The 144,179-nt window shown below is 50.0% G+C and overlaps 1 long non-coding RNA gene across 1 annotated transcript; it reads right to left on the reverse strand.

The window, feature by feature from the left end:
- Window positions 1-46,146: 46,146 nt before the first annotated feature.
- LOC140430665 (uncharacterized) lies at window positions 46,147-115,968 on the reverse strand. The gene is made up of 8 exons (XR_011949495.1): window positions 115,833-115,968; window positions 84,797-85,084; window positions 81,862-81,942; window positions 68,267-68,371; window positions 67,138-67,208; window positions 55,179-55,370; window positions 48,747-48,789; window positions 46,147-46,992 (listed from the first exon to the last, which is right to left on the reverse strand). It is a non-coding gene; the product is annotated as an uncharacterized lncRNA (long non-coding RNA).
- Window positions 115,969-144,179: the final 28,211 nt, after the last annotated feature.

Below are 144,179 nucleotides of genomic sequence, written 5' to 3' on the forward strand. Positions count from 1 at the left end.
CCAGGTTCGATTCCAGCTTGGGCCACTGTCTGTGCGGAGTCTGCACATCCTCCCCGTGTGTGCGTGGGTTTCCTCCGGGTGCTCCGGTTTCCTCCCACAGTCCAAAGATATGCAGGTTAGGTGGATTGGCCATGATAAATTGCCCTTAGTGTCCAAAATTGCCCTTAGTGTCGGGTGGGGTTACTGGGTTATGGGGAGAGGGTGGAGGTGTTGATCTTGGGTAGGGTGCTCTTTCCAAGAGCTGGTGCAGACTCGATGGGCCAAATGGCCTCTTCTGCACTGTAAATTCTATGAAATCATCCAGTTCAGTAATATCACATAGTTCTCATTATCTTTTATTGAGCAACAGTACATTATGTGCTCTATTACTATAACTGGCTTCAGGGCGGAGCTAGAGATCAACAGCCAACCAGGACCCGGGATCTGTCAGCCAATGGCATCACGGCTTCACAGTCCCACATGACCCCTAATGCATACTACCACATTCACCCCTTGTTAAAAATGAACCCGGCGGGGTGGTGCTTCGCATGGTGGTAGGGGTTTACAAGGCTGGTCCTGGAAGGAAAAACTTTTTGCAGGTCATTACAGTGCCCTACACTTTGCCCTACACTGGGCTATGTACAGGGTTTGTGAACTATTTACAATATTCGTAAGAGGAACAGAACCTTCTCGTTATAGTCCCACAACATTCTTGTGTTACACCAATGCCACGAGTCGAGCGGGCGGTCTGGTCTTCCTTGTTGATCGCCTCAGCCCCGGTGGTGGTGCAGGTGCTTGTTCCAGCGTTGTCGTCTCCGGGAGCTTTACGGTGTCTGCTTCTGCTTCACTCCTGGCCGGACATGGGAGGAGGACCGATCCTCCCGGGAAGGGGGCGGTCGCGGGGTGCGCCGGTGGCAGGGAGGGGGTGATCAGTGTCGGGGGGGGGTGTGTGGGTTGCCGGCGGGCGCCAGGTCTCGCAGGGAAACCTTGTCCTGTCGGCCGTCGGGGTACGCCACGTAGGCGTACTGCAGGTTTGCGTGGAGGAGGTGAACCCTCTCGGCCAATGGGTCCGACTTGTGCGCCCGCACATGTTTCCGGAGCAAGATGGGTCCTGGGGCAGCCAGCCAGGTCGGCAGCAACGTTCCGGAGGAGGACTTCCTGGGGAAGACAAGGAGACGCTCATGAGGCGTTTGATTAGTGGTGGTACACAGCAGCGACCGGATGGAGTGGAGAGCGTCCGGGAGGACCTCCTGCCACCGTGAAACTGGGAGATCCCTGGACCGTAGGGCCAGTAGGACGGTCTTCCAGACCGTGCCGTTCTCCCTCTCTACTTGCCCGTTCCCCTGGGGGTTGTAGCTGGTCGTCCTGCTCGAGGCTATACCCTTGCTGAGCAGGAACTGGCGCAGCTCGTCACTCATGAAGGAGGACCCCCTGTCGCTATGGATATATGCGGGGCAACCGAACAGTGTGAATATGGTGGTAAGGGCTTTAATAACTGTGGCCGCTGTCATGTCGGGGCAGGGGATGGCGAAAGGGAAACGAGAGTACTCGTCCACCACGTTCAGGAAGTATGTGTTGCGGTCGGTGGAGGGGAGGGGCCCTTTGAAATCCAGACTGAGGCGTTCAAAGGGACGGGAAGCCTTGATCAGGTGCGCTCTATCCGGCCTGAAAAAGTGCGGTTTGCACTCTGCGCAGATGTGGCAGTTCCTGGTGACAGTACGGACCTCCTCCACGGAGTAGGGGAGGTTGCGGGACTTTATAAAATGGTAGAACCGAGTGACCCCCGGGTGGCAGAGGTCCTCGTGGAGGGTTTGGAGACGGTCTATTTGTGCGTTGGCACATGTGCCGCGGGATAGGGCATCGGACGGCTCGTTCAGCTTTCCGGGACGGTACAAGATCTCGTAGTTGAAGGTGGAGAGCTCAATCCTCCACCTTAAGATCTTGTCATTTTTAATTTTGCCCCGCTGTGCATTATCGAACATGAAAGCTACCGACCGTTGGTCAGTGAGGAGAGTGAATCTCCTGCTGGCCAGGTAATGCCTCCAATGTCGCACAGCTTCCACTATGGCTTGGGCTTCCTTTTCCACTGAGGAGTGGCGGATTTCTGAAGCGTGGAGGGTTCGGGAGAAAAAGGCCACGGGTCTGCCCGCTTGGTTAAGGGTGGCCGCCAGAGCTACGTCGGAGGCGTCGCTCTCGACTTGGAAGGGGAGGGACTCGTTGATGGCGCGCATCGTGGCCTTTGCGATATCCGCTTTGATGCGGCTGAAGGCCTGGCGAGCCTCTGTCGACAGGGGGAAGGTAGTGGTCTGTATTAGGGGGCGGGCCTTGTCTGCGTACTGGGGGACCCACTGGGCGTAATATGAAAAGAACCCCAGGCAGCGTTTCAGGGTTTTGGAGCAGTGGGGGAGGGGAAATTCCATGAGGGGGCGCATGCATTCGGGGTCGGGGCCTATTATCCCATTGCGCACTACATATCCCAAGATGGCTAGCCGGTTTGTGCTAAACACACACTTGTCCTCGTTGTATGTGAGGTTCAAGGCTTTAGCGGTCTGGAGGAATTTTTGGAGGTTGGCGTCGTGGTCCTGCTGATCGTGGCCGCAGATGGTTACGTTGTCGAGATACGGGAATGTGGCCTGCAACCCGTGTTGATCAACCATTCGGTCCATCTCCCGTTGGAAGACCGAGACCCCGTTTGTGACGCCAAATGGGACCCTTAGGAAGTGGTATAGTCGCCCGTCTGCCTCGAAGGCTGTGTACTTGCGGTCACTTGGGCGGATGGGGAGCTGGTGGTAGGCGGACTTGAGGTCCACGGTGGAAAAGACCTTATATTGGGCAATCCGATTGACCATGTCGGATATGCGGGGGAGAGGGTACGCATCTAGCTGTGTGTACCTGTTGATGGTCTGGCTATAGTCTATGACCATCCTTTGCTTCTCCCCTGTCTTTACTACTACCACCTGTGCTCTCCAGGGACTATTGCTGGCCTGGATTATGCCTTCCTTCAGCAACCGCTGGACTTCGGACCGAATACATGTCCGGTCCTGGGCGCTGTACCGTCTGCTCCTAGTGGCGACGGGTTTGCAATCCGGGGTGAGGTTTGCAAACAAGGAAGGGGGTTCAACTTTGAGGGTTGCGAGGCCGCAGATAGTGAGTGGGGGTATTGGGCCGCCGAATTGGAATGTTAGGCTCTGCAGGTTGCACTGGAAGTCTAATCCCAGTAATGTGGGCGCGCAGAGTTGGGGAAGGACGTAGAGCCTGTAGTTTTTAAACTCCCTCCCTTGCACCGTTAGGGTCACTATGCAGAACCCTTTGATCTGTACGGAGTGGGATCCTGCAGCTAGGGAAATCTTTTGCGTACTGGGACGGATGGTCAAGAAACAGCGTCTTACCGTGTCGGGGTGGATGAAACTTTCGGTGCTCCCGGAGTCGATCAGGCATGGTGTCTCATGTCCGTTGATCAGCACAGTTCTTGTCGTCGTCTGGAGCGTCCGGGGCCGTCCTTGGTCCAGCGTCACCGAGGCCAGATGTGGTCGCAGTGTCTCAGCGTCTTCTTCGAACCCCGTGGAGCCGTCGATGCTGGGGTCCTTTGTTGTCGCCCAAGATGGCGGCGGGGGTGGACAAAATGGCCACCCCCATGCATTGCACATGGCTGGGGGGTCCCAAGATGGCGGCGGGGGTTGACAAAATGGCCGCCCCCATGCATCGCACATGGCTGGGGGGTCACAAGATGGCGGCGCCCATCCTCCCCTCGTGGTGGCCGGGACCCAAAATGGCGGTGCCTGCTGGTCGCACATGGGGCGCTGGGGGGGGGGTTGGGGAGCGTTTGGGATGCGCTGGACTCTTTCTTCGCCGGGGACAGCGGCGACCCCCCGGGACCGACACACAGCCGCAAAATGGCCCTTTTTGCCGCAGCTCTTGCAAATCGCTGCGCGGGCCGGGCAGCGCTGCCTGCAGAAATAGCAGCGGACCCCCCCCGGGTGACCTGGCGTCTGAACCGCGCAAGCCTGTGAGGGGGGGGGGGGTTGTCGCGACGGGGGTCCACGGAGCCCAAGGGGCTGCCGCGCGGTCGGGGCCGTACGCGCGGGCGTTTTGCACGGCCATATCTAGGGAAGCTGCAAGGGCCCGTGCCTCTGAGAGTCCTAGCGACTCCTTTTTCTAACAGTCTTTGGCGGATTTGGGGAGAGTTCATACCTGCCACAAACGCATTGCGAATTAACATGTCCGTGTGTTCAGCCGTGTTTACCGGGGGGCAGCTGCAGGCCCGTCCCAAAATTAGCAGTGCGGCGTAGAATTCGTCTAGCGATTCTCCGGGACTTTGCCGTCTCGTTGCGAGTTGGTAGCGTGCGTAGACCTGGTTCACTGGGCGATCGTAGACGCTCTTTGGTGCTGCGAACGCCGTCTGGAAATCCTCTGCGTCTTCTATGAGAGGGTAAATTTCCGGGCTTACCCTCGAATGCAGGACCTGCAGTTTCTGGTCTTCTGTGATCCGGCCGGGGGCCGTTCGGAGGTAGCCTTCGAAACAAGTTTGCCAGTGTTTAAAAACTGCTGCTGAGTTCACTGCGTGGGTGCTGATCCGCAGGCATTCCGGGGCGATCCTGAGCTCCATAGTCCTTTAAGCACGCTTAATAAATTGTAGCGCACAATGACTTACGAGAGACGAATAGAGATGAAGTCGATGAGGCTTTATTAAGCATGACTTGTTCCCCGCAGTTTAGCAACAGACTGGAGCTGCGGGGAGAACTCCTGGTTCTTATACTCCGCCTTCAGGGCGGAGCTAGAGATCAACAGCCAACCAGGACCCGGGATCTGTCAGCCAATGGCATCACGGCTTCACAGTCCCACATGACCCCTAATGCATACTACCACATGGTGTTTGGGATAAATATTTGGCCAGTCCACCAGGGTTCCTCTACTTTTTGAATAATGCCACAGGGTCCTTTACATGCCCCTGAGAGAACAGACAGGACCTTTCACCTTATTTGTAAATGACATCTCTGATAGCACTCCCTAGGTACTGCACTCAGGAATTAGTTAGATTATGAGTTCAAGTCTTTGAAATAGACTTTAACTCAGCTGCCACTGAGCCTAAGGTTGACACTACAATACTTAGCAGATGTTTGAGTAAAAAGGTATATCATTCTTCAGAGCAATTGTGCTGACAGCAATCGCCTTGGCTGAACTCACCCGGGCATCCAGTTCTTTTCAGGTTTGGCTGGATGTTTGTGGAACATTCCATATGTAACGGCACTAAGGGACAGGATATATGAACATTTGGAGAAAAATGGACTAGTTAGTGACAGGCAGCATCATTTTGTAGGGGAAATGTCATGTCTCACCAACTTGATTGAGTTTTTTGAAGAGGAGACAAAGAAAATTGATGAGGGAAAGGCTCTGGATGTAGTTTATATGGACTTTAGTAAGACATTTGACAAGGTCCCACCTGGCAGACTGGTAAAAAAAACTAAAATCTCATGGGATTCGGGGTGGGGTGGTTAGATGGATACAGAACTGGCTTGGTTACAGAAGACAGAGAGTAGCGGTGGAAGGCTGTTTTTCAGAATGGAGATCTATAGCTAGTGGTGTTCCGCAGGGATCAGTGCTGGGACCTCTGTTGTTTGTAGTATATATAAATGATCTGGAGGAATCTGTGGGTGGTCTGATTAGTGAGTTTGCGGATGATTGGCAGAGTTGCTGATAGTGCTGAGGATTGGCAGAGGGTACAACATGATATCGATAGATTGGAGACTTAGATTGAGCATAGAAATGGCAGATGGAGTTTACTCTGGACAAATGCGAGGTGATGCATTTTGGAGGATCAAATCTAGGTATGAATTGTACTGTAAATGGTAGAACCCTGAGGAACATTACATACAGAGGCCTCGATGGAGAGGGTGGAGAAATGTTTGGAGGCTCAGGGGTCGCAGATCCAAGAGACTGAGAGGTGATGTCAGAACACATCAGCGATACATTGGTGGCACTGGAGGCAGTGGTGGGGCTCTTACGAGACCTTTGCAAGATGTTAAGAACAAAGGTGGAGGAGCATTAAAACAGGTCGAGAAGACAGAATCTGCGAATAGCTGGCCTGCCTGAAGCAGTGGAAGGTGCGAGTGCCACAAGGTACGTTTCAAGGATGCTGGAGGGGCTAGTGGCAGAGTGGGTGCTGGACAGGGCCTCTGAGATGGACAGAGTGCACAGGTCTCTGAGGCAGAAGCCAAGAGCTGGGGAGCCGCCGCGGGAGGTGATCGTGAGACTCCACAGGTTTCTGGAGAATGAGAAGTGGGCCAAGGGGGTTGGAGGGCCAGCAGCAGGGTCACCAATACTGCCTGGGAGACTGTCAGTTCAGGCAAGCGGACCGCCGAAAGAAGACCAATGATCTCCTCCAAGTTGCAGGGGTAAGTTACCATCCTCTCCTGGCATTAGTTTCCTCTGCCATCCTTCAAATTCCCAGAACCCCTCCCCCCAAATTACTGGCTGACACCTCGCACCCTCTCCATATCCGATCTTCGTGCTTCCTCCCCAAACCCACCTGCACAACCCCTTCATGTCCAGGTGCGGTCCCCACACATGTCACATGCTATAGATCCCCCTGACCTTTCAAGCATGCGGCTCACAATGCCCTCTTTGTCCCCACTGGAGAAGATAGCCCATAATAAGCAGGAAGGAGCCAAGATGGGGTGTAGAGTACCATAGATTCGAGTCCTCACCCCCTATGAGATTGCGGGGTTGACCTAGGAGAGAACAGTCTCTGACAGCGAGGTTCGCCTGCACCACAGAGGTGAGGATCCACTACCCCTTCATCCAGATTATCTGTCTCAAGTGACCTGTTCCAAGTCAGACAAAATAATCCTTCCCTCTCATTGACCACATGTCCATTGTCTCGCAGGACCTCCATCTGATGGGGCCGGCCCACCCGGAGTCGTTTCTCCCAACCCCCGGCTACCCAAGAAACCACTTCAGAGGAGAGCTCCAAGGAGACCACCATCATGGCATCACAGCTATCACCCACACCTTCCACCAGTGCAGAGACACACACCTGGCTGGGCAACATTAGTGGACAGGCTTCTGGGGCACAATGCGGTGTGGATCATCCAGTTGCTGATGCACATACAAGCCAGACAGCAATCGGAGGTCGGCTGGATCCCAGGACCCAGCTGGGTCCCAGACAGATGCCGAACCTATGGACAAGGTTATCCCAGAGCTGATCCAAATGATAGGACACAGCCGTGAGATTCAGGAGGGGATGTCACCGATTGGAGGAGTCCCAAATTCTATGGGCGCAGAAGATGATGCCGACAATGCAAGGCACTGAGGCCAACAATACAAGGGTGGCGACCTCAGTGGAAAGCCTGCAGCATCACATCAGCGCCTTGAGTGGTGGTGCCCAAGGCATGGCTCAGTCTGTGACAAATATGGCTGAGGGCCTCAACATCATGTCCCAGTCACTGAGGGACATGTCCCAGATGTGGGTGAACATTGCCGAGGTGCTGCAGAAAAAAGCCCAGTCATGAAGGACCATCGCTGAGGAAGTCGACACCTTGATGCAGGCAATGAGGAGTCACAAGGACTGGCAGAGCCAGATGACTCAGAGGCCTCTGGAGCTCACTCCAGCTGTCTCTCTGTCCCATGGAGACACCCAGGGCCCTGCGGGCACCATCAAGGATGAGAAAGCTCTGGAGGCCAACCCGGGGCCTGCCACCAAGGAGACAAAGGCGGTCTCCAGTTCTTCCAAATCCCACCCCCCTCCTGACACCGACGCATCTCAAGAGCAGCGGGCAGAACAGGGTGGCATGGAAGACGCTGGGTTTCTCTGAATGTCCCAGGATGTAGCTGTCATGCACACTCCGTGGGAAGCGTGCACACAGGTGAATGATCCAGAGGTGATGGTTGCACATTCAGGTATTTAAATCCCTTCCTGTTAATAAAGGGTGCCCCCTGATGCCCCGGTGCATGCAAGAAGACATGCGGGCATCTATTGCCCCTGGACCTGGACATCCCGGCGACGGTGGAGAATCATGCAGTCTGAGCCTCTTGGGGGCCTGGTCCAGATAAAGTTGATATAATCTGATGCCCGGGCATGGAGAGCATCCATGACTTCACAGATGCACTTGTGGGCTGTAGCGATATGCCACACAAGTCCCCGCTTGAGCCCTGGAATGATCTGGTTGCATTAAAGTTCAGGGCTGTGGTGACCCACATGGCAACTTAACATGTCCAAAGGTTAGGTGGGGCAGTGGGGATAGGGTAGGAGATTGGGCCTAAATGGGATGCTCTTTCAGAGGGTTGGTGTAGACTCGATGGGCTGAATGGCCTCCTTTCTGCACTATAGGAATTCTATGATGATTCATATTTGCACCAATACAAAGCTATATCAACTAATTTACCGCCAAAAAACACATGGGGCGGGATTCTCCGCTGGCTGCCGCCAAAATTGTGAAATGCGATTGGGCGGAGAATATGTTCCCATGCCAAAATCACGGTGGGCTCCGATTTGACACTAAACTGCAACTCTCTGTCACCTTGACAGTGGTGTCAATACGAAACAGAACGCACATCCATTAAACAGCATTTGCATGTCATGGGCGAGCCCGGCTCGGTACTCTCCGGAGCCTCCGCGATTCTCCGCTTCCAATGGGCCGAGTTCCCGAAGGCGCAGTTCACTTGCGCTTTTAAAAATCGTGAAACCGGCTTTGTGGCCGATGAGGGAGAGAGAGAGGAGGTATGACACAGAGATGCATGAGTGTGGGAGGCCAGGCCTGACACTGGTCTTGCTCACTGGCTGGGTGGGAGGGGGTTCTGCCAGGACCGGGGGAGGGGGGGGGGTGACAGCGGAACATGCCGTGTGGTTGGGTTGACCCCCCTCGGGACTGGGGCAGTATCGAGACAAAGGACCACCATTGCCGCAGCCTGCAAGGCAGCTAACTTGCTGCGCACCCCACTGGCCACCCAACTTGGCCCCTGGTTCTGCAGAGTGACACACGTCTTATGAATGCCCCCCACCCCTGCACCCCACCCCCACCCAGCTGCCACCCGCCAGCGGGGCATCAGACAGCCCCCACAGTGCTGGCCACCAACGCGGCCAGGGGTGTGGGTTGGGGCGGGCGGTGGGGGGAGACATGCAGGGGAGCCTGGATTGTCAACCGGGGCTGCCATGTAGCCTGTTGGACTTGGTTGGGCATGGGGATACACACCATGCTAACATGAACTTTTATGCCACGGAGTCCCTCCAGGCTCTGAGTGGGGACCTGTCTGGGATCTCACAGACCTCGGTGGACAGGTGCATCTGCACCATCATGGAGCCCCTGTATAACCAGGAAGCTCAATACATCCATTTCAATGTGCACCGGGCCCACCAGGATGCCTGAGCACGATTGACGGGATGCCCAGGTCCAGGGGGTGATCGACAGGATCCATATCTCCCTAGTGGCACCTACAGGTGACAGGCCAATCTACTCAAACCGAAAGGGGTTCCATCGATGAACATGCAGCTGATACGTGACCATCAGCTGCGCATCATGCACCTCTGGGCCCGATACCTGGGCAACGTGCACAATGCCTTCATCCTGACACACCAGACATGTTCGAGATTCCCCCCGTCTGGGGGCTGGCTCCTGGGCGACAGGGGTTATCCACTGCGGTCGTGGCTGATGACACCTATCCAGAGGCCACAGACCGATGCTGAGACCCGCTACAACCAGCCATACAGCGACCAGGTCCGTGATTGAATGGTGTGTCGGCTTCCTGAAGATGCGGTTCAGGTGCCTGGACCGCTCTGGAGGGGTCCTCCATTATGATGCTGAGAGAGTCACCTGCATTGTGGCGGCCTGCTGTATCCTCCACAATATCACGCAGCAGGGGGGGCGATGTGCTGGACGAGGAGGAGGAACGCAGTCCTTGTCTGACAAGGAGGATGCAGGGGAGGGGGAGGTTGGGTAGGACATGGAACCAAGGCAGGCAAGGGAGGCTGCACAATGTGTGCACCAGGGCCAAAGCACACGGGACGCTCTGATCGCCTTACAGTTCACCAGCTGGGGGCGGGAGGGGGGACTGGCCAGGGGCACAGACACCGCAGCCCACTCTCATACACCTCCCCCCTCCTCCCCAGTAATCCCCTCACCTGCAACTCCCTCCGTGCTACATACAGGGGGCCCTGGGTTGGCAGTAACACCAGGTCTGGTCCATGGGATGGAGGATGATGACAACCCGCTCTGCAATGAGCTGTGGTGCTCCGCATCGTTTGTCAAAGTCTCACTCCTGCCCACGGTAGCAGTGTCCACCTGGGTGATCCCTGCATGCAAGCTGGCCATTCCATTACATGGCCCATCGAATCCCTGGGGTGATGGTGGTGGGGACAGTCAAGGGGGTGGGGAGGGCGGGAGCACAGGCCACCCACAACAAACCCTCATTCCCCCCTATAAGATCTCTTATTCTAACTTCTAAGAGTCAAAAGTCCGGTTGATTGGAGGCATCTAAAATACAACTTTTATTTGCTAATTACTCACCTTAATACACTTGCATAAAACTGAGTCAAAACGTTGATCAAAACGTTGAAAAGCATAAAACAAAAAGCATAAGAAAACTACAAAGAGAATTACTTTAAAAAAGTAAAACGATAGATGGGTTCAAAATTCATGAAAGCATAAATTCGGAACAAACCCTTAACCACGAGGTCTTACTCTTAAGGAAATTCATATTGATTGACTCCCTCATTCACTCTCATTGGTTTCTAATTCTCAGCTGTTACCTCCTGATTTATTCAAATAAATGTCTGTCACTTAGAAGATGATTTCTCAATCAAACATTGGTCATTACTTAAGCTTTACTAATGTCCATCAAAATTAATTCAGTGTCTACCTGTGCCACCTTACAAGGATAAGGTGCTTATGTCACGACTAGCCATTAACTTGGCTGTTGCTATGTATTTGATATATTTTCATTACTCAATGCACTGGAGTCATAGAATCATAGAATTTACAGTGCAGAAGGAGGCAATTCGGCCCATCGAGTCTGCACCGACTCTTGCTGGTCGTCACGGAGTCACTCGAGGTAAACCACTTAGAGATAGTAGACTACTGGTACCATGTCGTGTTAATCATCCTGGGGTAACACGGACTGCAACTGGATGCAGTTGTACTTGAAAGTAGACTCCAAACTTTGGTGTTGGTTCAATACGCTTTATTGAACTTGTTAAGCAGTGCACACAGTTCGCTGTGGGTTTGACACTCTACTGATCTAAGCGTGCTTACTATAATAATGAGACCAGACTACCTCTGAGCCACGTGTAGAAGGTGCTAACTGATATATACACCCTGACTGTCACTCCAGTTGTCACCAGTGGAAAGAGGCAGTGTTGATGCCTCGTGTGTTTTATAGTGGAAGTCCACCTTCTAGTGTTCTGCCTGGTGATTGGTTGTGTTCTGTCCTGTGTGTTGATTGGCTGTACTGGGTGTCTGTCACTGCCTGTCTGTATCTCATTATGTGCATGAGTGCATATCATGACATCTCCCTTTTAAAAAAAAATGTTGGTTGCTTGGAGCATATGCGACTGTATTTACATGTGGAACTATTTACATTAAATGGCGAGTGGATGAAAGCGTGTGGATGAATATATACATAAGAGGTGTTCAGCGTGCAGATACAGAACAAAATTTACAAGATAAATGTCTATAAGTCCAATCTTTGGGGCTTGCGACTGATCCTTGTCAACTACCTGAGGGGTGGAGGTGGGGATGACGGCGCCTTGACAGGCGGGATTACTGCCAGGTTGGTGGCCTCGTGGTGCGAGGTGTCCGGAGGAGGCATGACAACATATGGAAAAGTAGGATCTGGTGGTGGGCAGGCAACTTTGCGCAGTGCCCTTCTGTTGCGCCTGACAATGGAGCCATCAGCCATACGAACTACAAACGATCTGGGAGCAGCCTGTCGAACAACAACAGCTGGAGCTGACCAGCCTCCATCAGATAGCTTGATCCGGACAGCATCTTCCGGAGATAGCACAGACAAATCGGTGGCATGAGCATCGTACGTCAGCTTTTGCCGGTTCCTGAGTTGCTGCACCTTTTGCAGCACTGGGAGGTGATCCAGGTCTGGTAAGTGTATGGCTGGAACCGTCGTCCGCAGGTCTCTATTCATGAGGAGTTGAGCCGGAGACATACCGGTGGACAGAGGGGTTGCCCTGTACGCCAACAGCGCAAGGTTGAAGTCAGAAGCAGAATCCGCAGCCTTGCAGAGCAGTTGCTTCACTATATGGACCCCTTTCTCAACCTTCCTGTTGGACTGCAGGTAGTGTGGGCTTGAGGTAATGTGGTTGAATTGGTCCGACTTGGCGAAATTGGACCACTCTTGGCTGTGGAAGCAGGGACCATTGTCACTCATGACAGTGAGTGGAATACCATGCCTGGCAAATGTCTCCTTGCAGGGCTTGATGACTGTCCTTGATGTGAGGTCTGACAGCTTCACAACTTCCGGGTAATTTGAAAAGTAATCTATGATGAGCACATAGTCACGCCCATTGGCGTGAAAAAGGTCGATTCCCACCTTGGATCACGGAGAGGTCACGATCTCGTGTTGCTGGAGTGTTTCTTTTGATTGAGCAGGCTGGAAACGCTGGCAGGTCGCACAATTGAGGACCATGTTGGATATGTCCTGGCTGATTCCAGGCCAATAGACAGCCTGCCGGGCCCTGAGCCTACTCTTTTCGACACCTACGTGTCCCTCGTGGATCTGTTTGAGCACTAAGCTCTGCAGACTGTGAGGAATAACGATACGGTCCAGCTTGAGGAGGATCCCCTCGACGACTGTCAGGTCGTCCTTCACATTAAAGAACTGTGGGCATTGCCCTTTTTGCCAGCTATTTGCAAGGTGGTGCATTACACGCTGCAGAAGAGGGTCTTTAGCAGTCTCTTCATGAATGCTGATCACTCTTTCATCTGAGGCCGGGAGGATGCTGGCACACAGCTGCACCTGTGCCTCAATCTGGCGGATGAAGTCAACCTGTTCACAGAGCGAGGTGATGGAGCGGGAGAGGGCATCCGCAATTATCAGCTCCTTGCCTCATGTGTATACTAACTCAAAATCGTACCTTCGGAGTCGAAGGAGAATGCGCTGAAGCCTGGGCGTCATGTCATTCAAGTCCTTGTGAATGATATGGACCAAGGGTCTGTGGTCAGTCTCCACTGTGAATGTAGGTAGACCGTAGACGTAGTCATGGAACTTTACAATGCCGGTTAGGAGGCCCAGGCATTCTTTTTCTATTTGGGTGTACCTCTGTTCAGTAGGAGTCATGGCCCTTGACGCATAAGCAACTGGAGCCCAGGACGAGGAGTCATCCCTCTGGAGGAGCACCGCACCAATGCCGTCCTGGCTTGCGTCCGTGGAGATTTTTGTTTCCCTGTCCGGGTCAAAAAGCGCTAGTACCGGAGCAGTGATGAGCTTTGCTTTGAGCTCGAGCCCGAGCCACTCTGCTTGATGTGGTAGTAGTCACTGGAATGCAGTGGACTTCTTCACCAGATGCCTGAGAGCCGTGGTGTGTGCGACCAAGTTGGGAATGAATTTTCCCAAGAAGTTCACCATCCCGAGGAAGCGTAGTACCGCTTTCTTGTCTTCCGGGGTCTTCATGGCGTTAATGGCCTTGACCTTGTCTGAATCCTTCTGGATTTGTAGCAGTATGGCAGAGTGCCCATTCCATCAAACACATCCAGATATTGAGCAAGGATGTCATCAATGTCAGCCTGAAGATCCACATTGGATGAAGATATGGCATGGACTCGCTGTACGAGGTTGAGTAGCTTGCATGCATGGGCACTACTTCTGGGATATCTGGTCGTCCAAGAACTTGGTTGACATGCCAAAGGAGCACTTGGCCTTGTTCAGCTTGAGGCTGTTTGCATGGACACGTCGAAAGACTTGTTTGAGACGAGATATGTGTTCCTCGGGGGGTCATGGACAATATGATTACATCATCTACATAGACACGCACACCCTCAATGCCCTCCATCATCTGCTCCATGATCCTGTGGAAGATTTCAGAGGCTGAGACTGTCTTTTTAAAAAAATATATTTTATTGAAAATTTTTGGTCAACCAACACAGTACATTGTGCATCCTTTACACAATATTATAACAACACAAATAACAATGACCTATTTTATAAACAGAAAATGAATAAATAATAAATAACAAAAATGAAAACTAACCCTAATTGGCAACTGCCTTATCACAAGTAACACTCTCCAAAAATATAATTTAACAGTCCAATATATAATTATCTGTAGCAACGACCTATACATATTATACAGTATATATTAACAACCCTGAGAGTCCTTCTGGTTCCTCCTCCCCCCCCCCTCCCCCACCCCCCGATCCTGGGCTGCTGCTGCTGCCTTCTTTTTTCCATTCCATCTATCTTTCTGCGAGGTATTCGACGAACGGTTGCCACCGCCTGGTGAACCCTTGAGCCGACCCCCTTAGAACGAACTTAATCCGCTCTAGCTTTATAAACCCTGCCATGTCATTTATCCAGGTCTCCACCCCCGGGGGCTTGGCTTCTTTCCACATTAGCAATATACTGCGCCGGGCTACTAGGGACGCAAAGGCAAAAACATCAGCCTCTCTCGCCTCCTGCACTCCCGGCTCTTGTGCAACCCCAAATATAGCCAACCCCCAGCTTGGTTCGACCCGGACCCCCATTACTTTTGAAAGCACCTTTGTCACCCCCATCCAAAACCCCTGTAGTGCCGGGCATGACCAAAACATATGGGTATGATTCGCTGGGCTTCTCGAGCACCTCGCACACCTATCCTCCACCCCAAACAATTTACTGAGCCGTGCTCCAGTCATATGCGCCCCGTGTAATACCTTAAACTGAATCAGGCTTAGCCTGGCACACGAGGACGACGAGTTTACCCTGCTTAGGGCATCTGCCCACAGCCCCTCCTCGATCTCCTCCCCCAGCTCTTCTTCCCATTTCCCTTTTAGTTCATCTACCATAGTCTCCCCTTCGTCCCTCATTTCCCTATATATATCTGACACTTTACCATCCCCCACCCATGTCTTTGAGATCACTCTGTCCGGCACCTCTTGTGTCGGGAGCTGCTGGAATTCCCTCACCTGTTGCCTCGCAAAAGCCCTCAGTTGCATATACCTGAATGCATTCCCTTGGGGCAACCCATATTTCTCGGTCAGCGCTCCCAGACTCGCGAACTTCCCATCCACAAACAGATCTTTCAGTTGCGTTATTCCTGCTCTTTGCCACATTCCATATCCCCCATCCATTCGCCCCGGGGCAAACCTATGGTTGTTTCTTATTGGGGACCCCCCCCAAGGCTCCAGTCTTTCCCCTATGCCGTCGCCACTGTCCCCAAATCTTCAGTGTAGCCACCACCACCGGGCTTGTGGTGTAGTTCCTCGGTGAGAACGGCAATGGGGCTGTCACCATAGCCTGTAGGCTAGTCCCCCTACAGGACGCCCTCTCTAATCTCTTCCACGCCGCTCCCTCCTCCTCTCCCATCCACTTACTCACCATTGAAATATTAGCGGCCCAATAATACTCACTTAGGCTCGGTAGTGCCAGCCCCCCCCTATCCCTGCTATGCTGTAAGAATCCCTTCCTCACTCTCGGGATCTTCCCGGCCCACACAAAACCCATGATGCTCTTTTCAATCCTTTTTAAAAAAGCCTTCGTGATCACCACCGGGAGGCACTGAAACACAAAGAGGAATCTCGGGAGGACCACCATCTTAACCGCCTGCACCCTCCCTGCCAGTGACAGGGATACCATATCCCATCTCTTGAAATCCTCCTCCATTTGTTCCACCAACCGCGTTAAATTTAACCTATGCAATGTGCCCCAATTCTTGGCTATCTGGATCCCTTGTTACCTTCCTCAACGGTAGGTCCTCTATTTCTCTACTCTGCTCCCCTGGATGCACCACAAACAACTCACTTTTCCCCATGTTCAATTTATACCCTGAAAAATCCCCAAACTCCCCAAGTATCCGCATTATTTCTGGCATCCCCTCCGCCGGGTCTGCCACATATAGGAACAAATCGTCCGCATACAAAGATACCCGGTGTTCCTCTCCTCCTCTAAGTACTCCCCTCCACTTCTTGGAACCCCTCAGCGCAATCGCCAGGGGCTCAATCGCCAGTGCAAACAATAATGGGGACAGAGGGCATCCCTGCCTTGTCCCTCTATGGAGCCGAAAATATGCAGATCCCCGTCCATTCGTGACCATGCTCGCCATCGGGGCCCTATACAACAGCTGCACCCATCTAACATACCCCTCTCCAAAACCAATTCTCCTCAACACCTCCCATAAATAATCCCACTCCACTCTATCAAATGCTTTCTCGGCATCCATCGCCACTACTATCTCCGTTTCCCCCTCTGGTGGGGGCATCATCATTACCCCTAACAGCCTCTGTAAATTCGTGTTCAGCTGTCTCCCCTTCACAAACCCAGTTTGGTCCTCGTGGACCACCCCCGGGACACATTCCTCTATTCTCATTGCCATTACCTTGGCCAGGATCTTGGCATCTACATTTAGGAGGGAAATAGGTCTATAGGACCCGCATTGTAGCGGGTCCTTTTCCTTCTTTAAGAGAAGCGATATCGTTGCTTCAGACATAGTCGGGGGCAGTTGTCCCCTTTCCTTTGCCTCATTAAAGGTCCTCGTCAATACCGGGGCGAGCAAGTCCACATATTTTCTATAGAATTCGACTGGGAATCCATCCGGTCCCGGGGCCTTTCCCGCCTGCATGCTCCTAATTCCTTTCACCACTTCTTCTACCTCGATCTGTGCTCCCAGTCCCACCCTTTCCTGCTCTTCCACCTTGGGAAATTCCAGCCGATCCAAAAAGCCCATCATTCTCTCCCTCCCATCCGGGGGTTGAGCTTCATATAATTTTTTATAAAATGTCTTGAACACTCCATTCACTCTCTCCGCTCCCCGCTCCATCTCTCCTTCCTCATCCCTCACTCCCCCTATTTCCCTCGCTGCTCCCCTTTTCCTCAATTGGTGTGCCAGCAACCTGCTCGCCTTCTCCCCATATTCGTACTGTACACCCTGTGCCTCCCTCCATTGTGCCTCTGCAGTGCCCGTAGTCAGCAAGTCAAATTCTACATGTAGCCTTTGCCTTTGCCTGTACAGTCCCTCCTCCGGTGCTTCCGCATATTGTCCGTCCACCCTCAAAAATTCTTGCAGCAACCGCTCCCGTTCCTTACTCTCCTGCTTCCCTTTATGTGCCCTTATTGATATCAGCTCCCCTCTAACCACCGCCTTCAGCGCCTCCCAGACCACTCCCACCTGGACCTCGCCATTATCATTGAGTTCCAAGTACTTTTCAATGCACCCCCTCACCCTTAGACACACCCCCTCATCTGCCATTAGTCCCATGTCCATTCTCCAGGGTGGGCGCCCTCCTGTTTCCTCCCCTATCTCCAAGTCTACCCAGTGTGGAGCGTGATCCAAAATGGCTATAGCCGTATACTTCGTTCCCCTCACCTTCGGGATCAACGCCCTTCCCAGCACAAAAAAGTCTATTCGCGAGTAGACTTTATGGACATAGGAGAAAAACGAGAACTCCTTACTCCTAGGTCTGCTAAATCTCCACGGGTCTACACCTCCCATCTGCTCCATAAAATCTTTAAGTACTTTGGCTGCTGCCGGCCTCCTTCCAGTCCTGGACTTCGGCCTATCCAGCCCTGGTTCCAACACCGTATTAAAATCTTCCCCCATTATCAGCTTTCCCATCTCCAGGTCTGGAATGCGTCCTAGCATCCGCCTCATAAAATTGGCATCATCCCAGTTCGGGGCATATACGTTTACCAAAACCACCGTCTCCCCCTGTAGTTTGCCACTCACCATCACGTATCTGCCCCCGTTATCCGCCACTATAGTCTTTGCCTCGAACATTACCCGCTTCCCCACTAATATAGCCACCCCCCTGTTTTTCGCATCTAGCCCCGAATGGAACACCTGCCCCACCCATCCTTTGCGTAGCCTAACCTGGTCTATCAGTTTCAGGTGCGTTTCCTGTAACATAACCACATCTGCCTTAAGTTTCTTAAGGTGTGCGAGTACCCGTGCCCTCTTTATCGGCCCGTTCAGCCCTCTCACGTTCCACGTGATCAGCCGGGTTGGGGGGCTTCCTACCCCCCCTTGTCGATTAGCCATCCCCTTTTTCCAGCTCCTCACCCGGTTCCCACGCAGCTGTATCTCCCCCAGGCGGTGCCCCCCCGCCCATCCCCTCCCATACCAGCTCCCCCCTCTCCCCAGCAGCAGCAACCCAGTAATTCCCCCCTCCCACCCCCCCCCGCTAGATCCCCCGCTAGCATAATTACTCCCCCCATGTTGCTCCCAGAAGTCAGCAAACTCTGGCCGACCTCGGCTTCCCCCCGTGACCTCGGCTCGCACCGTGCGACGCCCCCTCCTTCCTGCTTCTCTATTCCCGCCATGATTATCTCCCTTGGCCCCGCCCCCAATGGCCAACACCTCATCTACTCCACCTCCCCTCCTCCCCCCATCACCATCTGTGGAAGAGAGAAAAGTTACCACATCGCAGGATTAGTACATAAAACTCCTCTTTCCCCCCTTTTTAACCCCCCTCTTCGCCCCCCACATTCGCCCCACCACTTTGTTCAAACGTTCTTTTTAATAACCCGCTCATTCCAGTTTTTCTTCCACAATAAAAGTCCATGCTTCATCCGCCGTCTCAAAGTAGTGGTGCCTCCCTCGATATGTGACCCAGAGTCTTGCCGGTTGCAGCATTCCAAATTTTATCTTCTTTTTATGAAGCACCGCCTTGGCCCGATTAAAGCTCGCCCTCCTTCTCGCCACCTCCGCACTCCAGTCTTGATAAACGCGGATCACCGCGTTCTCCCATTTACTGCTCTGAGTTTTCTTTGCCCATCTAAGGACCATTTCTCTATCCTTAAAACGGAGGAATCTCACCACTATGGCTCTGGGAATTTCTCCTGCTCTCGGTCCTCGCGCCATCACTCGGTATGCTCCCTCCACCTCCAACGGACCCGCCGGGGCCTCCGCTCCCATTAACGAGTGCAGCATCGTGCTCACATATGCCCCGACGTCCGCTCCCTCCGCACCTTCAGGAAGACCAAGAATCCTCAGGTTGTTCCTCCTTGCGTTGTTCTCCAGTGCCTCCAACCTTTCCTTACATCATTTCTGATGTGCCTCATGCATCTCCGTCTTCACCACCAGGCCCTGTATGTCGTCCTCATTCTTGGCTGCCTTTGCCTTCACGACCCGAAGCTCCCGCTCCTGGGTCTTTTGTTCCTCCTTTAGCCCTTCGATCGCCTGTAGTATCGGGGCCAACAGCTCTTTCTTCATTTCCTTTCTGAGCTCTTCCACACAGCATTTCAAGAACTCTTGTTGTTCAGGGCCCCATGTTAAACTGCCACCTTCCGACGCCATCTTGGTTTTTGCTTGCCTTCCTTGCCGCTGTTCTAAAGGATCCACTGCAATCCGGCCACTTTCTCCTCCTTTTTTCATCCGTATCCAGGGGGGATTCCCTTCTGGTTTACCGCACAATGTTTTTAGCCGTCAAAATTGCCGTTGGGGCTCCTATCAAGAGCCCAAAAGTCCGTTTCACCGGGAGCTGCCGAAACGTGCGACTCAGCTGGTCATCGCCGCACCCGGAAGTCCAGGCTGAGACAATGTCGAACGGCATACGATTATAACAGTATCTGCCAAATGGTGTGTTGAATGTTCAGAGCTTCCTGCTGGACTCGTCCAGTTGTATCTGCCTGAAACCACGCGATGCATCTAGCTTCGTGAAGAATTTGGCATGTGCCATCTCACTGGTCAGATCCTCCCACTTCGGGATCGGGCAGTGTTCCCGCATTATGTTCTGGTTAAGATCTTTGGGATCTATGCATATTCTTAACTCTCCTGAGGGCTTCTTCACACAGACCATAGAGCTGACCCAGTCAGTCGGTTCCGTCACTTTGGAGGTGATGCCCTGGTCTTGGAGCTCCTGTAGCTGTGCCTTTAAGAGGAGGAGCCGGCACCCGGCATGGTGCATGGATTACAAGTGTGGTATCAGGCCTGAGTAGGATCTTGTAGCAGTATGGCAGAGTGCCCATCCCATCAAACACATCCGGATATTGAGCAAGGATGTCATCAATGTCAGCCTGAAGATCCACATTGGATGAAGATATGGCATGGACTCGCTGTACGAGGTTGAGTAGCTTGCATGCATGGGCACTACTCAGGGATTCCTTATCAGGCTTGACGATTTCAAATCGCAGTGTGACATTGATGGTCTTGTTGGAGACGAATAGATGACAAGATCCTAGTGCAGTTATGGCATTGCCATTATAATCGAGGAGCTGGCAGGCTGGCGGAAGAATTTTGGGTTGCTTTTTAATGCGGTCAAAATCAGCTTGAGAGATGAGATTGGCAGAAGTACCAGTGTCCAGTTTGAACTGGATGCTGCATTGATTTACTTGTATGACAGCACGCCATTCTTCCACGGAATCCACATTGAGGATAGATAGGCATCTTGCTAAATTTGAATCTCTGCATCATCATGTAGTGATGATGCCCACACGATAGGGGGACTCCAGGCAGTCGTCCTCTGGATCCGTAATGCTACCAGGATCAGAATCCAGTAAACCTTGCTGTACACATCGAACGCGCTTGCGTTGGAGTTGGGATCGCTGGCCCTTGACTGGTGGTGCAGACCTGCACAAGACTGCATAATGTCCAGGCTTCCCACAATTTAAACATTGCCTGCCTTTTGCAGGGCATTGCCGCTTTAAGTGGGCGGTGCCGCAGTTCGGGCACGTCATGACGTTGACGTCGTTGCGGTCCGTGCGTTGTCGCACATGCGCAGTGCGGTCAGCCGATGTTCGCACATGCGCAGTTTGGTTTTCGGCCGCTTCATTCTCCCGTTGGTGTTGCGCATGCGTGGGGCTCCGGGAAAAGCGCGCAAAATGGCCGCTTTCATCAATACTGAGGCGCTGCATCCGGGCAATGGCCTGTACACTCTCTGCCTCGTGGGAGGCAAGTTTTTCGTATTCTGCTGATTTGAAACGGGAGTACCAATTTCTCGCATGCTCATGCACTATACACGTCTCGATTGCGACTGGCAGGGTCATGTGCTTAATTTTGAGGAGTTGCTCCCGCAAGGAATCGGAGTGCACCCCAAACACGATCTGATCCCTGATCATGGAATCATCGGTTGCACCATAACTGCAGGACTGCGCTAATATATGGAGATGTATTAGAAAGGATTGGAAAAGTTCATCCTTACCCTGAAGATGTTGCTGGAAGATATAGCGCTCAAAGGTCTTGTTTGTTTCGACTTCACAGTGACTGGCGAACTTCTCCAAAACGGTCTTGAATTTGGTCTTGTCCTGGCCGTCGGTAAAATTAAGCGAGTTGAAAATCTGGATGGCTTGGTCCCCCACAGATGATAGGAGCAGCGCGATTTTTCTGGTATCGGATGCATCCCTGAGGTCAGAGGCCTCAATGTAGAGAGGGAACCTTTGCTTGAAGACCCGCCAGTTGGCGCCGAGATTGCCGGAGATCCGTAGCTGTGGAGGGGTCTGGATCTTCTCCATGCCGCTGGAAGGCACTTGCTGGTCGTCACGGAATCACTCGAGGTAAACCACTTAGAGATAGTAGACAACTGGTACCATGTCGTGTTAATCACCCTGGGGTAACACGGACTGCAACTGGATGCAGTTGTACTTGAAAGTAGACTCCAAACTTTGATGTTAGTTCAATACGCTTTATTGAACTTGTTAAGCAGTGCACACAGTTCACTGTGGGTTTGACACTCTACTGATCTAAGCGTGCTTACTATAATAACGAGACCAGACTAGCTCTGAGCCACGTGTAGAAGGTGCTAACTGATATATACACCCTGACTGTCACTCCAGTTGTCACCAGTGGAAAGAGGCAGAGTGTTGATGCCTCGTGTGTTTTATAGTGGAAGTCCACCATCTAGTGTTCTGCCTGGTGATTGGTTGTGTTCTGACCTGTGTGTTGATTGGCTGTACTGGGTGTCTGTCACTGCCTGTCTGTATCTCATTATGTGCATGAGTGCATATCATGACACTTCCCTACCATGACCTGCTGTGACTGGGCCACACTCAAAGCACCGCTGCGATTTCCGGATGGCTCTGGCACATTGTTGCCTGTGAGGTGTCAACCCTGTCCTGGGCCTCGGCCAGCGCCTGCACAGAACGCCCAGGCCTTGCACATGCTGATCCATAGTCAAAACCTTCGCTCAGAATGCCTCCACCACAGACGCCACCCGTGCTGTGTTGGCCTGGGTGGCACGAATGGTCGGCACCACCTCCTACTTCTGCACAGGCTGGTCTCCTCCAACTGCACCTGCAGGTGCTGGATGCTCATCGGCAAATCCTCATGTAGCCCCTGGCTCTGCAACTGCATCTCCACAATTGATGGGACTGTCCGTACCAGAAGCCCAAAACCTGTCTTGACGGCAGCTAGTTCCTGGGAGCAGCCTGCCCTTCGACCGTTCACCCCCTGAGGTATTCCTACCTCCACCTAATGTACCGAAGCAGCTGTGTGGTGCACACCAGAGAGTGTCCCAGGAACCTCTTCACTAAAGTGCCCAACCAAGGCGAGTGTCTCTGGGATGGTGACGGGAAGTCAGTGTCATCCTCAGACTCAAGCTCTGGGATGTCCTATGTCTTGGGCGGAGGGCTGATGTCCGAGCTTCTCCCATCACTGCTCAGCTCACGGGGATGTTCCAGCTGTAGCACTGGCAGAGGTAGGGGGCGGGGGGGACTGGATGCACCCGACCCATCTCCAGCAGGTCCTGCAAGACAAAGACAAGACACATGATTAGATCGCGGGCTGGCTGGGGGTCGTAAGATGAGCATGTGGGTGAGCGGGTGGTGTTGGAGGGAGTGGTGTAGCATGAGGGTGGGGGTGAGGGTAGTTTGGGGGTGGTGTTGGAGGGGGTTGACACATGTGTCATGGGGAACTGTAACTCAGCAGGGTCTCACTTCCTCACCAGCGGCCGAACTCCACTCCGGTGACCTCCCTTTCTTCTGGGCTGCCAACCACATCCAGGGCCATCTGCTCTGCCATGGTGAGGGGCCGCAGGTCTGGTGGTCCCCCTCCAGTCTTCTCTCACTCTCGGCGCCTTCTGCGGCAAACAGAAACCACAGTGTTAGACAGTCTAACTTTTGTAGCTCAGGGGATGTGTAGCTGGTGGCCCCAGTGGACAGAGCACCCGGCCATGGCGGCAAGTATGAGTACCGGCATGTGGGGCAGGGTGGGGGTTCGGCCGCCCTCCGGGTTGGGGTGGTGGGGTAGGGTTACGGGTGTGTGGGACGGGGGATAGTGACAGGGGCACAGTGCTGCCTACTCACCCTTAGCGCCCTGAGAAGGTCATGCAGCTTTTTCTGGCTCTGCCGGCTGGTCTGGGCGGTATTACCCATGGAGCTCATCTTGTCTGCCACCTCGCCCAAGCGTGGCGAATGGTGGCGGTTGGCAGCCTCCTTCCCGGGCTGGGGAACAGGGTCATCCACCTCTCCTCCACAGCGTCCAGGAGGGTCTCCAGCTCGATGAAGCGTGGAGCTGCTCTCCTGGCTGCCATCTTGTTGGCCGGGATGGTGTGTGTGTGGGAAGTGCAGTCTGTATATGCGGCTGCAGCTTCTCAGCCTCCTGAGTGTCAATCGTGAAACCAGCGAATCCCGCATCGTTTCTCACTGAAATCAATTGTGTTCCACATGGCGACAGTGCTAGGCCTTCAACAGTAGCAGAATCAATCCAGTTTTGCTGTCGTGGAACTCCACGAATTCTGCGCCAGAGTCAACACACTTAATTTTTGGTGCGGTGCCCCCCCGGCGGCAGCGGATTCTCCGTCCCGCAATCCGGCCAATTGGATTTCTCATTTTGGGCAGCCCCACACCGTCGGGAAATCCCCGGGCGTGGGTGCGTTGCCAGCGTAACTGGGAATCCCAACAGCAGGTAATCCAGCCCTTAGTCTTAGAAATGAAGAATCCCGCCCATGATATCATCTCTCACAGGTTCCTCACCAGAAATCGAGGATGAGCCTGAGAATTTGTTATCATGTCCAGCACTTTGTCGTAGAAATAATCTGTCCATCAATGTGTTACTTGTTCCATGTATCAGTGCCATTCTCCGTCCAGGAGCTGCAGCTGTGCAGGCCCTCCCACACGGCCTAATCTCAGTGGAACCAAAACCTGGCACCCACGAATTCCACTGCCGGTCAAGGGGCAGTTGAACACCCTTGACTTCCAGTGTGTTTAACCCGCGGTGACGTGCCAGTTACAGGCAGCACTCACCACACCGGCAACAAAAGCATCAGCAATCTGTGACAGCATGTCTTCAATGGCGCCATCAGGTGGCCTATTTGGATCAATGTTGCGCACCAGCTGCTGCAGCAGTTTCTTGCCTCAAACCGGATTGCCTTCTGGACTTATCCGTCCCCCTCAGCCCGGTGTTTCAGGACCCAGGTAACTTAGAAAAAAATGTCCTTATTCCCAGCTACGGAAAAGGAAGGAAACAGCAACAGCAGCCTCCAGGCATCTGCAACCACCAGGAGCAAGCAGCAAACACAACCTGCAGCTGTGAACTGCTCTCACAACTAACAAGGCCAATTCCTCCACAGCACTAGCCTTCAGCTGTGAAGCTAGAGGCTGCTCACAGTCAAAGGGAGTTAAAGCGACCTTCAGCATAAAATCAACGGGCTCTGTCCTGTGAGTGCTTGGCAGGACAGGCAGGCAGAAGCTATGGTTGCCCCTGTTATGGGTCTCCACAATATTTAAAGATTGCTTGGAAGCCTCACAGAAGCAAAAGCCCCTCACTACCACCACCCTCCTCCACCGCTCTGCCCCAGGCCAGGGGCAACTCCTCCCAAGTACAGGGCCAGCAGCTCCGGTGCCAATGAGCTGCATGCCGGCAAATGGAAATGGCTACTCAACTCCTCAGTTCCCCTCAGCTGCCATTGCTCCAGCTTTGCATTTTTAAAAAGGAGTTCTAAACAATGCCTGGGTGCTTTCTCACTGGGCTGACTGCTAATTCCTTGGAGGCCGCTGCATTCAACTTCAAAATTGCTAATGAGATGGAAATATATCAAATGGGGGTTAATGATATGTTCACCAGATTTGGGAGAGATCTGCCATCGTGAGCGGGCTGGTTCAATTGCAAATTTTGGCCTATCCCGTTATTTAACCAGCGTGCCCAGATCTGCACCAGGCACCACGCAGTGGTTCAATCACACCCCTTATTTAAGAAAGGATAGAAATGCTTAAGAAGCAATTGAGAAAAAGTTATTTTGGCTCATTCCTGGGATGAAGGGGTTATCTCGTGAGAGAAAGTTGGACAGATTAGATCTATATTTCGTGGAGTTTAGAGTGCAAGGTGACCTCCCTGAAACATAAAGACCTTGAGGGGAACTTGACAGGGTGTGTGCCAAGAGGGTATTTCCAGTCATGAGAGAGATTAGAACGAAGAACATTGAAGATGGAATTGAGGAGAATCATTTTCTCTGAGAGGGTTGTTAGTGTTGTGATATTGGGTGCACATTTACGGGAGCTTATTTTAAGTGACTGGCAATGAAGACCACATTAACAGGATGTACGTATTAGTTCCATGACTTGAAGTGAGTTGGCATGCAGCAAGGTAGAGATCCGGGGCGGGATTCTCCGGCCCCGCCGGGTTGGAGAATCCCGGGGGGGCGCCGCGAATCCCGCCCCGCCGCTCCGACGCTGACTGCCGGATTCTCCAGCGCCGTTTTTCGGGCAGGGGCGGGAGTCACGACACGTCGGTCGGTGGCCCCCCCCCGGCAATTCTCCAGGCCCCGATGGGCCGAGTGCCCGTCCGTTTGTGGCCAGTCCCGCCGGTGTGGGTTACGCATGGTCCCACACAGCGGGACCTGGCAGGTAAGTCGGCGGGGGTGATCCTCGAGGGGGGGGGCGCAGGGGGGATCCAACCCGGGGGGGCCCCCACGGAGCCTGGCCCGCGATCGGGGCCCACCGATCTGCTGGCGGGCCTGTTCCGTGGGGGCACTTCATCCATGGCGGAGCCCTACAGAGGCCGGCGCGGAGAAGAGAAACCCCCGCGCATGCGCCAAATATGCCAGCCGGTCTGCGCATGCACGAGATCACGCCTGCCATTCGCCGCATGCGCAAACTCGCGCAGTCCCTTCGGCACTGGCTAGATCGATGCCAACCCCTCCGGCGCCCACCTAGCCCCCAAAAGTGCGGAGAATTCAGCACTTTAGGGGGCTGTTGACGCCGGAATGGTTGGCGCCGGTTCTCCCACCGGCGTGGGGACCTAGTCCCCCAGAAGGGAGAAACCCGCTGCCTGAGTACTATACTTAACCTCCCAGTGAACACTATCTGTGTCTAGTTTATCTTCAAATTCAGAACCCACATTATTGTCTCACCAATCCTTGTGTATGATTAGTATGTTTCATCGAAACGAAGAATGTAACATTGCGACAGGGTGCTTGGCTGTTTTTTTAAAATTGACTGCATCCACAGAAGAAAAGAGCTGGTGTGAGAGTGAACCAACATTAAACATTACCATGTGTAAAGATTCTGCAGCTTTTTAGTGATCCTAAACATACTGTCCTTTCATTCTGGCATCACACCTTGCTCCGGGAGGCAGATATTAGCTCTTGGTTGTCATAATATACACCAGTATATTATGGTGCAGACACACACACACACTGATGGACATGCAGTGGGATCAATCAGCATACACAACACCACAGCCAATCACCAGTGAGAGCACACGCACTATAAAGACAGGGGACAGGAGAGTTCCAGCTCATTCTAGTAGCAGCCAGCTCGGAGCACAGAGCTCACAGCCTGCAACACAGACATTCACCAGTGCTGAGTGCATCACCTGGTTAGGACTAGGCAAGGGTCAACAGTTAAAGCTGGTATTGCATTTACCCACAGTTCAAGTATGTTAATATAGTTAACCTTATAATAAAATAGAGTTGCACCACTTTCAGTGTTGGTGACCTGTTTGTGATCCAGAACACCCAACACATCATTGGTGAGAATGTTCAACTTTGGGAGGGCTTAATGAGTAAAAGTTTAACTGCTACAAAGTTTAATCAGGAAGGGAAATTAAACAGCAGATTGCAAGGAATGGCACTTTAACTAGAACTCCACAGACAGGAGAATTCCTTATTGGGGAAGTACTGCAGGCTGAGCTGAGAAGAAGATTTAATTCCCAGGAACAGCTCCTAACAACTCGAAAAAGCCGATTAAAAAGTTTTTTTAAACTTCCATTTCATTTTTATGTCTACAGCCATTTTCCTGCTGAAATTACTACTTCATGGAAGGTACAGATAAAACCGAGAGGTCATAAAGGGCCACCATCGCAGTCAAGCAGTAACCCATGACCAGCTAAGGCAGGTGTTCCTAAAGGTACTGCAGCTCAGAGCTACATTAACCCTAAAAGAGCCAAAAGAAATTTGCATAGCAGTCAAAAAGTCCAGATGCTACCAAAACTCCTCCAAAAAGCTAAAAGGTGACCACAAGATTTCCAACACTCAATTGAAAGGAAATTGAACGCCTGTGTGAGTTTGTTTTATTCTGACAATGCGCCGAGCTGTATTTTCTGGACCTCCATATTTCTGAGAGAGATAAGCAAGCCATTAAAGTTTAAAATGCTAGAGGCAACAAAGGCCTCCACAGACGGAACTCACCAGGTATGTCCGATAACCATCTTAAAAATCTCCAGAAAAAAAGATATGGTCAGCGCTCGACTATTAATCATTCATCTAGTACCACTTCCCTGCCTTTTGCCTGGCTCTGTGCAAATGTTTCCACTTAGGGGCTGGTTTAGCACAGTGGGCTATACAGCTGGCTTGTAATGCAGAGCAAGGCCAGCAGCGTGGGTTCAGTTCCCGTTCCGGCCTCCCCGAACAGGCGTTCAGGATGTGGCGATTAGGTGCTTTTCACAGTAACTTCATTGAAGCCTACTTGTGACAATAAGCGACTTATTATATTATTATTACTTCAGATAATAAACTATTTGGAAACCACGATTGAAACTGCGTCCGCCACACTCTCAGGAAGTACATTCCAGATTCTAGCCAATTGCGGTGTAAAAACGTTTTTCCTCGTGTTGCTTTTGCTTCTGGTGCCAATTGCCTTCAGTCAGTGAGCTGGATTCTCCGCACCCTCGCACTGAAATCGCGGCCGGCTGCGGGGGCGGAGAATCCATGTATCCGCAAGAAATCGGAACTGGTGCCGGCTCACCAATTCTGCGGGCCCCAAAAAGCGGCGAACTCCCTGGAGCCATTGCCAGAGGCCCGCTCCGCCACCCTCCGCCCCCGACCGGCCAAAGTCCCGATGGCGTGGAACTAATGTGCTCCCACTGGTCGGGATACTCGCGTGGCGGCTGCGGACTTATAGGCGGCCGGCGAATGTTCGTGCGGGGGGTGAGGGTCGGGCACGCGGCCGTTGGGGGTCTCTTTTGTCAGCGACCGCCCCCAGTCAACCCCAGGCCTGCGCCGCGCGGCAGCCAACCAACCGCGGGGGACCCAAGTGCTACTTCTCCGGACAGACAAAACACCCCCGGCAGCGCTGCCCGGCGCGGAGCGCGCTCTGCAAGGCCTGAGGGAAGAAAGGACATTTCGCAGCTGTGTGCCAGAGCAGCTCGATCGCCGCTATTGTCCCTGCACCCCCCACGTGCGACCCATTGGTGCCGCCATCTTGCTCGCCTCACAACACGTGCGGCCCGTGGGCGCCACCATCTTGCTCGCCTCACAACACGTGCAGCGCGTGGGTGCCGCCATCTCGCCTGCCTCAGGACATGTGTGGCCCGTGGGCACTGCCATCTTCCCTGCCTCAGGACCCCTGCTCGTTGGCCACCTCATCGGGCCGCCCATCGCCTGCAACCGCCGGCGACCAGCCACGTCTCGCCTCCATCACGATTGACCAGTCCCGACCGCACAACCTCGCGACCGCGTCGACGACAGTGAAGGTCGACGGGCACAAGATATCCTGCCTTCTGGACTCCGGGAGCACTGAGAGCTTCATCCACCCCGATACGGTAAGGCGCTGCTCCCTCACGGTACACCCCATTAACCAGAAAATCTCCGTGGCCTCCGGATCCCACTCCGTGGCGATCCGGGGGTACTGCACCGCCGCCCTCACCATCCAGGGTGTAGAGTTCAGTGGCCTCCGGCTCTACATCCTCCCTGACCTCTGCGCTGCCTTGTTACTCGGCCTGGACTTCCAGTGCAACCTCCAGAGCCTAACCCTGAAATTTGGCGGGCCCCTACTACCCCTTACTGTCTGCGGTCTCGCGACCCTTAAGGTCGACCTGCCTTCTCTGTTTGCAAGCCTCACCCCGGATTGCAAACCCGTCGCCACCAGGAGCAGACGGTATAGCGCCCAGGACAGGACCTTCATCAGATCTGAGGTCCAGCGGCTGCTACGGGAAGGTATTATCGAGGCCAGCAACAGCCCCTGGAGAGCCCAAGTGGTAGTTGTGAAAACTGGGGAGAAAAACAGGATGGTCGTTGACTACAGTCAGACCATCAATAGGTACACGCACATCGACGCGTACCCCCTCCCACGCATATCTGATATGGTCAATCAGATTGCACAGTACCGGGTCTTCTCGACAGTGGACCTAAAATCTGCCTACCACCAGCTCCCCGTCCGCAAGGCGGACCGCCTGTACACCGCGTTTGAAGCGGACGGCCGCCTTTCCCACTTCCTTAGGGTTCCCTTTGGCGTCACTAACGGGGTCTCGGTCTTCCAACGGGAGATGGACCGAATGGTTGATCGGTACGGACTGCGGGCCACCTTCCCGTACCTGGATAACCTCACCATCTGCGGCCACAACCAGCAGGACCACGATGCTAACTTTTCCACATTCCTCCACACCGCTAAACACCTCAACCTAACCTACAAGAAGGAGAAGTGCGTGTTCAGCACGAACCGATTAGCCATCCTCGGCTATGTGGTCCAGAACGGAGTGCTAGGGCCCGACCCCAATCGCATGCGCCCCCTCATGGAACTCCCCCTTCCCCACTGCCCCAAGGCCCTCAAACGATGCCTGGGATTCTTCTCGTACTATGCCCAGTGGGTCCCTAACTATGCGGACAAGGCCCGCCCACTCATTCACTCCACCATTTTCCCTCTGATGGCCGAGGCTCACCAGGCCTTCAACCGTATCAAGGCCGACATCGCCAAGGCTGCGATGCACGTGGTCGACAAGACGCTTCCCTTCCAAGTCGAGAGCAATGCATCAGACATCGCTCTAGCCGCTACCCTCAACCAAGCAGGCAGGCTTGTGGCATTCTTTTCCCGCACCCTCCATGCCTCCGAAATTCGGCACTCCTCCGTTGAAAAGGAGGCCCAAGCCATCGTTGAAGCTGTGCGGCATTGGAGGCATTACCTGGCCGGCAGGAGATTCACTCTCCTCACTGACCAACAGTCTTCATGTTCAACAACACACAGCGGGGTAAGATCAAAAATGATAAGATCTTGAGGTGGAGGATCGAGCTCTCCACCTACAATTACGAAATGTATCTCCCCGGTAAGCTCAACAAGCCCCCCGATGCCCTATCCCGAGGTACTTTTGCCAGCACACAAGTGGACCGACTCCGGACCCTGCACGACGATCTCTGTCACCCAGGGGTCACCCGCTTTTATCACTTCATAAAGGCCCGTAATCTGCCCTACTCCATCGAGGAAGTCAGGGCTATCACCAGAGACTGCCAGGTCTGTGCGGAGTGCAAACCGCACTTCTACCGGCCAGACCGAGCGCACCTATTGAAGGCCTCCCTTTGAGCGCCTCAGCATGGACTTCAAAGAGCCCTCCCCTCCACTGTCCAAACACGTACTTTCTTAATATCTAAATGGCCGATGAATATTCCAGATTCCCCTTCGCCGTCCCATGCCCTGATACGACGTCTGCCACCGTCATCAAAGCCCTCAACACCATCTTCGCTCTGTTCAGTTTCCCCGCCTACGTCCACAGCGGCCGGGGATTCTCATTTATGAGCGATGAGCTGTGCCAGTACTTGCTCAAGAGGGGCATTGCCTCAAGCAGGACGACCAGCTACAACCCCGGGGGAAACGGGCAGGTGGAGCGGGAGAATGGGACAGTCTGGAAGGCTGTGCAGCTGGCCCTACGGTCCAGAAATCTCCCGGCCTCCCGCTGGCAGGAGGTCCTCCCCGACGCCCTTCACTCCATTCGGTCGCTCCTTTGCACTGCGACTAATGAAACTCCCCATGAACGTCTCTTTGCCTTCCCTAGGAAGTCCACCTCCGGGGTTTCGCTCCTAACGTGGTTGGCAGCTCCAGGACCCGTCCTCCTCCGCAAGCATGTGCGGTTACACAAGGCGGACCCGTTGGTCGAGAGGGTACAGCTACTTCACGCGAACCCGCAGTACGCCTACGTAGCGTACCCTGACGACCGCCAAGACACAGTCTCCCTCAGGGACCTGGCACCAGCTGTGTCCCCACAAACCTCTGCCCCGGCGCCACCCTCCCTCCCCACAGTGCACCCCACCACAGCCCCCACTCCAGGACGATCCGTCCTCCCCTTGGTCCCACCCGGAGATGAAGATGAGGTCAATATGCTCCCGGAGTCACCGACGACCGAACCAACGCCGAAATCGCCACCAGAACTGCGGCGCTCGCAATGACGGATCAAGGCGCCCGATCGTCTGAATTTGTAAACTTTTCCTTAAAATGTTAAACACCTGAATGTAAATAGTTTTCCACCACCTCCGCTGGACTCTTTTTTAACAGCGGGTGTATGTGGTAGTCACCAATGTTGTGTTGTATATACCGCATACGAGGGGTATTACGGTAAAGCCCCTGTACTACAAGTATGGGGGTAGATCCCTGCCTGCTGGCTCCGCCCAGTAGGCGGAGTATAAATGTTTGGGCTCTCCGAGCTGCAGCCATTTCGGCAGCAGCTGCGGGAGGCTACACATCTCTGCGCAATAAAGCCTCGATTACACTCTACTCTCGTCTCGTCGTAATTGATAGTGCATCAGAGATCGATCAGTGATCCCCCGTGATCCTCGTGAGGGTAATCACAGTAACATTCTTGGAATTGGAATTCTCAAATAATCAGAGAATTAAATCAAGAGGGAATTAATTCCTCCTGAAGTAGTCGAAAAGTTTAAATTTGCGAATATTTTAATTCCCACTTTGGAGATGTGGAAGGCTTCTGACAACACTGAAAAATAAAATTAAAATACATGCGGTTTCATGAGTTGGCTTTGATCAGCTTGTAATCAGTGATTCAAAATAGGGGTGACAGTGTGGCAGTGTCTAGCCTCCTTGTGAGTTCGCAAAGTAATTCAGTTCCAGTGTTTGTTTTAGTCCAATTGTAAAACATCTGGAAAATTGTAATCATTTTTGAAGCATTGCCAGTCGCCTGCAATCAGTTGGCATGGGAGAATTCATTATTATAAGAGCTGATTTCTGGCCTCTTATTATGATTTTGTGTGCTGCTTGGTGTGGTGGCTCGAGACATACACTGTACGCTTCCAGTAACAACCAGAGGGGTTTAAGGCAAAGGTAGTTAGGTAACAGAACACTATACACAAGTTTTTACTCTTCAGCTCCCTGGCCACACTGCCCGGGGTCCTGCTCACAGGGCCCTGCGCAAACTCCCCATTGGCCGGGGTTCGTGGGCTCCAGCGAGATTGGCCCCAAGTCGGTCACATGGTCTGTGGAGCACGCCCTCCTTAAAGGGGCAACGCTACCGCATCCTTTCCCCCTTCAGTCCCTTAACACACTTCCCCAAAACTATGTACAAAAGTTACAGTGGTTAAGAAGGAAAGAGAGTCCTTCAAAAAGTCCATTGGTCCGGAGACCTCTGGGTCCTCCAGAACCTCCGTAGCGAGCCGCAGGCTCGGCATTCTTTTGGGTGATCGATGCCACTTTGAGTGATCGGTTCCGCAGTCGATACCACTTCACGAGGGCCCACTTTGATGACAGACGAACTAGCCTCACTAGCCTTGACAGTCACAGCAGGTTGAACAGAAGCGGGAGTCCATGGCTCCCCTTGACTGGACCGAGTTACAGGAGTATTAACAATGCTTGCTGGATGTGTTGACTCCACATCAGGGGGTCACCATCCCTCGAATCCTCAGGTGTTTGACGTACCTTTTGACGGCGCTCCCATTAGCATCGACCGCATAAGGCACCGGCCCTGACTGAGCAAGAACCTTCTAACCAAGGGGAATTGGCAGCAAAATTTCAGACCAAAACAAGGTCGGTCAACTGGAATGACCGGTCACCTCCCTGCTCTGACTACTGACTCTTCTGGGAGGTGTGACATGCCTCCACTCTCCCTGCCAAATTTTGGAACACAAAATCCAATCGGGTTCTCAACCATTCCCAGGGGTGAAGGGTGATGGAAAGCAGCAAAGATTACTGCATTTGGCAAGGGCGGCACTGTTGTACTAGTTCTTTAATGACGTTATCTCTACCTGGCCACCAGACGTAACTACGCCTCAACATCTTCATCCTTGTCTGCCTGGAAGGGGCGCTGTGTAACTCTTGAAGGAGGGGCATCCTATCCTGAGGTGGGATGACCACCTATCATCCCCACAGAACCATGCCATCGTCACATGTCCATTTGCCTTGAGGAGTAAAGAAGGTTTTCAGATGTTCATACATCTTGTATCACCAGCCAGTCTGTATCATTTGTTTGAGCTTTGAAAGAATAGGGGGATGGATTCTCCATTTCAGCAGCTAAGTGCCGGCTGAAACAGAGAATTCGCGAAGGTTTTGCGATGCCAAAATCGGCGCTGAACCCTCACCCATTCCGGGATTGGTGAGGGGCTAGCAGCAGCGCCGGGTGGAACTCCTGGCTCCCGCGCTAAAAACAGCTGGAGAATGGCCGGGTCCCTGGCCACGCATGCGCACCGCGACGACCTGTAGCAGTTGTGCCGTGCAACATGGCGCCGGCCGTGCACGGATCAGACCCGCCAAATACGGCCACACAGGCCTCCCCCTGGCCACGCCCCACCAGTCCCGCCAGCCCTCGTGGAAACTCCCACCGGCCAGCAGCACGGCCCCCGGCCAGGTGTGGCGGAGTTGGACACAGTCTGCGGCCACCACCCCGGGTTCCCGACCGCTCAGACCACACGTCAACCGCGCGGTTGGGAACTCGGCCCATTGGGAGCAGAGCATTGCGGGAGGGCCTTCCGATGATGAGGGTGGTGTGGGGATGAAGGTAGGGGTGCGGGTGGTTTAGGGTGAGGGTGGTGTAAGAGGGGGGGGAGAAACAGAAGACAACAGTGTTAGACAGTCCGGCGCATGCAGCTCAGGAGGTGGGCAGCTGGTGGCCCCAATGGCCAGAGCACCCGGCCAGGAGGGTCTCCAGCTCAGCGTCGGTGAACCGAGGAGCTGCTCTCCTTGCTGCCTAATTCTGAATAATGACTGTAGAGTTACAGTTAACACAAACACTTTATTCAAAGGGTTAATTCTGCTTCCAGAGCTCAACTAGATGTAAAACAGTCAAGAGGTATCACCAGTGAAACTAAGGTAAACTGCCTATGCTAAGCTATCCCTGTGTGCTGCTGCTCACTAGCTCTGTGCTTCTCAAAGTGGCGGATCCTGCCTTCGGCTCGACCCTTTAGTCCCGTCTCTGATGCTCCCTCTAGTGATGCTGTGGCTGTCACATCTGTGCTGCAGTCCCTGGTGTATGTGCAGATGCATGTACAGATGTACAGATCACTACATCCCCCCCTTTTGACTTGATATGCTTTCAGACTGGCCTCAAGAAAACTGTACATAACAAGTGGTGCGAATAAGCAAAGCTGCACACTGCGAAAATGATAAAGTAATACAGAAACAATTAACAGTGTTATGAGTCCATCGTAAGAAATGTTCATATTTGTCTTGTGGGTGTGTTGAAGTGTCGTTACAAATCTAGCCGGTCGGGTGCATTACGGCTTCTGCTGAAGCGTCTTAACGGTGGTGGTGGAGATGACGGTTTGATGTCATCAAGAGTACAAAGAACAAAGAACAAAGAAATGTACAGCACAGGAACAGGCCCTTCGGCCCTCCAAGCCCGTGCCGACCATGCTGCCCGACTAAACTACAATAAAGAACAAAGAAATGTACAGCACAGGAACAGGCCCTTCTGTCTGGCGTTGTGTGGCAAGGAACGTCCTGTGGACTAATGGACTTAGACAAGTCCAGTGTGGGAAACACCGGCGTTGTAGGCCGAAGCATTAACAGATCCCGGCGGTTACGGCGAAAGAGTACTCCCGCCGACGACTTGACAATGTCGGACTGCGGTGCCTCCTGCCTGATCACCGTGGCTGACTCAGACCATCCACCTTCTGGGTCCCTGATCCTGACGATGTCGCCCATGTTCAGTGGCTTGAGTGGGATCACATGTTGAACGTAGTATTGTTTTTGTTTGGACCATAGTACCCGCATTTTGTCGAGTACCAGAGCGTTATCGGGGTCTCGGAATTGAATCGCCGGGAGGGTTGTCCAGATGTCCCTGCCGAAGAACATCTGCGCTGGCGACAGTCCTGAGCTCAATGGGGTTGCTCGGTAGGACAACAGCACTAGGTTGATGTCCGAGCGTGAATCTGTTGCCTTGCTAATCAGTTGTTTAACAATGTGGACACCCTTTTCCACTTTCCCATTTGACTGTGGGTAGTGCGGACTGGATGTTACATGCCGAAAGCTGTAGTTGTCTGAGAACTATTTCCATTCCCAGCTCGTGAAGCAGGGACCATTATCCGACATCACCACGCGCGGGATTCCATGTCGCGCGAATGTCTCCTGGCACGCCTTGATGACAGATGAAGACGTGAGATCATGGAGTTTCAGTACCTCCGGATAGTTTGAGTAATAGTCCATGATCAAGATGTAATCACGCCCTGCGGCATGAAATAGGTCAATGCCCACTTTTGTCCACGGTGCCATTGTGAGTTCGTGTTGCTGCAGTGGTTCTTTACACTGTGCGGGTTGATGTCTTTGACAGGTGTCACATGTCATGACCATGTCCGTTATGTCTTGATTCATGCCAGTCCAGTACACAGCCTGTCGTGCTCGCCTTTTGCATTTCTCAATTCCTAGGTGGCCTTCATGAATCTTACGTGGCATCTCGGCGCGGAGTGTGGCCGGACTCACAATCTGCCCATTGAGTAGCAGGAGGCCGTCAACTTCAATCAGTTCTGACTTGACATTGTGAAATTGTGGACATTGTCCCCTCGTCCAACCGTGCTGGAGAAGGTGCAGCATCCTCCGTAAGGTCGCGTCTTTCTGCGTCTCCTGTCAGATTAGGCAAAGCTTCTCATCCGAAGCAGGCAAATTCTCCCTGCATAACTGTATTTGGGTCTCGATTTCTCTGATAGGGGCTGATGGTGCGCTGTCAGTGCCAATTAATCGGGACAGTGCGTCGGCAATGGCAAGATCTCTTCCTGGAGTGTGTACCAGGGTGAAATCATACTTTTGCAGCTTCATCATGATGCGCTGCAGATGAGGTGTCATGTCATTTAGATCCTTGTCTATGATATGGACCAACGGTCTGTGGTCGGTTTCCACTATGAACGTGGGCAGGCCGTACACATAGTCATGGAACTTCAGAATCCCAGTGAGGAGTCCGAGACATTCTTTTTTGATTTGTGCATATCTGCACTCAGTTGCGGTCATGGCCCTGGACGCGTATGCCCCCGGGACCCAGTCAGACTGGTCGGCCTGTTGGAGGAGAACGGCGCCAATCCTGTCCTGGCTGGAGTCAGTGGTGATCTTGGTGGGTCTGGTTGCGTCAAAGAAAGCAAGGGTCGGTGCCCTCGTTAGTTGCTGTTTGAGGTCCACCCATTCATTTTGGTGACATTGTGTCCACTCAAACGCAGTGGTCTTTCGTAGGAGATTGCGTAAAGCTACCGTCTGTGCGGACAGGTTTGGGATGAACCTGCCAAGGAAGTTGACGAAGCCCAGAAATCGTAGCACCACCTTTTTGTCGTGTGGCGTCTTCATGGTCCACATTGCAGCGATTTACACCTCATCAGGGCTGACACCCTGAGATGATATGATGTCACCCAAAAAGGTTACAGACTCCTGCACAAATGTGCATTTTGGTTTAGCACAGGGCTAAAGAGCTGGCTTTTAAAGCAGACCAAGGCAGGCCAGCATTCCTGGATCAGCCGCCCCGAACAGGCGCCGGAATGTGGTGACTAGGGGCTTTTCACAGTAACTTCATTTGAAGCCTACTTGTGATAATAAGCGATTTTCATTTCATTTTCATTTCATTTCATTTTGCCTGGTTCAGTTTCAAACCGTATTTATGAATCCTCTGAAACACCTTCTTCAGGCGACAGAGGTGTTCTTCTTCAGTGGTGGACCATACAATGATGTCCTCCACATAGACTCTGACACCCTCAATGCCCTCGGTCATTTGCTCCATTATCCTGTGGAAGATCTCTGGCGCAGAGATAATGCCAAAGGGCATGCGATTGAAGCAGAAACGTCTGAATGGCGTGTTGAACGTACACAGTAATCTGCTTGAGTCATCGAGCTGTATCTGCCAAAACTCTTGCGAGGCGTTGAGTTTGATGAAGATACGAGCATTCGCCATCTCAGATGTGATCTCTTGACGCTTGGGGATGGGGTAGTGTTCCCGGCGAAAGTTCTGGTTCAGGTCCTTCGGGTCCATGCATATGCGAAGATCTCCAGAAGGTTTCTTAACACAGACAATGGAGCCGACCCAGTCAGTCGGCTGTGTGACTCGCGATATGACGCCTTGTGACTACAGTCTGTTGAGTTCCGCTTTCAACATCTCCTGCAGTGGAGTTGGAACCCTCCTGGGCGGCTGAATGACGGGTTTGGTGTCTGTCTTCAGCATGATTTTGATTTGGCAGGGTAGGGTGCCCATGCCTTTAAATACGTCGGGGTATTCTTGTAGCATGCTGTGGATTTTAGCTTCCAGGCTTGATGGATCCTGGGTGTGCATGTAAATGCGTTGCACCAGCTGCAAGTCTTTGCAGGCCTGAGCGCCTAACAGTGATGATTTATTGTCGTCTACAATCTCGAATTGTAGCTGCTTGCTTTTCATCTTGTTGTCCACCCGGAGATGGCACGATCCCTTTGAGGCGATCTGATTGCCATTGTAGTCCTTCAGCCGACATGCAGCGGGTATTATTTCATGGTCTCCTGGAATCGAATGGAGATCCTTATTAGTGAGGTGGTTAGCTGAGGCCCCAGTGTCAAGCTTGAAGACTAATGGAAAGTCGTTGACTTGCACAGTCGCAGTCCACTCACTGCTGGAATCAATGCTGTTGACCGGGTGAGGCGTGGCGATTGTTGCGTCATGTTCCTCAATTGTCTCGATCGTGTCCACGACAACCGAGTTGTCGCAAGCAAGGTTGTCCTCATCCGAGGAATACTCATCTTGGTTTTTTTGTGCTCCGTTGAGTCTATGCTTTTTACGTTGAAGTTCATGTGTTTCTGTCTTGTTGTCTTCATTTGCAGTGCAGCTCTGCACTGTGAGGCAAAGTGGTTGTATTTGCCACACTTTAAATATTGTTCTCCAGAAGCTGGACATTGCCCTTTTAAGTGGGTGTGTCCGCAGCAGGGACACGTCATGATGCTGTCCCTTCACACTCGCGCATGCGCAGTAGGCCTTTCTTCCGTGTCAAATCTTCGGGTGAACTACGCATGTGTGTAGCCTGCATCCAGGTTCGCGCGCGCGCGGGATTGCCGCTAGAGGAGCGCCTTCTGGACGCCATTTTGATGGGCTCGACCTCGTGGTGAAGGCCTTGGTCCTGGTAAGTAAACTCCTCATATTCTTCTTTACTATTTTCAACAGTAGAGCATCTTTGCATGGCTGTTTCTAGGGTTAGGTCTTTTCGTTTTAATAAGGATTTTCTAAGTCCCTCATCAGATATGCCATTGACTATCTGGTCTCTGATGAGGGAGTCACGGAGGTTTTCAAAGTTGCAGGATTGAGCTAGTAATTTTAAATCAGTTACAAAACTGCTGAAAGATTCTCCCGGTTTTTGTAAACGCCTGGTGAACTTGAATCTTTCAAATATCTCATTGACTTCAGATTGACAGTGGGTTTCAAATTTTTTGATGATTATTTCCAGCTTGCCCTTGTCCTCCCCTTCCAGGTAGGTAAAGGAATTATATATTTCTAATGCCTGCGGACCTGCCAGGGATAAGAGCAAGGCTATCTTCCTTGCATCAGACGCTGAGGTTAGATCCTTAGCTCCTAGATATAGTTTGAACCGTTGTATGAAAAGTTTCCAATCGGAATGCATATTACCAGTGGTCTTGAGCAGGCATGGAACTTGGATTGGGTCCATCGTGCCGATTGGTATCTGAAGGGTCTGAAATCTGCGAGGCCTTCCTTGGTCGAATGTCTGGTTTAAGTTCTCTTCTCTTGCTGGTGTCTAGCTGGCTTGCTGAAACCACTCCTGGTACTATATGCTATTCTCTAATTCTGAATAACGACTGTAGACTTACAGTTAACACAAACACTTTATTTAAAGGGTTTGTTCTGCTTCCAGAGCTCAACTAGATGTAAAACAGTCAAGAGGTATCACCAGTGAAACTAAGGTAAACGGCCTATGCTAAGCTATCCCTGTGTGCTGCTGCTCACTAGCTCTGTGCTTCTAAAAGAGTCGGATCCTGCCTTGGGCTCGACCCTTTATACCCGTCTCTGATGCTCCCTCTCGTGATGCTGTGGCTGTCACATCTGTGCTGCAATCCCTGGTGTATGTGCAGATGTATGTACAGGTGTACAGATCACTACACTGCTAGCTTGTTGGCAGCGATGGTGTGTGGGGGGAGTGAAGTGTGTATATGCGGCTGCAGCTTTTCGGCCTCCTGAGAGTCAATCGTGAAACTGGCGAATCTGGCACCGTTTCTCACTGGAATCGATTGTGTTCCACGTGGCGTCGGTGCTAGCCCCTTAACAGTAGCGGAATCGGTCCAGGTGCTGCGCCAGTTTTGCTGCCGTGAAAGTCCACGGATCCTCCACACTTCGGGCCAGAATCTCCGATTCTGAGGCTAAATGGGGAGGATCTGTGGCGTTTTACGTGGAGAAAAATCGGCAGTGTCCCCTGACCCTATCCCTATAGCCCCACCTAACCTTTGGACACTCGGGCAATTTAGCATGGCCAATCCACCTGACCTGCAAATCTTTGGAACAATAACGTTTGATTGTTGTTTAATGGCTAGTGCGATATGTGGGATGTTATGTAGTTGATTTTTAAATCTTTGTTACTGTTGACCATTTAGTGAACAAAATATTCTCAAGGCTTCTGATGGGAATGTGTCAGAAAATGATTATTGCATCCCATTTCAATCAAACTTTGAAGTCTGAACACTTTGCCTGACCTCTAGAAGTCAATGCTACCGGGGCAGCACGGTAGCATTGTGGATAGCACAATTGCTTCACAGCTCCAGGGTCCCAGGTTCGATTCCGGCTTGGGTCACTGTGCGGAGTCTGCACGTCCTCCCCGTGTGTGCGTGGGTTTCCTCCGGGTGCTCCGGTTTCCTCCCACAGTCCAAAGATGTGCAGGTTAGGTGGATTGGCCATGATAAATTGCCCTTAGTGTCCAAAATTGCCCTTAATGTTGGGTGGGGTTACTGGGTTATGGGGATAGGGTGGAGGTGTTGACCTTGGGTAGGGTGCTCTTTCCAAGAGCCAGTGCAGACTCGATGGGCCAAATGGCCTCCTTCTGCACTGTAAATTCAATGATTCAATGAAAGTGCCAGCACCACAGAGACAGCAGCCAACAATCTAACACTCAGCGGCTGGGCTTCGGCACTGCCGATATGCAAGTGAACTGCGCCGTCGGGAACTCAGCCCATTGGGGGCGGAACATCGTGGGAGGGCCTTCAGGTGACATGCTGAGGCCGTCCCAACGGCGTGCCGTGCCTGCCGCGATGACGCCGTTTTGGAGTGGGCGGAGCATACGAAACCTGCGTCAAACAGGCACCGATTTTGGCGTCAAAAGGGATTCTCTGCCCGATCGCCAATTACAAAATTGCTGTTGGGGAACAGAGAATGCTGGGTCTACACCTACAGAAAGTGTGGGCTCATCACACAGACATTTAAAAAACGGCCAACGGATTGTTACCATCCCTAACCTCGCTTTCCTTCAGTCGAATTGTTGGGTGCTGTGGTGATTGTCCTTTTAAGGGCAACACAGCAGACTAAGGATCACCTGGCCTGGGTGACCAATCGGGACTTCGAACAGAGACTCACTCCAGGGAGTCGAGTCCTTATTGATAAAAGGGCATTGGCTGGAATTCTCCTGCCATTCGCTGGCAGCAAGATTCTCTGGTCCCGCCAGCAGCACACTGTCACCCACCGGTTTCCCCGTGGTGCAGGGTGGCTTCAATGGGAATTTCCATTGAAAGCAGCAAGAACAAAGTATCCAACCACCAGCAAATAGTGCACCGCCAAGAAACACGCGGCTGGGAGGCCAGAGATTCCGGCCCATTTTGGGAGCTAGCTAGCTACAATCCTGCTACTATTGTACGACTCTTCTCAGAAAATACCTTTTGTGTTCACCAATGAAATCTGTGAAAGTGCATCTTTACAGATACCTAATTTTGGGAAACCAGGATTTAGGCGAGCACAAATAGCCCAAAGGAGCCAATGTCTGCAGGGATTCCGACTTAAGGAGTGGATAGGGGGAAGTGACAGTGGGGAGATGGTGGGCAGCACAAAGATGTTGCAGGCAACCTTTGCTTTTCACTTCTGACATCTTTCCGTCAGCAACCAGAAGGGGTTGGATTACGAGGAGAGGTTGAGTAGACTGGGACTGCACTCGTTGGAATTTAGAAGGATGAGGGGGGATCTTATAGAAACATATAAGATTATGAAGGGAATAGATAGGATAGATGCGGGCAGGTTGTTTCCACTGGCGGGTGAAAGCAGAACTAGGGGGCATAGCCTCAAAATAAGGGGAAGTAGATTTAGGACTGAGTTTAGGGGGAACTTCTTCACCCAAAGGGTTGTGAATCTATGGAATTCCTTGCCCATTGAAGCAGTAGAGGCTCCTTCATTAAATGTTTTTAAGATAAAGATAGATAGTTTTTTGAAGAATAAAGGGATTAAGGGTTATGGTGTTCGGGCCGGAAATTGGAGCTGAGTCCACAAAAGATCAGCCATGATCTCATTGAATGGTGGAGCAGGCTCGAGGGGCCAGATGGCCTACTCCTGCTCCTAGTTCTTATGTTCTTATGTTCCAGTCGACCAGTCCTGGCACCTCTTTGGAGCAGAGAATTGCTTGTTCAGCTGCAGAGTGCAAAGAGAACAGAATACCCTGCCTTTGAGTCAAGCAAAATATATAAAAACAGAGGAAATAGTTACTGCGATAAGGGTAACAATGTCGGACTGTCCTAATTATGCAAATCACCAAAATGATTTTAAGCGTCAGTGAATTGCATATTCGAAGCATGTTCAAGCGAAAGGATAAGATCACACACTGGCAATATCTTTTGACCTTGGTTTGAGTCTATTTTAGAAAGGTGGAATGAAACTCTCCAATTTCCAAAGATTGTTCAGAAATGTAGGTGCAATTAATCTGTGCACTGTCAACTCGTCTGTCAGATGACAATATTTCAGAGCCCGATATTTCCCTCAGGCTTAACAGTTATTGATACAAATTCGAAGTCATATTTTGAGAGGACAGGAGTTTAGTGAATGTAACAAATCAAAGTGTCACACTGATACAGTCGAGCAATAGAACACAACTGCTTGAACCTGAAGGTGTCAAAATGTATTTTCCACAGTTCTAGATGCAGAGAGACAAATGTGTTATGAACTCCATTCAAGCTAATATTAAGAGGTCAGACAGAATGGCGTAGGGTCAATTCCCTACTGATCAACCTTCCATCACTGTGTGGGAGTACTTAGCCTTCAATTACCACATTCTGCAGTTCTGTCCTGAAAGTACAGGATAATCTCACTGAAACACCCAGGCCTAATATTGCTTTTCAGTTTTATCTCAATGTTATGTATCAGAGTAACCCCATTGGATGGTGTAATGTCATGTGTTGCACAGTGATGTCATTGGAGCAGGCTTTTGTGGAGTTTACCATTGTACCCTGTTCAAGCAATATCTTGTAAATGAACCCATTGCACTACGTTATAGGAACTTGATGTGTGCTACTTCTGATTCTTTCTCTTTGCAGCTACAACAAAGGACATAACAAAAGGGAAAATGGTGGCGAGATCTGGGCCATAAAACAAAAGGGAGAAGAACAACTTTCGATGACGGTTTTGTGAGCCAGAAGAACATAGGAATTAGGAGCAGAAGTTGGCAATTCAGCCCTTCGAGCCTGCTCCGCCATTCAATCAGATCATGGCTGATCTCTTCCTAGTCTCAAAGCCACCTCCCTGCCTGTTCGCTATATCCCTTTGACCCAAGGAATCAGCAATGGAGATCCAACCCATAAACCATCAGGAGTGAGGCCAGGAGAAATATAATTGACTTCCAAGGGGAAATCATCATTGTGGCAAGTAAAACTAACTCTCAAGTAAATACTTGGACACCATACAGTTTGTACTGAGGCGTCAATAAATCATCCGGTCGATCACGACAGCCGTTAATGCAAGTAAACGTTTTTTATATAAAAGGCTATCAAACAACTGTGAATTACAGGAGGCTTACTGCAAACGGAGGATTGAAGTTTTCAGTACACTTACCGTTGTAGTGGGAACCAGGGTTTGATTCTGCCCTTGGGTGACTGTGCGGAGTTTGCCCGTTCTCCTTGTATCTTCGTGGGTTTCCTCCAGATCCTTCAATTTCCTCCCACAGTCCAAAGATGTGCAGATTAGGTGGGGTTACGAGGTTACAGGTATAGGGTGGGGGAGTAGGCCTGGGTACGGTCCTTTTTCGGAGATTCGGTGCAGACTCAATGGACTGAATGACCTCGTTCTACATTGTAAGGATTCTATGGATTGTTGGAGCAAGGAGAATGAATGTAAAAAAAAATTTTTTTAATTTAAGTGCCCAATTCATTTTTCTTCCAATTAAAGGGCAATTTAGCATGGCCAATCCACCTACCTTGCACATCTTTGGGTTGTGGGGGTCAGACCCACACCAACACTGGAAGAATGTGCAAACTCCACACGAACAGTGACCCGGGGCCGGGATTGAACCTGGGCCCTCAGCGCCGTGAGGCAGCAGTGCTAACCACTGCGCCACCGTGCTGCTCTAAAAATTAAAAAATTGTGGTAAAGTTGGTCACACCAACCTTCATCAGCACAGAAGAAGTGTAGCAAGAAAAATATTGTAAAGTCTACAGGGTGAGTTTACCAGTAAAGTGGTCCAATTGAACACTCATCGGGTACCAAAGTTACAAGTCAGCTTAAGGAATATAAGCTCGACATTCTAACAGTACAAGGAAACCCTAACAATTTTGGGTCAACCAAAATTAAATGGGAACACTATTAATATGGAAGTAGATTAGAGTGCTGCAGTATCACTTATACGTGAATTGATATGACCTCAGAAATTGAAGTACCTGCCATATGGTTTGAGAACATATACCGAGGAGGTCGTCATCAAGGTGACTGTGGAAGTTAACCAGCAGAAAGTGGAGTTGCGTCTTCCCATTGTTCAAGGAAACTTTCCAGCTTTGTTTGGGAGATCTTCGTTAAGGAATAGGAAGCTAAACTGGACCACTGTGAACCAACTTATTAATTCTACACACAGTCTTCAACCACTTCTGAGAAAGTATGCAAAGATATTCAAGGAATCACTTGGATCCATGACTCCATGACTGAGGTCAAAGTGAATCTCATGATAGAAGCTAACAGCGTGCCGAAGTGTTTGAAAGCGTGTACTGTACCCTATGCTATTCGACCTAAAGTGGAAGAAGAACCAGACAGGTTAGTGAAGACAGGGATCATTGAGCCTGTTACCACAAGTGATTGGGCAACCCAAATCATCCCAGTTTTAAAGAAGGATGGTTCAGTACGAATATGCAGGGATTTAACAATGACTATCAACCCTGTATTATGTTCTGATTAAAGATCTTTTTGCAGGCCTCTCAGGCAACCAGAAATATTGCGAAATTGATCTCTCCGAAACCTATCTACAAATGAACGTAGCTATTGAGTCTCAACAGTTACTGACCATAGTAACACACAAGGGTCTGTTTCGGTATTGGAGGCTTCCGTTCAGGATAACGTCAGCACCGGCTCTCTCCCAATGATTTATTGATCATATCTTGAGTGGGCTATCGGGTGTGCAAAGCTACCTGGGCGACATTTTGATTACAGGTTTGGATGATGTAGAGCATGTAAAGAACCTAGAAGTTACTCTTACAAGGGTGCAACTACATAATCTCAGGGTCAAGAAAGTGAAGTGTGAATTTTTTAAACCTTCTATTCACTATCTTGTACATATCATCAACCAAGACGGCCTTCACAAAGAGCATAAGAAGATGTCAATGATCCTGGATGATCTACAACCACAGAATGTAACTCAGTTGAGGGCAGCACGGTGGCGCAGTGGTTAGCATTGAAGCCTCACAGCGCCGAGGTCCCAGGTTCGATCCCAGCTCTGGGTCATGTCCGTGTGGAGTTTGCACATTCTCCCCGTGTTTTTGTGGGTTTCGTCCCCACAACCCAAAGATGTGTAGCGTAGGTGGATTGGCCACGCTAAATTGCCCCTTAATTGGAAAAAATGAATTGGATACTCTAAATTTAAAAAACAAAAAGAATGTAACTCAGTTAAGGTCGTTTCTAGGATTATTGAATTACTATGGAAAGTTTGTACCGCACTTTGGAACAAGGCTGAAGCCTTTACACACGTTGCTTTGTAACAAACAAGCTTTGCTCTGGGTGAAAGATTGTGAGGATGCTTACCAAAATGTAAAAAATAAATTACAAGAATCTGAGTTATTCGTCCAGTATAACCCAAAACTGAAGTTGCAACTTGCTTATTACGCAGCACCCTATTGGGTTGGAGTAATTGTCTCATATATAATGCCTTCAGGCGAAGAGCGGCCAATAGCATTTGCTACCAGACGTTGACTTGCGCTGAGTCCAATATGCTCAACTTGAGAAAAGCTATCAGCGTGATCTTTGGTATTTCAACGGTCCACTTTTATTTATTTGGCCGTCAATTTACTCTCTTGACCAACCATTGAGCCTTAACAATAACATAATAATCTTTTATAATAATCTTTATTAGTGTCACAAGTAGGCTTACATTAACACTGCAATGAAGTTACTGTGAAAATCCCCTAGTCGCCACATTCCGACGCCTGTTCAGGTACACAGAGGGAGTATTCAGAATGCTCAATTCACCTAATATTTGATCTGCATAAGGGCATCCTTGCACTTGATGCTCGTCAATTACAACCGTTAATCTTATCGGCACATGATTATGTCATCAAATATCGTATGTCTGAACAGCAAATGAATACAGACGCTTGGTCCAGACTGCTGCTGTAATTTGAACAAGGCCAAAAAGATAAGCGCGAAACTGATAAACACTTCAACGACATATTCTGTCTGTCTCATGCGGAAAATATCCCGGTAACGTCTTCTCAGGTGAGAACATTTATCTGAACCGATCCGGTGATGGGGAAAGTGTTGGAAAGGATTCAAAAAGTCACATTAACAGAAGAGCACAGAAGGAATCCAGACTTTAAACCCTATCATATCAGACATCTTGAGTTCTGGTGCAAAATGGAGTATTATTGTGGGGTATTAGAATAATCATTCTGCAGTGTCTATGAAGTAGAATCCTGGAATTGCTGCACGAGGACCATCCTGATGTAGTTAGAATGAAAGGGTTGGTGAGAGGCTACTTCTGGTGGCCCAGGTTGAATGCCCAAATACCAGGGAAGGTGGGGTTATGCCAACACTGTTCTACGTTGAGAAATGTACCTCCACTACAACCTTTGCATCCATGAGAATGGCGTACCAGGCCATGGGAAAGAACCCACGTTGATTATATGAGACCAGTTGAGGGAGACGTGGTTTTGGTCCTGGTTGATAAACTTTTGAAGTGGCCGGGGTTGTCATCATGAAATCGACAACTGCAGAACAGAACATAGAAAAGCTTGACAAGGTATTTGCAAGATTCGGGTGACCTGAACAACTTGTAAGCGATCACAGTACTCAGTTCACATAAGCTGAATTTGAGAACTACCAAAAAGAGTGTGGCATCCCCCATATCAAATCTGCCCCTCACCAAGGGCTTAGCTGAATGTTTTGTACAATCACTTAAGTATTCAGTGAAGGTTTCGAGGAATAAAGACTCTCTACCGAAATAACTTTCCAATGGCATACAGAAACACTGTGCATTCAACAACACAACGGCGGCTGGCCATTCTGATGTTCAAAAGGAAACTACACACACAGTTTGACCTTTTGACTCTTCCTTCAGCTTCAGAGATTGTTAGGCAACAACATCAGACACAAGGGAACATTCCAAAAGCAGAGTCTTTGACCGAGGGGAACGTGTTCATGCAAGAAACTACACCTCAGGTGAAAATGGACTCCAGCAATTGTATTTGCCAAAACGGTTCCGATTTCATATACGGTACAATCTGACATCGAACATATTTGGCATCGGCACACTGGCCAATTACTGTCTGTACGTAGTGAGAGTACAGAATCTGTACCAGATGTTTACACCACAGACATGCCCGACTTGAGGACTACAACTGCCGGAATTACGGAATCTGTTATGACAGAATCATCCACACAAACGCAGACAGTACCTGAGTTGGTTTTGCCAGATGTTACACTGACCTGTGTATAGGAATCTTTAATTTATGGGATCTTAACCTGTCGAACTACGCCAAGTTGGGGGAAGCTTAGTTGATGAATCAAAGTCCTGGCGCAATACGACAAGTTGTAAGAATTGTAATATTTCTGGACTATGCCAAGTTGTTCGATTCCTTGTATTATTCGACTGCGTAAAGTTGAAGGAATTTATATTATCTCTGCTATTCAGTTATCAGTAGCACTTTGCGAATACTGGAACTCAGCAGAAATTTGCAGTTAAAACTTCTCAGGTGCCAAAAGAATTGTTTTATTTGTAGTCGCTTGATTACAATTTGAAAGTCATTTAAAAGGCAATTCGTAGACAATTCGAAGCTTTCAGAGAATTACAGACATTATCTTTCTTTGCTTAGGCAGACAGCTCGAAAGTAACTTTTAAACGGTCAAAGTCTGGCAATGAAACATGAAGAGAGAGAGAAAGCTAATCTTCAGCTAAACTCAAACTCAAAGTCAAAAGTGGACTAACATCACTGACACAGACTGGTAGACTGGCAGAACCCCCAAAAGACATCTCTAAAATGGAGACTATTAAGGACAAAACTGACTAAACTAACAGAAAGACAACATTAAGACAACGCAGCACAACACACGAGACAACACCCTAAAATGGCGGGCGGAAACTTTTCAGTTATACACTTTCATATCTGTCTTAAGTCATCTAATCACACCCCAATATAATCCTAATTGGTTTGGGTTAGACTCAAACACATTTGATTTGATGGCAAGCCGTCCATCTTCAATGTGCAACATTAGCTTTTCTGACCCAGCTGTTATCTGTATTGTGAACAATGGTGCCTTCATGTTGCTGTGTATTCAGTCCCTGTCCTTGACAATTAGCACAAGCAGTGTCAAATTATCTTGCAACTGTGCTGTTTTAATGTCACACTGACTCTGAAAATATGTATTTGCCAGAACAACGGACTTCAGTAAAAGTGAATTATGCTGTATAAGTGGGTATTTAAAACTGGGGCCTAATATTTATGCTTAAACAGCTATCTTTTACCTGTACTAGTTGTATTCGAAATACCTGGCTTCTACAGTCGGCCCTTTGATAAATCGAAAAATTAAGTGAGATATATCAGAAAAGATTAAAATACATCATTAATGCGATAGGATAGGTAAAAGCGCAAATAATAACTCATTCATTTTTGTCATTACAGTTTTAAACAATAAAATGGACATTATCATTGCAACAGGCATTTCAAAATAATTCTTATAATTAATAAATTAATCAAATTTGATCACATTGATATGTTATGTAAATGATGAATACAGCTACACAGGAGAATAGGATTATTCTTATTCTGGACATTCCAGTGTGTCCAAACCACCCACAAATTTTATCCCAGAGAGAGATAAATTGGGGTGGATCAAGTTTTTTGATTTCTTTTTGGATATGTAATGCCAAATCTTTAACTTCTTTTGAGTTATCGGGAATGAAAGTGCCACACTCTGCACCAATCAGGGCGCAGGTGCCACCTTTTTCAGCTAGCACATAGTCAAGCGTCATTCGATTTTGTAATACTACGGTTAACATTTTACAGATCTTACCATTGATATACTGATTGAAAATTGATATCATGATTACATATTTCAGCAATAAACAATTAATAATAACTTCTTGTATACAAATAAAATGATTATACAATAAAAGTTGAACATATGATCTAGTAATAAATGGTAAAATGATTACAAAATTGATGTCAGGTCTTTGACATCTTCTGGATAATACACAAAAGCTTGTTGAAAGGGTTAATTTTCTTGCAGAGACAAAAAGAGGCGTATAGCTTGGAATGATGCCATTCGCATCTTTAAACTTTTTTTTTTGTCACTCAAATGGACTGGGAGTAAAAGTTGGATTGCTGCCAGATTCCCGTTATCAAATTTCTTTGAGCGACCTGTTCTTTTGGCTTTTAATCAAAGATTGTTGGTTTTTTTTTAAAAAAACAGCTTCCACATTGTTTGAAGTTTTAATTTCCAGGCTAATTTTAAACATTTATTTTAAAATATCAAATACAATAACTTATTAAATATATAACTGAACCAATCTTGTGCTGTATCTTGATTTTCTGTAGATGAATTTGTCGATTCTGTTAAAGGAAACACAGCTAACAAGATATGTTAATTTCTTTAAATTAATAAAGCAACGTTCAGAATAATGACAGTTTTCTTAAGTTGACAGTTCTTGGCAACTTTTTAGCGATACATTGAGGTTTCTTTAGCTGCTTTGATGGCAGCCGTTCTGTTCTGAGTAAGTTCTCTTTTTCGTTTGGAAATTTTCTGTCCCAAGTAAACATCTTTCTGGGCAATTTGTGCTTTGTGAAAGCTAGCTTTGTGACTGTTAGTACTGAGGTGGTTCAAGACCATCCGTAAATCTTTGTCATGATCATCTTTATTGATGGAGATTATCAGAACATCATCTTCATATTGGATAATGGTGGAAGGCCAAACAGGCAGTTGCCTGAGATGATTCTGTAAAGCCATGTGGTAAACAGTTGGGCTATTATGATACTGTTGTTGATTAACTGTAAAAGCAAACCATGGTTGTAGTTGCTTAGCCAGTGTTGCTGACCAGAAGCCAAACTTGTTGGTACGTGTTACATGGTTGACCACGAGGTGGAGATGTATTGTAGTGAACATTGTCTACTTCATTAACATCTCTCAAATCCATCCGTTGTTTTTGATAGCATTTTGCCATCCAGTGTCCTACTTTACCACAGAAAAGACATTGTGGTATTTCCTTACGTGATTTTAATGGAGCAATGGTACATGTTTGTTCTAGCGCTGGTGGTGAAATTGTAGTTACTGCTGATATTCCTGCAGGTGCTGCAACAGCCGCCGCTGGAGCAGCAGGTAACATGGGCTGGATTTGACCAATAGGCTGCATTTGAGCAGCTGCAGTGTTAAAAGTTGCCTGATTGTGCAAACCACGATCTATCTGAATGCATCGGTCAACTATGTCTCGGTATGTGCCAGCTGTGGCCCAAGCTGGTAAAACCAAATTCAAGTCAGCAGAAACTCCAGGTTTAACACCGGCTATAAAAGCCGTTTTTAATGGACTTAAAGTGCTTGCATCCCATGTGTCATTTTCCTGGTCGAGTGTCATCCCTGAATATTCCATCCAAGTATGTAAAAATCTTTCCTCAAAATCCTGAATATCTTCATCATTTTTTTGAAAGCAAGATGTGATCTTAGACCAATTGGTCTTTGGGGGGGTGAAATTTTAATAGCCAACTCTTGACTGCTAGCCAACCAGCTTCTAAATTTTGCAAATCGTCTCCAATAGCAACTTCTACTTCATTTCTAAGGGTTGAAATTACACGAGTACCTAGCATGATAGTCAGAATGTGTACTCCATCAAATGGGTGGTGACTGTAAATGGCTTGTAATCTGTGAATTCCATCCCATGTTGTCATACCACCCTTTTTAGGGTGTGGAAGACCTTTGGACCATTCGTCAATTTTAGAAGGATCAATTTGTTCATGAACCCATTGGTGGTCAAATATGTTTCTAGTGATAGTTTCACCATCTTCTTCTATTTTTTTGCTTCCAACTCTAACCCGTTTGCGTTTTAAAGGGGCTAGTCGAATTACTTTAGTATTTTGTATTGTAGGAACACTATCTTCATCTGATTCATCCAACAGAGAAAATGATTTATTTTTAACAATTGATCTTGGCTGTGCAATTGCCGATTGTGCCACTAGGTGGGGTGCGTGGGCTGCTTTCTGAGTTTGTTCAATTTTTTGCACAGAAAGCCTGTTTGTCAAAGAATTGCAGTGTTCACTTACGTTGTTTATATCTCTTTCTAAAACACATCTTTCTTTCATTAACTTGCAATTTTCAAGTTCAATTCGCTCAGTTTTTAATTGCAATTGTCGGTATTTTGACTCCACTTCAAAGACTTGATTTTGGAATTCTGTTATTTGAAAAGATAACTGCTGGAGTTCAGAGGTTTTGTTTTGCAAATCTGTTTTAATTTCATCATAATGCTCAAGTTTGGATTTTGCAACTCGCAATTCTGTTTTAATTTCATCATAATGCTCAAGTTTGGATTTTGCAACTCGCAATTCTGTTTTAATTTCATCATAATACTCAAGTTTGGATTTTGCATCTTGCAATTCTTCAACAACTGTAATTAGTTGTTTTTTAGCGGACCTATACTCATCATCACTTCGCTCAGTATTGAATTGCAACTGTTGGTATTTTGACTCCACTTTAAAAACTTGGATTTGAAATTGCTGGAGTTCAGAGGTTTTGTTTTGCAAATCTGTTCTAATTTCATCATAATGCTCAAGTTTGGATTTTGCAACTTGCAAATCTGTTTTAATTTCATCATAATGCTCAAGTTTGGATTTTGCATCTTGCAAATCTGTTTTGATTTCATCATAATGCTCAAGTTTGGATTTTGCAACTTGCAAATCTGTTTTAATTTCATCATAATGCTCAAGTTTGGATTTTGCAACTTGCAAATCTTCAACAACTGCACTTAGTTGGTCTTTAGTGGACTGAAGCTGATGATCACTTTTATTTTTAACAATGATCTCTTGCTGACTGTGTATCTGTCCCGTAATTACCAGGGACCATTTTACACGTTCTGCACCGTGTAATCGTGTGCATTTTCCCCATGCTCTCTTGATATTATTGAAGGACCACTGTCCTCTGGGGATATCATACTTTGATTCAATTTTTTTTGAGGTTTCACATAGGTTAAAATGTCTACGAGTGAAAGATCTACAATCCCCCAACATATCTTCAACAGAAACATCTGGTATTCCAGCACCCACCTTGGATGTAGTGGGGAGTAATTTTCTGTCTGCTAAAGGCTCTGAATCTACACTTTGATTTGGATCAGCCATAACTTTTCTTGATCGCTGACTGCCGTTTTAATTTAGTTACTGCAGTGACTAATCTTCCAGACACGTCTATGATGGTTTGAACGACTGGCACTTGATTTATTTAACACAGTCTATAAAAAAATGTTCTTTTCAAGGGTCGAAATACTGATTGATGCGGCTTTAAGACTTTTAATGGGGGAAAAAGATATTTCTTACCCTAGTCTAGCCGTGGGTTCCGGCTGTCTTCTGGGCCTCCTCCGATTATCTCCGAAGCTTCCCGAAGGTTCCGGACCTCCTCCGATTATCTTCTAAGCTTTCCGTCGTCACCTGGGCCTCCGAAGGTCATTCAGTACTCCCTCCCAGCTGCTGACTACGCCAATTATAAGAAACTTTAATTTATGGGATCTTAACCTGTCGAACTACGCCAAGTTGGGGGAAGCTTAGTTGATGAATCAAAGTCCTGGCGCAATACGACAAGTTGTAAGATTTGTACTATTTCTGGACTATGCCAAGTTGTTCGATTCCTTGTATTATTCGACTGTGTAAAGTTGAAGGAATTTATATTATCTCTGCTATTCGGTTATCAGTAGCACTTTGCGAATACTGGAACTCAGCAGAAATTTGCAGTTAAAACTTCTCAGGTGCCAAAAGAATTGTTTTATTTGTAGTCGCTTGATTACAATTTGAAAGTCATTTAAAAGGCAATTCGTAGACAATTCGAAGCTTTCAGAGAATTACAGACATTATCTTTCTTTGCTTAGGCAGACAGCTCGAAAGAAACTTTTAAACGGTCAAATTCTGGCAATGAAACATGAAGAGAGAGAGAAAGCTAATCTTCAGCTAAACTCAAACTCAAAGTCAAAAGTGGACTAACATCACTGACACAGACTGGTAGACTGACAGAACCCTCTAAAAACATCTCTAAAATGGAGACTATTAAGGACAAAACTGACTAAATTAACAGAAAGACAACACTAAGACAACGCAGCACAACACACGAGACAACACCCTAAAATGGCGGGCGGAAACTTTTCAGTTATACACTTTCATATCTGTCTTAAGTCATCTAATCACACCCCAATATAATCCTAATTGGTTTGGGTTAGACTCAAACACATTTGATTTGATGGCAAGCCGTCCATCTTCAATGTGCAACATTAGCTTTTCTGACCCAGCTTTTATCTGCATTGTGAACAATGGTGCCTTCATGTTGCTGTGTATTCAATCCCTGTCCTTGACAATTAGCACAAGCAGTGTCAAATTATCTTGCAACTGTGCTGTTTTAATGTCACACTGACTCTGAAAATATGCATTTGCCAGAACAACGGACTTCAGTAAAAGTCAATTATGCTGTATAAATGGGTATTTAAAACTGGGGCCTAATATTTATGCTGAAACAGCTATCTTTTACCTATACTAGTTGTATTCGAAATACCTGGCTTCTCCACCTGTGTACTGGAAGATACTCCGAGTACCCCTAAGAGCCAAGTTCCTGAATGTCATGTTCTGCCAAAAGGAACCAGACCTCCACCCTAGAGATTGTCTTACTAATGTACATATGCATCTATAACATAGCAATGTTAGTTATGGCATAATATTTTGGATCTGTGTAAAGTGTTTGATTAAGTAAAATTGTTGGGGACACTAAAGGAGTAAAGAGGGAGGGGTGTTATGTATCAGAGTAACACAATTGGCTGGTGTAATGTCACGTGTTATGTAATGACATAATCAGAGCGTTTTGTGGGGTTTTGTGGAGTTTACCACTGTACCCTGTTCAAGCAGCATCTTGTCGTAAACCCCTGTTACACAAACTTTATGTGTGCCTCCTCTCATTCTGTCACTGTGGTTACAGATAGGAAAGTAACACTCAGCAACTCTCTTGCTTGTTTTTACTAATTCCTTTCTCTTTTAAGTTTTCTTTTTCTCTGTTTACATAGACGGGTACAGTACCCAGACCAGACCCCAATTCATATTGGGAAGCAGGACAAGATCCCAACAATTTTTCAATTTGTAAACCATGAGGAAAGAATACTTCGCACAAGGAGTGATTCCAGTGACAACTAGGGATCTTTTATATTAAAACAAACTATTATGAACACAGGATTAACAGTTTTTCAATGAACAGTTAAACAGCTCAGTCTTTGAGCTAACTTTCCCATCTACTTCTAAACTTTGAATCAGGCAAAATCCTCACATGGATCAAATACCACTTATTATTAGAGTTAACACTCAGTGGCTTACAGATTTATGCTCCAAGTCCTTGGGAGAAGGGCTTTCAGATGTCAGTCTGAGAAGCACCCGTCCTTTCCTCAGAAATCAGAGCAAAATTCTAAAAATGAAACTAAAAACAATAGACACAGGGCAGGGCTGAAAACAAAACTAAGAGACCCAGCCCCGCCCCTGAGTGACATTGCATCCTGCCTAGCTGTTAACCCTTTAATCACAGCTGTTGCAGACATGGATAACTCAACCAAAGTTCTTTTAATAACATTACTGCAACAGACACATAATACAGTATATTTTTCTAATTAGAAAACAAGTTTCCTGTGTTGTGCAAAATATGAGGGAGACAAAGCACGTGCTTACATCTGTTTCCATACCTTGTTCTTAGCCTGAAGCCAGAGGCTATAGGTTGAGAGGTGCCACTCCGCATCAAGCATGGCTGACCAGGAGTTCCTCTTGCTCTAATTGCTTGCCACTGTTGTGTATTGGGCGAATTTTCTGGTTTGTAATCAACCTGTTTGACTGCATTATGAATGCACCTTTTGTGGTCATTAAGTCCTGGAGTGGTACTTGAAAATGAAATGAAAATCGCTTATTGTCACAAGTAGGCTTCAAATGAAGTTACTGTGAAAAGCCCCTAGTCGCCACATTCCGGCACCTGTTCAGGGAGGCTGATACGGGAATTGAACCGTGCTGCTGGCCTGCCTTGGTCTGCTTTCAAAGCCAGCGATTTAGCCCTATGCTAAACCAGCCCCATACTTGAACCCAGAGCTACTAGCAAGATGTTGGGACGCTATCGATTGCACCACAAGGCCTCCCTAATCAACTTTTATGTGCAAAATAAGACCGACCAATGCCATAGTGCCTGAAATCAAATTCAAAGTGAAAGATATGTTGGCAGCCTGAGTCTTCTTGGCCGTGATCAAGATCTGCATGGATTCATTTACTTGTTGTGATTGATATTCCAAGGAATTGACTAATCTGTCCATGGAAGATGCCATCCTCCTAATAACCTGTAATATTAATCCACTTGGGCAGAAGATGGACTTCGTCATTTACTCTGTACTCATGGATAGCGTGTGAAAAACTTTTCCATCTAATCAGATCTCTATTGTAATCTACCTTTGAAATACCTTGGCAGGTTAGATGTGACCCCCAACTCCATCAAAATACACTCTCCAACCCATAGTATATTTACGCTGATTAATTAGTTTTAAATCATTACCAGTGTGAGCAAGTGGAGATTAACCATTCAGGTACACGTTTAACCTACCACTTGGTTCCAAACAAAATCCAACATCCAGTCCTCCTGTTTGTGGATTCCTATCCCAGTCAACATAAGGCTCTGAAACCTGTCTGCAGCATACAGTTGTTGTTGTAATGTGGTGTCAAGCATCAGTTGGTGGCACAGGATCTTTGCAAATTGGGTAATGGTGAATTGATGTATTAGTCAACAGTACTTCAGTACTATTTCTACCACCACCAGGGTCACATTTGTGAAACATAGCCCTGTCAAAGTGGCTCTGTTGGTACATCATCTAACGAAACAGAATTGAGCAATTTTTAATCAGAGATCCTTTAATATTGCACGCTGCTTGCTGGAGATACACAAACCGGTCCAATGTGCACTTTAGATACCCTAATCCAACCAAGGGGTGCTGTAACCCAATCCATTATGTGTGCTATACAAAACTCAATATAATGTGTTGTTACTTTAAAGTAAATTTACATAAGTTTAGGCGTGAAATAAATGCACTAAACAGAAGTGAAATCATAAAAGCACCTTACTGTTCCTCTCAGAGATACTTCTCATGGAATGAATCCATTGTGCAGTTATTATCATAATATGGATAAATGCAACAACTGCTTTGCACAAAGCAAGATCCGCAAATAGCAATAAAATGAGTGATCAGTTAATCTGTCTTTCATGATGGTGGCAGTCCTGCTTTTGAAAGAACACAAAGCTTCATCACCACCATGTAAAACATATCAGCTCCCAGTACAAAGCTAGTACTTCTGAAGTTGAACTTCACTTTAATCCAATCAGCAAATCCAAAAAAAGTCCCTCTGTGACTGATTGTGACTGCTTAATTATCTATGTATAGTAAGCAGGCACAATGATGTGATTAGGGATCCATTGAGTGAGGATGACCACAAATGATTACTGAACTAGTTTGAATCAATTGTAAGGATGCAGAACTAATGTGCATGTATTGTCTCTCGACACACTGCATTGAAGGAATAATTTTTAAAACTGTTTCTGACACCTAGCTGGATATAGGGCTGTAGCATTACAATACAACCTGTCATTCTGCAATCTACATACCATTCTATACAGCAAAGCACTATAATGGGAGCCTCACAAAAGTACTCACTTAATGTAGGGCTGGATCTCCGTTCTAGAGATTATACTCCTGCCAGCAGAGACTCACTACTGGTCTACACTGGGCTAGGAGCGGTGCTCAGGTGAGGTCCCCTCTCCTTTACCATGCTAATTTATACATAGAACATAGAACGTAGAACATTACAGCACAGTACAGGCCCTTCGGCCCTCGATGTTGCGCCGACCTGTGCAACCCCTCTAAAGCCCATCTACATTATTCCCTTATCGTCCATATGTCTATCTAATGACCATTTGAATGCCCTTAGTGTTGGTGAGTCGACTACTGTTGCAGGCAGGGCATTCCACGCCCTTACTACTCTCGGAGTAAAGAACCTACCTCTGACATCTGTCCTATATCTATCTCCCTTCAATTTAAAGCTATGTCCCCCCATGCTAGACATCACCATCCGAGGAAAAAGGCTCTCACCGTCCACCCTATCCAATCCTCTGATCATCTTGATGCCTCAATTAAGTCACCTCTTAACCTTCTTCTCTCCAATGAAAACAGCCTCAAGTCCCTCAGCCCTCCCTCATAAGATCTTCCCTCCATACCAGGCAACATTCCGGTAAATCTCCTCTGCACCCCCTCCAATGCCTCCACATCCCCCGTATAATGCGGCGACCAGAATTGCACGTAATACTCCAAATGCGGCCGCACCAGTGTTTTGTACAGCTGCAACATGACCTTATGGCTCCGAAACTCAATCCCTCTACCAATAAAAGCTAACACACCGTACGCCTTCTTAACAACCCTCTCTACCTGGGTGGCAACTTTCAGGGATCTATGTACATGGACACCGAGATCCCTCTGCTCATCCACACTGCCAAGAATCTTACCATTAGCCCAGTACTCTGTCTTCCTGTTATTCCTTCCAAAATGAATCACCTCACACTTTTCTGCATTAAACTCCATTTGCCACCTCTCAGCCCAGCGCTGCAGCTTATCTATGTCCCTCTGTAACTTGTAACATCCGTCCGCACTGTCCACAACTCCACCGATTTTAGTGTCATCTGCACATTTACTCACCCATCCTTCTACACCCTCCTCCTGGTCATTTATAAAAATGACAAACAGCAGTGGCCCCAAAACAGATCCTTGTGGTACACCACTAGTCACTGGACACCAGTCTGAACATTTCCCATCAACCACCACCCCTTGTCTTCTTCCAGCTAGCCAATTTCTGATCCAAACTGCTAAATGACCCTGACTCCCATGTCTCCGTATTTTCTGCAGTAGCCTACCGTGGGGAACCTTATCAAACGCTTTACTGAAATCCATATACACCACATCAACTGCTTTACCCTCATCCACCTGTTCGGTCACCTTCTCAAAGAACTCAGTAAGGTGGAGGAGAGTTCGCCGGATTTCGTTGGAATTCCGGTATCAGGCCCCCATTTTGAGCCGGCAGTCCGATACTGATGCCAGCTGTGGGTGCCCCTCCTCCTCATAATGCAAATCTTTCCCCCGCCCCTGCCCCATCCCCACCAAGGGAATTCTGCTGTGAAAAAGAGCAAGTGAGTAGTTAGCTGCTTTTGATGTGGTGAAGAGCGGTCAATCATGGAAAGAATGTTTATGAACATTGTGGTTAACATCATTGTAGGTGTCAGTTAATAACAGGGCGGGTGCTTGGGGGGGGGGGGCGGGGGGGGGGGGGTTTGGAGGTGAAGAATGAGGCTTCCAGCCCATTAATCAGATGGAAATGTGCAACTCAGAGATTTGCATCCTCCCGCCGGCGTGGAGCGTCTAGCTTGCTGCCGGTGCCAGTGGGGGATTAGTGCATCGGCACAGGATTGGCACCCGATGCACTAATTTTGCATTGATTTTTCGGTCATAAAATGCTACCGTTCACCTGCCGGCGTCAGGACATAGCCTGAACACCGGAGAATCCAGCATCTCTTTTTCGTCCGATGCTCCATCCTCCTCCACCTGATCAGGAAACCCACGACTGGCATCAGGCAGTGGAGAATCCACCCCATAATGTCAAGTATTTATATCTCCCCGTGGGTGAAGAGGTTCACTTTAAGTTAATCAAGGAAACTCAGCTTAATTTGATCTGAATCTGAAATGGGAAATAAGAATGGTCAAAAATCATTTTACCAATCATTTTGTTTAATTAATAAAGGAACCAGACACATTTATGGTTTATGCCTGCATTTCATCAATAGCTTTAAAGCACTGAGAATCCTATTTAATTCACATTGGAAGTTCCTTCTTTTCAGTAAGTAAAACAAACAACATCTATTGCACTAGCCTCCTGGTTGTTCGCAGTCTATTTCTCAATCATGTACCACTGCAGCCATATCTATCATTGGGGTGGTTTGTCTTTGAAGATTGGGAGTGCATGTGTCGTTCATTACTTACCGAAACTTGCGTAGCTATTCATCGCACAGTCCATGGGGTAGAAAATCAACTAGTACTTCCCAGGATAATGTCAGAATGTTATAACAATCAAGCTATTTTAAAGGAAAGACTTTATGATTTATTTCTACTGAAATGAAGTTGGGGTTGCAGGGTGGCAGCACAAATTATTAATGCCGATAGATTGCATCGTTTGCAAGAAATCGTTTTCTAAGTTGTTTGTCTTGATTTCGAAGAGAGCTTCATTCCTCTCATGATTGTAATGGATGGAGCTCCAAGATGAACAACAATTGAAGCAAAGGATACTTGTGATTGGGATGTTTGAGTCGCTGTGGGGAGTTGGGAAGAAGAGAACAGAAAAGAAAATAAGCTGAGGAACTTTGTGTTTTTGACAAGGCCTTCATGGAGAGTGATCTATTTTAATGCAGCGGTTCCTGTGCCAAGGTGTCAAAACCGACTGTCAGTGCACAGCACGACTTAATATTTAATGGTAAACAACCCATGCAAATTTGGTTATTTTCAAAAATGTGTTCTCAGGACGTTGGCAAAGGATTCTTTTTACCCTGAATTCCCCTGCGAAAGTGGGAGTGGGCCTCCTCCTTGTATTGCAAAATCTTTGTGGTTATGATATTCCCAGAACTTTAGTTGGAGAGTTTGAGGATTTTTGTCCAAAGATGGTGATCAATGTCCAGGTTAGGATCGCGTGTGGTTTGAAAGGAAGCTTGGTGTTTCCAGAATCTTGATGCTCTTGTGTTTATTGGTGATAGAGAACATGGAGTTGGACGGTGCTGTTGGAGTAAACTGGGCAAGTTGGTGCAGTGAGTAGTGTGGCTAGAACTTACTGTACCAGTGGTGGAGGGGGTGGACATCATTTTCCATTGTCAGGAGCACAGATTGGGCAAACTGCTTTATCCCTTATGGTGTCAGGAATCTGAAGTGGATCTGGATTTGCAGATTCGGGCTAGTATCTCATAATCCTGCCTTGAGCTTGTAGGTAGAGGAAGGGCATTGAGGAGTACCCGGATTCTACTTTGCTTAGTGTATAATTACACTGTTGGTATGTCTGGTCCAGTTCAGTTTCTGGTTAACAGTGACGACAACCTCCAGAATGTTGGGCATTGAGTAACTTTGTGATGTTGGTGCAATTGACGATTAGAGTGAGAGATGGTGCAGGGGGAGTATTTTTCCCTTTTCTTTTTTCAGATGGTAATAAACTAACACTTGTGTGGTATTGTATTTATCTGCCATCTGCTCGACCCACACCTGGGGCGGGATTCTCCGCAATCGGCACGATGTCCGCCGACCGGCGCCAAAAATGGCGCGAATCAGTCTGGCATCGCGCCGCCCCAAAGGTGCGGAAGTCTCCGCATCTTGAGGGGCCGAGCCCTCACCTTGAGGGGCTAGGACCGCGCCGGACTGATTTCCGCCCCGCCAGCTGGCGGGAAAGGCCTTTGGTGCCCTGCCAGCTGGCGCAAAACTGACTTTGCCGGGCGGCGCATGTGCGGGAGCGTCAGCGGCCACTCACGGCATCCCCGCGCATGCGCAGTGGAGGGGGTCTCTTCCGCCTCCGCCATGATGGAGACCATGGCGAAGGCGGAAGGAAAAGAGTGCCCCCACGGCACAGGCCCGCCCGCGGATCGGTGGGCCCCGATCGTGGGCCAGGCCACCCTGGGGGCACCCCCCGGGGTCAGATCGCCCCGCGCACCCCCCAGGACCCCGGAGCCCACCCGCGCTGCCTTGTCTCGCCGGTAAGAGAGGTGGTTTGATTCTCGCCGGCGGGACAGGCATTCCAGCAGTGGGACTTCGGTCCATCGCGGGCCGGAGAATTGCCGGGGGGGCCCGCCAACCGGCGCGGCGCGATTCCCACCCCCGCCGAATATCCGGTGCCGGAGAATTCGGCAACCGGCGGGGACGGGATTCACGCCAGCCCCCGGCGATTCTCCGACCCGTGTAGTCCATCATTATTGGAATAGCCATAAATGAAGCCGCACACTATAGAATGGTCAGCCGTCAGTCCCATCCTTGATCTTATGACGGAGGGGAGGTCACTGATGGTTGAGGACTCTTCCCTGAGGAACTCCTGCAGCAATGTCCTGAGGCAATGGTGAGTGGCCTCCAACAACTTTGTTCATCTTATATTGCATCAGGTATGACACCAGCCATTGAAGGGGTTTTCCCCTAAATCTCCATTGACTTCAGTTTTGCTCGGAATCTTTGCCACCATGATCGACCAAATGTTGCCTTGATTTTGAGCTGCTGCTCTTGTGCCTATGCATCAAGGCTGCAATAAGAAACAAAACTCAGTTGTTTTGGGAAACCCAGATTTTGTGCTGGCAAGTAAGTTATTGGTGAGGAAATGTCACCCGATGGCATTATTGATGACTCTTTCCATTAACTTCCTGATGATGGGAGGATGTTGATGTGACATTAATTGTTCAATTTAGAATTGTCCTCATTATCGTGGATAGAAGATACCTGGACAATTTCCCGTGTCATAACGACACAGAATTAGTTAAGGCTTGGAGGACACCCATTGCTGGTGCAGTGGTCTTCAGCAATAGAGCCACTAAATGATCAGGATGTTATAATATCCACTCATGTATATAATGAGATGCGGACAGGCAGTGATTGACACATAGGATTACCAGTAAGCATACAACACAGCACAGCCAATCACCAGACAGGACACTACCACTATAAAGCCAGAGGGCACTAGGTTTCCCGCTCTCTCGGGACCCAGCTACTGAGACAGTCAGAGTCCACGAGCTAGCAAGTGCAAACACCATGCGGTAGCTAGTAAGTCTGGCCAGGCTACTACAAGGTCACTAGTCAGATCAGTATAGTGTCGACCCACAGCTGAATATGTACAGCAATTCATCTAGTTGAATAAAACAGTGTTGGATCTTCTCCTGTGTTAGACGTCTGTTTCTAACTTCCCTGCATCGAGTGCAGTCCACATTGAACCAACCTGCCTAACACATCATGGTACCAGAGTGACACTGATCTTGACGGACCTACCTCGAGTGAATCAGCATCGACCAGCAAGCAGCCATCCAGCGGAATGAAAAACATCCAGCCTCCTCCGCAACTCCGCATCTCCGGCAACCTCGGCGCCAACTGGAAAATCGTCAAGCAAAAGTTCCTCTTGTACATCTGCGCATGTGCGATGGCGCACGGATCACGCTGACGTCAGCGTAATGACGTGTCCGAATTGTGGCCCCGCCCACTTAAAACGGCAATGTCCGGCAAGAGGATGCATTTGTCTCCAATGTGGCAAGTTTGGCCACTACGCAGCCCTCTGCAGATCCGCTCCACCGCTCAGCAGCCAGCGATCCCAGCTGCGGCACAGAGGTATCCGCTCAATATAACAAGGCATGCCAGATTCTGATCCCGACAGCCCAATGGACCCTGATGCTGACTGCCTCAAGTCTCCATATCGGGTGGGCATCATAACCACACATGAGCTGGCCTCCACCACACCTGTGCAACACCTCTCGATGCTCAGTGTGGATCCCGACGACGAGTGGTTTGCTGTCCTCACAGTTAATAAGGCTCGCATCCGATTTAAACTGGACACCAGCGCGTCTGGGAACCTCATCTCACAATCCGACCTCGACACCATCCGGGCCCAACCAAGCATTCTTCCACCGGCCTGCCAGCTCCTTGACTACAATACCAGAAGGATTTAAATGACATGACACCTCGGTTACAGCGAATTCTTCTTCGACTCTGCCGCTACGACTTCGAACTTGTCTATACGCCAGGCAAAGAGCTGATCAGTGCAGATGCCCTATCCCGGTCCATCACCACACCATGTGAACAAGGTGACTTTATCTACCACATAGAAGCGCAAGTGCAATTGTGTGCCGCCAACCTCCCAGCCTCTGACGAACGGGTGGTCCAAATTGCGTCGTACTACATGGTGTCGGCCGCGCACGGACACGGCCTGCCAGATAGTGCCCCACTGTAACCCCCCTCGGCACCTCGGGACCAACCCCCAGGAGTCCCCCAAGCCCCTGACGAAGCCCCTTCGCCCAGTGGAGCGGCTGCCCACCCCCCATCCCCTCATACTATGGCGGCGCTAGACACAGTCCGCAGCCGCCATGCGAGGTCCCCGAAAACTGTGAGGTCACGTGACCAACGCCGTCGGGAAGTCGGCACATGGGGGGGGAGATTTGGAGAGGTCGATCTTCGTGATTCGTCCTGAGGCGTATGGCATACTCAGCGATTACGGTGTTTTTGAGGGGGCGGGGCATCTGAAAAACGGCACCGCCCCCGATTTCATTGTAAAAACGTAGGGCTGGATTCTCCGCTTCCCGACGCTGAAATCACATTTGGCGACGGGGCGGAGAATCCGTTTTGACGCCAATATCGGGAGTGCCGCCGGTTTTTATATTCTACAACCCCTGAAGAGTATGCCGCGCCAATCATCCACGTTATTGGCTGAGCCCCGCCCCACAATGCTCCAGCCCTGACCGGCCGAGTTCCCGACGACGTGGTTTATGTGTGCGTACATCGTCCGGGAACCTTGCGTGGTAGCTGCAGACTGAATCCAGCGTCGCCACAGTCGGGAGTAGGCCGATCCGCGGGCAGTGGGCGACATCATTCGGGGCTGGGGGCACTGTGGGTGGGCGGTCCTGGGCGCGCGAGCGGCCGAAGGGGGGCACTACTTTTGCGGTCCGGGTCCGTGGGCTGAGTTTGCCAAGAAGCATGGCATGGCCGCCGCATGCACGGCCATGGAACAGAAATGCTCATGGCCATATCGGCAGCTAGAACTCTACGCTGCCTCCCTGCTAGCCCCCAGCAAAACGGTGAATCGGTGATGGTTTTGCGGCAGTTTTCCTGGTGTAAAAGACTACCGTTTTCATGCTGGCGTGGGGACTTAGTCTCCAAAACGAAGAATCCAGTCCGTATTCTCTGGCCAATCGCCGAACACGATTTTGGAATCGGCAATCGGAGAATCCCACCCACATTAATGACAGTGGCGTTGTCTGCTTGGAAATACCTTGGGCGGGATTCTCCCAGCCCCGCGCCAGGCCAGAGAATCCCTGCAACCACGCCACGCCGCCCCGACACCAGCACGCGATTCTCCGTGGAGAATCAGCGCTCGCGTGTTTGGCGTGGCGCCGGTTGCGGACCGCTCTAGGTGGCCGGGCCGCCGATTCTACAGCCCGGATCGGCCGAGCGGCCGCTCTGAAAAGGCAGAGTCCCCGAAAACTGTGAGGAACTCTGCGCACAGGGTCGGGGGGGCGGCCTGTGAGGGGGGAGGGGGGCTCCGACCCCAGCCTCCGGTGGGGCCTGGCCCGCGATCGGGGAGCCCTCTCGCTCCCCGGGCCTATTTTCTTACGCGCCATGCTGCGTCGGGGCAGGCACGTTGAGGGAGGCCACCGCGCATGCGCAGGTTGGGGCCGGCGCCACTGCGCATGTCATCGTTGACGCCGGCACCACTGCGAATGCGCGGGTTGACGCGGCGCACATTTCGCACCGGGACGGGAGGCTGGAGCGGCGTGAACCGCTCCAGCGCCATGCTGACCCCCTGTAGGGGCCAGAATCGGTACTCCCAGCAGCCTGTTCCGATGGCGTTTCCGACGGCGTGGACACTCTGCCGCCGAATGGGAGAATCGCGCCTCCTAACTGTCCCTCAAAGCTGAGTGACTTTTCTCACAATCTGGGCACAGTGGAAAACTTGCTGCATTTCTGCAGCAAATCTGACAACTGGGATTTGGGATCGGGGCGGAATTCTTCGCTACCCGGTGGGACGGGCCGTACCAGCACAAAGGAATGGCGTGAACCATTCCGGCGCCGGCCGCCCCGAAGGTGCGGAATCCTTTGCACTTCCGGGGGCTAGACCGGTGCTGGAGGGGTCGGCGCCACGCCAACTGGCGCCGAAGGGTCTCTGCCGGCCAGCGCAAGTTGGCGCATGCGCGGGAGCACCAGCGTGTTTTGGCGCATGCGCAGAACCGCTGGCATGATCCCAGCGCATGCGCAGGTGGTTTCAGCTCCGCGCCGGCCATCGCTGAGCTTCACAGCGGCCGGCGCAGAAGGAAAAAGTGCCCCCATGGCACAGGCCCGCCTGCGGACCGGTGGGCCCCGATCGCGGGCCAGGCCACCGTGGTGGCCCCCCCCGGGGCTGGATCCCCCCCGCGCCCCCCGAGACTCTGCAGGCCGCCCGCAGAGCCAGGTCCCGCCAGTAAGAACCTTGCGTAATTTACGCCGGCGGGACTGGCCGAAAACGGGCGGCCGCTCGGCCCATCGTGGGGTGGAGAATCGCCTGGGGTGCCGCTGCCAGCGGCCACCGACCTGCACGGCGCGATTCCCGCCCCCGCCAAAAAAACAGCGCCGGAGAATTCGGCAGCTGCCAGTGGGGCGGCGGGGCGGGATTCACGTCGCCCCCCTGGCAATTCTCCGACCCGGCGGGGGGGTCGGAGAATCCCGCCCCAGTGTTGTCACTGCATTTCTGCAGTCGACAACCCACGTGAAACCTCAGAGATTGATTCTGTCTTTTGGACATAATTGTAAGTTTAATGACAATGGTAAAACATGCAAACTATGCATTTACAGAAATTGATCAATTGGATTGTATTAAGAAATTGAAGAATTAAATTGATTTAAATAATGAGGGAACACATGACTTTAAACGCGGTAGTCATAACTGGTTTTCTAATTGGCAATTGTAAATCGTTTACCGATCTTTCCGTGACCTTTTGCTACTGATTGTTCGAATCACTATGTTCTCTAATCACACTGCTGGCGCCTGCCATATCTCACTCCGAAAACTGAAATTATTCCAGGTAATTGCATCACAAAAGTGTATGTTGATAACTTCCACACACACACAAAGAAATGACCTCTTTAGCTTCATTTTCTTTTAATCATTGCTCTCTCAAATTGCAGCTATTTCTGTGAAGAAGTGAACCCTTATGGAAATAAGGCTTTTATTATTTTTTAAACCTGAATGTGTTTCTTTCAGTCACTACCCTTCTGAGTGATTTTCGATTGGCTCCGTGCAGCCATGCATTGAAGCAATTGATGGAAGTAGGTCGGGCGTGATATTCAATGCATTGTTCATCATAAGACCATAAGATCATAAGACATAGGAGCAGAATTTGGCCACTCGGCCCATCGGGTCTGCTCCGCTATTCAATCATGGCTGATATTTTTCTCATCCCCATTCTCCTGCATTCTCCCCATAACCCTAAATCCCCTTATTAATCAAGAAGCTACCTATCTCTGTCTTAAAGACACTCGGTGATTTGGCCTCCACAGCTTTCTGCGGCCAAGAGTTCAACAGATTTACCACCATCTGGCTGAAGAAATTCCTCCTCATCTCTGTTTTAAAGGATTGTCCCTTTAGCCTGAGATTGTGTCCTCTAGTTCTAGTTTCTCCTACAAGTGGAAACATCCTCTCCATGTCCACTCTATCCAGGCCTTGCAATATCCTGTAAGCTTCAATAAGATCCCCCCTCATCCTTCTAAACTCTGATGAGTACAGACCCAGAGTCCTCAACGGCTCCTCATTTGGCAAGCTCTTCATCCCAAGGATCATTCTTGTGAACCTCCTCTGGAGGTTTACCTCCAGCGCATGTAGGTTTACCTTGTGTGGTGTTCGGATCTCAAAGTAGGGTAGAAAGTCCGTATACCAACTCATTTGTGAATGAATGGGTGCTACAATAAAGGTTGAGAAGAAAATTACAAATACAAATTGCAAAGCAGGAAGATTGACTGTAAGTCAAAGGAGTCATGGGGTTTAGGTTGGCGTGGCATATCCAGTAACTGCAGGGTCAGCATTGTGAAGAATGGAAAGTTGTTCTGGCAGCCACTCACTGGTCATGGTGAACTGCACTGCACCCACGTGCATTTGCTTGTTCCTCGGTCACCAATTGTAGCCATTTCCTGCAATCCTTCCTGCCTCATGCCCAACACAGTTGAGTTCACAACAATTTGGTATGGCAGCTGGAAACCAGGCACTCAATCATCAGGTTGGATGATGAGGAAGGTGTTTCTTACAACAACAGAATCAAATCCCTATTACCTTCACCATAATGGAACGATGCCCACAGTGAAAGTGGTTGATAGTACCATCGAGATTGATCTGCTCATGAAACAATAATGAGAAGTCCATCGCCTATCTTTAAACATGTGGCAGCCGTGGTGCCACCTGAATTTTCCCAAGGAGGCTCCTCGCTTTCAATATGATGTCTGATGTTAGGAGGGGACTGGTAGTCAGTTATTATGAGCTGGGTCTTATAGTCCCTGTTATTACTCTCTTTGATTTTGTGAGGGAAGTGTTCAAGGGGAATATTCCCAAAACGGGCTGCAGTTAATGTCAAGCTACACAATCTTTGCAAATTAGCTGCCCAAATTGAACCTGAGTAAAGCAAACTTTCCACTTGAACTTCAGAGCTACTCTGGTGATAATCTACAATCTAGAGCTGTTCTTTGATATCCTGGCTTTGTGACATGAGCTAGACAATCTCCACACCTGGGGCGTCATTCTCCGCCGGCGGGAGTCTCCGTTTTGCCGGCGCCCGGGGGTTTCCCGATGGAAAACCCCATTGACCTGCCGGTGTTACGGAGACTCCCGCCGGCCGGTCGGGGCAGAAATGTGGCGGGGCGGGTAGGAGAATTTCGCCCAAGAAGCTGCCAAACTCTGTGAAATGTTGGCATGATTAAAATGGGAACATGGAAATACAATCTTTGAGATACTAGGATTAAGACTTCACCTTTCAAAATAATCACTGACGGTTGACAGGGTTTGTTTCAATTTGTCCTCAATCATACTGGTGTCTCTTGAAGTCAGGCAGATGTCATCAACATGCTTGAATAATCTGGAGATAATTGGAGATAGATTATTCGTTTGGCCTCTACATAAACATTGCCACATTACACATCGGCGTGCTTCCATGCTTTCCACAAAGATTATAATTTAGCATCTGATAGCCACCTGACAAGGAAGGAAGGAGCTCACATTTTTTTCTTAGAGATCAATATTATTGACTTCAAGACACAAGTTCTCTATTCCTGAGCAATTTGCAGCTGTCAGTCCCCCAATGTTGAATTGATGGATGAAGAGCACTCCAGTAGCAGTGTCACCAAGATCATGGTTGCCCAGATTTGGTTTGTTGCTTCCTGCTTTGCTTTCCTCTGAAGAGTAATCATAGAAATACTATGAGAAAATAGCAGCATGGTGCCCCATCTGCCAAGCTGCCAATCTCACCCACACTCCCACAGAAACATGCCAAGTGGGCAGCCATCCAGAAATGTCCTTTTGACATTCTTCTTTATAGTAAGTCTGACCAGGGAAGTCATAGAGTCATTCACAACTGAAGAAAGCCACTCAGCCCATTGAATATGTGATTGTTCCTTGTGAAGCAATCCAGTCGGTCCCACTGCCAATCCTTGTATCCCTGCAAGTTTATTTCCCGCAAGTGACTCCCCAATTTCCATTTCAAACCCCATTGATTGTTTCCGCTTCCATCACCCTCATTGGCAGTGAGTTCCAGGCCGTCACAACATGTTGTGAAAAATAAAATGTTTGTCCTCACTTCCTGTTGCGGTGATGCGGAGCTAAGCCGCACGTGGCTACAGGGATGGTGCAGGCGGGAGGGATTCAGATTTCTGGATAACTGGGGCTCTTTCTGGGGAAGGTGGGACCTCTACAGACAGGATGGTCTACATCTGAACCTGAGGGGCACAAATATCCTGGGGGGGAGATTTGTTAGTGCTCTTTGGGGGGGTTTAAACTAATGCAGCAGGGGCATGGGAACCTGGATTGTAGTTTTATGGTAAGGGAGAATGAGAATATAGAGGTCAGGAGCACAGATTTGACGTCGCAGGAGGGGGCCAGTGTTCAGGTAGGTGGTTTGAAGTGTGTCTACTTCAATGCCAGGAGTATACGAAACAAGGTAGGGGAACTGGCAGCATGGGTTGGTACCTGGGACTTCGATGTTGTGGCCATTTCGGAGACATGGATAGAGCAGGGACAGGAATGGATGTTGCAGGTTCCGGGGTTTAGGTGTTTTAGTAAGCTCAGAGAAGGAGGCAAAAGAGGGGGAGGTGTGGCGCTGCTAGTCAAGAGCAGTATTACGGTGGCGGAGAGGATGCTAGATGGGGACTCTTCTTCCGAGGTAGTATGGGCTGAAGTTAGAAACAGGAAAGGAGAGGTCACCCTGTTGGGAGTTTTTTATAGGCCTCCTAATAGTTCTAGGGATGTAGAGGAAAGGATGGCGAAGGTGATTCTGGATATGAGCGAAAGTAACAGGGTAGTTATTATGGGAGACTTTAACTTTCCAAATATTGACTGGAAAAGATATAGTTCGAGTACAATAGATGAGTCGTTTTTTGTACAGTGTGTGCAGGAGGGTTTCCTGAAACAATATGTTGACAGGCCAACAAGAGGCGAGGCCACGTTGGATTTGGTTTTGGGTAATGAACCAGGCCAGGTGTTGGATTTGGAGGTAGGAGAGCACTTTGGGGACAGTGACCACAATTCGGTGACGTTTACGTTAATGATGGAAAGGGATAAGTAAACACCGCAGGGCAAGAGTTATAGCTGGGGGAAGGGCAATTATGATGCCATTAGACGTGACTTGGGGGGGATAAGGTGGAGAAGTAGGCTGCAAGTGTTGGGCACACTGGATAAGTGGGGCTTGTTCAAGGATCAGCTACTGCGTGTTCTTGATAAGTATGTACCGGTCAGACAGGGAGGAAGGCGTCGAGCGAGGGAACCGTGGTTTACCAAGGAAGTGGAATCTCTTGTTAAGAGGAAGAAGGAGGCCTATGTGAAGATGAAGTGTGAAGTTTCGGTTGGGGCGATGGATAGTTACAAGGTAGCGAGGAAGGATCTAAAGAGAGAGCTAAGACGAGCAAGGAGGGGACATGAGAAGTATTTGGCAGGAAGGATCAAGGAAAACCCAAAAGCTTTCTATAGGTATGTGAGGAATAAGCGAATGACTAGGGAAAGAGTAGGACCAGTCAAGGACAGGGATGGGAAATTGTGTGTGGAGTCTGAAGAGATAGGCGAGATACTAAATGAATATTTTTCGTCAGTATTCACTCAGGAAAAAGATAATGTTGTGGAGGAGAATGCTGAGCCCCAGGCGAATAGAATAGATGGCATTGAGGTACATAGGGAAGAGGTGTTGGCAATTCTGGACAGGCTGAAAATAGATAAGTCCCCGGGACCTGATGGGATTTATCCTAGGATTCTCTGGGAGGCCAGGGAAGAGATTGCTGGACCTTTGGCTTTGATTTTTATGTCATCATTGGCTACAGGAATAGTGCCAGAGGACTGGAGGACAGCAAATGTGGTCCCTTTGTTCAAAAAGGGGAGCAGAGACAACCCCGGCAACTATAGACCGGTGAGCCTCACGTCTGTAGTGGGTAAAGTCTTGGAGGGCATTATAAGAGACAAGATTTATAATCATCTAGATAGGAATAATATGATCAGGGATAGTCAGCATGGCTTTGTGAAGGGTAGGTCATGCCTCACAAACCTTATTGAGTTCTTTGAGAAGGTGACTGAACAGGTAGACGAGGGTAGAGCAGTTGATGTGGTGTATATGGATTTCAGCAAAGCGTTTGATAAGGTTCCCCACGGTAGGCTATTGCAAAAAATATGGAGGCTGGGGATTGAGGGGGATTTAGAGATGTGGATCAGAAATTGGCTAGCTGAAAGAAGACAGAGGGTGGTGTTTGATGGGAAATGTTCAGAATGGAGTACAGTCACAAGTGGAGTACCACAAGGATCTGTTCTGGGGCCGTTGCTGTTTGTCATTTTTATCAATGACCTAGAGGAAGGTGCAGAAGGGTGGGTGAGTAAATTTGCAGACGATACTAAAGTCGGTGGTGTTGTCGATAGTGTGGAAGGATGTAGCAGGTTACAGAGAGATATAGATAAGCTGCAGAGCTGGGCTGAGAGGTGGCAAATGGAGTTTAATGTAGAGAAGTGTGAGGTGATTCACTTTGGAAGGAATAACAGGAATGCGGAATATTTGGCTAATGGTAAAGTTCTTGAAAGTGTGGATGAGCAGAGGGATCTAGGTGTCCATGTACATAGATCCCTGAAAGTTGCCACCCAGGTTGATAGGGTTGTGAAGAAGGCCTATGGAGTGTTGGCCTTTATTGGTAGAGGGATTGAGTTCCGGAGTCGGGAGGTCATGTTGCAGCTGTACAGAACTCTGGTACGGCCGCATTTGGAGTATTGCGTACAGTTCTGGTCACCGCATTATAGGAAGGACGTGGAGGCTTTGGAGCGGGTGCAGAGGAGATTTACCAGGATGTTGCCTGGTATGGAGGGAAAATTTTATGAGGAAAGGCTGATGGACTTGAGGTTGTTTTCGTTGGAGAGAAGAAGGTTAAGAGGAGACTTAATAGAGGCATACAAAATGATCAGGGGGTTGGATAGGGTGGACAGTGAGAGCCTTCTCCCGCGGATGGATATGGCTGGCACGAGGGGACATAACTTTAAACTGAGGGGTAATAGATATAGGACAGAGGTCAGAGGTAGGTTCTTTACGCAAAGAGTAGTGAGGCCGTGGAATGCCCTACCTGCTACAGTAGTGAACTCGCCAACATTGAAGGCATTTAAAAGTTTATTGGATAAACATATGGATGATAATGGCATAGTGTAGGTTAGATGGCTTTTGTTTCGGTGCAACATCGTGGGCCGAAGGGCCTGTACTGCGCTGTATCGTTCTATGTTCTATGTTCTATGTTGCCACTCTCGCTAGCGGGCAGGGTATAGTCGATTAAAATGGTGGTCCTCCCGAGGTTTCTTTTTGTAATCCAATGCCTCCCAATTGTGATTACCAAGGCCTTTTTTAAGAGGGTAAGCAGGAGCATTATGGGATTTTTGTGGGCGAGCAAGACCCCGAGGGTAAGGAGGGGGTTTCTGGAGCGTAGTAGAGATAGAGGAGGGTTGGCGTTGCTGAATCTGGGTGGCTACTACTGGGCAGCCAAAGTGGAAGGATGGACGGGGGGTTTCAGAGCTGGTATCGGGCAGGGATTAGAAGAATGGGGGACCTGTTCATCGATGGGGCGTTTGCTAGCTTAGGGGCGCTGGAGAAGAAATTTGGACTACCCCCGGGAAATGCCTTCAGGTACATGCAGGTACATGCAAGTGAGGGCGTTTGTGAGGCGGCAGGTGAGGGAATTCCCGCTGCTCTTGGCACAGGGGATTCAAGACAGGGTGATTTCGGGCGTATGGGTCGGAGAGGGCAAGGTGTCGGCGATATACCAGGAGATGAAAGAAGAGGGGGAGGCTTTGGTAGAGGAGCTGAAGGGTAAATGGGAAGAGGAGCTGGGGGAGGAGATTGAGGAGGGTCTATGGGCTGATGCCCTAAGTAGGGTTAATTCCTCTTCCTCGTGTGCCAGGCTTAGCCTGATACAATTTAAGGTTGTTCACAGAGCGCATATGACGGGGGCGAGGCTGAGTAGATTCTTTGGGGTGGAGGACAGATGTGGGAGGTGCTCAAGAAGCCCGGTGAACCATGTCCATATGTTTTGGTCATGCCCGGCACTGGATGGGTTCTGGAGGGGAGTTGCGAGAACAGTAGCTAAGGTGGTGAAAGTCCAGGTCAAGCCAAGCTGGGGGCTAGCACTATTTGGAGTAGCGGACGAGCCGCGTGTGCAGGAGGCGAAAGAGGCCGGCATTCTGGCCTTTGCGTCCCTGGTAGCCCGGCGAAGGATCTTGTTAGTGTGGAAAGATGCAAAGCCCCCCAGTGTGGAAGCCTGGATAAATGATATGGCAGGGTTTCTCAGGTTGGAAAGGATAAAGTTTGCCCTGAGAGGATCTGTGCAGGGGTTCTCCATGCGGTGGCAACCGTTCCTAGACTATCTCGCAGAGCGTTAGATGGAGTTCGGTCGACAGCATCAGCAACCCGGGGGTGGGGGGGGGGGGAGGAGGATGGGGGAGGGGGGGAGGGGTGTGGGGTGGAGGGGGGTGGTGAGGGGAGGGGGGGAGGGTGTGGGGGGAGGGGGGAGGGGTGTGGGGGGGAGGGGGGTGGTGAGGGGAGGGGGGGAGGGTGTGGGGGGAGGGGAGGGGGGGAGGAGGGGAGGGGGGGAAGAGGAGGGGAGGAGAGGAGGGGGGGACATCTCTTTCTGGGGGGGGGGGAAGAGGGAGGGATAGGGAAGGGGGGTTCCTCGGGGGGGCATCTGAGCAAGAAAAACATAAACGATCCGGAAAACTGATATGTACGGGAGGAATCCAATGTACAAAGTTCTGTATCATATTGATTTGCCACGTTTATGTCTTGCTATGCAAGTTTTTTCGTCTTTTTTGTTACGGGGGGGGCGGGGGGGGGGGGGGGGGGGTTGTTTATATGGTTGAAAATTCTGTTAAAAATTCTTAATAAACATATTTTCTTTTTAAAAAATGTTTGTCCTCACTTTCCCCCTGCATCTCGTGCCCAAATGATGCAGTCTTAACTAAAGGATGCTCCAGACTCTGAAAAGAGTTCAACGTGTTCATTGAACTATTAACACAGTTCTCAAATGAGTTCGGCTCTCTGCCAATCTAACTGTAGTAACTCAGTCTAACTGTACCAGCTTGCTCTAAGCCACGTGCTGGGGTGTGATGCTGCTGATTAACCCTGTCTAACTCTCTCGATGTCTGTCTGTGGAAAGAGGCCGGGTGTGAGTGCCTCATCGCTTTTATAGTGTTTATGTCATGCCCCCTTGTGGTGATTCCACCTCTGAGTGTCCTGCCTGCCCATTGGTTGTGTCCTATTCTGAATGTTCATTGGTTGCATGTTTGCATGTCATGACATCTCCCCTTTTTTTTTAGATGTATATACATGTGAATGTGTCTGTCTAATGTGACTGACTGAGGAATACAGAACAGAACAAACAAAACAAATGCTTATAAGTCCAGTCTCTGAGGCTTGCGCCTGATCCTCGTCAACCGCCGGAAAGGTGGTGGAGGGGATGACGGTGTCTTGACAGGCGACTGGGAGGCACGACTGGTGGCCTCCTGGTTCAAGGTGTCTGGAGGTGGCAATTCGACGTGTGGAAATGGAGGGGAAAGTGGTTGTGGGCAAGCAACTTTTCGCAGTGCCCTTCGATTCCTTCGCACAATGGAGCCATCAGCCGTACATATGACATAGGATCTGGGCACGGCCTGTCGCACAACGACAGCCAGAGCAGACCACCCACCATCCGGTATCTTGATCCTGACCATGTCTGCCGGGGATAGCACGTCCAGATCGGTGGCATGTGCATCATAGCCCTGCTTCTGGCTGTCGCCAAGCTGCTGCATCTTCTGCAGCACCGGGACGTGATCATGGTTGGGCAGGTGTATGGCTGGAAGCGCCGTCCGCAGGTCCCCATTCATCAGGAGCTGAGCTGGTGACATGCCAATGGACAAGAGAGTCGCCCGGTACGCAAGCAGTGCAAGGTGAATGTCGGAAGCAGAGTCCGAGGCCTTGTGGATGAGCTGCTTAACGATGTGCACCCCTTTTCCGACTTTGCCATTGGACTGCAGATAGTGCGGACTGGAGGCGACATGCCTGAAATTGTAGCTCTTGGCAAACGTGGACCATTCTCGACTGTGGAAGCACGGGCCATTGACGCTCATAGAATCATCGGATTTACAGTGCAGAAGAAGGCCATTCGACCCTTCAAGTCTGCACTGGCTCTTTGAAAGAGCACCCTACCCAAGCCCACACCTCCACCTTATCCCCATAACCCAGTAACCCCACCCAATACTAAGGGCAATTTTGGACACTAAGGGCAATTTATCATGGCCAATCCACCTAACCTGCACATCTTTGGACTGTGGGAGGAAACCGGAGCACCTGGAGGAAACCCACGCACACACAGGGAGAACGTGCAGACTCTGACGGTGTTCGGGATGCCATGCCGTGAGAATGTCCCTTTACACGCTTTGATGACGGTCCGTGAGGTGAGGTCTGGCAGCTTCAGCACCTCCTCAGGATAGTTTGAAAAGTAATCGATGATTAAGATATAGTCGCGACCATTCGCGTAGAATAGGTCAATGCCAACCTTGGACCACGGAGAGGTCTCTAGGTTATGTGGTTGGAGCGTCTCCTTGCTCTGCGCTGGTCGGAACCTCTGACAGGTTTCGCAGTTCAGGACCATGTCCGTGATGTCCTGGTTGATGCCGGGCCAATAGACAGCTTGCCGGGGCCTGCGTCTGCTCTTTTCTACGCCCAGGTGTCTCTCATGAATCTGCCGCAGCACCATGCTCTGGAGACGTAGCGGGATAACTATCCTGACCAGCTTGAGCAGGATGCTGTCGATCAGCATCAGGTCGTCCTTGACGTTGTAGAATTGAGGGCATTGCCCTTTCTGCCAACCAATGCTGAGGTTGTGGATGACTCGCTGCAACAGGGGGTCTTTGGCCGTCTCTTCTTGGATGACAACGATCTTCTCATCTGTTCCCGGGAGAGTGCTTGCACACAGTTGTACCTGCAATTCAATGTGCTCGATGATCTCCAGTGGTTCACTGGGTGAGTTGACGGAGCAGGACAATGCATCGGCGATGATGAGCTCCTTGCCAGGGGTGTACACCAAATTGAAATCATACTTCCGGAGTTTGAGCAGAATTCTCTGCAAACGAGGCGTCATGTCTGTCGTGTTAAGCACACTGAGATAACACGGGCTGCAACTGGATGCAGCTTTAACTGAAAGATATTCCAGATCTTGAAGTTAGTTCAATTTGATTTATTGAACCTGTCACACAGTTAGCACAGTTCTCTGTGAGTTCGACTCTGCTAACCTAAGAGTGATTACTCTGTCTGACTGAACCAGACTAGCTTTTAGCCACGTGCCGTAGGTGTTATGTGATATATACACCTGACTCACTCTGTAGATGTCCCCAGTGGAAAGAGGCAGAGTGTGAGTGCCTCGTGCCTCCAAAAATGATTTGGTCTCTGATCATGAAGTCAGCCATATCACCAAAGTTGCAGGACAGCGCCAGTAGACGGAGATTAGTTAAGAAGGAGTTAAAAGATTCATCTTTTCCTTGTTGGCGTTGTTTGAATATATGGCACTCGAAGATTTCATTGGTGTCCACTTCACAATGACTATCAAACTTGTCCAGGATGGTCTGAAACTTTGTCTTGTCCTGGCCTTCGGTGAAGTTAAAGGGTTGAAGAGTTGGATGGCTTGATCCCCCGCAGTTCCGAGGAGAAGCACGATCTTATTGTATCAGACGCACCCTCGAGGTCTGAGGTTTCGATGTGCAGCAGAAACCTTTGCTTGAAAGTCCGCCAGTTGGCACTGAGATTGCCAGAGGTCTGCAGCTGTTGAGGAGCCTGGATCTTCTCCATGGTGCCGGGATACATTTGCTGGTCGTCACGGAACAGATTGAGGTAAACCACCTAGGGATAGCAGTCTTCTGGTACCATATCGTGTTAAGCACACTGAGATAACACGGGCTGCAACTGGATGCAGCTTTAACTGAAAGATACTCCAGACCTTGACGTTAGTTCAATTTCAATGGCACAGTTCTCTGTGAGTTCGACTCTCTGCTAACCTAAGTGTGATTACTCTGTCTGACTGAACCAGACTAGCTCTTCGCCACGTGCTGTAGGTGTTATGTGATATGTACAACCTAACTCACCCTGTAGATGTCCCCAGTGGAAAGAGGCGGAGTGTGAGTGCCTCGTGCCTTTTATAGTGGGAAACCACCCCCAAGTGTTCTGCCTGCTGATTGGTTATGTCCTGTTCTGTGTGTTCATTAGCTGCCTGTCTGTATCTCATTATGTGCATGTCTGCATATCATGATAATGTCGTTCTGGTCCTTTTGGATGATGTGGACCTAGGCCTATGATCCGTTTCAACAGTAAAAGTTGGAAAGCCATGGATAATCATGAAATTTGAGGATGCCGGTGAGAAGACCTAAACATTCCTTCTCAATCTGCGCATATCTGGTCTCATTGGGTGTCATTGCCCGTGACGCGTATGCTACTGATACCCAGGATGACGTGTCGTCTTTTTGAAGCAACACTGCCCCAATGCCATCCTGACTCGCATCGGTGGATATCTTGGTCTCTCGGTCTGGGTCAAAGAATGCAAGGACGGGTGCAGTGGTGAGCTTGGCTTTCAGCTCCAGCCACTCTGTTCAGTGCTCTGTCTCCCACTCAAAGGCGGTTGATTTTTTTCACCAGGTTGCGTAGGGCCGTGGTGTGTGTGGCCAAATTCGGGATGAACTTGCCAAGGAAATTGACCATTCCCAGGAAGCGCAGTACTGCCTTCTTGTCCTCGGGGACTTTCATTGCTTCGATGGCTTTAATTTTGTCTGTGTCCGGCGCACACCGTGTCGCGAAATCTGATCATCCAAGAACTTCAGCGTGGATGTCCCAAAACAGCACTTGGACCTGTTTAGCTTGAAGGCTTGTTCATGTATGCGTCAAAATACTTTCTTGAGTCGCGACACATGTTCCTCTGGGGCTGTGGACCAGATTATGATATCGTCAACATAGACACAAACTCCTTCTATTCCCTCCATCATCTGTTCCATGATGCGATGGAAAATCTCTGATGCCGAGATGATGCCAAATGGCATTCGGTTGTAGCAGAATCTGCCAAAAGGCGTGTTGAAGCTGCAGAGCCTTCTGCTGGATTCTTCAAGTTGGATTTGCCAAAATCCTTGGGATGCGTCCAGTTATGTGAAGAAGCGCGCGTGTGCCACCTCACTCGTGATTTCTTCCCTCTTTGGGATGGGGTAATGATGTTCCCGCATAATGTCTTTGTTTAGATCCTTGGGGTCAATGCAGATGCGTAGGTCCCCCAAAGGCTTCTTTACGCACACCATCGATCTGACCCAGTCGGTTGGTTCAGTGACCTTGGAGATGATGCCTTTTTGTTGTAGACTCATGAGCTCTGCCTTCAGGTGCTCTCTCAGTGGAGCAGGGACACATCGTGGTGCGTGGACAACTGGCTTGGCATCAGGCTGCAGTAGGATCTTGTACTCATACGGCAGCGTGCCCATCCCGCTGGCCTGAAGATCCGAATGGGACGGCATTGTCGTGTAGACCCTTTGAATGAGGTTCAGTTGCTTGCAGGCGTGCGCACCTAGCCATCTGGTTTAACAATCTCGAAGCGTAAGCTTGCTTGTGTGTGTCGGCGGGACACCTGCAGATGGCAGGACCCCAGTGCCTTGATTGCGTTTCCATTGTTGTCCAGGAGTTTGCAGGCAGCTGGAAGGATTGTGGGGGGTTTCTTGATTCTCTTGAAGTCACCTGCGAAATCAGTTTGGCGGAGGCACCTGTGTCTAGTTTGAACTGGATGGGGCCATGGTTGACCTTCATCACTGCATGCCATTCGTCCTCGGAATCCACGGCCAGGATTGATTGGACTCGCGATGTGTCCGGTGTGGCATATTCGCACTTCGTAATAATGCCCACTCGGTAAGCGTTGTCCAGGTATTCATCATCTGGATCCGTCGCACTGCCTGGATCAGAGTCATGCATTGGGTGTTGCACACGTCTGATGCGCCTCTGTCGGAATTGGGAGCGCTGGCTCCTGACTGGTGGTGCAGATCTGCACAGGGCTGCAGAGTGGTTTGGTTTCCCACAGTTTAAACAGCGCTTGCCTCTTGCAGGGCAGTTTTTTTTTTAAATGGGCGATGCCGCAGTTCGCACACGTCATGATGTTCAGTGCGTCGTTGCGCATGCGCAGTGCGGTTCATAGACGCTACAATCATAGACGTTACAGTGCAGAAGGAGGCCATTCAGCCCATCGAGTCTGCACGAGCTCTTGCAAAGAGCACCCTACACAAGCCCACACCTCCACCCTATCCCCATAACCCCATAACCCAGTAACCCCACCCAACACTAAGGGCAATCTTGGACACTAAGGGCAATTTAGCATGGCCAATCCACCTAACCTGCACATCTTTGGACTGTGGGAGGAAACCGGAGCAGCCGGAGGAAACCCACGCACACACGGGGAGAACATGTAGACTCCGCACAGACAGTGACCAAAGCCAGGAATCAAGCCTGAGACCCTGGAGCTGTGAAGCAATCATGCTAACCACTATGCTACCGTGCTACGGTTCTCGGACATCTGCACCTGCGCAGTGCGGTTTTTGGCCGGTTGGTGTTCCCGATCGCATTGCGCATGCGTCGGGCCCCGGGAAGAGCGGAATGGCTGCTTTCGTCAATGTGGAGGCGCTGCATCCGGGAGATGGCCTGAACACTCTCCACCTCGTGGGAGGCTTGTTTTTCACTTTCTGCCGTTTTGTACTGTGAATAGCGATTTTTAGAGTGCTCATGCACAGTACACGTTTCAACCGCGACTGGCAGGGTCATGGGCTTGATTTTCACTAATTGCTCTCGCAGAGGATCAGAGTGGACTCCAAAAACGATTTGGTCTCTGATCATGGAGTCAGTGATATCACCGAAGTTGCAGGATCGCGCTAGCAGTCTAAGGTTAGTTAGATAGGAGGTGAAGGATTCGTCTTTTCCTTGTATCCTCTGCTTGAAGATGTTGCGCTCGAAGATTTCGTTGGTGTCCACCTCGCAGTGGCTGTCGAATTTGTCCAGGATGGTTTGGTACTTTGTTTTGTCCTGCCCTTCGGAAAAGTGAAAGGAGTTGAAGATCTCTATCGCATGGTCACCCGCAGTGGTGAGTAGAAGAGCTATCTTCCACGCATCGGTCACGCCATTGAGGTCGGATGCTTCCACGTATAGTTGAAATTTCTGCTTGAATGATCGCCAGTTGGCACTAAGATTGCCGGTGGTCCTGAGCTGATGAGGAGCCTGAATCTTGTCCATTGTGCCTGTATTCAGTAGCTGGTTGTCACGGATCTTGCCGAGTTAAACTAAATAGATTGAACAGGCACTCCTGGTATCATGTTGTGTTATGTTGCTTCGGATAACACTGGCTGCTACTTGATGCAGTCTTAACTAAAGGATGCTCCAGACTCTGTGATGAGTTCAACGTGTTTATTGAACTATTAACACAGTTCTCAAATGAGTTTGACTCTCTGCTAATCTAACTGTAGTAACTCAGTCTAACTCTAGTTTGCTCTAAGCCCCGTGCTGGGGTGTGATGCTGCTGATCAACCCTGTCTAACTCTCTAGATGTCTGTCTGTGGAAAGAGGCAGGGTGTGAGTGCCTCATCCCTTTCATAGTGTTTATGTCATGCCCCCTTGTGGTGATGCCACCTCTGAGTGTCCTGACTGCCCATTGGTCCTATTCTGAATGTTCATTGGTTGCATGTTTGCATATCATGATAGGAGGGGTCTTTGATTATACTGCCCACTTTTCCAAGGCAGCGGGAGGTGTGGATAGAGTTGATGGATGGGAGGCGGGTTTGTGTGATGGACTGGGCGGCGCAGAGAAGGGAACCCCTGAGCGGAAATATGCTTGGCGTTCCGCGCATGCAAACTCGCGCCGGCTCATATTCTTGATCATTCCTTATACATTTGAGAAACTCTCCGAAGTTTCTTGTGGTCTTGGGCCGAGCAGTTGCCATACCAGGCTGTGATGCAGCCAGATAGGATACTTTCAATGGTGCACCTGTAAATGTTGATAAGAGTCGAATTCCGGGGAGGCGCGAATCCCTCCCCGCCGCTGGCTTCCCTATTCTCCGGCACCGTATTTTGGGTGCCAACGGGATACCCGCTGCGCCGGTCAGGGTCAGTTGACAGCGGCCCCCCTGGCAATTCTCCAGGCCCGATGAGCCGAGTGGCTGACGAGTTTGGCCCAGTCCCGCCGGCGTGAATTACTCACCTCACACACGGTGGGACCTGGCAGGTAAGTGTGCGGGGGCCGTCCTGGGGGGGGGGGGGCGGTGATCCGACCCCGGGGTGTGCCCCAACGGTGGTGTGGCCCGCGATCGGGGCCTACTGATTGGCGGGCGGGCTGGTTCCGTGGGGGCCTACTTTACTCCGCGCCGGGCCCCTGTAGGGCTCCGCCATATTGCCCGAGGGCCGGCGCGGAGAAGGGAACCCCTGAGCGGAAATATGCTTGCCGTTCCGCACATGCAAACTCGCGCCGGCTCATATTCTTGATCATTCCTTATACATTTGAGAACATACATTTAAGTTGTTTTTTTTAGCTCAACTATCAGTGTGCGGAATTCTCCGCTCCGCCACTATCATGTTTCTCGGCCACGCACCATTCGCTGGTGGCGGGATTCTATCTTCCTGCTGACTATCCATAGGATTTCCCATTGTAACCACCCCATGCAGCCACAAAAGCTGCTAGTAGGGCTGCGCTGCAGGCAGGAAAATGGAATCGCAATGACCGGAGAATTCTGGCCATATTGAAACAAATAACTGTTACAAATTGCTTTTTGTTACGAGAGAGGGAGAGAGGTTGGAACATATGCCTAGGAGCAACATACCTGCTCGGTAACCCATTGAGATGTAGAACTAATAAACAAGTGTTAGCAGATACCAGCCTGTTTACTAGTCAAGCCCCATGCCTACAGACCAAGATAAAAGAATACATCTCAGAACATGTTGACAGCAGTAGTAACATCAATGAAAAAAAAAACACATTGGTGTTTCAAAGGAACCATCGAGTGATGAAACCATTGAAAGAGTTTCATAAAAAATCAGCAGGAGGAGGCACAGAGGAGAGAGGTAACAATAACCGTATCTGGTGAGCAGTCTCTGCCCTTTCCCCACCTGTTTGACAGCCTCGAAGGCCCACAGACGGGCCAGCAGTGGGAGTTATGGAAACACCATTTTCTACAGTACCGAGCAGCATCAGGCCTCCACAAAAAGGAGCAAAAGTTGCAAGTCAGTTCCTTTCCTAATATGTTACGTCCAGTGGCAGATTATGGTTTTCTAAGGCAGGGAATTGGGGCATCCCTTGCGGACTTTAAGAATGTACTCAAAGCTTTTGACTCATATTTTAAGCCACCTCAGAAATCCAGTATTGGGCAAGCGGGTTCAGTCTGTGACAGCGGCTGAATTTGGAGCGTTGAATCGGGCTATAATTCAACACAACTGCAAGACTTCACATCATTCTGGTGACTGGGTAGCCCCATGGGCGGGTAGCCCTACCCCTACAAAAGCCCACTAAATCAGGCAAAAGGGTACAAAAGAAAAGCCAGTACAGATGCCATGACCGGCCAGTAGGGGACACGGAATGATTCCACTGCAGCAAAACTGGACATTTCAACCTTTTCTGCTAATCCAACTATTTTAATTAAATCTGAAGACACTAAAGTATTTAGGACACACCTTTCATCCACAATATGGAAACTAATGAAAAAGACAAAATTACAGAGTTCTTGGGTGAATTAGATAATCTTACTCCAGACTATTGATCAGCTTCTGTCCATATTTAAGTCTTTGATACTGCTTTAAAGATTGGTACTGGAGCGGCTGATAACCTTGACTGAGTTCAGAAGGCATCGCGTGGTGCAGTGGTTAGCACTGTTGCCTCACGGCGCCGAGGACCCAGGTTCGATCCTGGCCCTGAGTCACTGTCCATGTGGAGTTGGCACATTCTCTGCATGCCTGGGTGGGTCTCACCCCCACAACCCAAAAAGATGTGATGGGTAGGTGAATTGGCCAGCCTAAACTGCCCCTTAATTGGAAAATAAAGAATTAGGTACTCAAAGTTTTTTTAAAAAACTTTGACTGAGTTCAGCCAACGACTCCTTGTCCATCGAACATCAAGTGACAAGGTCCAGGTGGCATTGTGCTTCCAATCAAAGGCAGAATTATTGCTCCTCACAGATAAAAGGGACAAAGGGTTGTTGAATCTCTCTATGTTCTTCACATCACAATCAACAATGCAATGCAAATTGCTTATTGTCACAAGTAGACTTCAAATGAAGTTACTGTGAAAAGCCCCTAGTCGCCACATTCCAGCGCCTGTTCGGGGAGGCTGGTTCGGGAATTGAACCGTGCTGCTGGCCTGCCTTGGTAGCCAGCGATTTAGCTCTGTGCTAAACAGCCCCTATATATCCTTATTGAGTGGTGGCGATGTTGGCATACTTCTGAGAATCCATTAAAAAAACCAGATGATGCTTACCATTTGAATGTCTTTGATGCAGCAAACTTCATCCTTTTATTCTGAACCAGTGGAAATTCAGCCTCCAGAAGCCGAGGATATTCATACAATCAATAGTAAATTCCTTTCTCTCACAGAGACACCATCCATGGGTCCCTGGTCAGAGACTGAAGTTACGAATCTCTGAGTTACTCACAGAGTAACTTGGGGGAGGAGGTGGTATAGTGATGTTATGATATTGTCACTGGACTTGTATTTCAGAAAACCAGGGAATTGCTCTGGGGATCTGATTAGCTACTTCAAAATTTCAAATGTTTTGTTCTCTCTCAGGAGTTTTAAATGCGCATTTCCATTCATCTCCAAATTAACACAAAATTAAACATAATAATCGCTCCATTTTTCTAATACTGGAAAGAAGTCTCCAGGCTTTCCTGGATTTGGAATCGTTGGCATTCAGATTTTAAAAAGTAATTATCAGTCATATACAAACTGAATCAATCCCACAGTCTTATTCAAATTATCCTCCTCTCCTGCTGTTAACCAGTAGCAGGAGAAGGGAATAGCTTGTACCTAGGGATTGAGGGAGCAATTAGCTTTTAAACGTCTCTGATATGGCACTTGAACTTCCCATTATAAACTTTGTTTAATTGGATTCCCTGGAAAATACATTAGCATTTTATAAAACAATTATGCATGTAAATGTGCTTACATAACTATTTTAGGAAGCAATTTTCCCGATTAAGCATACATTCATGTAGATATTTTTGGAAGTCATGGTATATTTAGGTCTACTTTAGGAAGCAATTATTCAAACTATGCTTCAAAATATATTGGCCCGAATCTTCTGTTCTCTGGGTATTTGGAGGCTGGACATAGCACAGCTTCCAGGTTATGGCACCCCTTGGAAACCCCAACACAAGGATGTGGCAGGATTGCCCGGGAAGCTTAATGGGCAATTCCCCTGCTCCCGGGACACTCCGCAAAAGTCTTCAAGTTTGAATTAGAGGCTTTGGACAGTTTCGACTTATCACCTGGATAGTTACCCAGGAAATATTAGGCAGAAAAATACTGGTCTAACTCCTGGGTGACAATACAACCCCCTCAATCATTCACACTTAGAACTCCCATGATCCAAATTGTGACCTTACCTGACTCTCACCTCTCCCCAACCTAATTTTACCCAGATACCTGCATTCACTGACCTACCTGCACTTCTCACATCACTCACCTGCCACCTTGCCCACTTACACGTTTACCTTCGCTCCTTCGCTTTTCAAAGAAGCTTTGGGAAATTTAAACTCTTTACTTACCAGAATGTGACAGCTAGTACTATTAAGAAAAGTGGGCATAACTTGTCTTCCCCCAGCGATCCAGATCCATGAGGAAGTAGTTTCATTTCAGGTGCATTCCGCATTTCTGGAGAAGCCAGGATGGGTAGTCCCAGATAGAAATGCCAAGCTCTGGCAGGGAACAGAAAAGTAGGAGCTGAGTGGCAATCTGCTGGTGATGACCATCGCTCGGAGGATTCTCCTCAGTCTTTACAATCGTTGGGGTGCGCCGAGAATTACATTCGAACTGGCAATTGATGATGTTCCATGCTGGAAGATTCAAAGGCTAATTTAGACTTCATGTAAAAAGCCTTAAAAACAAACCTAAATTCCAGTGTATTATTCCAATGGGAAAGATTTGCTTCAGTGTTCAGTTGGTTACAAAACTTACTTTATTACACTTAAAAAACTAATACAGATAGATGTAGGGTGACATGGTGGTCGTGTGGTTAACACTGCTGTCTCACAGTGCCAGGGACCTAGGTTCAATTCCAGCCTTGGGTGACTGTGTGGAGTTTGCAATTATCCTCATGTCTGCGCGGGTTTCCTCGATGGGCCGAATGGCCTCCTTCTGCATTGTGGCGGTTCTATGTTTCATTAATTTCCCATTATTTGAATGCACCATATTTTTCTACCTGAAATTGAGACTATTTCTGGTCATTTACCTGCCAAATGGAAAGACAAATGTATAATGTAGATATATATTCACATTGAGCCCTCTGTGTCTCATCTTATTATTGATCCTTCACAGAAGCCAAGATTCCCTATGGTCAATCTCACCTCTGTCTAATGCTTATCCACACATTCAATGATTTTGAAAAGTTCAGCTCAATTAGGTTACTTTGCCCTAGTTTGTTGCAATTTGTTTTTTTTTTAAACTCTTTTTATTGGCTTTTCTCATATTTATGAACAGTTACTGTGCATACACATTACATTTATCTTGCCCGCACTAGTTTACTTTATTATACAGAAGTTTGTTTTGTCCTTCATTTCACTAATTTGATATACATTTTGTTGCCCTCTGAATTGGTCTGATCCCCCCCCCCCCCCTTCCTCCCCCCTTCATTGGCTTCAGCACCCTTCCTCTTCTCTGTGGTTTCCCTTCCTCTTCTCTTGTGGTTTCCCCACCTTCCTTCCGCCCGCCCCCACCCTCCCAAGGTTGCGCAGTCCTTTGGTTCCCCATCTATCTTTTTTTTCCCCCTCAGCTTACCCCTCGCTGCTGGCCTCGAACAGGTTTTGAAACGGGCCGACGAACTGCCCCCAAGTATCCAGGAAGCCTTCCTCTGACCCTCAGATCACGTACTTAATCTTCTCCAGGTGGAGAAATTCCGAGAGGTCAGCGAGCCAGTCTGCAGCTGTGGGTGGTGCTGCCGATCGCCAGCCGAGCAGGATTCTCCGGCATGCGATTAGGGAAGCGAAAGTAAGGGCATTGGACTACTTCCCCATGTGTAACTGGCTGCTCCAATACCCCGAAGATACCCCCCAGACTTCCCTCCCCCATACACCCCATCCTCCCTCCATACTGGGCATGGCTTCACCCTCACCCCCTCAACCTTGGACATTACCTCAGAGAAGGCTGTCCAGAACCCGGCAAGTTTGGGACATGCCCAGAACATGTGGGTGTGGTTGGCCGGGCCCCTCTGGCACCGCTCACATTTGTCCTCCGCCTCCGGGAAGAACCTGCTCATTCGGGTTCTGGTCAGGTGCACTCTGTGCACCACTTTGAGCTGCATTAGGTTTAGCCTTGCGCAGAAGGAGGTGGAGTTCACCCTGCTCAGTGCTTCGCTCCAGAGTCCTCATCCTACCTCTGTCCCCAGTTCAGCCTCCCATTTTTGTCTGGTCTCGTCCAGTGGTGTTCGAGTTCTGTCCAGTAGCTGTCCATATATTTTCCCACATAGCCCCCCTTCTCGTTGCTTGTGCCTATCAGGACCTCTAGTACATGTTTCCTGGGGCCCTGGGGCACCCTACTGTCTCTTTGCGGAGGAAGTGTTTTATTTGGAGGTGCCTCAATTCCTGTCCTTTTGCGAGTTTCCACTTCTTCATCAGTTCATCCAGTGTCGCCAGTCTGCGCCCTAAGTAGAAGTTTCCGACCGCCAATGTGCCCCTGTCCCGCCTCCACCTTTTGAAGGTGGGTAAATGTCACCATTTATATGAAGGAATTTCATGTTCGATGACAACGTGAACAAATCTCATGTTTGTTGCATGGCTGGGGGAATCTGTGATTGCTGCAGATGGGGGCCATGGGTGACATTTTGGTTATCCCGAAGTGCTGTCTCAACTGGGGCCATGTTTTCAGCGTGGCCGCTACCACTGGGCTCGTTGTGAACTTTGTTGAGGAGGATGGAAGTGCTGCTGTTGCCAGGGTGGAAGATCGTCCCTTTACAGGATGCCTCCTCCATTTGTACCCAATCTGTGTCGGGTTCTTGTACCCATCCCCTCACTCTGCAATTTGTATTCTAAAGGTCACTTTCACCAAGAATGCAATACAGAGACATAACTGCTAATGTGCATGTCTTTCCAATTGGTTACTCATTCCCAACATATTATTTTGTTGTAAATTTTAGAGTCATGCTCAACTCAGAGTAACCGATCCAATCCTATCTCCCTATATTAGAACTGGAAGGAAGAGCTTTTATAAAAAGTTCCAAAAACAAACTGAGTACAGAATTAGTATACTTGGACTGAGCTGAAAATATATATTTACAATTAATGGCACACAGCGACGATAAATAATGGGCGCAAATTAACCAAAATGTTTCTAAGTGTGGTAGTGAGCAGGAACTGACGAACGGCCAAGCGATGGCCGGATTGTTGGATGCGGTCGAGGTCAGACGGGGGTGCCCTGTTCCCACAAGGGTCACAGAGGGTCAGCCACGGGTCAGCCAATGCCGCCTGGGAGGAATTGACAGCTGCAGACAGTATGGGGAGCATGGTCAGGAGGACCGGCACAAGATGGTAAATAAATAAATAAATAAATTTGCCCTCAGTGTCCAGGGGTGTGCAGGATTGGTTACTGGTATAGGGCAGAGTGGACCGGTGCAGACTCGATGATCCAAATAGCCTCCTTCTGCACTATAGAGATTCTATGGTTCTGTAAGGTCAATGACCTCCACCGGGCCACTCGGGTGTGTTTGCACCAGAACCCTGAACCCCACCTCTCCCTCCACATACTCTCTCCCCTCACACTTCCCATTCCCCCTACCATACTCCCCCCAGCCCTCATACTCCCCATACCCCCCAGACTTCCCTCCCCCATACACCCCATCCTCCCTCCATACAGCCCATCTCCCCAAGTCCCCTCCCCCAACCCCAAGCCCCCCGCATGTAACCACATGTGTGGCTAACGATGTCCCCTCTTGTGTTCCCACAGACGTTATCCCACAACCAACGGTAGAGGGCCCAAACAGACGGCGGGGTGCCAGACATGAGAGTCCTCACCCCCTATGACAAATGGGCCCTCGAGGTCGCAGGGGTGGCCTAGGACTGAGCAGTGACCACTATAGAGGATGGTGCAAGGTGCAGAGGTGAGGATCTACCTGCGCCCCCACCCAGATCACCTGCCAAACGCGCGTTATTAATGCCATACAGACTGACCCATTCCTCCCACTGACCACATGTCCATTCTCCTGCAGGACCTGCAGCCAATGGTGACAGGCCCCCCACCTGCCTCCCAAGAGAACACCTCAGAGGAAAGATCCAAAGATGCCAGCATAAAATTCATGACCCAGCTAGCATCCCTTCCATCTAGTAGCGCAGAGACACACACCTTGGTGGGCAACAGTAGTGGAAAGGCCTCTGGGGCACATTTTGGTGAGCACCACACAGTTGCAAATGCACATCAGGTGGAGGCAGGTATGCCCAGGCGAGACAGCAGTCGGAGGTCTGCTGGATCCCAGGACCCAGCTGGGTCCCAGTCAGATGCTGAGCCTCTGGTACAGGGTTACCCAGAGCTGATGTAGACGATAGGGTGCGGCCGTGAGATTCAGAGGGCAATGTCAGTGACACTCCAGCAAGTCTGTTGACGATTGGGGCGTCCCAGAGTCTACGGGAGCAGTGGATGGCACTGAGGCCAACACTGCTAGGGTGCCGACCGCAGTGGAGAGCCTGGTGCACGACGTCGGCAGCATGAGTAGAGGTGTCGAAGGCGTGGCTCAGTTAGTGACGGTTGCCATGGCTGAGCACGGGGCCCTGCACAAGAGCCGCCGCCTTCTCCGGAGTCTGGCTACTGGCCTGTCAGCAGCACCACTAGAGCAGGTTCTGGGAGTCCAAGATATCGCCCTTCCCGTGCAATATCTGTGAGGAATTGGAGAGGGTGTCAGACGAACAACCAGTGGTGTCTTCCAGATTAGGACCCACCAATCTCCGCATTGCTCCCCCCCCCCCCCCCTCCAGTCCTCCCATCCGACCCGCTCGCACCCCCAGCCACAACAGGGCCCCCTGATCACCGGATTCCAGACCCTGTACCCCAGACTCTGTACCCCAGATACCCGCACGTAACGCTATCTGGGCCGGGTGCAGACACTCACCCTCTGGTCACTGAAATGGCCCCAGTGCTGGGACCCAGCCCCTAGGTGTTCAGATGTTGGCCACTGCGTCCTAGGTGTTGCCTCCCACAGTGTTCATAGAATCATAGAATTTACAGTGCAGAAGGAGGCCATTTGGCCCATCGAGTCTGCGGTTCTCGTTTTTGGCCTCTCCCACGATTTAACAACCTCTCATGCTCTTGCTTAAGCACAATCCGGCCATTAAATTGCACCCTATAAGTCTAACAGAGGAGAAGAATTTTATATGCAAAATACATTGGTTAAGATTTTATATGGTGCCCGATATTTAAATAGTTTGGCTTTTTAAGAATTATGGTGTGTCGTTGCCAAGGTAACTAAACGTGTCAGGAGCGATATGCAGCCATCATTTATCTGTTTCTCACGAGCATGGCAGCTGAAAATTGAAGGGGACAGCACACCGTTGCTACGCATTAACACCCATGGTACATCACATGGTATCTTCATACTGACCTGCAAATTGGTGAACAGCAAACCCAGCGTTCTCATGTCATAGAATCATAGAATTTACAGTGCAGAAGGAGGCTATTCGGCCCATCGAGTCTGCACCGGCCCTTGGAAAGAGCACCCCACTTAAGTGCACACCTCCACCCTATCCCCGTAACCCAGTAACCCCACCTAACATTTTGGGACACTAAGGGGCCAATTTATCATGGCCAAGCCACCTAACCTGCACATCTTTGGACTGTGGGAGGAAACCGGAGCACCCGGAGGAAACCCACGCAGACACGGGGAAAACGTGCAGACTCCACACAGACAGTGACCCAAGCCGGGAATCGAACCTGGGACCCTGGAGCTGTGAAGCAACTTGCTAACCACTGTGCTACCATGCTGCCCTAATGTCAGGTTTTTACATCTGCAAATCAGTTTTCTAGGCAGACTGTGCACTATGCACACTCTGACCATTTGCACCAAGTGGCGAACAGCCAACCAGGCCTCTGGTAGTGCTTCACAAAAGGACCTAAAGTTGTTTTGGTCGAACCCGGAGAGTAGGAATGCTCACCCAGCTCCAACAGGACGCTGTAGCCTTGTGCGGGCTCTTGCAGAGCCCACCTGAGATTAGATCCCATTGTTGTTGCCTGGTCTGCCAGCCCTCTCAGCAAAGGATCCAGCTAATCCCCACCACCTCACAACCAGCAAGTTGCAGTGGAATGCTCTTTTCATGCCCGGAGCTCGACAGTTACATTCAAATGAGACCTGGCCCTATGAATAGCTCTGGCCACCCAGCTGTGGGGAGGCAACAATGGTTGCTCCAACACTTTTGGACTCCTTGTGGACAAAAGTCAACAATCTCCAACCCCCAAAGCACACCTTTTCATATTTACTGTGCATTCATTCCTCTCACTATTTGGATATGGAGGATTCATCACGTTACATTCGTTTGTACAAAATTATTTCTAAAATCAAAACTAAATCATTACAGCAAAATAATCCAATCATACTGTGCAAATTTATTATGCCAATTATGTTAATTGAGCACAGAGTTCGCAGAGATGGATTATTCTATACAACCTTTTTAACATGCTTGGAATGGTGCTGGTAATGAGAAGGGAAGAACATTCACGAATAGCAGCCTTAACAATGAACCCGGAATGATTTGAATTTATAAGGAGCTTTTAGAGGCCATGCAAGCTGGATACCACTAAATCCCTGCATGTCCTTCATTGCAAAATTGTCCTGTGTGCTTCATCTTTCAGTGGTACAGGGTGCATCTTAAAATTGAGTTGGAGTGATTTTTAAATGAACCAAGACAAATACAGGAGTTAGTGCACTAGAGACCAAAGTTTGTGCATCTTGTGGTTTCATTCCAATATTATTATCTTTTTAATTTAAATTAAAAATTGTGTTTGTCTCTCCTAATGTCACAGGTTAGACTTAAAGTCACCTGTTTAGTACAAACTCTATGTGACACAGTTGAGGGATCTGTTTTAAAAGGCAGCACAAATAGATGCAACAAATACGCTACTTTCTCTGTCAGGCTTAGTCTGCAAAGTGAAATGATGCTGTCCTTGTTGCAGGATTGCAAATGCAGGCAGTGCTGTAGAGGCCTAGCATAACTTTTGTGGTGCCTTGTGCCATTGACTGTTAACTGTGCAAACTGCATGACATTCTGTAAGGGAAAGGGCACACATGTGGATCTCCATAACATGTATAGCAAAGCCTTGCATCAACGCTATCCTGATGTCAGGCAGCTAAAGTAGCTGATGTGGTGGCAAAATTCTTCATTTGGGCCCTTGTGGATTAATTAACAAATAACAGGAATTCTGCAGCAAGATGGGCCTCACACTAAGGATATTTAAAGGCTAGTCAAATTACAGCAAAGGTGATTTTAAAAGAACTATTACTATTGCAAAGTGCCTGGAAGTACTTTGGGATGTCTTGGAGGTATTATGGTGTGTTGCTGCATTTGCTAAGGATTGCATTCACGAATGGTTTTGGAGGGGGTGCAGAGGAGTAGGCTGCACAAAAGATGCAACAGATATGGGGTTGCAATTATATTGCCTGGTTGGGGCGGGGGTTCTGCAATACAGGAGGGAGATTAAACAGAAGCGATGGAGAGGGTAACCCCTGCGCCATGCCCGCTTCTAAATTGGAACTGGACTCATCCATGCTCCTTGACAGTGGCAGGGACCTGCCTGATAGGCCAGCCAATCCACTCAGTCTCTCAGTGTACAGGCTCAACACTGCCCTGTCGAGATCCTCATCTGAGTCTGTGTTCTCTCCGTTTGCCACCCAAGTAGTGATAGTGTGAAAGGTCCACAAATGCACCCAACAAAAACTGAAATCATTTATTAAAACTTACTTATTGAACATATATTTTCTATATTTGTTAATCAGATAGATGTGAATATATTTATTGATTTGTTAATCAGCGAGTTAAATTCGGAAGTCGATGATACATTGAATTTCGTCATTAATTCATAATTGAGAAAAATTCAATTGTGATATAAAATTACAAAATCACGATTACTTATTTTTTGACTTTCTCAATTCCCTATCTGTAAGTAGTGTCATTATTGCTTATAGAGTGAATAATGTATGGTTGATTGACCAAGCATTATTTTTAATACTGAAATGTTTTAATAAATTGTTGTTTAATCATTAGGCAAGGTATTTTAAAATCTTTGGCAGTGTGGACAACATTTGCCAATGACAACAATTACTATCCAGCTACATTTCCACCATGTTGAGACTCCCATCACTTTGAAACCGCTGCTAGATATTTCTTCCAGCCATCAGAATCTTTAGCCTGTCTGCATTTGTGTTTGTGGAATTCAGCCACGTCCAAGATCGCTGTTTGTGCTTTTTCCAATTCTTTTGACTGCAGCGAGTGTTCAATTGTTGATCAAGTCTCTGGTGAAATGTCCTTCCACCAGAAATTAAATATCATTGGATAATACCCAAGGCAGCCAGAAGTAGCACTATCTGTTTCTTGGGAGTACAATAATGTTTAAACCAGCTAATGATCATCAAAAACACTTTTTTTTTAGTGTGGAACTTTTCCATTCATCGGGTATGTTAGTTATCAATATTAGGATATTTTCCCCAATTTATGTACAAAGTATCTGCACTGAACATTCTCAGGTCAAATATTACCTGCAGGATATATCTCGCTCTGCTTTTCAACAGCATATGTCTTAGCCTGATACACAAGAAAGCATCAGTGTAACAAAAGCAAAATACGGCACATGCTGGAAATCTGAAATCAAAACAAAAAGTGCTGGGAATGTTTGATAGGTTAAGCTGCATCTGAGGAGAGAGAAACAGTGTTTCAGGTCGATGACCTTTCTGTTCTGACGAAAGGTAGGCAGCTCGAAACATAACGCTGTTTCACTCTCCACTGATGCTAGACCTGCTGAGCATTTCCAGCATTTTTTGTCGATATATCAATGTGATGAGGGGCATAAACCTCCATGGAGTGGCAGCCAGAGTCTGACCTTTTGACTCAGGCCGGGTGAGAACTGTCTATTGCAGCATGCTCCTGGGGCCTTGTGTCAAGGGCTGGAGAGTCGGAGCCAAGGAAGTCTCTTTCAAAAGCCAGGAAGAAGGTTGGTTTGTAAGGTAAGTGGGCAGGATTGGGGCTGTTCCCCAGCACATCTTTGTGATGCCCTTAAAACACCTTGCATCTCTGAAGTTACTGGCCATTAGCCTTTCAAGATCAAATTGTCTTTTTAGTTTGACATTTAATTCATTCATCAGACCTCTAACCAGCAGACTGGTACTTCCTTTAACAATTAGCTAAGGTCTCATAGTATCGTAGTTAATCATTTTAATTATTATTATGATCATAACTGTAGTGGATTGAGGTGCCTGTCACTTTAAGATGTTACAACACCCTGGGCTAGTGCGCAGTCAATTCCAGTCCCACTTGACCCGGAGTCGCAACATAAGTGATTTAACAAATAATTCTTCGACAAATACCCAGGGTTTTGGCCCTTGGCTGCCCAAAAATTACAGTCACCAGGTTTGTAAGTTTAAACACAATTACTGTTTATTAGTAACAAGAACTATCATGAAATATGCAACAGACCAAGAAAGAGGGATAGGGGACCTACCGCTGAGGAGGGCGGAGGGGAGCTTTCGGTATCTGGGGATCCAGATAGCCAGGAGTTGGGGGACCCTACATAAACTGAATCTGACGAGGTTGGTGGAGCAAATGGAGGAGGATTTCAAAAGATGGGGACATGTTACCGCTCTCACTGGCGGGTAGAGTGCAGTGGGTCAAAATGGTGGTCCTTCCGAGGTTTCTGTTTGTGTTTCAGTGCCTTCCCATCATGATCACTAAGGCCTTTTTTAAGAGAGTAGGCAGGAGTATTATGTGGTTTGTGTGGGCGAATAAGACCCCGAGAGTAAGGAGAGGGTTCCTGGAACGCAGTAGGGACCGAGGAGGGTTGGCGCTGCCAACCCTGGGGAGCTACTACTGGGCAGCAAATGTGGCGATGATCCGCAAGTGGTTATGGAGGGAGAGGGGGCGGCATGGAAGAGGATGGAGATGGTGTCCTGTAAAGGAACGAGCCTGGGGGCGTTGGTGACGGCACCGCTGCCACTCTCGCCGACAAAGTATACCATGAGCCCGGTGGTGGCGGCAACGCTAAGGATCTGGGGCCAGTGGAGACGGCACCGGGGTGAAATGGGAGCATCGGAGCATCAGGGGTAACCACCGGTTTGTCCCGGGGAAGATGGACGGGGGGTTCCAGAGCTGGCATCGGGCGGGGATTGGAAGAATGGGGGACCTGTTCATCGACGGGACGTTTGCGAGCCTAGGGCACTGGAGGAGAAGTTTGAGTTACCCCTGGGAAATGCCTTTAGATATATGCAGGTGAGGGCTTTTGCGAGGCTACAGGTGAGGGATTTCCCGTTGCTCCCGGCACAAGAAGTTCAAGATAGGGTGATCTCGGGTGTATGGGTCGGGGAGGGCAAGGTGTCGGAAATACACCAGGAGTTGAAAGAAGAGGGGGAAATGCTGGTAGAAGAGTTGAAGGGTAAATGGGAGGAGGAGCTGGGGGAGGAGATCGAGGAAGGTCTGTGGGCTGATGCCCTAGGTAGGGTTAATTCCTCCTCCTCGTGTGCCAGGCTCAGCCTGGTAGAATTTAATGTGGTCCACAGAGCGCACTTGACGGGGGTGAGGTCGAGTAGGTTCTTTGGGGTAGAGGACAGATGTGGAAGGTGCTCAGGGAGCCCGGCGAACCATGTCCATATGTTTTGGTCATGCCCGGTACTGGAGGGGTTGTGGAGAGGAGTGGCGGGAGCAATATCTCAGGTGGTGAAAGTCCGGGTCAAGCCAAGCTGGGGGCTAGCAATATTTGGAGTAGTGGACGAACCGGGAGTGCAGGAGGCGAAAGAGGCCGGCATTCTGGCCTTTACGTCCCTAGTAGCCCGGCGAAGGATCTTGCTAATGTGGAAGGAGGCGAAGCCCCCCAGCCTGGAGGCCTGGATAAATGATATGGCTGGGTTCCTAAAGTTGGAGAGGATTAAGTTCGCCTTGAGAGGGTCTGCGCAGGGGTTCTACAGGCGGTGGCAACCGTTCTTAGACTATCTCGCGGAGCGTTAGAGGAAGGTCGGTCAGCAGCAGCAGCAACCTTGGCGGGGGGGGGGGGGGGACGTCCTGGGAGAGGGGGGGGAAAGGGGGGACTGCCTGGGAGGGTGGATGAGCAAGAGATAACATGAAGGGTTGGGGAAACTGGCACGTACGGGTGAGGGCCAGTGTACAAAGCTGTGCAAATATATCATTTTGCCATGTATATATCTTGCTCTGCGCGATTTCTTGTTTTTTTTTGTTACGGGTGGGGGGGCGGGGGGGGGGGGGTTATTGTTTGTAAGGGAGAAAAATTGTGTTAAAAAACTTTAATAAATATATATATATTTTTTAAATGAAATATGCAACAAATACAACTGGTTAACGATTATCCAATTCTCCACTTAAACTTACCCCCACTTGTATACTGTATAAGAAGAGAATGCTGATTGGTTGACAAGTGGATTCTGATTGATAGAGGTGTTGCCGTGGAGTATGCACCAGTTGATGGTAATTTAGCATCCACTTGCCAATCAATCAACACTCTCTTCTCATACAGTATAAATTGTTGTTTTCCCCTTATGTTAGGATTCTTGCAGTGTCCTGGTGAGTGCAAGACAAAAAACTTTGGCATGTCTCCTTTTTCAGCAATACTCCAGTTCTGTACTACCAAATGTCTATTAGCATGGGTATCATTTTAACAGTACCTCTATGTAGGGGATACCTAGGTAACAGTGGCCACAATCTTACTTGATTTAACTTGATCAGCCAAACAACAGTTAACAACATTTAAATGCATGTTCCGGCTTTCTTGAGAGCTAACTTTGCAACGGTAACAGATAACTTTAATCTGATTGGAGACTTCCGGTGGCGGCCATGAGGGAGTAGGTCGCACATTTGGTGGCTCCCGTTTCGGTCGGATTTTTGGACCTTTTCCCCTGACTTTTTTGCGCTTTTGAGCGCGGAACTGGAAAGCAATAGTACTCAGGCACTGGACCCATACAGAATTGTATGGACCTAAGAAGCCGGAGGGACCGTAAACAGCAGAAGAAATGGTCGAGTAAGGGCACAGTGGAGGTTGTGAGAGAGACCAGCATGGCTGGTGTTCAGAGCAAGGAGCCAACAGCCCAGCCCACAATGGAGCAGCTGCTGCAGACTATGCGGGAGGGCTTTTTGGCTCTGAAGCGTGACAACTTGGAGCCGCTTCAGAAGTCGATTGATCAGATGGGAAAAAGGCGGATGATCAGGCTGAGAAGCTCCAGCAGTTGGAGAAGTCAGTGGAGGAGCAGGCTGACTTTCAAACGGTGGTGGATGTGGAGATTCGGAGGTTGAGGGACCAGCAAAAACTGCTTCTGGAAAAGCTGGAGGACCTGGACAACAGATCTCGCCGGCAGAACGTGAGAATCGTAGGCCTCTCAGAGGGGGCAGAGGGGCTGGACGCTGCTGCGTATGTGGGGGTTATGTTTCAGAAGTTGCTGGGGAACGAGGTGTTCTCGTGCCCGCCGGTGGTGGACAGGGCACACAGAGTGCAGGTGAGGCAGCCGCGACAAGGGGGTCCCCCACGAACGATGGTGGTACGCTTTCACAGATACCTGGACAAGGAACGGGTGCTGCAATGGGCAAAGAGCACACACAGCTGTACTTGGGACAATACCACCCTGCGTGTTTACCAAGATTTGGGCGCTGAGGTGGCCAGGAGGAGGGGAGGCTACAGGCAGGTGAAGGAGATACTGTACAAAAACAAGGTGAAATTCGGGCTGCTTTTTCCGGCGTGACTGTGGGTTACGTATGAGGGTCAGCACCACTATTTCGAGGAACCTGAAGAAGCGATGGACTTCGTTAAGAAGCAAGGGCTGGCCCTGAGCTGAGGGCGTTTGGACTCATGTTAGAGCTTTTAAGTATATGTGGTGTCTCTCCCGATTTGGGATGTATCTTTTTGTTTTTTTGTTGTGGTTTTTTGCGTGCTCTTTGCGTGGTTTACCTGAATGTTTCCTGTTTGGGCTCTTTGCTTAGTTGGAGTTTGGCTGGGGGGGGAATTAATAAAGAAAACAGTTAAAAGGGTTGGGTTAAAATGGATGCTTCAGGGGGACTTTGTGCAATGTTCTTTCTGCGTCTGTATGGGAAGGACTGAAGAGGGACGGTTATTTCTTATCTCTTTTTTTCTTGTTTAACTTGAATTGTGCAATTGTGGGGGTTATTTATGACTTGTACGGAGTGTTTGCTTAAGTAGGGCTGATCTGGGGAAGTGATGTGGAGGGGTCGGGGGGATGGGTGACTGGGAACAATCGGTGGGAGATGGGCTGGAGCCCAGGCTGGGAGCGCCAGGCTAGCTGAGTGCAGCTAGTCAATGGGAGCCGAGATGGGGGGTGTCCATCCAGTTAGATTAGGGCAGGGGTTAGGTGATAAGATGGTGTTGCTAGGGGGAAGAGGGGGAGTTGTTCTGCTGACGGGATTGAAACTGGGCATGGTAATAGTGAGGAGGTCATGGGTGGAGCCGGCTAGGAGGCGGGCCAGAGGAAGCGCGACACACGGCTGGGGGGCTGGCCAAGGAAAGGGGATGGCTGATCGGCAAAGGGGGGGGGCAAAGTGCCCCCCAACCAGGCTGATCACCTGGAACGTTAGAGGGTTAAACGGGCCAGTGAAGAGTGTGTGTGTGTTTGCGCATCTGCGGGTTCTGAAGGCGGACATAGTCTTGTTGCAGGAGATGCAGCTGAAAGTGGCAGACCAGGTTAGGATAAGGAAGGGCTGGGTCAGTCAGGTCTTTCATTCGGGGCTTGATTCTAAGACGAGGGGGGTTGCGATCCTGATTAATAAAAGGGTACAATTTGAGACGGAGGGCACAGTCGTGGATGGGGGTGGCAGGTTTGTTATGGTGAGGGGTAAGCTGGAAGGGGTGAGAGTAGTCCTGGTCAGTGCGTATGCCCCTAATTGGGACGATGTGGATTTTATTAGGAGGATACTAGGGAGGATCCCCGACTTGGACTCGCGTAAGCTGATCATGGGCGGGGACTTTAATACAGTCCTGGACCCGAGCCTGGACCGGTCATGCTCAAGAACAGGCAGGTTGCCAGCGATGGCAAAGGAACTGAGAAGGTTCATGGAGCAAATGGGGGGAGCAGATCCGTGTAGATTTAGCCGACCGACGGCGAGGGAGTTCTCGTACTACTCCCACGTCCACAAGGTGTATTCCCGAATTGACTACTTTGTTGTGAGTAGGGACATGCTGGCCAGAATGGTGGGGGCAGAATATACGGCAATTGGCATATCGGACCATGCTCCGCACTGGGTAGAACTGCAGTTTTGTAAGGACAGCTTTCAGCGCCCACCATGGAGGCTGGAAGTTGGACTACTCGCGGACGAGGCGGTGTGCGAGAGGCTGAGGAAATGCATGCGGAATTACCTGCAGGTGAACGATACTGGAGAAGTCTCGGCAGTGGTGCTCTGGGAGGCACTAAAAGCAGTGGTGAGAGGGGAGCTGATTTCAATCCGGGCGTACAGGGACAGGACAGATAGGGCAGAGACGGACCGACTGATTAAGGAAATTCTATGGACGGACAGGAGTTACGCGGAATCCCCGAGGCCAGCGTTACTCAGGAAATGACAGAGGCTGGAGGCCGAATTTGGGGTGCTGACTACAGCCAAGGCTGTAGAGCAGCTTAGACAGGTAAAAGGCGCGATTTATGAGCATGGGGAGAAGGCCAGTAGAATGCTTGCGCAGCAACTGAGGAAGAGGGAAGTGGCTAGGGAAACAGGGAGGGTAGTGGATGGGGTAGGTAATCTAGTGGGTGACCCGGCAGGGCTGAACAAGGTCTTTAGGGACTTTTATAGGAAGCTGTACACTTCAGAACCACCCGAGGGACCGGGGGGGATGAGGCGATTCTTGGACGGACTGACTTTCCCAAGAGTGGGGAGGGGGTTGGTGGACGGACTGGGGGCCCTGGTCAGGATCGAAGAGGTATTGGGGGGTCTGAAGGTCATACAGTCGGGTAAAGCCCCGGGGCCGGACGGGTATCGGGTGGAGTTTTACAAAACATTTGCCGGGATAGTGGGGCCGGTGCTGGTCAGGGTCTTTAACGAGGCAAGAGACAGAGGGAGTTTACCCCCGACGATGTCACAGGCCACCACCTCGCTCATTCTGAAACGGGATAAGGACCCGGAGGCTTGTGGGTCATACAGGCCGATCTCTTTGATCAACGTAGACAGCAAGTTGGCCAAGATTTTGGCGACTAGAATTGAGGACTGTGTACCGATGTAATTGTGGAGGATCAAACCGGGTTTGTAAAGGGGAGGCAGCTGGTGGCCAACATAAGAAGGCTGCTCAACGTGATTATGATGCTCCCGGAGAGTAGGGAGGTAGAGATAGAGGTAGCCATGGATGCGGAAAAGGCTTTTGACCGGGTCGAGTGGGATTATCTGTGGGAGGTACAAGGACGGTTCGGGTTTGGGACGGGGTTAGGCTATTGTATCAGGCCCCGGAGGCAAGTGTAAGGACGAACAGGACGACATCAGACTACTTTAAACTGCATCATGGGACAAGACAGGGCTGCCCTCTCTCCCCACTGCTGTTTGCGCTGGCCATAGAGCCGCTCGCAATTGCACTGAGAGCTTCAAGGGGCTGGAAAAAAATGTTTTTTAAAAATCGCTTATTGTCACAAGTAGGCTTCAAAGTCGCCACATTCCGGCGCCTGTTCGGGGAGGCTGGTATGGGAATTGAACCGTGCTGTTGGCCTGCCTTGGTCTGCTTTCAAAGCCAGTTATTTAGCCTTGTGCTAAACCAGCCCCTTAAAAGGGCTGGTCCGGGGGGGAGTGGAACATAGAGTCTCGTTATACGCAGACGATCTGCTGTCATATGTATCGGATCCAATGGTGGTGATGGACGGTATTATGGCAACCCTGAGGGAATTTGGCCGGTTCTCCAGATACAAACTGAACATGGCTAAGAGCGAGTTGTTTGTAATTCAGGCGAGGGGGCAGGAGAGTAGGCTGAAGGGGTTGCCGTTCAGGCTAGTGGGGGAGAGTTTCCGATATTTGGGGATTCAGGTGGCACGGGACTGGGGCAGGTTGCACAAGCTCAACCTGTCCTGACTGGTGGAACGAGTGAGGGAGGAGGTCCGGAGGTGGGATGCGCTCCCGCTGTCATTGGCGGGGAGGGTGCAGACTGTTAAGATGACGATTCTCCCGTGGTTCCTGTTTGTTTTTCAGTGTCTACCCATCTTTATCCCGCGGTCCTTCTTTAAGAGGCTGAATAAAATTATTCTGGGCAGGGAAGTCCCCGCGGGTGAAGAGGGTGATGCTTGAAAGGAACAGAGGAGAAGGGGGGCTGGCGTTGCCGAACTTCAGCAACTATTACTGGGCGGCCAACATAGCGAAGATAAGGAAATGGATGGTGGGTGCGGGGTCGGTTTGGGAGCGGATGGAGGTTGCTTCGTGCAGGGGCACTAGCTTAGCAGCCCTGGTCACGGCACCTCTGCCACTTCCGCCGGCACGGTACTCCACCAGCCCGATAGTGGAGGCGGCTCTTCGGATCTGGGGCCAGTGGAGGAGGCAGCTAGGGGAGGTAAGAGCATCGGTGTGGAGCCCAATCTGCGGCAACCACCGATTTGCCCCGGGGAACATGGACAGGAGGTATCGACTGTGGAGGAGGGCGGGGATTGTGAGAATGGGGGATCTGTTCCTGGAAGGGAGCTTTCCGAGCATGAGGGCGCTGGAGGAGAAGTTTGGGCTGATGAGAGGGAACGACTTTAGATACTTGCAGGTGAGGGATTTTGTACGCAGACTGGTGCCGTCCTTCCCACGTCTCCTGCCAAAGTGGAGGCAGGACAGGGTAGTTTCTAGGGAAGAGGTGGGAGAGGGTAGAGTCTCAGGCGAATACAAGGAGCTAATGGGAGCTGAGGATACGCAGACCAAGGACCTGAAGCTTAAGTGGGAGGAGGTGCTCGGGGGGTAGCTGGAGGACGGTATTTGGGCAGAAGCCCTGAGCAGAGTAAAGACGACCGCAACATGCGCCAGGCTCAGCCTGATCCAGTTTAAGGTTGTGAACTTGGCCCACATGACGGAGGCCCGGATGAGTAAATCCTTCGGGCTGGAGGACAAGTGTGCTAGATGCGCCAGAGGGCCGGCTAACCATGTACATGTGTTCTGGTCGTGCCCTATACTTGGGGGGTATTGGCAGGGATTCGCAGATGTCATGTCCCGGGTGTTGAAAACTGAGGTGGTAATGAGCCCGGAGGTGACAATCTTTGGAGATTCGGAGGACCTGGGAGTCCAGGAAGAGAGGGAGGCCGACGTTCTGGCCTTTGCTTCCCTGGTAGCCCGGCGACGAATTCTGTTAGCATGGAGTGACTGAAAGCCCCCGAGGGCTGAGGTATGCCTATCGGACATGGCGAGCTTTCTTGGCCTAGAGAAAGTCAAGTTCGCCTTGAGAGGTTCACTATTAGGGTTCGCCCGAAGGTGGCAGCCATTTATTGACTTCTTCGCAGAGGAGTACGCATCAGCAGGGGGAGGGGGGACAGGAGAGAGTAGGGGGGTGCCAGGGTAGAGTAGAGTAGAGTAGGGGGATATTGAGGCAGATCCGTGCGTGAACAGAGCCGCGTTTGAATTATGTTTAATGTGGAATTTGTGTCTTGACTTCTTTTTTTGTTTGTAATTTTTTCTATATGCCTAAAATACCTCAATAAAATTGGTTGTTTAAAAAAAAAGACTTTAATCTGATTGGCAAACTATGAGGAGGAGAGGTTACCAATGGAATGCCTTTAAAACCGCGTTAATCTGAAAGGAAGGCATGGATATTCCCAGAGCCAAAATTATGGGCCCTTCTTAAAGCATGATCCAGTCTCAAATTCCCATGCAATACTGTGGGAGGCCTTTTTCACAAGAGGGATAAAATCCAAGACCCCTCTGCCCTCTTAAGTGGGTGTAAAAGGTCTCTTGGCACTATTTCAAAGAAGATAAAGAGTATCTCCCTGGTGTCCTAGCCAACATGTATTCCACAACCAACATCACTAAAGAAAAACAGCTTCTTCCGATCATTTATAACATTGTTGTTGGTGGGTCCTTCCCATAGATGCTGCTTTACATACCGGACGTGAGTGTCTACGCTTCAAAAAGTACTTAATTGGAATGTCCCGAGTAGGTAAAAGGCACAACATAAATTCAAGCCATTTTTTAAAGCAGGTTTCTGGATTTCTTTTTTAAAAAAAGTTAGAGTACCAATTAAGGGGCAATTTAGCGTGGCCAATTCACCTATCCTGCACATCTTTGGGTTGTGGGGGCGAAACCCACGCAAACACGGGGAGAATGTGCAAACTCCACACGGACAGTGACCCAGAGCCGGGAACGAACCTGGGACCTCGTGCCGTGAGGCAGCAATGCTAACCACTGCGCCACCGTGCTGGCCTGTGATCAGATTTAAACCAGAAAGATTTTATAGACTAAAATAAAATTGTTTTCAGGAGAGCAGGATATGTATCAAGCTCAGTTAAAAACAATAAAAGTTGCTTCCATGGATTTAAAAAGTAATTGGAGTGGAAGACAGTGGATAACTACAGTAACAATGGTAAACTCTTCTTCAGCTTCTTTAGGAGTCAGGGAGTTATTAAGAACTGCATAGAAGAACTGAAGGATTCCTCAGACTAGACTATCAGTGGAATTTTGGAACATGCTAGAGATTCCAAATGGCACCCTGGAATGAGTCTTCACTCCAGTGGGCAATGCTCATTTACCAATAATACAGTGGGCGGGATTCTCCAATCCCGCGGCAGAGTGTGCACGCCGTCGTAAACACCGTTGCGTTTTACGACGGCGTGAACAGGCCACTCCCAGTACTAATTCTGGCCCCTACAGGCGGCCAGCATGGCGCTGGAGCGGTTCGCGCCGCTCCAGCTGCTGATCCCGGCACGACCTGTGCGGCGCGGGATCCATGCATGCGCAGTTGCGCCGCTGCCAACGAGGACATGCGCAATGGCCTCCTTCAACGCGCCGGCCCCGACACAACATGGCGCAGGACTACAGGGGCCGGCGCGTAGGAAAGGAGGCCCCCAGCCACAGAGGCCAGTCCGCCGATCGGTGGGCCCCGATCGCGGGCCAAGCCACATCGAAGGCCACCCCCGGGGTCGGACCCCCTCCCCCTCCCCACAGGCCGCCACCCGACCCTTCCACACCGAAGTCCCGCTGGCCAGAGCAGGTTAGAACGGCGCTGGCGGGACTCGTCTCTTTGTTATGGCCACTCGGCCCATCTGGGCAGGAGAATCGGCGGGCCAGCCGAGTAGAGTGGCACGCGAATGGCGCCGCGCCAACCACACCAGCGCCAATGGCGCCGATTCTCCGTTCTGTGGAGAATCGTGTGCCGGCGTCGGGGATTCTCCGGCCCGGCCCAGGGCTGGGAGAATCCCACCCAGTGTCTTCCATGAAATTGTAAAAGTGGATGCGGATATAACCCTGGATCGAAGACAGGTTTATAGCATAAAGACATCGACCATCCATGTTCTTGTTGAAGGCTAGAACAGGTTGGAGGGGCTGAATGGCCTACTCCTGTTCATATAATAGTATCAGTGGTCTCAAAACAGCTCCCTAGAATCCATAGAATCCCTACAGTGCAGAAAAAGGCTATTCGGTCCATCAAGTCTGCACCAATCCTGCGAAAGAGCACTCTACTTAATCCCACTGCCCCACCCTATCCCCAGAACCCTGAGCATTCCCCATGGTCAATCCACCAAGCCTGCACATCGTTGGACAGCTGCTGGTCCTGTTGACATTCACACAAGGGTGTTCAAAGACTTGGGAACTGTGTTCATATAGCCCTTTGCTCATATATTTAGCATTTTGCTACAGTTCTGAACAGTTGTCATGGAGGGAGGAAGACCTGTGTGGTGACAATATTCAAGCAAGTCGACAAGGCAGAATCTAGTAATTATAGAATAATTAGCTTGACTTTTATTGTGAGATGATTGCGAAGGGAGCATTATTGATCATCTGACTGACCATGAGAGAGAGAATGGGTTATACCAATCTGATTAAATTTTTTGAGGCTATTACTAGATTGGTAAATGCAAGTAGTCTTAATGATATTATATACCTGGATTTTTAAAAAACTTTTTAGAGATGCCGCACAATGAACTACCAAGAATCTTGGAAGATCAGCGGGGGTAATCTTGGGATGGTTAAAATCTTGGCCGCATATTCTTGTAGACTGAAAAATGGTATTGATGGTCGAGGTTCTCTGTGGGGTCTGGTTACTCGTGGAGTTATGCAGGGGCAATTTTGGAATCAGAAGAACATAAGAACATAAGAACTAGGAGCAGGAGTAGGCCATCTGGCCCCTCGAGCCTGCTCCACCATTCAATGAGATCATGTCTGATCTTTTGGGGACTCAGCTCCACTTTCCCACCTGAACACCATAACCCTTAATCCCTTTATTCTTCAAAAACTATCTATCTTTATCTTGAAAACATTTAATGAAGGAGCACTGGTTCACTGGGCAAGGAATTCCATAGATTCACAACCCTTTGGCTGAAGAAGTTTCTCCTAAACTCAGTCCTAAATCTACTTCTCCTTATTTTGAGGCTATGCCCCCTAGTTCTGCTTTCACCCGCCAGTGGAAATAACCTCCCTGCATCTATCCTATCTATTGCCTTCATACTTTTATCGATCACTGCTATTCACAGTTTTGGTCAATTGCATGGTAGCACAGTGGTTAGCACTGTTGCTTCATAGCGCCAGGGACCCGGGTTCAATTCCCGGCTTGGGTCACTATCTGTGTGGAGTCTGCACGTTCTCACCATGTCTACATGGGTTTCCTCCGGATGCTCCGGTTTCCTCCCACAAAGTCCTGAAAGACATGCTTGTTAGGTGATTTGGACATTCTAAATTTTCCCTCAGTATACCCGAACAGGCACCGGAGTGTGGCGACTAGGGGATTTTCACAGAACTTCACTGCAGTGTTTATGTAAGCCTACTTGTGACACTAATAAAGATTATTGTTATAATTTGGACAAAGGCTACAAGACTGCAGGTGATACAAAGATTCAGAGATGTCTACAAGAATATGAATGGCCAAGATGTATCTTGCAGATGTTATTCAATAGAGATAATATAAGTACTAATACGCATACAATGCCAGGTTCTGAGCCTAACACTATAGAGTGTGAATGTGAGCTTGACGTTTCAGTACAAGGATCTTTAAAGGCTTACGATCAATGCCATGGGACTACGACAGAAGAAAATAGATTAGGAGGATGAATAAAAGGCATTATATAGTAATTGTCCAAGAGCTTATAGGCCTACTCTAGAATATTACGCAAAATGTTTGTTCTCTCATACATTAGATGATGTTGAAGATATTGTAAAGTTTCAGATGAAAGCCAGCAGCTAACCATAATCACCACTTTTAGCTTCTCGAGTTTTATTTCACTTTAGAAAAGGCGACAATGAGATTTGATCAAGGTCTATATTAGAGAATTAGACTATTCATGTGGGTGCACTATTGGAGTTGGATAGGCCAGGGAGGATGGCGAGCATGTTTAAATTATGTCAGCAGAAAGCTGGGACAGCTGGTCTGGTGGCTTTTCTTTTGATAATCATGGCCTGTGGAGCAAGTTGACAGCCAGTGCAGCGAGTATAGATTCACAACACGGTTTAAAATGGAAGTTGAGTGACTTCCTAACTTATGATCAATATTGCAGCTAAACATCAGGAACGCGAGGAAATGAGTGATGCGTCTTATTAACGTGAGTCTATTGAAGCAGGAATTGCAATGAAAACAATTATTTCTCACTAGGCTTGGAGTAATTATGTTACAATTATTAACCCTATCGGTGGAGGCACCTTTCTATCAAAAATGAGGAACAGCATGGAATATGCAGACAATCAATATCCACTAGGACAGAAGTTGCTGTCGCGAAGGTAAGTACAGAACACACCAAAAACACTCAAACTACTGTAATATGTATTCAAAGCAGTGAATACCATGTTGTGACTTCAAAGCTGCAATGATCTTGTTTTATGAACAAAGGCTTTAAAATGATGAACAATAGCCCACTCTGGGGATCAGTTGTTCTTTATCACTGCATGATAATAGAGTCCTATGAATCACAAAAGGGTATAAAGCAAAGCTGCTTTTCCATTGGTAGCAAAAATAAAAGACTGCTGTGGCCATTAAAAGCTTTTCTGCATTATCATTATTTGTCCTTTGAAATCGCCCGTGTTAAAAAGACAGCTTTTCCTTGCTGCAACAATACACATGCAAAATAGACCAACTTGATCATTCTGCAGAAACAAGGAAAAGGATTCATGTGGTAAATAAGGTACGTGAGCTACAGTTGCAAATAGCCGAGTGGGAATATTATTCTGTGGTGATAATAGACATTGGGCTCAGAAATGGGCAGGTCTGGGTACTAGGATACACGTTGTTCATGAAAGGTAAGGACTGAATGGTGTTAGCGTTTATTTATTAAAGGGCTGGTGATAGATAGGGTCAGACTTTCCAAGAGGAGTCAAGAACCTGACACTGGGATGAATTCCAGGTCGCAACTCCCACATCTGAACTGCATCATTCTGCCAGTGGTATTTTAAAATGTAAATAGCCTGATTGAGCAGGTGACGAACTCAGAATCTAATTAGAGGTGGCAGTGCCTCCAGATAATGGGAGCTGCCAGTCTGGTGCCAGCAGCAAAGGCAGGTGGCAGCCATGGTGGGGAGCTGCGGCTGCCTTTCATAACAGAATCAGGACGACAAAAGAGCCACACAGGGGCCATGGATGCGAAGTCGAGGTACAGCATTCAATCTGACACTGTTGACCGCTTACAAACTTTCTTTTCCCCGTGGTGATCCTGACAACTGTTGTGCTAAGATACACCAGAATGTTTGGCTTCACCTGCAAAACGTTTGAAAATCCCCTTCTGTTTTGGACAGGCCCCTTAGAAAGCTACTTAAAGAGCTTAAAGGGCTGTTAATTGGCAGCAAGTGAGTTTGCAGGCCCTCTGCGGGCCCTTTGAAAACTGTAGCCCATTCCGGACACACAGAATCCAGTGCAGCCCTCTAGGAACATATCTTTAAATCACACCAACAACCGTTCCTGCCTCCAATGTTATGTGAAAATGGAGCTCATGGTGTCCATGAGGGGTGAGGATAGCATCTATTTGGTTTGAGCTAAGGAAGAAAATATACACCATTACATTACAGGGACTATTATATTATAGGCCACTAACTAATGGGAAAGATATAGAGGGAAACAATTACAAAGAAATTGCAGAAAGTGGGAAATATTTGTGGACTAGTTATAATGGGTGACTTTAAATATTCTAATAAAGACTGGGATAGTAATAGTGAAAAGGACAGAGAGGGGTAAGAACTTTTGAAGTGTGTTCAGGAGATCAGTATGTTTTCAGACCATAGAAGAAAGAGGCATTGTTGGATCTGGTTCTGGGAAATGTGGTTGGTAAAATGAATCAAGTGGCAGTATGGGATCATAGCCAACCTAAATCAGTGGGGTGAGAATGGATAAGATTTAGGCAAATTTGAATCAAAGACAGTCAGGCAAAACTGTAGCAGTACAATGGGCTGTCTTTAAAGTGGGGATGTTTTGGGTACAGACAAAGAATATTCTCACAAGGGGGGGAAGTAAGACAGACAAAGCCAGACTCAATGGGTGACTAAAGAGACAGAAAGTAAGGTGAAACAGAAAAAGGTCCACATTGTCATGATATTCAAACACACATCACAACACACACATCATGATAGACAGACCAACAGACCAATTAGCACACATAACACGACAGCCAATCACAGACAAGAGCAGACACAGTATAAGACAAGAAACACGACACCTCCGGGTCAGTCCATCTGGAGACAGGACAAGGCCAGGACCTCATTAACAAGACACTCACACAGTCACCTCGTGCTGAGTACCAAGTCAGATGTGTAAATAACTAGTTGGAATAAAACTGCGTTGTACCAATCGCAACCGTGTTGGTTCGTCTGTACCTCAGAGCACCCAACACCACATGGTACCAGTGAGTGAATCGATACTTACCGGCAAATCTGCCATCCTGAGCCATGGACACCCACAACAAACCGCAGCCATTGCAAGTCGCTGGGAACCTGGGCACCAATTGGAAGCTCTTCAAGCAGCGATTCGAACTGTTCATGCGAGCCAATGAAAAACAGGGCGCCTCGGACGAAACAAAGATTGCCATGCTCCTCACTACCGCAGGTCAGCACGCCATCGATGTATACAACTCCTTGGTGTTCGCGGAAGGCGAGAACAAATCTAAATATGACACGGTTCTCCTCAAGCTCGACAAGCACTTCAACGTTGAGGTCAATGAAAGCTTTGAGAGGTATATCTTTCAGCAGCGCCTAAAAGGTAAGGATGAGCTCTATCAGTCCTTCCTGATGCACCTCCGCATACTCGCGCAGTCCTGCGGTTACGACACCACCTCAGAGTCCATGATCCGGGACCAGATCGTTTTTGGCGTTGCCTCCAGTGGCCTACGCCAGCAGCTTCTAAAAATTAAAGGCCTGACCTTAGCATCTGCAGTTGAAGCATGTGTCCTGCATGAAAATGCGACCAGCCGCTATGCCCAATTTCAGGCGACCGAATCGGCATGGAGGGGGTCCCAAGCGATCGAATCAGCAAGCCAGGCTGCCCACAAGGCCGAACGCATCCAGGCAATCGAGTTTCTCCCTGCCCGCGGCCCGGACGAGGGTGGCCATTTCGCGCGCTTTTTGAGGCCTCCCGCGTTTGTGCGCGCCAAAGCCTACGGCAACACTGAGGGACATGCTGCGCAGGCGCGCCCGACGCAAGACCGAACTGCGCATGCGCAGTGGCGTAACGAACGCCATGACGTCATGACGTGCGGCAACTGTGGAGCTGCACATTTAAAAGGGCAATGTCCTGCAAAAACCCGACAATGCCTACGCTGTGGCAAGATGGGCCACTACGCTGCCTACTGTCGAGCGGCTCAACCTGTGGATCTTCCACATCTCCGACAACCTCGCAGACACGTGCGGACCATCCAGCCTCCACATCACGACATCCAAACCGTCAACACAGATGACCAAGACGCCTTCCGGGTTGCGGTCGTTGATGTGAACCGGGTCAACACCATCAATCCGGCCGATGAATGGAGTGCCACCCTGACGGTCAACTGATCGCCGATCACTTTCCGCCTGGACACTGGCGCCTCCGCCAACCTCATAGCACGGTCAGCATTCTACGCCATGAAGGTCAGACCACCAATCCGGCCATCCCGGTGCAAGATGGTCGACTACAACGGGAACGTTATCCCGGCCATGGGATTCTGCCAGCTCCAGGTGACACACAAAACACACACGGCCACACTCTCGTTCGAGATAGTTGGCTCATCGCAGGACTCCCTGCTGGGCGCACAGGCATGTAAACCTCTCCACCTTGTGCAACAAATTCTCTCTCTCTCTCCAGACGGCACGTCTGACTTCCCAGATGCAGAGTTCAACGCACAGCTCCAATCGCTCCTCGCCCACAACCAGGAGGCATTCGAAGGCATGGGAACACTGCTATACACTTACCGAATTCGCCTCAAACCGGACGCCATCCCGGTCGTTCACGCACCTCGCAGGGTTCCTGCGCCACTTAAAGACCGCCTCAAGCTGCAGCTGCAGGATCTCCAGGACCAAGGGGTCCTATCCAGGGTCACGGAGCCCACGCCATGGGTCAGCTCCATGGTGTGTGTCAAGAAGCCCTCTGGCGAGCTCTGCATCTGTATAGACCCCAAAGACCTCAATAATAACATTATGCGGGAACATTATCCCATACCCAAACGGGAGGAGATCACCAGTGAAATGGCCCAGGCGAAGATATTCCCGAAACTGGATGCTTCTAAAGGATTTTGGCAGATCCAACTGGACCCGTCCAGCCGAAAGCTATGTACCTTCAACACCCCTTTCGGCAGATTCTGCTACAACCGGATGCCATTTGGCATCATCTCGGCATCCAAGGTCTTCCACAGAATCATGGAGCAGATGATGGAAGGCATCGAAGGGGTACGCGTATATGTGGACGATGTCATCATCTGGTCCACCACACCGCAGGAGCACATACATCGTCTCCAACGCGTTTTTGCCCGCATATGGGAAAACGGCCTGCGCCTCAACCGAGCCAAGTGCGCCTTTGGCCAGACCGAATTGAAGTTCCTGGGGGACCATATCTCCCGGTCAGGAGTCCGTCCGGATGCAGACAAGGTGAGCGCCATCACAGCCATGCCGTAGCCGGCCGACAAGAAGGCTGTCCTACGCTTCCTTGGCATGGTCAACTTCCTTCCCATTGGGAATTTCATTCATTCCCAACCTTACCTCGTCAAAAAATCTACAGAGTTCCAGTGGCAACACACACACCAGCTGGAATGGGAGGAGCTCAAATGCAAACTCACCACGGCACCAGTGTTGGCGTACTTCGACACGTCTCGTCCCACCAAAATCTCAACTGATGCCAGCCAATCCGGCATTGGAGCAGTGCTCCTGCAGCGGGATGACATGGCGTCATGGGCCCCAGTTGCCTATGCATCGCGGGCCATGACCCCCACAGAGCAGCGCTACGCGCAGATTGAAAAAGAATGCCTGGGCTTGCTAACCGGTTTAGACAAGTTCCACGATTACGTCTATGGTCTTCCACGGTTCACGGTCGAAACTGACCACCGCCCTCTGGTCAGCATCATAAACAAGGACCTGAACGAGATGACCCCTCGCCTCCAGCGCATCCTACTTAAACTCAGGAGGTACGACTTCCAACTGGTCTACACTCCAGGGAAGGACCTCATCGTGGCGGATGCCCTATCCAGAGCAGTGAGCACGCCGCCAGATGCGGAGGGGTTCGTATGTCAGGTCGAGGCACAGGTGGCCTTGACAGCGGCAAATCTGCCGGCTGACGACTCCAGTCTGGCCCGCATCCGCCGAGAGACAGCGGCCGACCCCCTTTTACAGCGAGTGATCCGCCACATGACGGGAGGATGGCTCAAAGGGCAGTGCCTGCAGTTCTATAATGTACGAGATGACCGAGCCATCATTGATGGGATCCTTCTGAAGCTGGACCGGATTGTGATTCCGCACAGTATGCGCCAGCTGGTTCTCGATCAAATACACGAAGGCCACTTGGGGGTCGAGAAGTGCAGACGGAGGGCCCGAGAGGCGGTCTACTGGCCGGGCATCAGTGACGATATTGCCAACATGGTGATTAACTGTACAACCTGCCAAAGGTTTCAACCGGCGCAACCTCCTGAGACGCTTCTGCCCCATGAGCTGGTGACGTCCCCCTGGGCGAAGGTGGGTGTCGACCTATTTCACGCGCTTGGCATGGACTGTGTTATCATAGTGGACTACTTCTCCAATTACCCCGAAGTCATACGCCTGCACGGTCTGACGTCGTCTGCTGTCATCAGGGCCTGCAAAGACACCTTTGCTTGCCACGGCATTCCGATGACTGTCATGTTAGACAATGGGCCCTGTTTTGCCAGCCATGAATGGTCGTCCTTTGCGGCCTCATATGGCTTCACACACGTGACGTCCAGCCCTCTGCATCCCCAGTCCAATGGAAAGGCGGAGAAGGGCGTTCACATTGCCAAGCGGCTCCTCTGCAAGGCTGCTGCTGCCAGATCGGACTTCTACCTCGCCCTGCTGGCCTATCGCTCGGCCCCACTAGCCACGGGTCTCTCACCAGCACAGCTGCAGACATCTCACATACTGGGCGGGATTCTCTGATCCTGAGGCTCAGTGTTGACGCCGTCGGAAATGCCGTCGCGTTTCTCGACGGCGTCAACATGGCCCCAGGATCAGCAATTCTGGCCCCTACAGGGGACCAGCAGGGTGCTGGAGCGATTCACACCGCTTCAGCTGCTGATCTGGTGCCTTCCATCCTGGCACCAACAATAGACCATGGTCTGGTACTGCATAGGATGCAACTGCAGCGCGATCGCCAGAAGAGATCGTACGACACAAGGGCAACTGATCTTCCCTCCCTGGCCCCTGGAGACAACGTCCGAAGGAGAAGGAAGTTTGATCGATCCAAATTTCAACGTTCTTCTTGTTTTGTTATGGTACAACCTCGTTAGCATGTCACACCTGACATCGCCCCTTGTATATAGTTACGCCACATGTACATGCTGTAAATATCACGCACACACACCTTTAGCTGCACTCAGGACACATTTATATTTATAACCACGTAGGCACATAATCTTGTAAAAAAGGGGGGATGTCATGATATTCAAACACACATCACAACACACATCATGATAGACAGACCAACAGACCAATTAGTACACATAACATGACAGCCAATCACAGACAAGAGCAGACACAGTATAAGACAAGAAACACGACACCTCCGGGTCAGTCCATCTGGAGACAGGACAAGGCCAGGACCTCATTAACAAGACACTCACACAGTCACCACGTGCTGAGTACCAAGTCAGATGTGTAAATAACTAGTTGGAATAAAACTGCGTTGTACCAATCGCAACCGTGTTGGTTCGTCTGTACCTCAGAGCACCCAACACCACACACAGTACAGAAGTCAGATAGATAATACAGTGAGAACCAGGCTGAATATTAAAAGTTCATAGGAGAAGTGAAAAAAAAATAAGCAAAGAGAAAGTATGAGAAGAGACTGGCAGCTAACTTAAAATGGAATCCAAAAGCTGGTAATGGGAGGAGTGGGGCCAATTAAGGACCAAAAGGGAAATATATACATGGAGACAGAGGGCATGGCTAAGGTACTGAGTCAGTACTTTGCATCTGTCTTTACTAAGGGCAGCACGGCAGCACGGTAGCACAAGTGGATAGCACTGTGGCTTCATAGCGCCAGGGTCCCAGGTTTGATTCCCCGCTGGGTCACTGTCTGTGCAGACTCTGCACGTTCTCCCCATGTCTGCGTGGGTTTCCACCGGGTGCCCCGGTTTCCTCTCACAGTCCAAAGACTTGCAGGTTAGGTGGATTGGCCATGCTAAATTGCCCTTAGTGTCCAAAAAAAGGTTAGGAGGGGTTATTGGGTTACGGGGATAGGGTGGAAGTGAGGGCTTAAGTGGGTCGGTGCAGACTGGATGGGCCGAATGGCCTCCTTCTGCACTGTATGATCTACGATCTAAGGGAGGAGATACTGCCAAAGAGGAGGTAGTTTAATGGGGAAAACATTGCTAAAGAGGAGCTATTCAAAAGGCTGGCTGTAACATGGCCAGATAAGGGCAGGTTTTAAATTGCACATCTGTGGTTTATGGAGGCAGCTGCCTCAACATGTAATTTTGGCGAGGTAGGTTTCTGAAATCCAAAGTGTGCAGATGAAACCAGGAATGTCCTGACTCTGCGCTCCTGACCCCAGAATGCGAATTCAGGCCGTAGAGAACAAAAGCAAGGAGGTCAGAGCTTTAGAGAGGATGCAACAAAGAAAAAATTTAAAGAATGGTTCCAGGGATGAGGGACTGGAGAAGCTGGGGATGCTTTCCTTGGAGAAGAGAAGGTTTAAAGGAAATTTGATTGAGGTGCTCAAAATCATGAGCGGTCTACACAGAGTTGATAGGGAGAAGTCGTTCCCAGTGATGGAAGGATCAAACGCCAAACGATACCAAGCTACACATGAGGAAAATAGTCTGAGAATGAGCTGGGGGCAGCTTCAGATTTGGCTTTCAAGAGAAAATATTTGCAGGGCTACGGGGAAAAATGTGAGGGACTGGGGCTAACTGAGTTGCTCTTCCAGAGAGCCACCATTGGTCCGACAGTCTGAATTGTAGACATTCTATGACGTTCCAATTACATTTGTGGATATCCTGTCTCTTTTTTTCTCCCTTTTAACCATTTTATCTTTTGTTTTGACAGGTTTCAAAATCATAACCTAATTTTGTTTTACATAAAAATAAATGATCTCCCCTCTGAATGGCCTCGGATCATTTGCTCATCCTGTTTTCTATCCATTATTATCTTCTTGTCTGATGCAGCCCGTTTCCCACAGGAACATTTTCTTCCTGGCAGGCATGGATTGCACTATTTGTATTGGAGTTGAATCAGAACAAAATAACCACAAAACAAACTTAAAGAGAAAACCATGTTAAAAGTGCCATTTTTGATCAATAAATACTCACATAGATTCCTTTTATAAAATACAATTTAATATAGGCATGTCCACTTGCTTTCTTAGAAAATACAAAGAAGCTGAAAGCTCCCTGTAGGGAGATTTCCATATAGCATTGGCCTGGAATTCTCTGGAGTCTCGTCCAATTTTAATGGCACACTTTTGACATAGTATTTCTCTATTTCCCATCTGGGGGACTATGGGCGGGATTCTCCATTGCCCAAAGCCAATATCATAATTGGCGATCAGCGGCCGAATTGGCGCCTGTTTTCGGATGCTTTGCCCCCTCCAAAACGGTGTCATGGGGGAGTATGCAGCACGCCGTTGGGATGGCCTCAGGATGTCATCTGAAGTCCCTCCCCCGATGCTCCGCCCCTGATGGGCCGAGTTCATGGCGGTTCACTTGTGCTCTCAGTTTTCGTTACCTCGGGTGGCGGCTGCGGACTGTGTCCAGTCTCCACAGCGCAGATCAGTCCCCCACCCCTGGAGTTTCGAATGCACCCTCCCCAGTACGGGGTGATTCGACCCACCCCCCCACCCACCCCACAGACATCCCCTAAATCAAGCACTCCCCTCACAGAGACGCCCTAAATAAGGTGCCCCTCCCCCAAAAACCCTGTCCCGACGTCTGCCAGAAAAGACAGCCCTGCCAGGAAGCCCTCAGAAAAGAGACCCTTGTCAGGAAGTCCCCAGAAAAGACAACCTTGTCAGGGAGCCCCAAGAAGAGAGACTCCTGTCACAAAGTCTTCCAGAAAAGAGACCCCGGAAGCTCCCCCAATAAAAGAAGGCTTGTATGCATTGTGGGAGAGGGGGTGGGGGGGGGGGCAGAGGGCTGACCCTCAGGTGGACTTTGGGGATTAAATGGGTGTCTCTGTAGCACAGTGGTTAGCATTGTTGCTTTACAGCGCCAACATCCCAGGTTCAATTCCGGCTTAGGTCACTGTCTGTGCGGATTCTGCACATTCTTTCTGTGTCTGCGTGGGTTTCCTCCGGGTGCTCCGGTTTCCTCCTACAAGTCCCGAAAGACGTGCTGTTAGATAAATTGGACATTCTGAATTCTCCATCTGTTTACCAGAACAGGTGCCGGAATGTGATGACGAGGGGATTTTCACAGTAACTTCATTGCAGTGTTAATGTAAGCCTACTTGTGACAATAAAGATTATTATTATATTCGTATAAAGAGTTAACCCTTGGCCCACCACAAGGTTCACTGCATCAGGGCCACTTGTCAAAACCTGTAGTGATTCTCGCCCACTTGATTCCCAGCCCAAAGGACCAGGGAATCACCCGGGCCTGGAGAGTATGATGCCCAGCTGTTAAGTAGATGCAAATGGGTTTTAACGACTCACCTGGCGTGGGGCGCGAACCTCGATCCTGACGTCAGCGAGGGGAGCGGAGAATCAGAAACACGATCCCATTTTCTTCACAATCACTGGATTCTCCGCCTCTCCGCTACCAACAGCACAAGGCAGTGAAATTCGCCCAGGATCCCTTGAGCAGTACAGAAAATGGGGAAATTATGGTGTAAATGACTTAATAATACTCCATAATGTTTTATTACACTTCTGTAGTATGCTATGATATACTGCTGAATGCAATGTACGTTACTCAATACTGTTGTTGATGAGGTTTTCTGAATCTTGATGAAAAAGACTCAGTCGTCCAGTAGTAACAAAAGATTTATTGAGTAACTAAAACAATAATTTTGTGAGTTCTTTACTTTAATATTAATATCAGCAGTAAGGTTAACAAGATCTAAATACAGTAACTATGTTTAACTACATTAACACTCTGAGCTAATCTACACTCTTGCTCTCTCGTTACAGAACACCCAAAAGAGGGAGAGGAGCAGAATTCGGTTGCTTTTTTGTCCTGTCGATATTGCCCTCTAGTGATAATCTGATTCTACTGATTACACATTAACTCCTTATGTACATGCACATGCGGAGATCACTACACATAATTTCATAGAATGCCTACAATGCAGAAGGAGGCCATTCGGCTCATTGAGTCTGCACCAACTCACTGAAAGAGCACCCTACCTAGGCCCAATCCCCCACCCTATCCCATAACCCCACCTAGAGGCAATTTAGCATAATCAATCCACCTAACCTGCACATCTTTTGACTGTGGGAGGATACTGGAGCACCTGGAGGAAACCCACGCACACATGGGTAGAACGTATAAACTCCACACAGATAGTGACCCAAGGCTGGAATCTGACACAAGTCCCTGGTGCTGTGAGGCAGCAATGCTAACCACTGTGCCACCCTGTCGCCCAAGGGTGATAGTGCTGCCCCGCATTTTACCACCACTGAAAACTGTTAGAAATTCATTATCAGAGCTCCACCTCTCCCCTGTTGAAATTGGTGGTGGCAGTCATCTTACTCCATTGAAGCCAGTTTCCACAACACTGCTACCGCAATTGGAAGCACTGACTTGGCGATACTGACTTTATAACGTCCTCACTGAATCAGATTTTCACTTTGAAAATAAGCTGAAATAATTTTGAGCTCCTAAAGATTGTGCTTCCTCCCCGAGCACAAATAACAACAGCCTTTGGCCTGAAGGATTTGCCGAGAATGTTGTGCAGCAAAATAGCTCAAGCATTGAGATTATGTTGTTCTGGGTAAAACAATAAATATACATAAAACACCAGCACGCCAGTTTCACTAACTGGTGTATATTTATTTAGCAACCCTCTTAGAATTCAAATAAAACCCAGCTTCAGAGAATATCATTTATTGCCCATTCTATACAAGCTTGTTTATCTGATTAAAACTGAGATTTCAATAGACTTTACAGCTCATATAAACTGGGCAGTTATTCAATGAAAGCGAAGCCAAATGGATTAAATACAGCATGAGGAACATGAGGTTAAATCTAAAGTAGCTTTTGTTTAAAATATATATTTGGAGAGCAACACATTTGAGTTACTGTGGAAAATAGTGGATTCTTGTGGCTTTGTTTCAGTATAATTCTGTATTACTGATGTTTAAAGCAGTCAGATCCAATTGAAGGAAAATGAAGATGGCAATTATTGGTTATTCACCATAAAGCCATTGATATAAACATCATTGTAATGATATGTATACATGTAAATAACTAAAGGGTTAATGATAACATCTGGCTGTAACACTACCACTAGAGGGCACCCCACTTGATCCCACTGTAAGTATCAGCTCCCAGAGGATCTTGGTCTCTTTCAACCCAGGAGTGACTAGACAGCAGTAGTGTATGATAAATAGATCACATCATAGTTAGTACATGTAGTTTTGAATCAGTTAATACATTAATACTTAGTAACTTGATTACTAGTGATAGTTCTGTGGAGTGTCAAACGCAATTATAGTTAATCGTTACTTAATAAATTAGTTTGCGGGACTTCCGGTTGCGGCTATGCGGAGCTAAGTCGCACGTTCGGCAGCTCTCGCTAAAAACGGACTTTTGGGCTCTTTTTAGGGCCCGTAACGGCGCTTGTTCAACGTTTCCCGGTGTGGGAAGGGGACAGCAACATTCCCCCGATAGTGTTTGGATTGGACCAGGAGTGGGGCGATTAAAAAAGTGGCATTGAAGCAAAGAAAGGTGCGAGGGAGGAGGACCAAGATGGCGGCGGGCGGAGACCAGGCAGCGTGGAGGCAGTGGGCGCAAGAGCAGCAGGAGCTTCTCCAGAGCTGTTTTAAGGAACTGAAAGCAGAGCTGCTGGAGCCAATGAAGGCTTCAATCGATAAACTGCTGGAGACCCAGACGGCCCAAGGGGCGGCGATCCGGGAGATCCGGCAGAAGGTCTCGGAGAACGAGGACGAGATCCTGGGCCTGGTGGACGTACACGAGGAACTCCACAAGAAATGGCAGGCGAGGTTCGAGAAGATGGAGAACCGGTCGAGGCGGAAAAACCTGCGGATCCTGGGTCTCCCGGAGGGGCTGGAGGGATCGGACGTGGGGGCCTGCGTGGTCACCATGCTGAAATCGCTGATGGGAGCGGGGGCCTTTCGGGGCCCTTGGAGCTGGAGGGGGCCCACCGAGTGCTGGCGAGGAGGCCCAACCCCAGCGAGCCACCGCGGGCGGTGCTGATGCGGTTCCACCAGTTTGCTGATCAGGAGTGTGTGTTAAGGTGGGTCAAGAAGGAGCGGAGCAGCAGGTGGGAGAACGCGGAGGTCCGGATCTACCAGGATTGGAGCGCGGAGGTGGTGAAGAAGAGGGCCGGTTACAACCGGGAGAAGGCATTGCTGCACAGGAAGGGGGTGAAGTTCGGTATGCTGCAGCCGGCGCGTCTGTGGGTCACGTACAAGGATCGGCACCGTTATTTTGAGTCCCCGGAGGTGGCGTGGGCCTTTGTTCAGGCCACAAAACGAGACTCATACTAAGGGTCGGGGATGAGGAGTCGCGGTGGAGGGATGGTTGGGGATTGTTGGGTTGTGTTTCGAGGGGGGGTTCTTTGTTTTTTGGGGGTTGATTGGGCATTGTTTTAATTAGATCCGCCGGGCGGGTTCGTGGGGGGGGGTAGGTAAACTGCTTGGGGGGTTGATGGTCGGTAGGGGGTAGGGGAGATGTGGCCCCACGGTGGGGCGGGGGGAGGGGGGGGGGGGAGAGGCCTGAGTTGGGGGTAGTGGGACCGGGCCTGGAAAGGGTGCTGCGCCAGGGAAGGCGGGGCCAAGCGAGTGGAAAGCGCAAGCTTTTTCCCCCCTGCGTTTGGTGCTGAGGAGGCGGGGCCGGAGCTGGGAAGCGCGGGCTTTTTCTCCCGCGCTGGGAGTGGAATGGATGAGATCCCGCTGGTGGACGGGGTGGGGGGGGGGAGGGGAAGTTCCACACTGGGGGTGGGGGGCGATAGAGCGGCGGGAGTGGCCGGGGTCAGCAGGAGTCAGCTGACTTACGGGAGTGCAATGGGGGGAGCAATGCAGCTAGGGGGGGACCTAGCTGGGGTGTGGGGGGGGGGTGGGGAGGGGGGGGACCAGGTTGCTGCTGGAATGGCCAAGGGGGAGCTGGAGTTGGTCGAGGAGGTCAGAGTGGGGGTCTGCCACTGGGAAATGGGTCGTGCGGGGGCGCGGGCACATGGCTGGCCTAGGAAGGGCTACGGCTAGTCGGCGGGGGAGGGGGGGAGTAGCCCCCTGATCTGGCTGATAACCTGGAATGTAAGGGGACTGAATGGGCTGGTCAAGCGGGCCCGGGTGTTCGCGCACCTGAAGGGGCTGAAGGCGGATGTGGCCATGCTTCAGGAGACACACCTGAGGGTGGCGGATCAGGTAAGGTTGAGAAAGGGGTGGGTAGGGCAGTTGTTTCATTCGGGTTTGGATGCAAAAAATCGGGGGGTGGCGATCTTGGTGGGGAAGAGAATGTCGTTCGAGGCGTCGAGCATTATGGCAGACAATGGCGGTCGGTATGTGATGGTAAGTGGCAAGCTGCAGGGGGAGCGGGTGGTGTTGGTCAATTTATATGCCCCGAATTGGGACGATGCAGGGATCATGCGGCGTATGCTGGGCCGGATTCCGCACCTGGAGACAGGGGGCCTGATAATGGGGGGGGATTTCAACACAGTGCTCGATCCGACATTGGATCACTCTAGGTCTAGGACGGGCAGGAGGCCAGCGGCGGCCAAGGTGCTGAGGGGGTTCATGGACCAGATGGGAGAGGTGGATCCATGGAGGTTTGCGAGGCCGGGGGCCAGGGAATTTTCATTCTTCTCCCATGTTCACAAGGCCTACTCCCGGATTGACTTTTTTGTCATGAGGAGGGCGCTGATTCCGAGGCTGGAGGATACGGAGTACTCGGAGTACTCCCCATTTTTATCATGCTCCGCACTGGGTGGACCCCGAGTTGGGGAAGGAGAGGGACCAGCGCCCGCTGTGGCGCCTAGAGCTGGGGCTGCTGGCGGACGAGGAGGTGAGCGGGCGGGTCCGGAAGTGTATAGAGAGGTACCTGGAGGCTGATGACAATGGGGAGGTGCAAGTAGGGGTGGTCTGGGAGGCGCTGAAGGTGGTGGTCAGACGAGAGCTGATCTCCATTAGGGCACACAAGGAGAAGGGGGAGAGGAGAGAGAGGGAGAGGCTGGTGGGGGAGATGGTGAGGGTGGATATGAGGTACGCGGAGGCCCTGGAGGAGGGATTGCTTAGGGAGCGGCGTAGCCTCCAGGCTGAGTTCGATTTGTTGACCAACAGGAAGGCGGAGGCGCAGTGGAGGAAGGCGCAGGCGGCGGTATATGAATACGGAGAAAAGGCGAGCCGTATGCTGGCGCACCAGCTTCGGAAGCGAGAGGCAGCTAGGGAGATCGGGGGAGTTAGGGATGGAGGAGGGAACACGGTGCGAAGTGTGGTGGGTATCAATGGGGTCTTCAGGGACTTCTACGAGGAACTGTACCGGTCTGAGCCCCCACTGGAAGAGGGAGGGATGGGTCGCTTCCTGGACGGCTGAGGTTTCCGAGGGTGGAGGAGGGGCAGATGGCGGGGTTGGGGGCGCCGGTTGGGTTGGAGGAGTTGGTCAAAGGGACAGGGAACATGCAGGCGGGGAAGGCACTGGGGCCGGATGGGTTTCTGGTTGAATTTTACAAGAAGTATGCGGACCTGCTGGGCCCACTGTTGGTAAGGACCTTTAATGAGGCAAGGGAAGGGGGGGGGCCTCTGCCCCTAACGATGTCTAGAGCGCTGATTTCCCTGATCCTGAAGCGGGACAAGGATCCCCTACAGTGTGGGTCATACAGGCGATCTCACTCTTAAATGTAGACGCAAAGTTGCTGGCAAAGATTTTGGCCATGAGGATAGAGGACTGTGTACCGCAGGTCATACACGAGGATCAGGCGGGGTTCGTGAAAGGGAGGCAGTTGAATGCCAATGTACGGAGGCTCTTGAATGTTATAATGATGCCGGCGGTGGAAGGGGAGGCAGAGATAGTGGCGGCGATGGATGCGGAGAAGGCCTTTGATAGGGTGGAGTGGGGGTACCTGTGGGAGGTGTTGAAAAGGTTTGGGTTCGGGGAGGGGTTCGTCAGGTGGGTGAGGCTGCTGTATGAGGCCCCGGTGGCGTGTGTGGCCACGAACAGAAGGAGGTCAGAGTATTTCCGGCTACACCGGGGGACGAGGCAGGGGTGCCCCCTGTCCCCCCTGCTCTTTGCACTGGCGATTGAACCCCTGGCCATGGCGTTGAGGGAGTCGAGGAACTGGAAGGGGCTGGTGCGGGGTGGGGAGGAGCATCGGGTGTTGCTCTATGCGGATGATTTGCTGCTATATGTGGCGGACCCGGTGGGGGGAATGCCGGATGTGATGAGGATCCTTCGGGAGTTTGGAGATTTCTCTGGGTTCAAGTTTAATATGGGGAAGAGCGAGTTGTTCGTGGTGCACCCGGGGGACCAGGAAAGGGGGATTGGTGAGCTCCCGATAAAAAGGGCGGAGAGGAGTTTCAGGTACCTGGGGGTCCAGGTGGCTAGGAGCTGGGGGGCCTTACATAAGCTTAACTTCACGAGGCTGGTGGAGCAGATGCAGGAGGATTTTAAGAGGTGCGACGTGCTGCCACTCTCCCTGGCGGGTAGAGTGCAGTCAGTTAAAATGACGGTGCTCCCGAGGTTTTTGTTCCTGTTCCAATGCCTACCCATCCTGATCCCTAGGGCCTTCTTCAGGCGGGTTAACAGGAGCGTTATGGGGTTTGTATGGGCGCAAAAGACCCCGAGGGTGAGAAGGGTGTTCCTGGAGCGGTGCAGGAATGGGGGGGGTTGGCGCTGCCTAACCTCTGTGGGTATTATTGGGCCGCCAACGTGGCAATGGTGCGTAAGTGAGTGATGGAGGGGGATGAGGCGGCATGGAAGAGGCTGGAGATGGCATCCTGTGTGGGAACGAGCTTGGAGGCGCTGGTGACGCCGCCGTTGCCGCTTCCTCCAACGAGGTACACCACCCTTCCCTTGCCTCGTGAGGTACCCTCAATAATGACGCTTAGAGATTAAACTGTAAAGAAGGCTTTATTAGACTAATAACTATGCTACAGCTGTGGACGAGAGCTGACTGCTTTCCAGACCATGAGGCAGCCCTTTATGTATGGCTCCCAGATGGGCGGAGCCAGAGGCTGAATCCCCAGGGTTCCAAGCCCGGTCTTAAAGGGGACATCACCTTACATGATGATAAGGCAGTAACATTCACCCCCTGTTTAAAAAGGAGTCCGGCGGGGGTGAAGTGCCATCATAGGTCCATCCGTCTCGGTGGCCGGATCGTCCTCCTCGACCTCCTCTTTTCGGGCGGTAGTGCGACGGGCACGGACGTCCCGGTTGAGGGCACATCCGGGAGCACAGCGGTCGGAGCTTCGGTCCGGGTTGGGGCAGAGGAACTAGGCAGGGCCGGGGGTAGTGGAGCCGGCGCCGGCGGGGTGTGTAAAGGGGGGCGCGGGGGGGGGGAGCGCACGGTAGGAGCTCACCAATGGGTGGTAGGGCCGGAAGGGGGTGTGTTGTAGGGGGCGACGGGTCCTGCAGGGGAGCGGCGCGGGAAGGGGCGTCTGTGGTGGAGGATCCAGCGGGCGCCAGATCCCGGAGGGAAACCGTATCTTGCCTGCCGTCGGAGTACTCCACGTAGGCGTAACTGGGGTTGGCGTGGAGCAGTCGGACCTTTTCAACTAGGGGGTCCGTTTTATGGCTCCTCGCGTGCCTCCGGAGAAGAACAGGTTCCGGAGCCATCAGCCAAGGTGGAAGCGAGACCCCGGAGGTAGACTTCCTGGGGAAGAGAAACAATGGGTCGTGAGGGGTCTCATTCATGACCGTGCAGAGGAGTGACCTAATGGAGTGTAGGGCATCGGGTAGGACCAATGTGGGGCAACTCGGGTGGTTGGGAGATTTCTCGACCGCAGGGCCAGAAGGACAGCCTTCCACACGGTCGCGTTCCCCCTCTCCACCTGCCCGTTTCCCCGTGGGTTATAACTGGTCGTTCTGCTCGAGGCGATGCCTTTGCTGAGCAGATACTGACGCAGTTCATCGCTCATGAACGATGTACCCCGGTCGCTGTGGATATAAGCAGGGAAACCGAACAGGGTGAAGATGCTGTGCAGTGCCTTAATCACCGTGGCTGAGGTCATGTCGGTGCAGGGAATGGCGAATGGGAAACGGGAGAACTCATCGATCACGGTGAGGAAATAGGCATAACGGTTGGTGGACGGGAGGGGCCCCTTGAAGTCCACGCTCAGTCGCTCAAAGGGGCCCGAGGCCTTCACGAGCCGAACCTTGTCTGGCCGATAGAAGTGCGGTTTGCACTCCGCACAGAAATGGCAGGCCCTGACCATGGCCTTGACCTCCTTGGTTGAGTAAGGTAGGTTGCGGGACTTGATGAAATGGACGAGCCGGGTAACCCCCGGGTGGCAGAGGTCATTGTGGATGGCTTGCAGGCGGTCCTCCTGCGCGTTGGCGCATGTGCCGCGGGACAGGGCATCTGGGGGCTCGTTGAGCTCCCCTGGACGATACGTGATATCGTACGAGTAGGTGGAGAGTTCGATCCTCCACCTCAAAATGTTATCATTTTTTATTTTGCCCCGTTGCGTGTTATCGAACATATAGGCGACCGACCGTTGGTCGGTGACGAGGGTAAACCTCCTACCGGCGAGGTAGTGTCTCCAGCACCGCACAGCCTCCACAATGGCTTGTGCCTCCTTTTCGACTGCAGAGTGTCGAATCTCGGAGGCGGTGAGGGTTCGGGAGAAGAACGCTACTGGTCTGCCTCCTTGATTGAGGGTAGCAGCCAGGGCGATGTCTAATGCATCGCTCTCTACCTGGAAAGGGATGGTTTCGTCCACCGCGTGCATGGCGGCCTTGATGATGTCGGCCTTGATGCGGTTGAAGGCCAATTGAGCCTCAGCCGAGAGGGGAAAAGTGGTGGTCTTTAGGAGTGGGCGGGCTTTGTCCGCATACTTGGGGACCCACTGGGCGTAATAGGTGAAAAGCCCCAAGCACCGTTTGAGGGCCTTGAGGCTGCGGGGGAGAGGGAGTTCCTTAAGGGGGCGCATACGGTCGGGGTCGGGACCTAGGACCCCGTCTTCCACGACATAGCCGAGGATGGCCAGCCGGGTGGTGTGGAAAACGCATTTGCCCTCGTTATAGGTCAGGTTAAGGGCTCGGGCGGTCTGGAGGAACTTTTTGAGGTTAGCGTCATGGTCCTGCTGATCATGGCCGCAGATGGTGACATTGTCCAAGTACGGGTATGTAGCCCGCAAACCGTACTGGTCCATCATTTGGTCCATCGCCCTTTGAAAGACGGAGACCCCATTTGTGACACCAAAGGGGACCCTGAGGAAGTGGAAGAGCCGGCCGGCTGCTTCGTATAGGGGCGGTCTTTTGGACGGATGGGGAGCTGGTGGTAGGCAGATTTGAGGTCGACCGTGGAAAAGACTCGGTATTGGGCGATCCGATTTACCATTTCCGCGATGCGAGGAAGGGGGTACGCAACAAGCTGCGTGAATCGGTTTATGGTCTGGCTATAATCCACGACCATCCGTTTCTTCTCCCCGGACCGGACTACCACCACTTGCGCTCTCCAAGGGCTGTTGCTAGCCTCGATGACCCCCTCTCCCAGTAAACGCTGGACCTCTGACTTGATAAAAGCCATATCTTGGGCACTGTAGCGCCGGCTCCTGGTGGCGACGGGCTGACAGTCAGGTGTGAGGTTAGCGAATAGCGAATGGGGTGCGGCTTTCAGTGTCGCAAGGCAGCACACCGTGAGGGGGGGGCAAGGGTCCGCCAAACTTCAGTGTCAGGCTTCGGTGGCTGCACTGGAAATCCAGTCCGAGCAGCAGGGGGGCACAGAGGTGAGGGAGGATATAAAATTTGAAACGGGTGTATTTGGCACCCTGGATCGAGAGATCCGCAATACAGTACCCCGTGATTTGTACCGAGTGGGACCCAGATGCGAGGGCTATGGTTTGGGATGCGGGATGGGTGCGTAGGGAGCAGCGCCATACCATTTCAGGGTGGATAAAGCTCTCCGTGCTCCCGGAGTCGAAGAGGCATGCAGTGTCGTGCCTGTTGACATGGACCTGCATCATGGAGTTCTGCAGGTGTTTTGGCCGAGTGTGATCGAGGGTGATCGCACCCAGTCGCGGGTAGTCGGAGTCGTCAGCCAAGTCGGGCTCATAAAATGGCCGCTGCCGTCGGTCGCACGTGTCGGGTCGAGAAGATGGCCGCCGACCAGATGGCCGCTCCCATGATTCGCACGAGGCTGATGACGCGTCAGAAGAGGGCGTGTCAGGTCGGTGCGCAGCAGCATTGCGAGGCCTGTGGGCCTGAGAGCCTGATTTTCGGGCCGGCTGTTCTTTGTTTTTCTGGCCCTGGGTCTGGCCAGGCAGACCCTCGCAAAGTGCCCTTTCTTCCCGCAGTCGCTGCAGATCGCGGAGCGGGCTGGGCAGCGTGGGCGTGGGTGCTGGCCCTGCCCGCAGAAGTAGCAAGGTGTGCCCCCATGGTGAGCAGGTCGCCGCGTGGCGCAGGCCTGTAATACGGGTGAGTCTGAGGAAGTCCGGGGGGGGGCTGGCAGAGTCCGCGGGGTACGTACCCAAGTTATGTCGGGCCACCTCCAGCGAGGAGGCGAGCGTTAGCGTCTCCTGGAGGTCTTTTGCCCCGTTTCCGAGCAGCCGCTGCCGGATGTAGGTCGAGCGGATTCCGGACACAAAAGCATCCCTGATGTGCAGGTTCATATGGACTTCCCCTGTCACTTCCTGATGGTCACAGTCCCTGGCAAGCGCGGTGAGTTTCTCAACAAACTCGTCGAGCAATTCCCCCGAGCGCTGCCGGCAGGTAGAGAGCAGATGCCGGGCGTGCACCTCATTGACGGGTTTGACAAACCGCTTGCGGAGCAACTCAATCGCCGAATCATAAGTCGTCGCCTTTTCGAGCGTGGCGGAGATTCTGTGACTCACCCGGGCGTGGAGTAGACGCAGCTTGCGTGGCCCTAGGATGGGAGTCTCCAGATAGGCCTCGAAGCACCGCAGCCAGTATTTAAAAATGTCCTTTGCCTCCGGCGTTCGTGCTTCCAGATTGAGCTTCTCTGGTTTTAGGCCTGCGTCCATCCTGAATCTAGTTTAGTCTAATAAATTGAGGTACCCTCAATAATGACGCTTAGAGATTAAACTGTAAAGAAGGCTTTATTAGACTAATTACTATGCTACAGCTATGCACGAGAGCTGACTGCTATACAGACCATGAGGCAGGCCTTTATGTATGGCTCCCAGATGGGCGGAGCCAGAGCCGGAGTCCCCAGGGTTCCAAGCCCAGTCTTAAAGGGGACATCACCTTACATGATGATAAGGCAGTAACCGTTCATCACACCTCATTAAAGGTCCTTACCAACAGCGGGCCCAGCAGGTCGCATACTTCTTGTAAAATTCAACCGGGAACCCACCCAGCCCCGGTGCCTTCCCCGCCTGCATGTTCCCTATCCCTTTGACCAACTCCTCCAACCCAACCGACGCCCCCAACCCCGCCACCTGCCCCTCCTCCACCCTCGGAAACCTCAGCCGGTCCAGGAAGCGACCCATCCCTCCCTCTTCCAGTGGGGGCTCAGACCGGTACAGTTCCTCGTAGAAATCCCTGGAGGTGGTGGCGGCTACCCTCAAAATTTGGGGGCAATGGAGACGTCACAGGGGGGAGGTGGGGGCCTCGGTATGGTCCCCAATTCGGGGGAACCATCTGTTTGTCCCGTGGAGGATGGACGGAGGGTTTCTGAGCTGGCACAGGGTAGGTATTAGAAGGATGGGGGACCTGTTTGTGGAAGGGAAGTTCGCGAGCATGGGTGAGCTGGAGGAGAAGTTTGGGCTCCCCCCCGGGGAACACCTTTAGATATATGCAGGTAAGGGTGTTTGTTCGGCGGCAGGTGGTGGAGTTCCCACGGCTGCCGCCACGCAGGGTCCAGGACAGGGTGCTATCGGGGGTGTGAGTTGGAGAGGGGAGGATCTCGGCAACGTATCAGGTGATGCAGGAGGAGGAGGAGGCCTCGGTGGAGGAGCTAAAGGGTAAGTGGGAGGAGGAGTTGGGTGAGGAGATTGACGAGGGGATGTGGGTGGATGCCCTGGGGAGGGTGAGCTCTTCCTCCTCTTGCGCGAGGCTTAGCCTCATATAATTTAAGGTGCTGCATAGGGCTCACATGACCAGGGCAAGGATAAGCCGGTTCTTTGGGTGTGAGGACAGGTGTGTTAGGTGCTCAGGGAGCCCAGCAAATCACACCCACATGTTCTGGGAGTGCCCAGCGCTGGAGGACTTTTGGAAGGGTGTAGCGAGGACGGTGTCGAGGGTGGTAGGTTCCAGTGTCAAGACGGGCTGGGGGCTCGCAATATTTGGTGTGGCAGAGGAGCCAGGAGTGTAGGAGGCGAAAGAGGCCGGTATTCTGGCCTTTGCGTCCCTAGTAGCCCGGCGAAGGATTCTTCTTCAGTGGAAGGATGCGAGGCCCCCAAGCGTGGAATCCTGGATCAACGATATGGCGGGGTTTATTAAATTGGAGAGGGTGAAATTCGCCTTAAGGGGATCGGTACAAGGGTTCTTCAGGCGGTGGCAACCGTTCCTAGACTTCCTGGCAGAACGTTAGAAGATGGTCAGCAGCGGCAGCAACCCGGGGGGGGGGGGGTGTTCGTTTTTTCTCGAGTGGGTGTGTATTTTTGCCTCTGTGTTGATGAAGGCTGTTAATTTATTATTTATGTATATGGGAGGGGGGTCTGTTCTTTTCTTTCTGCATTTTGTTGTTGATATTTTGTGAAAATTTGAATAACATTTTATTTTATTTTTTTAATTAGTTTGCTTTAAGTTGACGACTCGTGGTTTCTTCAGGATCACACCATCAGACCTTCTGGATATATAGCAAATAGTAACAATACGTATTACTAAACTCAGTAATATAACAATCATGAGTGAGGCTTAATAGACCAGCTTATCTTTCTCTGCCTGTCATTTGTGTATATCTTGTCTCCTCCTAACCGCTGGCTGTAAATGTCAAATGATTGCAAACATCTTTACCTGATTCTGGCTGGATATGAGGCAACCCCGGTCAAAGACCACCAGGAACGTTAATGGAGGAATTGGAGTTGGGAGGGACCTTTGGGCAATAGCCTCAATGCAGGGGCTTTCTGAAGCAGATTGTCAGCACACAGCAAGATTTAGATTGCATTCAACAAATGCAAACACTCAGCTAAAAATTCTTGTTGCTGGCACTGTGGCTGCAACATTCGATTGCGTAACAGCACATTTTCAGTGCCATGAAGGGGGGTGGCGGGCGGGGGGGGGGGGGGGGGGGGGGGGTCAGATCCAAAATGGCTTCTCTGCCATAAGAGCACATAAGCACATATCTGGTGTTGGCCATTATGGGCAGCTCATCACCCCACAGAAGTTGGCTATGTGCACCAAAGGTATGCAGAGTATTCAGCTTGTAGGGCTGGCTTCTCTGCCTTTTGCTGAGTTAGTAGAAATGCCCGGTAGTTTATATTGCTGATTTACAGAATGTGGAGTGACGTGGGCTGAAAGCCTTTGTGAAGGGTTCTGCTCAAACCATTTTCTCCCAGTCATGGCTGCAGTTGTTTCGATCACGGCTTGCCTGCAGCGGGACTGGGAGAATGACTTGCAAGTGATGCAGAGGAGCACAAGCTGCTGGAAGAAGGAGGAGGTGAAGGGGGAGGAGGGTTTTCCGCAGGAAGTCATATCCACCCGGGATCTTCAGAAAGCGCTTCTTCTATCTCAAAATCCTCTGTGTGCCTTTGTTTCTCCTCCTGTGGCTGCAGCAAGGCTAGGGAAAGGCTGCTGACTTTCAGTGGAGGAGACTTCAGATAGTCTAAAGAATACCCTTGAGCAGTTCTGGGCCAAGCACTACACCAGCTCAGCACTGGCAGCAGCAGTGAGGTCCCAAGCTCAATGATTCTCAATGCACCACCGGAGAGGGGGTGAAAATTGCAAATCTCAACCACGCCAGAGAGAATCGCGTTTTACCATTCTCTGGATTTTGAGCCGACGTCGCTTTTCTCATGGAGGGAGAGAGTGGTCTCAAAATCACCCCCCATTGTTAGCTCTTCTCAGAGGAAAGTGGTCACTAAAATGAGTTGCAATACCTGCTCAAGTCAAAATTCACTCCTCTTTAAGAACTCTTTCAGCTGGCATTAAATAGCACATGCAAGTTTGAACTCATGCGAACATCTCATGATTTTACATCTCTTGCTGAGGTGTGCAGGTTCTCAACAGAGTGCATCATGCTGGCTGCACGCTGTAATCATAATGTGAGCAGGCATCACGAAGTTTGCATGCTGCCTGCGTGGAAAGCAATGGGCTCCAGATAGTTGCAGACCCTCGACCGTTTCCAAGCCTTATCAAATTTCCTAATAGATTCCATTAGATTATTCCCTCTATTGGCTGTTGTAACCTTGGCATAAATCCCAGAGAAGCAAGTTCGCGATTGATCTCCCACTGAGTTAATAGCAGCTGATTGAGAGAGTGCTAAAAGGAAATTCTGTATATATTCTATATAGGTTGCTCTAATACGAACTCTATGAAATTCATCAGCACATTTTTCACATTTTGAATTGCTTTTGGCGAACATAAATCATTTCACAGTATCCCCCTGATTTGCCAAATTTTCAATTCTACGCAGCCCTCGCAAAACATGCAATCAGAACTGTGACCCTAAACACCAAAATAACAGATATCAGCTACTTTGTCAGGGAAAAGGCTAATTAATTCTTATGTGTCGTGTCATGTTTTAAAGGCAATCAAAAATAAGTAAACAGCATTTAAACTGCAGAGCACCAGGGCCCCAAGTTCAATTCTGGCCTTGGGTCACTGTCTGTGTGGAGTGTGCACGTTTTCCCCGTGTCTGCGTGGGTTTTCTCCAGTTCCTCCCCCAGTCCAAAGATGTGCAGGCTAGGTGGATTGGCCATGATAAATTGGCTCTTCGTGTCCAGGGATGTGCAGGTCAGGTTATGGCATTATTGGTATCGGTGCAGACCCGATGGGCTGAATGTCTTACTTCTGCCCTGTAGGGATTCTATGATTCTATTTAAGCAAGCAAAATATAGTGAGGACGGAATGAATTACTTTCCATCTATTTGAATCTAATAATATTAAATCTTCTTAAGTACTTTCCCATTTAAATAAACAGAAAATGTTAAATTATGCAAAATCTGTGTAGCATGGCTACGACCAATGCAGCTCTGAATATTTGGTGAATAAATTTTAATGAATATAAAAATGTACTACAGATATTCTTGCTGAAATAGCAGCTAATTGATTCATTGTTAGCACTGTTTGAAAAATCCATAATTCATAGATACATGAGGCGGGATTCTCCGTAGTCCGACGCCGATATCGTAATCGGTGATTGGGCGGAGAATCCCTTCCAACGTCCAAATCGGGGCTGGCACTGGTTTGACAGCGGTATTAGAGTCTCCGCCCCCTCTTAAATGGAGTCATCGCGTTACGGGCCGCACGTCGTTAAAATGGTGTGGGCGTGTCATCGGAAGGCCCTCCCGCAATGCTCTGCCCCGATGGGCCGAGTTACCCACCGCGCGGTTGACGTGTGGGGAACCCGGCGTGATGGCTGCAGACTGTGTCACGCGCCGCCACACTCCGCCGGGATCTGTGGCGCTGGCCGAGGGGGCTTCCACAAGGGCTGGGGAGACTGGTAGGGGGTGGTCTTGCATTTGGCAGGTCGCGTCCGTGCACAGCTGGCGGCATGTTGTATGGCGCGACCACTGCAGGACGTCGCCGCGCGCATTCGCGGCCACGGACCCGGCCATTCGCTGGCCATTTTTGGCGCGGGAGCCAGGAGTTTCAACCGGCGCCGCTGCTAGCCCCTCACCGATCCCAGAATCAGTGAGGGTTTGGTGCCGATTTTAGCATCGCAAAACGCCCGCGAATTCTCCGAAACAGAGAATCTGTTTTACAGATACCATAACCAGATGCTTAATCCTCTCATTAGCATCACTGAGACACCAAAAACAGCGACTGTTAATGTTTTCTTAGTGTGGGAAACTCCATCCGACACAGGGGTGTTCTCAAGCATCCTCGTGGCAAAGAAATGAGCCTGGTTTTATGGAATGATCTTGTTGAAAAGTTGTCTTCAATGAACTATAGTTATTAGCAAACCTTGAAAATTCCTAAACGGGGTCAGAATCTTCCCGTATAATTTGTCAGTGTCGCTTTCTGCAGGAAAACCAGTATGTAGCTTTCCAGCTGCTGCACAACCAAGTTTTCTCTGTCACTCTGGCGGGGCAGTGCTGATAAAGCTGCCAGCTTCAGCTCCACAGAGATCAGAGCGCCATCTTTAAAGGCTGCCCTGATGTGCATTTTAAATAATCTCCCCCCACCCCACCCCCAATGAAAATGGGGGGGGCCCACACATGGATCGGGGCATACACACAGCATCAGGGTGATCCCCTCCCCCCGCCGCACACACACAGAAGGATCGGGGAAATTCCGTCCTTCCTCACATATTCACATAAGGGGGCTCCAATGGGGCTCCCCGGAGGTTGGCACTGCCAGGTTGGAACTGTCAGGGCACGTCCCCTCCGCGGAGGCTATACTTACCTTTGCACCCCCGGCGGGTTCCCCGCGACTGCTTCAAGTTTGAAAATAAATATTTTGTATGTATTTTTAAATACACATTGCGAGGAAGCCCTTCTAAATTTATTACAATTTATTGAAATGAGGTTCCCGTTCCTTGTTATGTCACCATGAAAAATAATCAGAAAACGAGATCTTGCCGGCGAGAATCTAATTTTCTGACTCCCGTGAGATTTTGCACCCACCTGGCAATTTGCACTCATGGCGAACGTGGGCCGAAGCCGCCCCGAGGGAATGAAAAGAGGATCGACCAAAAATAGAGATAATGGAGAAGCTAAACAGTAATAACACTGAGAGGTACCTTCTGGAAGTAGATTAAATGGCAGACTTTGCCTGCTTGAGCAGTGATCAATGAATCTTCTGTAAGAAAACAAGCAAATATACTTTGAGGGAAGAATGACTTGTATGATTTTGCATTGATACATTGAACTCATTTATTTCTTAGTGCAATTTCTGCTTACCTGTAATTTGCTTTTTGATTGCAGAATATTTTACCCTTGATTCAAAAGAAAACAAGTCTCAAATCAGATAGATTTTTTTATCATTTAGATGTTCTATTCTGGGAGAATTTAGTTTGAAGAGACTATTATATCTGGTTAAGCTTGTTTCTGATGTGGAGAAAACAGATCAGCTCTGATCAGACGTTTAAGGGGCATCTTGACAAATACATGAATAGGATGGGACTAGAGGGATATGGAACGCGGAAGTGTGGAAGATTTTAGTTTAGACGGGCAGCATGGTCGGCTCAGGCTTGGAGGGCCGAAGGGCCTGTTCCTGTGCTGTACTTTTCTTTGTTCTTTGTTCTTTATTCAGAAGCAGAAGTAATTTCTTGCGGCTTCTTCTCTGGGGAATTGCCACTGGATCAATAATCCAAACCTCAGGACAATACTCAAGGGACCCGGGTTCGAATCCCGCCACAGCAGATGGTGAAATTTGAATTCAATAACAAAAATCTGGAATTTAAAGATGACCATGAAACCATTGCCGATTGCCGTAAAAACCTATCTGGTTCACTTTCTGTTTTGTTATGCTCTTGACGTAGCATAAACTGCCTCCTTGATGTGCACTCTGACAAAGGAAGGTTCAGACTTGGAGATAGCTTTAACACATTTATTACCGTTAACGATTCTCCTACTTGGATTCAACTCTACTGTACTCAGACTGCCGAACCAGTCTGCTACAATCCACGTGGTGGGTGTGATGTGTTTCAAATCAACCCTGTGTACGCACTGAGTGTCTCCACTAGAAAGAGACTGAACATGTGTGATGTGTCCGTTTATATGGGTTGGTGTAATGCCCTCCTGTGGTAGTGTCACCTCTGTGTGTATCGTGACTGCCCATTAGTCGTGTCCTATCTTACTGACCTATTGGTTGACTGTGTGTCATGTCTCTGGTGTTCCCTCTAGTGTCTAGATAGGTGTAGTGTATGTACATTAACCCTTTGTGTACACAGTGATGTATATCACCACATCCCCCCTTTTTTGTGTTACATATTTTCTGTACAGTGTTAAAGAAAATTGAACAAACTAGGTAGATGAGTGATACTCTGTACAAGTTATGATAACAGTGATCATTAAACAATAAGTCCAAATCATATGCATGAGTCCAAAGTTCATTAATTATTATGGTTGAATGGCTTTCTTGTTTGGTTGGTGAGTTGGTGATGTTGATGGTGGCATTGCATTGTAAACGCCATCAGTGTCCCCGTGCTGAAGGAACCAAGAAGTGGTCAAATCACTTTGTTATCTGATTTGGACTCTTTTTCTTTCGATGCTTGTGGTGGTAATTCTTGATGGCATCTGTCCTGAAAGCCAGGTTGCCTGTTGGTAGTGCAGCAAATTGAGGTGGTAATATGCATCATCCTGCCATGGTATGTCATTGTACTCAGCTGAGCAGTAACAGTGTCCCTCATTGGTAGAGTTGTACCATGTCGTACCAGTCATAGTTCCATTGGTGTTGTTTTTGTCGTGCTTGTTGTCGACGTTGTTGCCTTTGGTACGCTTCTTGTTTTGTCTTTGATGTTGTTGTTGTGGTTGGTTTTGTTGCCGTGTTTGCTGCGTTCAAGGACCACGCTCTGTGGATAATACGAGTCCTTCACACAGTTACTCGTGTCAGCGTCCTTCGTGGCATCTGCTGTCTCCTTGAGCGTGCCGTCACTGAGTTCGCGGCGCTCCCCGTCTGGAGTCATGTCCGGCTTACGTGAATCAGCTTTGGCTTGTCGATGCTCCCCGTCTGGAGTCTGGTCTGTTTCACCTGAGCCAGTTTTGGTGTCTTGACGCTCCCCGCCCGGAGTCATTGCAGGTTCACTTGAATCTTCTGAGGTTTCTTGATGCTCCCTGTCCGGAATCAAAACATTCAGGAATGCATTTGCTTGTGGAGAGGCTCGAGCGATTGAGGTTTGAAGTAACGTGGTGTCACCGGAGTCACCAGTAGTCTCACTGTGATTGTCGAGTGCCTCTGTACATTCTAGCTGAGGTCTGTCACATTAGACATCTGGTATGGGAAGTGGGATGCCGTCGTCACTTGTCTCACATACAGTGGGTAGAGCCTCAGTGTCTTCTTGTCGTTCACTTGAGCTGAGTAGAACGTCAGAGTCTTCTTCTGGTGGCTCAAATAATCTGGGTGGACTGTCATAGTCTGCTTGCTGTACACTTGAGCGTGGCAGACTGTCATAGTCTTTCTGTTGTTCACTTGAGTGTGTCAGACTTGCACTGTCTGCTGCTGGTTGCTCAGAGGAGGTTGCTAGACCCTCATGGTCTTGTTCATGCAAGGACTTCGCTTTGCAGTCTTGCATTGCTTCTATCGTGGAGTCTGTCCACGAGTTTGCTGTGGAGGCTTGTGTCACTCCCTCCATGGAGTCTTGCAGCGTTCCTTGTGTGGAATCGTGCATTGGTCTCTCTGTGGAAACTGTCATCACTTCTTGTTCATGCTAGGACTGCGCTCTGGAGTCTTGCGTTGCTTCTATCGTGGAGGCTGTCCACGAGCTCGCTGCGGAGGCCTGTGTCACTCGAGTCACTTCTTGTGTGGAGACATGCAGTTGTCTCGCTGTGGGGTCTTTCATCGTTTTGTGTGTGGAGGCTGGGACCCTTTGTGGTGCGTGGGCCACTCTCTGTGTGGAGTCGGGGACCCTTCGAGGTGCGTGGACCACTCTCTGTGTGGCAGCCAGCCGCTCTCTGTGGGCTTGTACTGCTCTGTATCTCTTGGTGTCCGGCCGCAGCATAATCCTGCACTCACGAGTCGGGATGTCATATATGCTGGGCTGAAGATTCTCAAATCCGAAGAACACATCCGCGTCTGTGTCGGATTCTTCACTGTAGAACACATCTCGTTGCGGTTCGGATTTAGTACTGGGGTCGCCATCTCCAATGATGAAATCTTCGTCTGAGTCATTGTCTTCTAGGACCATATCATCACGTTTTGAGTCGGAGCTGGCATTGGGCTCGCGATGCCCAAAGAAGAATTCAAGGTCGGAGTCGGAGTCTTTAAGGACTGTACCATCTCTTTGGATGGTGCTAACTGTTTGTTGCAGGGTTCTGCGGAGGTCACTTTCAGCTACTGGTCGAAGTTCAGGCATTGTGCTGTCGTTACAGGCGAAAGAATCTGGTTTTGATGCTTAAAATTTTTTTTTCTGTGTTTTGGGATATTTCCCCTTCAAGCGGGCGTAGGCCTGGGCCTCTGACGTCACAAAGCCTGTGACGTAGTGCGTCGGAAGCGACTGTGCATGCGCATAATCGCTGTTTCTTTACTTGGGCCTTTTTCGCAAACGGACCTTCCTGTTCTGTGCGCTCTTCGCGCAACTGCGCATGTGCAGCACCTTTTCTAAGATGGATGCAATTCAAAACTGCCGTTTTCTTTACTGGAAAGCCTAACTTCGCCTCGTGGTGAGTTTTGGCGCCTTTTTTTACCGTTTCTTCTTGTATGTTCCTCACAGAATTCTTGGAATTTGTCCAGGACTGCCTGGAAGTCGCTCTTGTTTTGCCCCTTTGAGTATTTGAAGGTGATGCGTGATCAATTACACTCAAGACTAAGTGATTTCATAACTGAAGGCTTTAATCGACTAGAACTTGTTCCCCAGCAGCTTCGGTACAGAAAGTGAAGGCTGCTGGGACGGCACTGATTCTTACACTCCGCCTGTCAGGGCGGAGCTACGTAACAACAGCCAATGGTAAACACCTGGGTCTAACCAATGGTCATCAGCCTATTAGGTACCGCAATACCTGGTACTACCACATTCACCCCCTGTTAAAAAAGAGTCCAGCAGGGGTGGTGGCCAGTGGTAACAGTCACCTTTAACATGGTATGATCAGGTATGGAGGTACCGTGCTGTCGAGGATATTTACAAAGTGTTCGTTCACAGTTAAAGTCACAGCGAAGCAATCAGTCGATCGGGTGGCCTGGTCGTCCTTCTGGAGCGTCTGGGCTTCGGTGGTGATCCTGGTGGGGGTCCCGGTGGTTGCGACTCCGGAAGCGTTGTTTAGGCCTCCCTGGCAGCTTCGTCACCCCTAGGCGATGCTGTTGGGGCAAACGGTTGGCATGGGGGGTGGGTGGGGGGGGGGGCGGGCCTAGGCAGGAGCGGCGGGAGTACTGACCCCTCCCACTGCTGTGGGGGGGGGGGGGTGGCGGTGGGCGTAATGGTTCGGGTGCGCGTGGGGTTCCGCCGGGCGCCAGGTCCCGAAGGGAGACTGCATCTTGCCGGCTGTCAGGGAACACCATGTAGGCGTACTGGGGGTTGGCGTGCAGCAGGTGGACCCTCTCGACCAACGGGTCCCACTTGTGCGCCCGCACGTGCTTCCGAAGCTGGATGGGTCCGGGTGTCGCTAGCCAGGTTGGGAGCGAGGTCCCGGAGGTGGACTTCCTGGGGAAAACAAGGAGACGTTCATGAGGTGTCTGATTTGTGGTTGTACAGAGCAGCGACCGGATGGCGTGGAGGGCCATTGGGAGGACTTCTTGTCAGCGGGAGACTGGGAGATTCCTGGACCGTAGGGCCAGTAGAACAGTCTTCCAGACCATTCCGTTCTCCCTCTCCACCTGTCCGTTTCCCCGGGGGTTGTAACTGGTCGCCCTGCTCGAGGCGATGCCCTTGCTGAGCAGGAATTGACGCAGTTGGTCACTCATAAAGAAGGACCCCCTATCGCTGTGTATGTACACGGGGAAACCGAACAATGTAAAGATACCCTGGTGGGCCTTGATGACGGTGGTTGTGGTCATGTCTGGGCAGGGGATGGCAAATGGGAACCGGGAGTACTCGTCAATCACGTTCAAGAAATAAGTGCTGCGGTCGGTGGAGGGGAGGGAGCCTTTGAAATCCATGCTGAGGCGTTCAAAGGGACGGGAAGCCTTTATCAAGTGCGCCCTCTTTGGCCGGTAGAAGTGCGGTTTGCACTCTGTGCAGATTTGGCAGTCCCTGGTGACTGTCCTGACCTCCTCGATGGAGTAGGGCAGGTTGCGGGTCTTGATGAAGTGGAAGAAACGAGTGACCCCCCGGGTGGCAGAGGTCCTCGTGGAGGGCTCGGAGGCGGTCCACTTGTGCAGTGGCACAAGTGCCGCGGGACAGGGCATCAGGAGGCTCGTTTAGCTTCCTGGACGGTACAAGATCTCGTAGTTGAAGGTGGAGAGTTCTATCCTCCACTGCAAGATCTTGTCATTTTTAATCTTGCCCCGCTGCGCATTATCGAACATGAAGGCAACCGACCGTTGGTCCGTGAGGAGAGTGAATCTCCTGCCGGCCAGGTAATGCCTCCAATGTCTCACAGCTTCTACTATGGGTTGTGCCTCTTTTTCGACTGAGGAATGGAGAATTTCGGAAGCATGGAGAGTGCAGGAGAAGAAAGCCACGGGCCTGCCCGCTTGGTTGAGGGTGGCCGCCAGAGCTACGTCGGATGCATCGCTCTCGACCTGGAAGGGGAGGGACTCGTCGATGGCACACATCATGGCCTTTGCAATGTCTGCTTTGATGCGGCTGAAGGCCTGGCGGGCCTCCGTCGACAGGGGGAAGGTTGTGGACTGGATTAGGGGTCGGGCTTTGTCTGCATAGTTTGGGACCCACTGTGCGTAATAGCTGAAAACCCAGATGCAGCGCTTCAGGGCCTTGGGGCAGTGAGGGAGGGGGAACTCCATAAGGGGGCGCATGCGCTCAGGGTCGGGGCCTATAACTCCATTTTGCACTACGTAGCCTAGAATGGCTAGACGGTCGGTGCTAAACACGCATTTATCCTTATTGTATGTCAGGTTAAGGATTTTCACGGTCTGGAGAAATTTGCGAAGGTTGGTGTCGTGGTCCTACTGGTCATGGCCGCAGCTGGTGACGTTATCCAGATACGGGACCATTGCGCGTAAGCCGTACCAGTCAACCATTCGGTCTATCTCACGCTGGAAGACCAAGACCCCATTAGTGACACCAAAGGGAACTCTTAAAAATTGATAGAGCCGCCCATCTGCTTTAAAGGCAGTGTACTTGTGGTCACTATTGCGGAGGGGTAGCTGGTGGTAGGCGGACTTGATATCCACCGTGGAGAAAACTTTGTATTGTGCGGTCCTGTTTACCAGGTTGGCTATACGGGGGAGAGGGTACGCGTCCAGCTGCGTAAACCTGTTGATGGTCTGGCTGTAGTCAATGACCATCCCATGCTTCTCCCCGGTCTTTACCACCACCACTTGAGCTCTCCAGGGACTGTTGCTCGCTTTGATGACCCCTTCCCCCAGCAGCCTTTGGACCTCTGACCCGATGAAGGTCCGGTCCTGGGCACTGTACCGCCTGCTCCTGGTGGCGATGGGTTTGCAATCCGGGGTGAGGTTCGCAAACAGGGAAGGCAATTCGACCTTAAGGGTCGCGAGGCCGCAGACAGTAAGGGGAGGTATAGGGCCACCGAATTTAAAGGTCAAGCTTTGCAAATGGCATTGGAAGTCTAGCCCCAGGAGTGTAGCCGCGCAGAGGTGCGGCAGGACATACAGGCGGAAATTGTCGAATTTCCTGCCTAGGACAGTGAGGTTCGCTGGGCAGAACCCCTTTATCTCCACCGAGTGTGACCCGGAGGCCAGGGAGATTCTTTGGTTTACAGGGTGGGTTACAAGTGAACAGCGCCTTACCGTGTCGGGGTGAACAAAGCTTTCCGTGCTCACAGAGTCAATCAGGCAAGAAGTCTCATGGCCGTTGATGAAGACCGTCGTTGTAGCTGTTGCGAGTGTCCGGGGTCGACTTTGGTCCAGTGTCACCGAGGCCAGATGAAGCAGTTGCGAGTTCTCATCGGGCAGCGTGCAGTCGGCCGTGCTGGGGGCCTGGGGCCCCATCCAAGATGGCGTCACCCATGGGTCGCACATGGTGTCCGTGGATGAACAAGATGGCGGCAGCGATGGACAAAATGGCGGCGCCCACCCGTCCAACGTGGTTTCCGGGGGGCAAGGTGGCCGTGCCCGTGGGTCGCACGTGGCCCTAGGATAGGGGGGGTGGCGGTGAGCGCTAGCCGGTCGGGGCCTGAAGGGGGGGTTTCCGCGGCAGTCCGGAGTTGCTGGAGACCGCGGCCACGGCGCGGGCCTGGCAGACCCCCACAAAGTGGCCCTTCTTGCCGCAACCTTTGCAGGCGGCGGTGAGGGCCGGGCAGTGTGGGCGGGGATGATTCGCCTGCCCGCGGAAGAAACAGCGGGGCCCGGTGGCGTTAGCGGGCCATCTCGTAGCGCAGGCCTGCGGGGTCAGGGGGAAGGTATGTGGGGCTGCCGCTGCGGGGTGCCACACATCCCAGGGGGCCGCCGCACGGTCGGGCGCATAGGACAGCGCGTTTTTGTAGGCAACGTCCATGGACCCTGCCAGGGCCCGTGCCTCTCTAAGTCCCAGGGTGTCCTTTTCTAGGAGTCTTCGGCGGATATCTGAGGAGCTCATACCTGCTACGAAAGCATCCCTGATTAAAAGTTCCATGTGCTCGCTCCCCGAAACTTGGGGGCAGCCACAGTTTCGGCCCAGCACCAGTAGCGCCCGGTAGAAATCTTCCAACGATTCCCCGGGGCTTTGCCGTCTAGTTGCAAGCAGGTGACATGCGTAGACCCGATTTACAGGGCGGATATAATGTCCTTCTAACAGTCCGATCGCGGCATCATAGTTCTCCGCCTCCTCGATAAGGGTGTAGATCCCAGGGCTGACCCTTGAGCGCAGGAGATGCTTTTCTGGCCTTCTGAGGGGGTGCCTCCGGCCGTCTCGAGGTTGCCTTTAAAACACGCCAGCCAGTGTTTAAATATTGCAGTCGAGTTCTCCGCATGGGGGCTGAGTTGAAGGCATTCCGGTTTGATTCGGAGATCCATCCTTCCAGTTTAAGTCTAGTAGATTAAATTGATGCACGATCAATTACACTCAAGACGAAGTGATTTCATAACTGAAGGCTTTAATCTACTAGAACTTGTTCCCCAGCAGCTTCGGTACAGAAAGTGAAGGCTGCTGGGACGGCACCATTTCTTATACTCCGCCTGTCAGGGCGGAGCTACGTAACAACAGCCAATGGTAAACTCCTGGGTCTAACCAATGGTCATCAGTCTCTTAGGTACTGCAATACCTGGTACTACCACAGAAGATCTGGAAGATTTCAGCTGCTTCTGGACCCGCGATGGTAAGTAGAAGCTTTATTTTTTCTGTATCCGCCACGCCATCTAAGTCGGACGCTACCAGGTAGATCTCGAATCTCTGCCTGAACCAACGCCAGTTTGCACTGAGATTGCCTTGGTACCTGAGCTGCTGTGGAACCGGAATCTCAAACATCATCTTGCCTGGCTGCTGTTGCTGGTTGTCACTGTTCGCTGAGTTGTAACTATATGGATTTAACAGCTGAATTGGTGTTTTCGGGACTTGTGAGAGGAAACTGGAGCACCCGGAGGAAACCTACGCAGGCACAGGGAGAACGTGCAGACTCCACACAGACAGTGACCCAAGCCGGGAATTGAACCCGGGTCTCTGGGGTTGTGAAGAAATAGTACTAGCTTTGATATCGCTGGACCACTTCTCATTTAGATTAGGCTCACAAACTTTTACCTCATTTTCTATTTATTGTAGTTCTCAGTGAAGTTTATCCAACTCTTATCCAGCTGCTGTCTCTCTCTCTCTCTGTGCTTTTCCCACATTGTTTGAAATTTTGGTGGGAACTACAGCTCCTCCTTTTTGGATCCTTTTAAAACTGTTTAACTTTGTTATTTTTGATGGTGGAAGATTTCAACATCAATTTCTACAGTTTTCCCAATTTTTTCTGGCTGGCTGGAAAGTCCGTTTTTCTCTCCTTGTTCTAATATCGATCTTTTTTGTCAGTTTGCAGCAAGTTCCATTCGGTGCCATTTTTTAAAAAACCTTTTTACTTTGTTTTGTTAAAACCAGTTGGGGACTTAATTTCTCCCCAAAACTCCGGAACTTCTCTGCTGGACGTCCCTCAGGCCATGGCAAAGAATCCACGTCGATTCTGCGGGACGAGTCGAAGGTCACATGCTTTTGGTCCTGGTTGACGCACGTTTGAAGTGGCCGGAGATTGTCATCATGGAATCGACAACTACGGAACAGAGCACAGAAAGGCTTGACGAGGTAATTGTAAGCTTTGGGCAACCTGAACAATGTGTGGGCGATAACGGTACGGAGTTTACATTAGCTGAATTCGAGGACCGCCTGAAAGGGTGTGCCATATGCCATATCAAATCTGCCCCCTACCATGTAGCTACTAAGGGCTGAGTTGAATGTTTTGTACAATCGCTCAAGCATGCAGTGTTTTGAAGGATAAAGGCTCTCTATGTCAGTAGCTTTTTATGACATACAGAAACACTGCGCATTCAACATCAAAAAGCTCACCGGCTATACTGATGTTCAAAAAGAAATTACATCTCAGATGAAAAATGGACTCCAGCTATTATATTAGTCAAAATGGGTCCGATTTCAAATACTGCACAATCTGATGCTGAACAAAATTGGTGTTGGCCCACTGACCAATTACTGTCTGTACACAATGTGGCGATGCCGGTGTTGGACTTGTGTGGGCACAGTATGAAGTCTTACAACACCAGGTTAAAGTCCAACAGATTTGTTTTGAATCACTAGCTTTTGGAGCGCACCTCCTTCCTCAGGAAAAGAACAATAGCAAAGAACAAAGAAAATTTCAGCACAGGAACAGGCCCTTCAGCCCTCCAAGCCTGCACCGACAATGCTGCCCGTCTGAACGAAAAACCCCTACCCTTCCAGCGGCCCTATCCGTCTATTCCCATCCTATTCATGCATTTGTCAAGGCATCCCTTAAAAAGCACTATCGTATCTGCTTCCACAACTTCCCCCAGCAGCGGGTTCCAGGGTCCCACCACCCTCTGTGTTAAAAACATGCCTCGTACATCTTCTTTAAACCTTGCACTTCGCACCTTAAACCTATGCCCCCTAGTAATTGACTCTTCCACCCTGGGGAAAAGCTTCTGACTATCCATTCTGTCCATGCCCCTCATAATCTTGTAGACTTCTAACAGATCGCCCCTCAACTTCTGTTGTGCCAGTCAGAACAAACCAAGTTTCTCCAACCTCTCCTCATAGCTAATACCCTCCATACCAGGCAACATCCTGGTGAATCTTTTCTGTACCCTCTCCAAAGCCTCCACATTCTTCTGGTAGTGTGGCGACCAGAATTGAACACTATCTTCCAAGTGCGGCCTAATTAAGGTTCTATAAAGCTGCAACATGACTTGCCAATTTTTAAACTCAGTGCCCTGGCCAATGAAGGCAAGCATGCTGAATGCCTTCTTGACTACCTTCTCCAACTGTGTTGCCACTTTCAGTGACCTGTGTACCTGTACACCCAGATCCCTCTGCCTATCAATACTCTTAAGGGTTCTGCCATTTACTGTATATTTCCCATCCGTATTAGACCTTCCAAAATGCATTACCTCACATTTGTCCGGATTAAACTCCATTTGCCATCTCTCTACCCAAGTCTCCAACCAATCTATATCCTGCTGTATCCTCTGACGATCCTCATCGCTATCTGCAATTCCAACAACCTTTGTGTCGTCCACAAACTTACTAATCATACCAGTTACATTTTCCTCCAAATCATTTATATATATTACAAACAGCAAAGGTCCCAGCACTGATCCCTGCAGAACACCACTAGTCACAGCCCTCCAATCAAAAATATATATTTCCACTACTACCCTCTGTTTTCTATGACCGAGCCAGTTCTGTATCCATCTTGCCAGCTCACCTCTGATCCCACGCGACTTCACCTTCTGTACCAGTCTGCCATGAGGGACCTTGTCAAAGGCCTTATTGAAGTCCATGTGAACAACATCCACTGCCCTACCCTCGTCAATCATCTTCGACACTTCCTCGAAAAACTCAATCAAGTTAATGAGACGTGACCTCGCCTTCACAAAACCATGTTGCCTCTTGCTATTACGTCCACATATTTCCAAGTGGGAGTAAATCCTACTTCGAAGAATCGTCTCCAATAATTTCCCCACCACTGACGTAAGGCTCACCAGCCTGTAATTACCTGGATTATCCTTGCTATCTTTCTTAAACAAAGGAACAACATTGGCTATTCTCCAATCCTCTGGGACCTCCCCTGTAACCAGTGAGGATACAAATATTTCTCTCAAGGCCCCAGCAATTTTCTTCCTTGCCTCTCTCAGTATTCTGGGGTATATCCCATCAGGCCCTGGGGACTTGTCTCCCTTAAAGTTTTTCAACACCCCCAATACCTCCTCCTTTTTGATCTCAACATGACCCAAACTATCTACCCACCCTTCCCCAGACTCATCATCCACCAAGTCCTTCTCTTTGGTGAATACTGACGCAACGTACTCATTTAATACCTCGCCCATTTCCTCTGGCTCCACGCACAGATTCCCTCCCCTGTCCTTGCGTGGGCCAACCTTCTCCCTGGCTACCATCTTGCTGTTTATATAGGTATAAAAAGCCTTGGAATTTTCCTTAATCCTGCTGGCCAATTACTTTTTGTGACCCCTTTTAGCCCTCCTGACTCCTTGCTTAAGTTTCTTGCTCCTTTCCTTGTATTTCACGCTTGTTTTGTGTGTTCCCAGCCTCCTAGCCTTGACAAATCTTTTTTCTTTTTGACTCGGCTCAAAATATCTCTCGTCATCCATGGTTCCCAAAACTTGCCATACTTATCTAAGAAGCAGCAAGGGGCAAAAACATTGGT

This window comes from Scyliorhinus torazame, chromosome 10 (genome assembly GCF_047496885.1).
Source record: "Scyliorhinus torazame isolate Kashiwa2021f chromosome 10, sScyTor2.1, whole genome shotgun sequence".
NCBI classification, from domain to species: domain Eukaryota; kingdom Metazoa; phylum Chordata; class Chondrichthyes; order Carcharhiniformes; family Scyliorhinidae; genus Scyliorhinus; species Scyliorhinus torazame.